This window comes from Aplidium turbinatum, chromosome 5 (genome assembly GCF_918807975.1).
Source record: "Aplidium turbinatum chromosome 5, kaAplTurb1.1, whole genome shotgun sequence".
NCBI classification, from domain to species: Eukaryota; Metazoa; Chordata; class Ascidiacea; order Aplousobranchia; family Polyclinidae; genus Aplidium; species Aplidium turbinatum.
In genome coordinates, this window is record NC_137476.1 from 26,623,947 (window position 1) to 26,753,436 (window position 129,490).

The 129,490-nt window shown below is 37.7% G+C and overlaps 5 protein-coding genes and 1 pseudogene across 6 annotated transcripts; 4 read left to right on the plus strand and 2 right to left on the minus strand.

Moving 5' to 3' along the window:
- Positions 1 to 947: 947 nt before the first annotated feature.
- Positions 948 to 18,600, minus strand: LOC145770407 (beta-mannosidase-like). The gene is made up of 18 exons (XM_082582047.1): positions 18,409 to 18,600; positions 17,944 to 18,144; positions 17,429 to 17,595; positions 16,766 to 16,893; positions 15,908 to 16,092; positions 15,168 to 15,277; positions 14,613 to 14,765; positions 13,723 to 13,912; positions 11,356 to 11,509; positions 10,781 to 10,970; positions 9,852 to 10,071; positions 8,857 to 9,001; positions 7,654 to 7,934; positions 6,919 to 7,029; positions 5,431 to 5,530; positions 4,630 to 4,773; positions 4,264 to 4,387; positions 948 to 2,845 (listed from the first exon to the last, which is right to left on the minus strand). The coding sequence occupies exons 1-18, from the start codon at positions 18,598 to 18,600 to the stop codon at positions 2,620 to 2,622; spliced, it is 3,021 nt and encodes a 1,006-aa protein (XP_082438173.1). The 3' UTR covers positions 948 to 2,619.
- Positions 18,601 to 22,476: 3,876 nt separating this feature from the next.
- On the plus strand, positions 22,477 to 30,209 carry LOC145771078 (uncharacterized). The gene is made up of 2 exons (XM_082582821.1): positions 22,477 to 24,470; positions 30,095 to 30,209. The coding sequence occupies exons 1-2, from the start codon at positions 22,477 to 22,479 to the stop codon at positions 30,207 to 30,209; spliced, it is 2,109 nt and encodes a 702-aa protein (XP_082438947.1).
- A 6,028-nt stretch (positions 30,210 to 36,237) lies between these two features.
- LOC145770339 (uncharacterized) lies at positions 36,238 to 74,428 on the plus strand. Its single transcript, XM_082581947.1, has 20 exons — positions 36,238 to 36,413; positions 39,697 to 39,803; positions 45,295 to 45,344; positions 58,915 to 59,116; positions 60,495 to 60,554; positions 61,660 to 61,757; positions 62,593 to 62,749; positions 62,909 to 63,055; positions 63,590 to 63,669; positions 64,096 to 64,201; positions 64,726 to 64,775; positions 65,016 to 65,190; positions 65,699 to 66,143; positions 67,237 to 67,297; positions 67,809 to 67,986; positions 68,333 to 69,328; positions 69,466 to 69,580; positions 69,697 to 69,798; positions 72,863 to 72,935; positions 73,346 to 74,428. Exons 1-20 carry the CDS (start codon positions 36,316 to 36,318, stop codon positions 73,439 to 73,441), a joined length of 3,396 nt encoding a protein of 1,131 aa, XP_082438073.1. The 5' UTR covers positions 36,238 to 36,315; the 3' UTR covers positions 73,442 to 74,428.
- A 1,661-nt stretch (positions 74,429 to 76,089) lies between these two features.
- On the minus strand, positions 76,090 to 99,634 carry LOC145770451 (U3 small nucleolar RNA-associated protein 4 homolog). Its single transcript, XM_082582104.1, has 18 exons — positions 99,460 to 99,634; positions 99,018 to 99,137; positions 85,236 to 85,304; positions 85,023 to 85,107; positions 84,694 to 84,783; positions 84,010 to 84,088; positions 83,341 to 83,416; positions 82,938 to 83,148; positions 82,251 to 82,327; positions 82,066 to 82,165; positions 81,846 to 81,919; positions 81,490 to 81,618; positions 81,182 to 81,335; positions 80,665 to 80,771; positions 80,218 to 80,313; positions 79,681 to 79,896; positions 77,515 to 77,589; positions 76,090 to 76,236 (listed from the first exon to the last, which is right to left on the minus strand). The coding sequence occupies exons 1-18, from the start codon at positions 99,616 to 99,618 to the stop codon at positions 76,120 to 76,122; spliced, it is 2,034 nt and encodes a 677-aa protein (XP_082438230.1). The 5' UTR covers positions 99,619 to 99,634; the 3' UTR covers positions 76,090 to 76,119.
- Positions 99,635 to 106,078: 6,444 nt separating this feature from the next.
- On the plus strand, positions 106,079 to 110,674 carry LOC145771079 (ADP-ribosylhydrolase ARH3-like; annotated as a pseudogene).
- Positions 110,675 to 114,983: 4,309 nt separating this feature from the next.
- Positions 114,984 to 124,382, plus strand: LOC145770547 (ADP-ribosylhydrolase ARH3-like). Of its 2 annotated transcripts, none has more exons than XM_082582226.1 (6): positions 114,984 to 117,954; positions 118,389 to 118,497; positions 121,526 to 121,736; positions 121,883 to 122,064; positions 122,269 to 122,354; positions 122,671 to 124,382. In XM_082582226.1, exons 1-6 carry the CDS (start codon positions 117,792 to 117,794, stop codon positions 123,000 to 123,002), a joined length of 1,083 nt encoding a protein of 360 aa, XP_082438352.1. In that variant the 5' UTR covers positions 114,984 to 117,791; the 3' UTR covers positions 123,003 to 124,382. The 2 variants fall into 2 exon arrangements, with proteins under 2 accessions (XP_082438352.1, XP_082438353.1); XM_082582227.1 differs by having other exon boundaries at positions 114,984 to 117,307.
- The last annotated feature ends 5,108 nt before the right edge of the window (positions 124,383 to 129,490 follow it).

Here is a 129,490-nt window from a genome sequence, read left to right on the forward strand (position 1 = left end):
CAATAAGCGTTTAAATTAAATGTAGCGAAGCAGAGCATTCATGTCTCGAGTTGTTTTCTTATTTTTTTGTTTTTTAATTATACATGAGCAAAAAAGCGTTGGCTCGATGACGTCTGGGAAGATGTGTAGGCGGCAGATCTGCTCCATAGCTCCTCAGACCTGGAGGAAAAATGTCTTCAGGGACGTAGCATTGTAGAGATAGATAGAAAAGTAAACATAAAAATTCTGAATATCGGTTTTTCTGCAAATTGTTTATGCTTTCTTTTTGTCAAGAGTAGTAGGCTACGTCAGTTGAAATTGGATAGCCATGTTAGTAGGAGTAGCCTATAGTCGGTGTGGATTTTATTGCTTTGACAGATTTCAATGTCCAGCTGCAAAACTTCAGTGTACCAAGCCTAAAAAAACGTTTCATAATGCATACGAGGTATCCTGGTAGTAAAGTTGACTTTGTGCGCAGAAACCAAACATGTTATTATGAAATTGACACGTGGGAAAATGCAGTAGTCCACATCCATATTTTGTAAAAAAAAAACATCAAGACGACATAAAAAAAAACAATTCTTTAGGGACCTAAAATTAGCGGTTGATGCGTAAAAGAGAACAATTCAATGACTCGGTCGTGCATATGGTTAAGTTTCGATAAAAGGTCACAAATTTTCAACTGGTTGAGAAAATAGAATGCTCGTACTTCTTTGAGAACGATTATAATGAGGTAGAAAGTGAATTACATGAAAATTGCAGAAGAGATGTTGAAACAAGCGGATGTCAGTGCATAACCTAGCTGGCAAAAGTTGATATTTTACATCAACGTCGACGTTGTTAGACGTTAAAATGACGCAAAAAAAAAGAAACGTTTCACAGCTAGAAACTCATAAACAAACGACGAGAAACGTGATTTTCTTCACAATGTAGATTTTAACGACCTTTTTTAGCCTGATGCTGCGAGATCAGGTTGAAAAGGTCGTTAAAATCTACATTGTGAAGTAAGCGACGATCATACTGCTAAAAGCCAAACTCGATCAATTGCAAAGTGACTTTCCTTGGTAAAAAATCACAATTACCAATGACAGGTTAAAATTGTTGCAATAACGCAAAAATGCTGGTTGGCGTTAAAATAGAAAATAAGGGCTACATGCAATAACAACGGATCTTCTAAGCAACGGATTACATTAATCGCCTGATTAGTTAATCGAGGATCGGTTTGTGCGAAATTCATAGGTGGATCAATAATCGGGGATTTTAATCACCAGATTACGATTAGTGCACAAAGGAATAAAGGTGCGCGAAATAAGCTGCTTTATCGGCCGATTCCCCTGGTCTTTAAAAGATCCACTGTTGGTGCATTGAATTTGAATCCCACATGCATCAGATGCATACTGCCAACATACACCGTGTATTTGTCACAGTAGCAACATACAGGAGTTCGAAAGGATTTCTAGGGAGTTTTGATTGGAAGATGCAACACTGTAGAAAGCTACTTCACTGCAATATTGATTTTCTTTACAAAGCAGGAAAGGTCTAAGTCGCAGCAGCTCATCATTTGCTCTTGAAATATTTGGCACATGTCTTGAATCGGTCATAGAGTGCATGCATTTTTTGGTAATTAGTATCAATTTCTAAGCAGAAAAAAAATTACCTCTCTACCCAAATTGTGGTATCAATTTCTACGCAAAGTACAAGAGTAAAACAGACGTATACCAAAACTAGCAGCTGGTATGCCCTGAAAATGATACGATTGGGAGATGGATAAAGGAGGAGTTACTCGACTCATCAACAAAAGGTCGAACATGTGAAAGCAAGCATTTGCATTCCGTTAGTCATATCGGAGTCACTTCCAAGCTAACTGTGAGCGCCACACAAGCAGTTACACAAGCTGTCGACTGTTCATACATTGCGGTACGATACACCACTTCTTGGGGTTTGGCGTTAGCGGCGAAGTTAAACTTCAAAAAAGAGATACATGAGCCTGAAGGAAGCAATGCGTCTCAGCCAGAAGATGAGTACTTTTTTACATCGATTCAACGTCTGCCAACGTTGACTTAATGTACAAAAGGACTGATTTCCTGATTGGGGTTAGATCGACATCGAAAGGAAATGAGACTCTACAAATTCCTTGGTGTTATTAAAGCATTAGGCTAAGCCATTTTGCGTTGACTAAATGTAATATATGATATAAGTTCAAAACAGCGTATTTTACAGGCAAAGAAACACGTTGATTGCAAAAAAACGTTGCATAATCAGGAAATAGTTAATCACCTTTTTTTTTTTTACAAATGTATAACTTTGCGATTCCATTTCACAGAAAAAGTTAAATAATAACTTCATGAAAAATAAAACCAAGGGTCTTGAAATGTTTAATGAGAAAATAACAATTCAAACCAGCGCACATCAAAGTGCTTAGAAACAATGATCACACAACACGTTAGACACCAACCCAGTCAGCAAATCAGTCCTTTTAACGTCCGCAGACGTTCAATCAACATTTGAAAAGAACTGATTTGCTGATCGGGATTGCATTGCACCGAAGAAAAGTTTCATAAAAATTCGACAATTCAATCATATGCAACGGAAAATTTTGATTTCTAACAAATAACACTTATTCCCAGCTTCATATCATCATCAAATGATATAAAATCGAAATTCAGTCGTCTTTGAGGAGTTCTTTCCATTCTTTGCTTTGATCAAAAACGCTGTTCCAGTTTGGCCCGACGTTTCAGACTGGTTTGAACTGGTTCCGGCAGACAAGTCGCTATCGCTGATGTTAATGGCTGATTCTTCACTGATTCGTTTATTGCCGAGTGCGGAGTTGATTGCGCTCTTTGGGCGGTTGTTTGGCTTGTTTAACCTTCGCAGTAAATTTGATGAAATTATTATAATGGCGTTTTGTTGTTATCAGTTATAAAAATTATTCAATGAAGTATAATTATAGTTGGCTTTGATTTTTTAACAGGCGATATTAAAACCGTCGATTCGAATTTCCAAATCAAATTTAAAGCTAGCAAAATCAATTTCAACTCATTGGTCGAATCTCGGGAAAATAACTCCCGGCTTGTTAAGCATCGGCCGAACCCATTCTTCAATTTCGGTACAAACCGTGGCCACGGTACAAACCGAAAGTTTTTCTGTTGCCACAATACTCGTATCATTTGTTATTATCATTTTCATCAGGGCTGTGGAGATGGGCGAAAAATATATGACGACGATTCCTCGGTTTATAACTGGCCGACCCTGACTCCGGACACGCCAAAATCCCTCCAACTTCACAGCCTTGAATTTCTTCGTATTACGAACTCATGTAAATCTGAAGCAAATGTTTCGAACTTCGAATGTTTCGAAAGTATAATAAGTTAAAATTGTTTGAATTCTGAAACGAAATTCTTTACTAAAAATACACTTTCGAAACGACGACAAAGGAATTTTGCGTCAGGACAAATATTTTGACAGTTTCGAAATGTATTTGTTTCCTGCAGTTAAAAAAAAACAAAAAATACAGAAAAACTTCGCTATGAATGGTCGAAAAAATGTTTGGTCAGTCATTCATTAAAGAATTGTTTGAATTTACAAAGGAACAAACCTTGCATTCCATTGATTGATTGTGAAATATATATCCTAACACTGAAAATTCTGGAAGATTCGCAGAGGCTTAAATGTGGAGGATTTGACCCTCAGTCGCAAAAAGCCTCATCAACATCAACATGGATGAAAGTTTAAAGATTGGGGAATTTGAACGATTGAAACTTTGACAACTTAAAGCGATTTTTGGACAGGGTAAAACTATCTACTCACAGTTAAATATGGCGAGCAGTATCCAAATTCAACAATAGTTTTATCATAGAAATTTTACTGTTTCGTCTTATGGAATGATACCATAAACACTAAACAGACATAACCCAGCAACAATACTACATTTAACATTATAAAAAAAAACAATAAGCGAATGTTTTCCGCTAGTCATACAGCTGTATGACTGTTCAACTGAACGTTTTAGGCTGTACAGCTGTATGACTAATGACTACAGCCGAAAACGTTCGCTTATTGTTTTTTGTTTTTATAATGTTAATTGTAGTGTTGTTGCTGAGTTATGTCTGTTTATGGTTTAAAAAAGTTACCTCTCTACTCAAATTGTATTAAATGAAACATCTACAAATTGAAAAGTATTTAAACAATTTCCGATATATTTCGGAAACATCTCGACACGGGAAAACAGACCGAACACAGTTGGCTGTATCAGCAAACACTATTTTACCAGCCGTCGAAACCTACCTTAGCACCAGGCATATAACTTGAGATGAGGCCATTGCAATGAATAGCAAGCCGACGACCGCAAACACCAACTTGATCGTGTCGTCATCAAGCCATATTGTGGTTTTAGTGACGTCAATCGGGTCTAGCGTGCAAAATTAACAAATTAGAATGTGCGTTGTAATGCATTATGTTTATCATTATCTCAAATTGTTAAACTGTTAACTGGTCATTTTTTTAAATCTTAGTCCTTATCACGAAAGCAGTAGTTTCTTGTAGTAGATTCATAAGATCAGTCCGTGGTTTCGAAGTCAAGTTTTGAAAGTATTTCCACGCCAATGCACTGTGTATCAAGATAAATTGCATTCAGTTGGAATTGCTTCTCACCATCTGGGACACTGTATAAGTCGTTCAAAGAGCGAAAAGTCAAGCGATCGCGCAGCGTGGTAGCCGTCAGATTGGAGGTCCACGACAAAAACCTGACAACTTTCACTTCTTCGTCCATCACAAACGCGTTGTCGGAAAATCGACCTGAATAATAAACAGAAGCATTTTATTTTCCGTCTTACACGAAGAAAAGGGTATGAACCCAGACAACAAAATCCGTCATTTTTATATTGATTCAACGTCTGCAGACGTTGTTTCAATGTAAAAATGACGGATTTTGCTGTATGAGGCAGCAAAACTTAGAATCAAAATGAGCTCCGTGATACTGTGAAACCTAATTCCGATCAGGTTTGCAATATCGAATTGTGAGAAGCTTGAAAAACTTTTTACAACTTTCAACGTTGTTTCAATGTCTTCGTCGCTTGAAGAGAGCAAAAGTAGAACTACACACACCTGATATTATTTGATATTGTCTGCAAAGCTGTGAAAACTGGGCACAGTGCACGTCAGGGTGTTCTAATTTCACACAATTGGAGAAACCCAACGTTAAGTGGGTCATGTTCTAAACTTTTAAAATAGTCAGAGCCATTCCTGCTTTCAGTAAAAAACTTCAGGCGAATATACAATCAAAGTGACGTTAGAAAATTATAAACTTGAGTGTGGTGAAAGTTAAAAGACATGGAGTTTAGAAACATCTTCCCAGACAAAAAAATCCATTATTTTTATATTGTTTAAACGTCTGCAGACGTTCAATCGACGTTGACACAACAGATTAACGTAAATGTAAAGTTTACGATTAACCTTTGACCCCAGGAGTTTCCAACCAAACAAACAAAGCTGGCATTGTAGATGATATCGTTACAGCGAATTCGTTCGAGCCTTCAGCTGTGACTTTCTCAATCTGAAAAATAAGACAAGATTTTCTTACCACGAACGAACAACTGCTGGAGAATAAAACAAATCGATCTATCTTTATTAGTTTATGTGCTGTGATCACAGATTTGAATGGCAAATTTGTGCTTCAGATTAACTTGATCTAACGACATCACATAATAAAATATACTGTAAAATATTAACTATGTTTTGCTTCATCCAAACTGCATCATTGAAGCCTAGAAATTAAGAAAACAGCACAGGCTAAAAGGATAGAAACTTCCTAAAGGAGGAATATCATTGGTGATTGCAAAAATACTAATAGAACCACTAATGGACATAAGAAGTACATGCAGTCAACCTTTCTCCAACACTGACGAGAAACTTGTGACTTTAGCTTTCCTAAAAAGTTTAATTTAAATTGTGTTAACAAAAAGTTGATGGTATAGGTATGGTACGCCAGCAACATTTGCCTTCTGAAAATGTGCCAAACATGAGTCCGTATTTATAATGTTGCTTAGTTGAATCACAAATTTCTAAAAAGCAAATGCTTTTTTTATTAATTTCTCTATTCGGTTTCCTGTTCTTGTTTATCATCAAATCGCTGCTTATTGTGACAAAACCTTGTCGTTTGGCGAACAACTTAAACAACGACAATCTTAGTCAAGACACGACAACGCCTGTGAGCATACGACAGCATTACAGCATTTCAAGCCTATGCCGTTTACCTACGCTGTTACAGCTCATACTGAAACAAATTGCATTAACAATTCCAATGAGCCCTTATCCTACATCGCATGATATTTTGTTGTTTCACTATAGTACAGTTCAGTCTTGAGGTTGGTAATTTTTGGCTTCTATTTAAAACAAATAGTGAATTGTGTTTCAGTCTGGTTGCTCAATTAAACAGAAAGTCATTCGGTTGTGAAAGTCGCAGTAACACACACCACGCGTATCCAACCGGCCATTGCCATGACCCAAACAGCAAACCAATTGTGTTATTTTTTACATTAATTCAACGTCTGCAGATGTAGCGAGCAGAAAAGCAACAGATAATATGAATCTGGTATGAATGATAAAATATTATTGCCAAGTGTCTCGTATTAGCGCATTGGTGACTAGAATTGACCGCTGCATAGTGTCATTATTCATACCTCTATGAAACCTACAAAATCGAAACTTCATTGTCATTCGATGATTTGTTATCAGAAAAGGTCGTGACGTCACGCGTGACTTGAAGTTTCAACTCTGCACTCATAAGTTGCATTCACTGCTAAGTCCTAACCAGCGGAATTCACCGTTTTCATATTGGTTTTTCTTTTACATTGTGCATAAAAAGAACAACTTTTGCCCTTGGGTTGACATTTTCGTATCGAACCATTACACAAAACAAAAAGTCGTTAATGTGTAGAATACCGTAAATTCAGCATGATGCAAGTGTTCGATATCTCTGAAGGAGACGGGGAAGAAATAGTTGGTAGGGATGGACGGATTTTCTTCTATGTGAACGGAAATGTAACAGATCTCCTGCAAACAAAAATCGTCATGTCAACGCTATTTGTGATATGCAAAACAACTGCCACACATCGAAAAAATATATCGTGATGTCAAAAGTCAAAATAATAGTAGAGATTATATGTTGCTATGGAAATGCTTTAGGATTCAAGTTATATTGGTGTCGGCTGCATAGCAGAATAGAGAGAGTTCTTGTGCAACGCTCGTAAGGGCGCCGGTTCGACACCGCTCAGGAGCATGTCACTTTCTTTGGCAGAACACTTAAGGCATGCTTGAATGTAGACACGAAGACTGGCTTCCTTGCCTTCCCGTCCACTTAATATAAATCTTCAACTACCAGTATATCACAAAAAATTTATATTGATAAAAATGGTTTCGGGAATGGATATTGGATAGCGTATATCTGTCTTAGTCTACATGTGCAATGTTACACATACTCATAGAAGCAGCAATATCTCTATAAGTTTTGGCAAAAACTAACATCTAGAGAAGTTGATGCAAAGCAAAAGGTGAGGATTCTGCCAGCAATAAAATTATGGCTATGCACTTTTAGGTCAATTTGCCAACTACAAAATTAATTTTAAAACTTGGCTATGAAAATAGCGAAAGAAAATTAACTGAGCAAATCTCACACACTTTGTACGGACAACCACCGTAGTGCAGAAGATAGCCGGTGCTTTGTTCGAACAACTGCACTGATTTATGAGGTGGTATCAACACGGATTTGTTGAAGGTCCCGGTCGTCTCAAAACCATCCCAGGTATGGATGGAGACCACCAAGGTGGCGTTGATGGAGGAAGATGAGTCGGATGCGGAGTACACGATCAAAGATGCGTCATCTTCGTAAACCACCAAAGCAACAGGAGCAAAGAACTTAGCAGCAAAATAGTGAAGCACTTTCCATTTGCCTCCAAATTCTAAGAGAAAAGATAGAAAAAATGATAAAAATCTCCTTATAAAATTCCAGAAAGCAAAATGCGTCATTTTTACATTGCACGTTCTACAGTAACAGTTTCGCCTTTCTACAGACGTTGAATCAATGTAAAGATGACGGATTTTGCTGTCTGGGATATACATTCCACGCTTCGCATGATATAGCCTACACGGCGTGAATACGATCTGAAATGGTCAGGCAGGATACTTTGGAAAAAAAACAAAACAGATTGCCATGTAGAACTATGTCTTCTGCTGGCTTCCTGGCTATCATTATGACATGTCAATCATATAAGTATTTTCGATCAATTGTAATCGTACCTTAAGCAAAAATCATTTAAGATTGATTTAAACTAACTTTCTTCTTAGTATCTCTACAGCATATGAGGTTGTATTGATCGCTCCGCTTCCTTGCCCATGTCTTGATAGAATCAGCCTTGACTGATCTTAATTACGGTTTTTAATCAAATATGTTAAAAAGTAGCTCATAGAGTTCATGAAAAAGTCAGCTATGGACTGTGACTTTTTCAATCAATAAATAAAATCGGAATACCATAGCAGCTGTTGAGGGGGGGGGGGGGGGAGAAAGGCAGAAAAAAAGCTTAACTGTTACAGTGCAAATAGCAATATGGCAAGGCAAATGCAAAAACTTTTCCCTGCTTTCGACCCATCGTTTGAAAACCTTACTTTCTTCATATAACCTTATTCCATATATTATTATGGCTTGACATGCGTTAGACAGATCGATGTGGAAGTAGGGTGTGAAGGCGATTGCGGCACTTGGAGGTGAATCCGGCCACCCTCGTAACGGGGACATCACCGGATTAAAACTGGACTACTACTACTCCTGAGCACAAGCATCTAGTTACAGTGAAAGATAAAAACATCAAAGAAGAAGATACTCACCGATGGAGGACCAGGTGGGAGCCTGCCAGATGTCGTTGAGCTGCCAGTACAAAGCTCCCATGGTGTGTCCTGCTCCACGGACAGTCTCGTTTCGGCTGCGTCGGTAAAACTCAGTCTGGCTCTTGTAGCACAGACCCTGCATTATCTGAGCAAACTAACGTTTTAACAACATTGAACTAAAGTTGCATTTTTTCAAAATCTGAGTAACTGTATCAGCAAACTTCAGCAATATCAGGACCACAGCGGCGTTCTGATCAAGTCGATGTTTAATTTACATGGTTTGCAACCTTAAGATATAAAAGGTTGCGTAGGGGAAACCCATTCCCCAGTAAACGTCCGTTGGCAGCGTACAGGAGAATTTATAGGATACCGTACCAACAATTTGCAAAGACTGGAAAAAATGACTTCGGAACATTTCTATTGACCAAAACTGCTATGGTGTGATATTCCATAGTCATACTTTTACTGCACGTTTTCCTGAAACATTTAAACGTCTGTTTTAAAAGTAGAAACTTTTGCTGGACGTGAAAACGAACGAGTTCAATAACAACAGTGAATAGTCTGGACAAGGCACACAACGTGTGATGCGAATAGAGACAGTATAGACACAAGTGAAGTTAACAAATCATGGTACCAAAAATAGGGAAAGTCCCCTGAGGCAATACGAAATGATGGAAATAAAGCACAGACTGTTTTGGTACTGATGACAGTGAAAGGCAGTCATGTACAATTGTACATGTATCTTATGTTTTTTCACACTTTCTCAAGTCGCTGTTGAATACGTAAATTTAAAAACTGGTACAAGTGTTCGATCATTACCAGCCATCGACCAGTTAGCAAAACCAGTCATTTTCTTTTTGACATTGATTCGTTGTCTGCGACGAGAGTCGAGTACAGTACGAGTTTAGTTACCCAAACAGCAAAATCCATCAGTTCTACATTGATCAATGTAAAAATAACGACTTTTGCTGCCTGGGTAGCTGAGTGATGTGTACCTGCGTCATGTAAATCGTCTTCATAAATTGCTCCGTGGTGTTGTCAGAGGAAAAAGGTTTGAAATGCATGGCAATCTGATTAAGCATTTCCTCATTTCCAGTGGCGTGATGCTGCCTGTGATAGGCCCATTTTGAATTGATCGACCAATCACTTGCTGTTGTTACTGGTTGTATAGTTTCAAAAGAAGGCCAAGACTGAAAGCCATACTCGGAAGCAAATCTAAAATAAAGAAAAACACCTCAAAACTAATTTCCAATCTATAGGCAACCAACTGAAACTACAAAAATTTAAATCTCGTGAGAATTTGAGTAAAAAGTTTCAACTTTTTTATTTGTGCTGTTTAGTACATTCTGGGACAGAGTTTCAACTCATACAACCCTAGTACAACAAAATTATCCAAGATTGCAATGACAGGATACCAGAAACCTTTGGATCTAGCTGTCAAAGGCAAGCAGACCCCTTCACGTGAACACAACAGAAGATGAAGTTTGTACCAACTCAGTTATTGAGCCTTATGGGATGAGGTAAGATTTTCATTTTACATTACTGTACATGTATTGTACTCGCCTACGGCACTTGCAAAAGTAAGATATTCAGTTTCTTTCACCCAGCTGCCTTTCCTTCAGCAATTCGGCCCACATAGGATAGTAACCTTAAGTAGAGGTGAGCGATTTTTGTTTGGAGAACCAGGTTTAGCTGAGACTCGACCCAGAATCGTGTGATTGAAAAGCGAGTGTCATATATCTTACCATCCTTCCGACAAGACAATGCATGAAAATAATTTCATTGAAATGATCAAACAAATTAATTAGTCATTCTGTTTGAAAGTAGGTATGTCATGTAGATTTGAGCAGCACTTCCGGCTATTAAAGCAACCTCACAAACGGCAGCACATTTATTAAATATTTCATTTGAGCTTATTATTCACCTTGTAGCTGGGTACTTGCTCGAGTCCAGGCAATCGTCGTTGTAATTGTAATAATGGACATCACCGTAATGCGCGTCGTAAGGATTTTTGGCAAGACCTCCTTCAGCAGCGGACTGTTCACCGTTGCTCGGGCTAGAAGTCGCAAAGGGCCTAGATTTGTCCATGCTTCGTACGCGAGTCCCTATTGTGTCTGTAGAGATGTGTAAAATTTAGTATGGTATGTTCTATCTTCTTCAAACAACGCCTCTCAAAGAGTCCCCATTGGATCTGGAAAAGACATCTCCTATGTTTTGTATAGAGATATTTAGCATGGTAGGATTTACGCTCTTCAAACAATGGTTTTCGAGAGCAGATGACTTGAAGTTTTTGTAAGTTGAGAGCACAACCACCATTCATATTTATTTTTGACAATACTTGATCAAATCTTTACATGGAATACGGCTGCGCCAATTAACTCTTGATGCAGATTGCCAGATACTGATTACACTTTGAAAACGTAGCAGTTGACTCAATCTTAGTTACAATTGCGCCCCCGGCACAAGTCGTCCGGTTGCGCCACTATTGCTTCTACTCACCTACATACAGCTCGATATAGTCTTGTTTATAAAGATCGAATTTTGAAGTCGTGTTGTACCAGTTCGTCGACAATGCGGCTTCGTTTTCATTGTTTCCTGCCCAGATCACAATAGATGGGTGATGCTTTAACTTCCAGATCACATGAGAAATTTCCTGAAGAGTGTTGAATAAAGTTTTTAATTAAAATGTAAGCCAGCACAAACGCTAAGTTTAAAAACTTTAGAGAAATGAATGAAAGACACTTTTAAACATATACATCACGATTACTATAGAGTTATTTGGATGGAAAACATTTTTGCTAATATAAACAACAGTTTATTAGCATTTACAGAGATTTTTGGACATAAACTCAACTGGCAAAGCTTTTGTTTCTACATAAAAAAACTCATACTGGTAAGCAGGGTTGTCAGATTTGTTGTAGCCTTCCCTTCTAGATTGCAGGTCAGTTTGATTCTAAATTATTCTAAATCTATCCTAGACATTTCATTTTAAGTCTAAAACAAAATACCATTTAATATGCAGTGTAGCCTACGTTGTAAATATACGATAAGTAGTGGTAAGAATCTTTATGTTGAAATGGACCTCCAAGAATTTACTACTACAAATTAGAGTTTATTACAACGAACAGCATTGGCTGTGCAATGATTGCCAATGAAGCACCAACTATAATATGGTTAAAATTACATAATCCGTATTAAACTCAACCATTTACGCAGTCTCGAGTCACTCAGGCCTATATTTTTGAGAGTACATTTTCTTTGGACAATAGCGTAGTGTAGAGACATATTCTCTTGGATTTTTGAACTTTTGTCTTACTTCTTCGATGCAACAAAATATGAAAATCAATAAATATTTAACAATAACTAGGCCTACTGTAACAACCTAAAAACATAACAGATTAAAACTTAAAAGTAAACTTAATATACATGGAAATATAGCCCAGTGTTATTGTGCGGAAAGTCCTGTCAGCTACCTGGGTTGCGTCACATTTCTCACAGACAAGCTTTCGCGCCAGAGAGCGTGCAATTCAGCAACAAAGTTTCAAACAAAGAGGCTGAACTAGGGCAGAAAATTATGCGCATGCGTTGTAGCTACTAAATGCAATGAAAAAAAGACAATTACCGAAACAATCTAGACTTGTCTTAACAATCCCAATTTGCTTCTAAAAATTATTCCAGATTCCAGACATTTTTTCCCCTACTAGACAGTTCGTATTGATTCCAGATCTAGAATCAATTATTCCAATCTGACAGCCCTGCTGGTAAGGGATGTGTAGAATTGTAGAACTACATGCAGCTGCGCAATTCATCAAAATGCAACTGACTATATACATTATATACATAGACTGAGCAGTGAGCATGTTGCTTGTGGTTCAATATTCTGCACAAAGGTTTGCATTAATATTTGGCAAATGTGACGTTGCAGTTTGTTCTGACAATGAGTTACTGATTGATTAGTCACATGTTGGCAAAACACTCAACTGCAAATGCATCCTATGAAATATGTGATAACATCTGGTAACGTTAAAATGGACAGATATAAATTTCGAAATTCTACCCATTGATAAACACTTGAATAACTCAATCAATTTGCATTTGTCGACTACCAGATAAATGCCGAAGCATTGGATACCCGACAAAAAGCAACAATGTTAGAAGCTTCCCAGTTGAAAATCGGCATTTTTCATCAACATTGCTGGGCGTCTAAGTAATGCAAAACAAGGAAATTTTTATGAGTAGGGCGGCTAATCGAGTCTGCAGGTTGCATGAAAACAAGTCAAGCAAATCACATTTTGAGCGAAACTCGCAGTGGCATCTCAGGTTTTAGTAGCAATGGCAGGATGTAAAACTAGATGTAAAGCAAAATGGATGAAACGCGAAGACTGTGTTTCCCTTGTCGTTTGGTGGCTAATCCCACCAAAATAGCCTTGAACCGTAAAGAACAACAAAAGTCGTATGAAGCTACTCGTCGACTAAATGAGAACATGGCACACAATAAAATGCGTAATACATAAAAAAAATTCTGTACAGGCCAAAAGTTTTCTAGCAACTTCGTGCTTGGTTGTGTGTGACAGTCCACAATCGCAAAAATCCAATTTTAACAAACAGCACATACACGAAATCTACAACGTCAATCATGTCAGCTGCTCCTCTTATCATAAAAATTTTAATTTCAAAAGCGAACGGGTAAGCAAAGCTTTGAGCCCATCTTTATGACATGCTGTGAAGTGTGTTACCATGATCCCATGCTCGCGATGAGTGGCGAACTAGCACCCTTCAGAACGTCGATTAAATGGCCACACTACTCGGCATGTAGCCAGCAAGCATTCAACTAATTTCAGTGTATTGAATATCAAGCTCGATTACCTCTGTTACGTTGTTGAGAAATTCATTCGTTGAAGGATATAGCGCACAAGCGAACATGAAGTCCTGCCACAGCATGATGCCAAGTTTATCTGCCAGCTCATACAGTCTGTCGTCTTCGTATATTCCTCCGCCCCAAACCCGCAGCATGTTCATGTGTGCATCCGCGGCCGACTTCAAAAGATTTTCATACCTTTTAACAAAAAAACTTATTCTCTACAAACGATGTAAATGGGCGTTCGACCCTGGCGTTTCGAGATGAAGACCAGACTTCGTTGAAGCAAAATAGGGAAAGAGTGTGTAAATAGAAACAATAACAACAAATTAGTTTTTTTGACCATGATTGACCAACCATGATGCTAGCTTATCTTAATTATTCAGCAAACATTCATCGTTTCAGCTTTCAATTGTCGCTAGAATTCGATCTATGTAATGATATGCTGCAATTTTACATACACAGTACGATGCAAAAATGGCAACTTTCCTTCTGTGGGTGATATAAGCAATGGAATTTGAACTAATGATATTACAGACTGCACAAGATTTGACTGCAAAACTACAATTGAATCTTGCGCTTCATCGCATCCAACCTTCGATGAAAAAAACCTGATAACGAACACACACGAGCTCTGGTAAAAATTACCATGATGGCAGCCATCCCTGGCAAAACAAAAAAAGAAAACGTGTCTGAGACGTGGACTGAGATCATAAAGGATGACAAGAAGCGGTGGAGGATTACCACCACTAGCCCTCTGGATCGTGATGAGTGGAAGTTGAGGATATGTCTTGCCAGACCATGTCTTACCCTGACATTCGGGAAATGAGACGCAAAAAATAACAAAAAAAAAGTTTCACACCATAACGTTCAGTATTCTACATCGAGTCTTTCTCACGTTTCAGGTTTGATCCGGTTCTTGAAAGCATCCGCCGGAATCCAGTTCGCTCCTTTAGCAAAGATGGGCAGACCATTGACACGGAAATAAAAACTTAGCCCTTCTGTTCCAGGCATAACTTCTTGTACCAGCTCCACTTTTCGGAACCCAAATCTGTATAATTTTTGCCATATAACTATTGCAATTGAAGAAGTTGAATCGCGTGCCCGAAAATTATCTTCAAGAATACCGTAACATGAATAGAAGTTTCACAGTCAAAATTAAAAAGCCATGCTCATACGCATTGCACACAAACGACGACTAAAATTTTTTTTTGAACAAATTGGTCACAGTATTTGGTACAACAAAAAAGTTAGTAGCTAAGTTTCAAATTCACTGCAAAATTTTTCTTTGACTTTATATAGAAAATCAAGTGCTATAGTGTTCAGACAGAAACATGCAAGATCGGTACAAAATTTAGACTAGTTATGGTCACCATTTTAATACAAAACATCAGCTGTAGACCAAATTTTAGAAAAATCATTTGAGAATGTTGATGTGCTCATGCAAACTTACAGAAAGTGCTTGGAGCTGCTGTCAAAACCGCGCGAAGAGTCAAAGCGCACTGAGATGTTATAAAGCTTCTGTGTTCCGTGGCCGTTTGGCCACCACTTCTCAAAAGATACCTGTGAAACGAATGACGTCACCCAAGAACACTTTGTGAGATTAAGTGTCGATATCGCAGTAAATTGACAAAAAAATATGTCGTATCTTCCAACAAATTTAATTAGCATTATTAAAACAGATATCTGGTGATAGCTCATTTTGTTTCGCACTCGACTTTGTGAACGAAGAAGGGGCAAACATCAACAGCTCTGGTTCAACTCTCCTGGTGTGTTCTCAAGCGACCCATTTCAAAAAGAGCTCTCTATTCAACGACAGCAAGTGAATGAACTAAATCCAAAGGCAACAACGTTTCAACACAATGCGAAAACTTCACTCTGTCAGACTCGATGACCGGGCCTGCGTCAGGAGTTCTCCATCAAAGGATAGAGACTTCGACATTCGATCAATCACGGTGAGCATCCTATCCAATCACTAATTGAGAATGTTATCCTGCAGGTTTTCATTCACCAACTCATCAGATATTGTCAAAAGTTTGCATGTCTATCACAACAAACCCAAAACCATATTACCAATATCATCAAATTAATGCTACATCATGTGTAGGTGTGCGACACACTACTGCTACGATGCCTAAAATTAAATAAGTTGAACCTTAAACCTATGCAATTACAAGGTGAAAGACCGGTTACCTTCCTAAAATCAAGAGTGAATTTTTTTTCTGTTAATTCATTATTCATCCGAGGTAAAGTCACATTTTTAAATAGTTGATTGACTTTGAGTTCGGGAATCGACACGGTTACATTTCCATATAATGGCAGATGATTGGCAAACATGACAAGAAGGAATTGGACATCTACTTCCAGGTTCATACTTTCTGCGTTGTTAAAAAAAAACAATGGTTAAAATATTTATAGCTTAGAACGAGTTTTGCATATAAATGGGAAATTGTAGACTGCTGATAAAGGACAAGTAACAGAAAAATTTGGTTAACAAACACGATTCAAAAATCATGTATAGAGATAATCAAGCCTATAAGCTCCAGGCGACCATGGCCACCAAGAAGTCGTTAAATCGCTTCCGAAACTACCGTGCCGGTAGCCGGTAGGCCATGTTTGGTCGCCGACTTCCACAAGCGAAGATTTCTCTGCTCCGTTCATATTTTAAACTTTTTTCTCCACTCGCATTTGTAGCTTTTTTTGAGTCTTGAGCATCGACATAGAAAAGCTTGAAGAGACGAAGACTAGCTGCAAACCTACTTCGAGAGCTGTGCCTTTTAAGTAGGCTACAAATGCAAATACTGTATGTTTCAGTGCCCTGTTTTTACCAGGCTGAGTGAACGCAAAAACACGATATCAACGGATTTTTTTTATTTTGGCAGCCTGGTGCGAGAATTTGGCCGCCGGGAAGAAGCTCTGGTAGGTCATGCTAGTCGCCAAAAAATAAAGGAGCTCAGATGCCTGATAATATAATATTCTAAAAAAAAACATCACAGTACCATACCATTTTAATTCTTTTACCAATGCGTTTTTACTTCTTTTACCACTTACCCCAGTCAAAAGAAGCAGTAGCTTGGTTGATAACTGCATAGTTCAAAGACATTAAATAAACAGGTTTCCAGATGCCTTGCGTGGCATGCGCAGGACCCCAGTCCCAACTGAAGGAGCATTGTTCTTTTCTGAAACAAGATCAAACGATTGATTGAAGTGAGAAAACAGCAGAGATTACTGATGTCAACAGATGACGACCTTGTTAAATAAATTTTATTGATGTGGAATATTTTGATATTAAAGAGCTGCTGATAAAAAAATCTATACTTCAATTGTTCTAGAACTGTTTTAGCAAGAAACGTTGACCAAGTTCCTCCACTTAGGTCGGAAAATTTAAGTATATATATGCTACACGTATTCAATATAAAGCTCAAAATCAGTCACTGTCTGAAACGTAAGATTAACTCTTACACAAACAAAACACTCCCACACACTACAAACACAAAAGAATAAATCACGTTCAGTTAATCTGCTTTGGCTCTCCTTGTCATGCACCATTGGAAAGAAAGATGCATTTTCATGTCATGCAGTGAAAAGAATTACAGAGTGACCTTTTTTAATCCCTAGGTAACAAAGGGAACAGAATACATAAACGAGAGACAATATCCTTATCCTTACAGGTTTGTAAATCTTTATTAATAAACGGTTAAATACTGTATATACCTTATGAGATTAACATGACAAAACCCATGTTGTACATCAGGCGGGCATTCCGGGGGTATAGAATATGGCAGCACAGATGAAGATACATTGACATAAGTCACAGCTGACTTAAATGATACTTCCAACAAATTAAAGTTGTGTTGAAGCAAAAACGTTACATTGTAGCGCTGAAAATAAAATCAAATGATGGGTTTAAATGAACCCAGACAACAAAATCTGTCATTTTTACATTGATGCAACATCTGCAGATGTGGAATTATTGAAATTACAGATTTTTCTGTCTGGGGAAACTACAGTACTTCAAGAAAATTGAAAAATACCGGCAAGTGAAAGTTAAACCAATCTACTGCAATCAAATCCTTTGTCACTTGTGAAAGGGGTTTCTTTAGTAACTCTATTCAAATATAATCTACCTCACCTGCTGTGTTAAGACTTTCTACACATTAAACTACAAACAATAAATACACAAGTCAATGTTACGTCTTTCTACGCATTAAAATATAAACAATGCATACATAAGTCAAAAACATATTTGATGTTTTTCCGAGTAATTTTCCATTCAAACGAATTTCAGCAATAGTATCCACTCCTTCAAATACCAGCCATTGTTCATATGTGTTCATAATTGATTCAGTTGCTTGAAAAGTGAGGGTATATTTCCAGTTGGACTCAGCTAACCATTTAAGATTATCATCATTGAATCCGTAATAGAGATCCTGCAGAAATAAGATGTCAAAAAATTATTCCTTTGAAAAGAGTGCACATGCACTATGCTACAGTGCACATGATCTATAATTTATACAAAGAAAACTGTCACATTGCTTTAAAATTTAAGCAAGTTGTAACTTAAAACAATAATTTTTAATGAATTATTATATTATGGAATTGGATAGGCCTAGAAAAAATGGAGCTGTTGAAAGAGAACTTTAATAAAAAATAAATTAAATAATTCTGCACAAAAAATATATAAAACATATTACTTGCTCAGAAGATTTATCTTTCATCCAATCAGTATGCACACATCCGGGAACAGTTGTATGTGGCAATTTTTCAATGACAGTTGATGGGGGTCTATTACCAGTAGCTTCCCATGTATTACCACCAAGATTTTGTATGGCTACAACAGCCAGGCAACTTGAAACTAACGAAAGTTTGATTAAAACCGCAAGCATTGCTCATTGCATAGTTTTCAAAACATGGAGACACAATCTAGAAATGATCAGCAAACGTTTTTTTTTTGTGAAATTCAATGAATTTATTGAAACCTCAAATTTTACACCAAGTAAACTTACTCATGAACATGAAAACTCTGAACCATTTCAATGATAAACATAGAAACTCTGAACCATTTAAGATTCAAAAAGGCGTACGTCAAGGTGACACAACATCTTCAAAACTTTTTACAGCAACCTTAGAAGAAATTTTTAAGCAACTTAACTGGGAAGAAAAAGGAATCAAAATTGATGGTGAATACATAAACCATTTACGTTTTGCTGATGACATCATCCTTATATCTGAGCAACCTAAACAACTAGAACTACAAACAATGCTAAGTGAACTCAATACAGAAAGCAAAAAGATTGGCCTTCATATGAACTTTAACAAAACGAAAGTTATGTTTGATAAACTGGCAGACATCGGCAGCAATATTCTTTTGGACGAAGCAACTATCGAAAAAGTTGATCACTATAATATCTTGGCCAAAAAATTACAACCAAGTCCAATAAAGAAGATGAAATCAAAAGAAAAATATCACTTGGATGGCAAGCCTTCGGAAGAGCAAGTTCGATATTTAAGTCAAAACTGCCTCTTTCTCTCAAGAAACAAGTCTACGATCAATGCATCCGGTTCCAACCGCTACATATGGTGCAGAAACTTGGAACCTTACAAAGAAATTAACACTTAAACTAAGAACTATGCAGAGAGCACATGAACGAATCATGATGGATTTAACACGGCGAGATAAAAAGACTGCCAAATGGATCAGAAATCAAACGAAATTACGAGATATATTAAGCACAATCAAGAAACTAAAATGATCCTGGGCTGGTCAAATAGCAAGATATGAGGACAATAGATGGACTAAAAAATTAACAACATGGACACCACAAGAAACCAAAAGAGAAAAAGGAAAACCAAAAGTGAGATGGAGGGACGACATTGACAAACAATGCAATACAACCGATTGGTACCAACTAGCACATAGTTATGTAAATTGGCATGAAAAGGGGAAGGCTTATGCTCTGCAGTGGGCTCTCATAGGCTGAAAATGATGATGATGAAACTTACTCATACTACAGTATAGAATATTTATATTTAATGTAACTACAGATAGGATGCCACTGTTTTGACCTTAAAGTGTCCTCAATGCAGTACCTAAATCGTACACTAGACTAAACGCTTTATTATTTTAAATATTATTATATAAGTAACGCAGCATGGTGATGCTGGTTCAACTCTTGGAGTGTGCTTAAGCAACGCATGTTAAGGATTGCTCCCATTCAGCAGCATCTAATAAATGGAATAATTTCCGGCCAACAACACTTCAACAATCAAAAACTCGATTCTGTCAATCTTGGTCACGAGGCCTGTGTCAGTGGTTAAAAGCCTCTACAGCAGTGGTTCTTAAACTTTTTGAGACACGCCTCCCTTTTACAATTCTAACAAAATTCGCGCCCCACCTTGTTTCAAAATCATTAAACATTAAGCAGAACAGCAATTTATTTCCAGGTAAGTTGCATTAATGCGAAGGGTGGATACCTTCAGTCTGATTTGGTGTTTTCACAAGGACAGTATCAAGGTTGGAAAATGAAGCTGCGTTTCCTTTTTGAACTCGTCGATGCCACAGCCCCAGTTTTGCTATGAAAGCATAGATGGTATCATAATTTTTGATGCGATTTGTATTCTTGCCCTGCAGGAGCAGATTTAAATTATCAAGGGCTTCGAAAATGTCCACGAGGTAGGCCAACTCGACGATGCCAAATTCTGAAAGACGCTTTTACAACTTCTGCTGACGACGATTGGCGAAAGCACTCGCTACTTGCAATCTTCATTTTTTTCAAAGAGTCTTTCTTGCATTGGAAAATAGCTAAAGGTTTACTTTGGTAGTCAAGGTGTTTTTTTTTTTCATGATGACGCTGCGAACAAGTTGGTCTCAAACCGTCGTTGTTCAGATTTTAAAAACATATGACGCATTGTGGTACAACTTGGTCATTTACTACAGCATCTATAAAGCCAAACTTCAGATAATTTTTATCATACTTTTTCTTTTTCCCCACTCATTTTATGTCAATAGAACTGATTAATTAAAAATAAACCTAATTAAATCAATGCTAAAATTAAAAATATAATTTTTGCATGGTAGGCCTACTATCCGAGTTGGGGATACTGTTGTACTTCTAGCCTCTGTCACTTGTTGCCATTATTATTACAACTAAAGCTCGAGGCTGCTGTGTCAGCAAGCCGTTGTGTTACGAGAAAGGTGTCGCGCAAACATTTAGCAACGTCTAAAAAAACATCACAAAGAATGTGCATTGTGACAATAACACGCTCTACGAACACTGTGCCACTGCAACACAAAGTGTCATCTTCTGCAATTGACTGTCCACAGTGTCCAGCGTAGTTGTGAAAACATGTTTAGTTATAATTTATGTAAAGTTTTTCAATTTCTTGCGCCCCCCTTGTGAGCCTCACATGCCCCCCAAGGGGGGCACGCCCCCAGTTTAAGAACCACTGCTCTACAGTCTACATCTACAAGTATGTGAAACTGACAGGACTAAGCTCTTAAAGAATTTTTCCCAGCCCGAGGATAAAGATTCAATCAATTGTAGTCCAAAAATGTTTTCATTCTACAGCAATGATATTTCAAAGAGCTTTAGCTTTTCAAGCTAGACTACCGATACGCAACATGTTTATTCAGCAAGGTTTTTCAGTACCGTACTTCCTCCCCTTTTTATTGCAAGCCGATTATTGTGTGTATTTGTTTTCCATTATTTTTCGAGCCATATTTAAAAGACAAACAAAAAAACATCTCTTTCAACAATAGCTGCTTACATTTTAATCAAAAACTGTGCACAAGCAATCTACCAGGTAGCCTACCTACAGTAGCCTACCTACATAATATTTACGTACCTATCTAAAGGTCAAGTATGAATAACAATAGGTTACTCAAGGCAATGGAGTCAAACAAAACCTTTGAAATCAAAAACTTATCAAAGCAAGTCGCTATGTAGGCCTCGTAAATAGCGATCAGCAAGGATGGCACAAAAGGTTGATTTACAATTTTTGCATCATTGCAGCAAAGCAAGTGGCAAAACAAACAATAGTTCCAGTCCATTTACAGCTTTGTCACGAATGGTTGGTTTTGCCTTACCCTCCGTGACGAAAATATTTGGAAGATTGAGATCAGTACTTTCCAAATTTATTTGGTGGTAAATACTAAAACCTGCCCATAGAATCTGCAAGAAACAATTTTTAATTTCTGGTAGTCAAAACCCACACTCTTTCAAAAATTTGCTTCTAAAAATTCTAAAAAAACTTCTAAAAATGCTTTTATCACAGCTCATGCTTCTCTTTGTTTTTTGATAATTGTGCTATTGTTCACCTTTTCGAAACACACATTTTTTTCCTTGCATTTCATGCTTTACTTTCATCCTTGTGGGTTCTATGATCAGCTTCTGGTGTTTATTTTATTTGGTCACTGACCACATTTAAAAAAATATGAACTTACAGATCCCAAGCATATCAAGCATACGGACCCTTAAGTTTTGTCCATCCAAAAGTTAACTTGGAGAAGCGCTTGATGTTGTCAACAAATAAATCGCAACAACAACCAAAACTTATGGTTCAGTTTTCGTGGTGTGCGCTTAATTGAGCAACGCATTTCAGTTCAGTTTGTTTTTATTTATATAATATATAAATTAAACCAACAACAGAAGCAAAATATTCGAAAACAATGGAAGAAGAAAACTTTTAAGATTGCAACATGGAACGTCCGAACATTGTATCAGAAAGGAAAATTAGACAACATCATTAAAGAAATGAAAAGAATGGATATCAAAATCTTAGGCATATCAGAGATGAGGTGGAATAACAGCGGACGAATAAATAAAGATGGCTACACAATTATGTATTCTGGAAACAATAAGCACTCAAGGGGAGTAGGAGTTATAATTAATCCTGAATTTGCAAACAATATTATGGGATTCTGTGCGGTTTCTGACAGAATTTTGATGGTTAAAATAAAAAATGTACACCAAAATCTCTGTATAATACAAGTTTATGCGCCAACTTCAGATTCCACAGATGAAGAGATCACTTGTTTCTACGACGATCTGAATGAAGTCTTGAAAGAATGTAAACATAATGAGTTGGAAATAATTATGGGAGACTTTAATGCGAAAGTCGGCAAAATCGATACCGATCAAAAGTGTATAGGAAAATTCGGACTCGGTCAACAAAATGAAAGAGGGACAACCTTAATTGAATGGTGCCAAGAAAATAAATTATGCATAACAAACACTTGCTTCGAAAAACACCCCAGGAAACTTTGGACGTGGAAAAGCCCAAATGACCAAACACGTAATCAAATTGACTACGTCATCGTACCACAGAAATTTAGAACATCGATTTTAGATATAAATGCATTCCCATCGGCAGACTGCGATAGTGATCACAATCCTGTTGTTGCAAAATTCAGATTAAGACTACAAAAACTGAAAAGGAAGAAAAGAACTATTCACTTCAACTGGAACGCATGTAAAGAAGACAAAACTATTAAAGAGAAATTCCAACAAGCTTTCACAATGCAAATGACAAGTAGTAATACCGAAAACAAAACTGAAACGACGACCACGGAAGAACATTTTAACATTATCAAAGATTCGATTAATAAAGCCAATGAAATAGTTCCTAAAATAAATTACCAACGACATAAAAACTGGATGACAGAAGAAATCTTAGAAATGATGGAAGAAAGAAGGCAAAAGAAACACAATAAAAGTGAATACCAAAAGTTGAACAAACAAATAAAGAAAGCATGTAACAAAGCCTGTGAAAAATACTTGAATGACGAGTGCACATCAATCGAAAAATTGTATAATCTCAGCCCAAGAGAAACACATCAACGAATCAAAACGTTAACTGCAAAGCACAATTCTACGTCAAAGTCAGGATTTTTGAAGAGTAAAACAGGTGAAATACTAATGGAAGAAAATGAATTACAGAAAAGGTGGCAAGAGTATTTATCTGATTTATATGACGATCCAGATCGAACTGTAAAACCTTTCAAATTCAGTGAACCAATGTCAGGACCAAATATTCTAAAAAGTGAAATTGAACATGCCATAAAACAAACTAAATTGAATAAGGCTGTGGGACCAGATGAGATCAGTACTGAGATGCTAAAAACACTGGAACATGTAGGTGTGGATGCATTGCATGAACTCTTCAATAACATATATGATTCAGGAGAGATGCCTACCGACATGAACAAATCAATTTTTATCGCATTACCTAAAAAACCGGGAGCAAAGGAATGTGAAAATCACCGCACAATCAGCTTGACATCACATATTACAAAAATTTTACTACGCATTGTCATGAACCGAATCAAGAACAAAATCAACGATGAAATTGCTGAAGAACAGTACGGATTCATGCCAGACCGCGGCACAAGAAATGCTGTATTTGTATTAAAAAATATCGCTCAAAGATCAATTGAAATGAAGAAAGATCTGTACATCGCATTCATTGATTATAAGAAAGCTTTCGACCGAGTAAAACATACCAAATTACTGGAGATGCTAGATAACATTGGAATTGATGACAAGGATCTACGTATTATTCAAAACCTTTACTTTGATCAAATTGCAGCAATAAAGATAAATCACAATATCAGCGATTGGATATCCATCAAGAGAGGAGTTAGACAGGGATGCGTGCTCTCTCCAAGCCTTTTTTCATTATACAGTGAGATCATCCTCCGATGTCTTGATGATGAAGCTGGCGTAAATGTTGGGGGAAGTAACTTTAATAACCTGAGGTATGCTGATGACACTGTCTTGGTGGCTGATTCGGAAGCAAAACTACAAAATTTGTTGAACAAAGTAAATGAAAGAAGTAAAGAATTTGGAATGGAAATGAATGAAAAGAAAACGGAAACGATGGTAATCACAAAGAAAAAAGAAAATGAAATTCCAATTTGTCAAATTAAAATGAACGGAACAACTATAAAACAAGTAAAAAGCTTTCGATATCTTGGAACAACAATAAACTGGGACGCCAAAGATGATAAAGAGTTCAATATACGTATTGCTCAAGCAAAAGCCTCTTTCCAGCAAATGAAAACAATATTATGCAACAAGAACATATCTTTCGCAACCAGATTCAGAGTATTGAAGTGTTACATTTATCCAATTTTTAAATATAATTCAGAAACCTGGACAATTACCAAATCAATTAATAAAAGAATAAATGGGTTTGAAATGTGGGCATTCCGAAAAATGCAGAGGATTTCCTGGACTGACAGAAAAAGCAACCAAATTGTTTTAAATCAAGTCAAACAAACTAACAATCTTCTAAAAAATATCAAAGAAAAACAACTTCAATTTTTAGGACACGTGCTGCGAAAAGGAAAGTTAGAACATCTCTCTCTCACAGGCAAAATTGAAGGGAAGCGTGCCCAAGGCAGACAAAGATTAACATACTTAAACCAACAAACCGACAAAACTAACACCAACATACACCTAATACACAAAGCAAACAACAGAGAATCCTGGAAACTTTTCATACACGAGGCAGTCGATGCTTGGAATCAAGTGCGACAATAAAAGAAGATCATCATCATCATCATTTTCAGCCTGTGAGAGCCCACTGCAGAGCGTAAGCCTTCCCCTTTTCATGCCAATTTACATGATTATGTGCTAGTTGGTACCAATTGGTTGTATTGCATTGTTTGTCAATGTCGTCCCTCCATCTCACTTTTGGTTTTCCTTTTTTTCTTTTGGTTTCTCGTGGTGTCCATGTTGTTAATTTTTTAGTCCATCTATTGTCCTGATATCTTGCTATATGACCTTGCTAAATCAAGTAGGCTATAGTTATTACTATCTGAAGCCTTTGCAAATTGTTTCACCTAACGGATCATCAGAAGGTCTTATTCAAATAGAATCTATCTAATCTAATCTTATTCAAATAGATTCTATTTGAATAAGACCTTCTGATGATGAAAAAAAAAAAATTGTTTTAATATATAAATTATATAATTATTTATATACAGTATTATATAAGTGCTTTACAAAACATGGCGATGTATAGGCTACACACAAATAAAAAGGCTACACACAAATAAAAATGCAACAATACACACACACCGTTTCTAGCACTAGTTGCTACGTTCATCTGATGAAATTGAAAGTAAAAGTAACAAGAAGCAAGATGGTTTATTGCTTCCCTGACGTTTCGCGCACCATGACAATGCGCATCCTCAGAGCGAATAACATACAAAATAAAATTTCACAAGGTTATATACTGCAGTGCGATTGAAAAGGTAAGAAAATGGTGCGCGAAACGTCAGTGAAGCAATAAGCCTCTACAAGTATGTGAAACTGCCAGGATTAAGCTCTGCAAGAAGCTTTCCCAGTCCGAGGATAAAAATTCAATCAATCAATCAATCAATCTTGTTTGTTGTTACTTTTACTTTCAATTTCATCAGATAAACGTTGTAACTAGTGCTAGAAACGATAATTGTCCTGATGAAAACCCGAACTTTTCAGTATTCAATACACACACAGTTATACTTTTTAGAAAGAGGTTCCTCCGGGTTTTCTTCGAAACTGGACTTGTCTAAAGACCGTTTGGCAAAAAACGATGTGGTTTTCTTCGTTTCAGTTGTCAGACAGATACAAACAATACAGTAGGCTACCATACAGTAGGCCTATAGCCTACTGCCCTACTGTATTAATTTTAGTGAGACTAAAATCACTTCAATGATCTAAACAATTATATCATTGTTTCAACCATAGAGAATAATTACAGTAGCCTACCGTATGATGATTGATAGATTGATCCACCAATCACAGGCAACTACACCCACAAGTGCTTCCCATCAATAGTGGTTAACAGAAAAGTTTGAAGATTGGATTTCATCATTGAACTATCAAAGATAATGATCAAACTAGTGTGTATCAAATGAATGAAGACCTTTTTTTGGAACTCCCTCTGTGATTTGCCGTTTTCTCTAGCTTTAAAAAAAAAATCGGTTTTCAAAAGTGGGTAGGCCAGGCACACCCAGAAAATAAAGTAGGTGGGTCCAGGCCCACGAGGCCTACGTGGTTCCTCCATGCCTGTGTAGCGGACGCTGCTGTTCAGCATACACGCTCATACATAGCCATCAGTAGGACGGCGACATTCCTGGCGAAGTCGGTAAGGAATAATCGGACACGAAGTCGTTTTTACTGCTGTATCATTCACTGACTCAAATTCAACCAAATAGTGCTTGCTTACAAGTGTATTCGTTTATTGCTTTTAGTCTTTGTCTGAGTAGCGCTTGCAAGCAAGGGCGTCCGCAGGTTTTTGGTTAGGGGGGGTCAAGGTGGGTTCACTCTGCCCTTTCGGCCAAACGCAAATTTTTTTTGAAAATTTGACTATATTACACCATCCAGACAATTCATCATTTCTATCAGTGTTTACATTTGTACTGATTTTTATCAAAATTGGCCAGAGCAAAAATTATCAGAGTTATATAATCGTTTTATTGCGTACTATTATCGTGCTCAAGTGAACCTTGCGTAATGTGTAATCAGTGTTGGGCGCGATAACTCATTTTTCAGTTAAGCGATAACGATAATCGATAAACGAAAAATGCCTAAAGCGATAACGATAAACGATAAATCAAAAAAAAGTTAAGCGATAACGATAAGCGATAAATTATATTATCGCCGATAATGTCCGATAACGATAATTTTTTTTCTTGATTAGCGCTGCCCCATCCCATGCAGCACGAACTGTTTTCATCAACACGACGAAAAATCGAACATAATATAGGCTACTGTAAAGGGACAAAACTTTTTGTAAGTTATGCATGAATAGAATCGCAACAGCGGCAGTAGGTATCGAATCTTCAACCTCTTGATCCAGAATCAAACCACTGAGGTAACCGCCGTGCTTATAATTATACCTTCAGATACCAGTTGGATGCTTTTATCAATTGAGTTACACTGCCGCTTACGTGCAGTAGGAAAAATAATTAAATCAAATGAAAATACCATAAAAAATTCCAAACTTTGTATTTTGCTTTCTGCTTAAAGGGCTGTTTACAGCAAAGTCAGCAATAATTGAAAAAATTCCAAAAAACGCAAAATGCTTGAAAATTTATCGGTAATCTTAAGCGTTATTGGTAGTAAAAATGTGCATAGGCTACTGTGAAATCCATCAAGCTTGTCAAATTAGTCGTATTTGTTTAAGAACAATAACATAATTATCGTAATTTACTGATAATTTCAGATAATTTTTTTTGTTTTCTTTGTGAACACCATCATTAAAGCAATGGCAGAACGCTGAGTTGTTGAGATAAGAATTACAATATAGGCACTGTATTAGTGGGAATAAAAATATTTGATTGAGGTAGGCTAGGTCGCATAGGTAAATGAGAAAAGTTATACTGTATTTAGCATAATTTTACCACGCAACTCGATGAGCCTATTGTCATGCAAAAACTACTACAATATGCAAAAAATGTGATGTCGGTCTGCATGTCAAATGCTTCCAGCAATATCATAGCCTATTCCACAATGACTTGTTTCAGTGATATTGTGTTACTTTGCTAATTTTCATCTTCATATTTTTTAAACTTTCATTTTAATAAAATGCTCGATGACAATAATGACATGACAAGACATGAACAAGAGATTTCTCATTTATCACTTTGAGCGATAAGTAAAATGTAATAACGCTTAAGCATTACGCACAAGAAACTTGTGAAATTTGATAACGGATTTGCCTAGCGTCTTATATATAGGACGGCTTTTTTCTCAAAAAGTACAAACACAATTAGGAAAAAAATAATTGTGATAGGCTATGTTCTTTAGGTCATAGGCCTATTGTAATTATGCAATATTTAAAGTTTCCGAAATCTTTTTTAAGTACTTTCACTTTCGGCACAAATGGGTTAACTTTTTAAGTTAAATGGCACTTACGAATTTGGTTATTATTTTTGGATTAAAGTTATATCGCCAAGCTAGAAAAAAATCGATCTTATAGTCTATAACCGATCTTGTGTTGTTATTGTGTGTGAACTTTGTCTTTTAAACTGAGTTTGTGACGTAACCGCACGTCTCAAGGCAAGTTCTTGCAATTTTAGTTAATCTACTCATCTAAAGATTTAATGCGCTTAAAACAGTACGGTAAGTTTCATGTTTTGACGAGAGGGATTTTATTTTTTTACGACAATTACTAAAAACTAACACTTCCAACGAAAAAAGAAAACACAAAAATAAGATGGTTGATCGTGAGGTGGCGCGAAAGACCATGTTTCCGATGTAAAAGCGGCCTCGTATTGCGACACTTTCACAAACCACTTGCCAATTTCTTTCACTTCGCTTCAAAGGAACCTGGACTGTCTGTGCGCTTACATTTTAATTGTAAAATTCACTCGCGATTGCCGATTGCAGCAAAACAACAAGAGACTTGTTGCATGCATTTCATTGCATTGCAATTTGCAACACTAAAAATTATTGTGTTGTCAGGGCTGTCGCTGCAGGGGGGCGTGCCCCCTCCCTTGACAACGACCTGTGCACATACACTTCAGGCACTGAAGAAGAACTGGTTTTAATTTTAGTTTCATTAATTAGGTGGCTAATAAAAATATTACTTTTCATGATCTTTCCACTTGTGTGTTGATCCGAAATAAAATTTATCGGCGATTAATTATCGGCGATAATCAAATATTGCCTTTGGCGATAACGATAAACGATAACTGAAAAAATAATTAAGCGATAACGATAAGCGATAAAAATTTATCGCCGATAATTATCGCCGATAAATTATCGCCGATAATGCCCATCACTGTGTGTAATATATACATTTGGGGTAATAATGCACTTTGTTTTGTCATAACTGTGTGGTTTCCGCAGCGACTGACTGCTAGTAGCTAGTAGTTCCAAGAAGAGATAGCAAAGGAAGGTAAGAACAGAGAAAAAGAAGCATTTCAATTACGCGATAGTATTTGGCAGTCTATAATCTTTACAACCATACACAGAAAAAAGTTATGAGTTGTGATTATATCAACAGCAAATTTGAAAATTAGCGTCAAGTATTCAGTGCAAATAGCCTACTGGTGGCACCAGTGAGGAATACTATCGCCGCTTCATTTAGGCCTACGTTCCTCACATGGACTCTTTAATCCAGTCTCTGAAAAGCCGCTTCTCAGAGACGAACATGCGGCATTCATGTTATACCGACTGCATCCAGATCCAGCGCAGATGGAGAAAATTGACCGTTCAGAGTACAAAGCTCTGGTCAAAACCATACACCAATTCTACAACTTTGACAATTTTCAGCAGGACGCCATGTCGTGGTATGACATAACCATAAAAGGAAAATTTTCTCAGTCCGAAAACCAGGAAGAATTGGAATTTGTGGACTTGGTGAAAACTATGAAACTTTTTCCAGCTGTACGTCAAGCGATAATAACATTACTGACCCTCCCCGCCACTACTTGTACGGTAGAAAGATCATTCAGCACAATGAGGAGGGTCAAAACATGGCTCAGATAAACTATGTCTGACGACAGGCTATCCGGGCTGTGTATGATGAGTGTCCACAGAAGCCGAATAAACTCAGACAAAATTTGTTCATCCAAAAAGTCATCGAAAAATTCGGCAAAGACCCACGTCGACTTCACTTTTTATTCAAGAACTGATTAACCAAACTGGTGGCTGATTGTTCTTTTCTGTATGATTCAATGTTACGTGCAGCTTCATTGAATTCACGAAATACGAGATGATTTTATTTGAAACTGTGAATTATCCTTCTTCAGATATATGTGAGATAAAGCCAGTGCCCGCACTAGTAATGTAGTTCTAAGAGTACAGGAGCTCAAGTTGTCGAATTTTGCGATTACGGGTAGCTCGTATAGGTGTCTTCGTAAATTAATAGAGGAAGTGGGATACTCCCGAAGAAGGGTGATGATCACAATCGGAGAGCTTGACCAGCCAGTCATCACTCGTATCACCTTCACCCCTCCCCCCCCTTTCAGAAAATTGCCTATTTTTGCATGTTCTCGTTTTTTCATTTTTCATCCAACAATTTTCCAGGGGGGGTCAGCTGACCCCATTTGCCCCTATGTGCGGACGCCCATGCTTGCAAGGAATAGAATCCAGTAACACAAAAAGTAAGAAAAACACCCGAATGACTAATGCTCCACCACCAAAACTGGATACAATCTATTGTCGCTTCTACATTGTTAACTAGCTCGATTACAACCGGAATCGACTTGAGAATTGAGTCAGAAATCATATTAGGCTACTGCTGCACCAAAATCATACTAGGCTATACAAGTTTTAAACATAATACTATACTGATCTAAAAACGTTATACCAGCAGCAGCAGTAGAAGCATTAGCAACAATAATACTGATTATATAGAATCATGGTTTAAGCTTCTTAAGAAAGGTTCTAGTTTGGATCGATAAACTATAGTTGGAATTCAGCAAGGCGCCTTACAAAAGGTTGATTACCGGTACTAGATTGAATTTTTGAGACGTGAAGAGCAGTTCGCGGTATGCGCTCAAGGGCCAGAATCTTCTGGAATACAATTCTAGTGACGTGGAGCGCGTGACGTCAGAGACAGAGCTCTCTGGCGCTACACCTGCATCGAGTCAGCTTCTTCCGTGTTCTTGATGTGAAAAATCACATGCATCGGCAAACTACGTTTTAGTTATTTTTCCAGTTTTCCTTTTGTTACTTTGCCGTTCACTGCAAGGAAAACTGTGCCGCTTACTACAATAAACCCTGTCGCTAAAAGACCCTAGCAGCTGTAGAACGACAATAAATAAAGGTAACATTATTATTATCCGGCACCACACCTGTGTTTGAGTTATTTATTACAAAAATTAATTTTTCTTCTTCAGGCAATGTGTGTAGTAATAACAACAGTAAGGTATCAAAAGTTTGTGGCTTATAACCTATCGATAACTCAATATAAAAATACTAAAATCAAAATATTCATCTCTCAACTGATAAAAATAAATTTAATTTCACGCTTGTCAGTTTAACCAATCTTAAACAAGTAGATATTAATTCAGATCTGCTATATTATCAGTCACCTTGTTGTATACCATAAGCTTACAATAAGACAAATTTCTTAAAGAAGTTCTTAGAAATAAACCTCTGTCAAATATTACTTCCTTTTTTTAGCAAATAAATGAAACACCTGGATGATATAATAAAAAAATAACGAAAAATTAGGTTTTGATGAGATTTCGTCTCTTGTCTCCCAACTACATTATTAGAAAATATTATCACGCATGAGTAAATACTCAAAAAGCGTGACGATTTTCCTTTCAAATTTTGTTTTTGCTGGCTCAGGCTGATTTTGGTCTGGGTGAATTCAATTTTTAATCACTGCCAGGAATAAAAACAAAACACAAGAGCGAGGTTTTTGTGAAAATTTGAAAGACAGGATCATCAGATAAATCTGTTTACTCTTTTTTACTGTGAATAAGCTTGTTTCAGCTAGAAACAATCAAAAGACTACTGTACATCGGGCAGTTTCCTGCTTAAGAAGTCAACAGGAAATTAGGGAGCTGGTATACAAGTCCCCCCCCCCTTGGTAACTCATGACAAAGACAGGATTCAACCAAACATATAAAGTGAAACTAATTTATCTTTGCTTTACTGTTCACACACTTCAATCCACATGTTTTGGTCAATTCCTCTTTGTCATGAGTTGTCAAGGGATGGCGGGGACTTGTACAGTATACCAGCTCCGAAATTAGTAATATTCTTTTTTTGGAACCAAACTATTGCAGTAGGAGAAGAGGTTGACAGACAAAAACTAATCTTTCTTAGTTAGAACAAGACACTGGAGTGCAGAAGCATGAACTGTCAAATTTGATAATGGACAGGGATGCTTGGAGAAACTATGTTGATTGTTGATGGTGTCCGGGTAAGAAGCTTGTTTATTCTTTAGTGCTCAGCTGTATTAGATCTGCTGGCAGGTGCATACATCTAAATCAATTCCAAAATGTCAGGGCTATTTGATGTAAACCTGTTTTTAACAGAAAATGCTAAGTAAACTGGAGACTAATTTTGAATTTGAGCTTGCTAGAGGCAGTTTTATTTTAGATATGGTTTTGGTATACTTCGTTCCATTTGACTTTGTGTAGTTACTCTGTATAGCTTATTCAAAACATTGCTGTTACTATATAGCAGTGGTTTTCAACCAGGGTTTCGTGAAACCCTAAGGTTCCGCCAGTAAGTCTAGGGGTTCCGCAAGTTTACATTCAAATTCGAGAGTCTATTTTATTATTATATGTATTATATATTGTTTAAATATAATCAAGTATTGAGCGTTGCGCAAAAAAAAAAAATCATATGCTGATTAGGTTTGCCACTATTAATAAATTTGTTACACTTTAACATGTTCGCTGCGATCCGGAATTTTTGTTGTTTTCTTGTGGTGCGATTACCTTTAACTTTCTGCTTTCCCACTAAATTTCGTCAACATTACGATTGTAAATTTCGTCGATTGTACATAACTAAATCTGAACATGAGTATTTTAATTTAGTTTTATTAATCAAACAATGTTTTTCACATAAAACAATTAAATTATTGAACAGGGTTTCCTCGAGCTTTTGGAATGTTTCATTGAGTTCCGTTCCAACAAAAAGGTTGAAAACCACTGCTATATATGGGCCGTCTTTAAATGTAGCAAACCTCGCAAACCACAAGGTTGCCAGATGATATTTTTTATTGTATTCTTTTAAATTTCTTGGCTCTTTATTTATCGGGTGCATGTTTTTTAAAGCTCTTTTGAACATGTTACTTGTTTAGTGTTGATGTTGCAGATGTTCTATTCTTATCTATAAAAAAATATCATAATCTCTGCTTTGTTGGTTATAGTTAGTTTTGATATAAATACATTTAAAGCAATGCCTTTGCGATCAACGTGTTTTTGGCTGGATAATTTGTGAAATCTGGCAACTCTGCAATGTTTGCTTCTTTAAATGTAGCAAACCTCGTAAACCTCACAAGGTTTGTACATTTGTACAATTACCTAGTGATGGTAGCTACTATCTAGGCTATGACTTTTAATAAGGTCTGTGCATTTGTCAATTGATAGTTATAATGTTTTCTCAGTGGGCGTCTTTAAATGTCGCAAACTCCGAATTCCTCGCAAAGCTTGAGAAGGTTTTTGCATTTGAAAGCCTATCGCAATAGGTTTTCATAGTCTCCCTAAAGAAGATAGATTTAGACTAGCAGCAAGTTATGATAAGGTTGTCTGTAGTCTAGGCCTATCTATTTAATGCAAACTATGAACAGTTGAAAACCTCATCGGCCATCAATTATTGTAGAAACCTTTCTCAAGATTTGCGAGGTTTGCTACATTTAAAGAAGCAAACCTTGTAGAGTTGCCAGATTCCACAAAATTACCCAGCCAAAAACACGTTTCAAACCAATTTTTTTTGCAAGTAGCCCAAAAAGGAGCCAAAGCATATAGGCATTTTAAACACACTTCAAATGACCAAAACTTTTGGAAAAACCGGTTTCGTTTACAAAATATTCCTTACATTCTAAACACACACAAAAACTTGTCATTGAGAATTTCTTCGTTTTGTGTCACACGGCGTAGCCCAGGAACTACAGTCACCTGCAAAACTTAAGTTTTATTTATCGTCTGCAGCCCGGTTTTTAGAGAACCACTGATTAGTGAACTCACCCAACCATGGTCTATCTAATGCAATGGTTCCCAACCTGAGGTTTGCGGACCCCTTGGGGGTCCGTGAGAAAGCATTTGGGGGTCCGTGATTACCGTGATGAATTTTGGGAAAAAAAGAAAGAAAAGCGATCTTTTTACTTTCATTTATCTGTTTAAATGCAAATGTGTCAAGTACACCGTACTTTTAAAGCGCTCTGTCAAGAAGTAGGGTCAGATTACAAAGTACTTTTGTATCATTTTGAGGTAGGCCACGTTGGTTACCGTATCTAGAGAAGTTTTAAAACGACTGCAGCAGCTAAAAAATGAGGTATCAACTCTTTTGAAAGCAACAAGAAGTCCCCTCTCAAAATTGTTTGAGAGTAAAATTGTTCTATACGGCATGGCCTACTTAGCCGATATTTTCGGTCATATTAACAATGTTAATCGTGGCATTCAAGGACCAGTTGTGACAATAATTGATGCAGCTGAAAAACTGAAGGCGTTTTTAGCCAAGTTGAAAACGCAGATTGGAAGCAGGTAATTACGCTAACTTTCCAATGTTAGAAGATCTTATCTTGATGGATGAAACTCAAAGAGAATGTACTCTTTTGATCTCAGTGAGAGAAAAATTTTGCGCACACTTGAAACCCTGCAAATCTCATTTCAACGTTATTTTAATTTAGAACACCTGCCGAACGAAGTTGAAACATGGATTCGAAATCCTTTCTTTTTGACTTGAACAACATTAGCGATGACGATCTCAGTAAAAATGACCTAATTGATTTGAGATTAAAAGAGTTATTACGCATTGAATTTCATTCAAAAACTGTGGAAGAATTTTGGTGCTCACAACTGCAAACCTACCCATTCTTGGCAAAGCAAGCGATTATTGTTTTGTTACATGGAAGCTACACCGTTATGGTTAGCGAATCGCAACTGCTCGCTGTACTAGTGAGTGCTCAGCCTTGTGCTGATAGCCGGGAAGAACGCCCCTTTCTTCACAATTCTCAGCTCTTGTTACAATAAAAACTAAACATCGAAATCGCAACTGCTCGCTGTACTAGTGAGTGCTCAGCCTTGTGCTGATAGCCGGGAAGAACGCCCCTTTCTTTACAATTCTCAGCTCTTGTTACAATAAAATCTAAACATCGAAATCGCCTGGACGTTGAAGATGACATGCGTGTTGCATTGTCAAAAACTCAACCACAGTTCAGTCGTTTAGTTCAGGTAAGGCAACAACAACCCTCTCATTAAATTTGCTTACGTTGAAAAAGTTTCGGCATGGCACTTTGGGTCACCTTAATATTCAAATACTGCTGGCATTTCTTGAACAATTCAATCATTTTCTTATTTGAGCAACTGTTTAACCTGATATTTGCCGCAGGAGTCATAGCGGCAATACAATATGACACAGTACAGTAGTTGAGGCAAAATTTAGGTGGGGGTCCGCAGAATTAATAATTTGTCTAAAGGGGTCCGTGACAACCAAAAGGTTGGGAACCACTGATCTAAGGGATTAAGTACTGATTCCCGAATGTCTGACTACCAAATATTGCGTTAATATTACCTTTCAAGTTTCAACATCTCACAAATGTTGATCACAAGGCATTGCTTTAAATGTATTTATATCAAAACTAACCATATGATAACCAACAAAGCAGAGATTTTGATATCTTTTTACTGATAAAAATAAGACATCAACACTAAACAAATAACATAATCAAAAGGGTTTTAAAAAACATGCACCCGATAAATAAAACGCCAAAAAATCAAAAAAAATACCATCTGGCAACCTTGTGGTTTGCGAGGTTTGCTAGGTTTGTTACATTTAAAGACAGCCCTATATATGTACAGTAGTGTACAATTTGTGCAAATTTCTACCAGAATTCTTCATAATTTCACACTGTGGTACTGCAAGCTATCGTAGTACAAAGTTGAATATAACTCAGTATTTGTTAGCCTACGTTTCAATATGATGTCTGTTAAACGTGGTCATCCAGCATCTGGTGCTATCAATAAATTTCGCAGAAATGCCCAAGACTCATCACAGCGACAAAGTGGCATTCCGAGGTATATGTATTTTATGGGCAGTGGCTATTTGACCGGCTCCGGTCTTTGAATCTAAAACACTATTTGACCGGTCATGACGTCATTATACGTACACTTTTTTCTTTCAAAGCAAAATACGAGAAGAGAAGAAAAAAGTCCCTATGTATATATAAGTTCTAAATTCGACAATCATATTGAACTCGGTCAGTGGCGCATACGATAGTTCTCGGGCTGGTGTTCCTGAGGGAATGAGTTCGATACGGGTGCAACCTTGTTCATACCTTGAACTATTTGTACAGTCAGTTCGTACCCTGAAAAGATCAAGAGAAAAAATTAAAAAAAGCTGAAGTCGCTGATCGCAGATTAATAGCACAAAGCCGAAGTCGCTAATCGCAGTTTCCCCAAACAATTGGAAACAAACTCGAGGGTTAGGGTTAGCGGAAACTGCAGTTAGCGGAAACTGCAAAACTGCGGAAAAATGTTTGCGGAAACTGCGATCAGCGAGGGTTAGAGCATAGAATACTCTATGGTTAGAATTAGGGTAAGTGTAAACGGAAACTGCGGAAAATTTTGTGGAAACTGCGATCAGCGAGGGTTAGGGTTAGAGCATAGATTACTCTATGGTTAGGGTTAGCAGAAACTGCGGAAAAATGTTTGCAGAAACTGCGATCAGCGGACTGCGGCTTTGAGCTATTTTTTTCTCAATCTTTTCAGGGGAAAAATTTTAAAATGATTGCGGAAACTGCAATCAGCGACTTCGGCTTTTTTTAATTTTTTCTCTCGATCTTTTCAAGGTACGAACTGACGGTCTGAACTGTTCATGGTACGAACTAGGTTGCATCCGTTCGATACTACCCCCCGGAAGCGTTCATTTTTTTAAAACTAAATTTTGACCTGAAGTGACTCAATCGTTAGGCTGCTGCATTTTTGTGGTCAATTTTTAATTTCAGTAGGCTAGCCTACAGCCCAATTTTTTATGTCTTTTCAAAATGAGTAATAAAGTTAGAGTGTTTTTAATTTGTTGGAATTTGAGAATTTCTCTGGGTAATTTTCCGTTCGTCGTAAGAGAATGTGACTGTGTTTGCCGAACGGAGCGACGCATTACAGTTTTGCTCTCAACAAGTTAGTTAGGTGGCTGTAAAAAGTTAGCCTATATGTTACTTTAAAAAAAATGGTTTCATCAATGTTAAGTTTACTTTTAGGCAGTGTTTTTTAGGATGCAACCTAGTTTGTACCCTGAACAGTTCCTACCCTGAAAAGATCGAGAGAAAAAATTAAAAAAAGCGGAAGTCGCTGATTGCAGTTTCCGCAAACAAACAAAAACTCTTAGGATCATTACCGGAAATTTTACAATGTTTGCGGAAACTCCGATCAACCTAACCCTTTTAAAATGTTTGTGGAAACTGTGATCACCGACTTCGGCAAACTCTTGAGATCATTACCGGTACTGCAAATTTTAAAATGTTTGGGGAAACTGCGGAAAAACGGTTCTATTTTTTTCTCTTGATTTTTTCAGTTTGTTTGTTGCGGAAACTCCGATCAGCGACTTCGGTTTTTTTAAATTTTTTTCTCTTGATCGTTTCCTAACCCTAACCCCTTTTAAAATGTTTGTGGAAACTGCGATCAGCGACTTCGGCAAACTCTTAGTATCATTACCAAAAATTTTAAAATGTTTGCGGAAAAATGGAAACTGCAATCAGCGACTTCGGCTTTGTTCTATTTTTTTCTCTCGACCTTTTCAGTTTGTTTGTTTGCGGAAACTTCAATCAGCGACTTCGGCTACTTTTAATTTTTTTTTCTCGATCTTTTTTCAACTCTAAACCCCAACCCTTTTAAAATGTTAGCTGAAACTGCGATCAGCGACTTCGGCAAACTCTTTGGTCATTACCGGAAATTTTAAAATGTTTGCGGAAAAACGGAAACTCCGATCAGCGACTTCGGCTTTGTTCTATTTTTTCTCTCGATCTTTTCAGGGGGAAAATTTTAAAATGTTTGCGGAAACTGCAATCAGCGACTTCGGCTTTTTTTAATTTTTTCTCACGATCTTTTCAGGGTACGAACTGAGGGTACGAACTGTTCAGGGTACGAACTAGGTTGCACCCTGTTTTTTAGCAGGCAGTTTGGGTTGATTTGAAGTACGATAAAATGCTTCTGGGTAGTATCTAGCTCATACCCTTGGGGATACCAGCCCGAGAAACATCGTACGCGCGGCTGATTCAGTTGAATAAAACTATTCAAATTTTAACTTGTTGAGAGCAAAAATGTAATGCATTGTTCCGTTCGAAAAACATGGTCACATCCTCTTATGACGACCGAAAATTACCCAGAGAAATTCTCAAATTCCAACAAATTAAAAAAACTCTAACTTTATTACTCATATTTGAAAAGACATAAAAAATTGGGCTGTAGGCTAGCTTACTGAAATTAAAAATTGACCACAAAAATCAGACAAAAATGCAGCAGCCTAACGATTAAGTCACTTCGGCTCAAAAATTAGTTTAAAAAAAAAAACGCTTCCAGGTAGTATCGAACTCATTCCCTCGGGAATGCCAGCCCGAGAAATACCGTACATGCCACTGATCCAGTTGAATAAAATTGTTGAGTTTAGAAGTTATATAGGCACTTTTTTCATTTTTTCTCTTCTTGTTGTTTGCTTTGAAAGAGAAGGTGAAAGAAAAAATATGTTACGTCATGCCGGTCAAATAGTGTTTTAGATTAAAAGACCGGAGCCGGTCAAATAGCCACTGCCTTATTTTTTTGCATCAAAATCCCAAAAAACCTTATGTAATGTTAATTAAAACCATCAGTTTTAAAAGTGGATTCCTCTTAAAGGAATGTATCAATTGAATAAATGTATCAGGATTTGTTTTCAATTGTATAGGCTAATTTATTCATTTAATCGTGTATAACTGTATATAATTGTCTCTGGTCAGTTTTTTGAAGCAAAGAAAGTGAGACACATGACAATCATGAAATGAAAAGAATTGTTCTTTTTTTTGACATTTGTGACATCACAGAATTTGGTAAAAATAAAAAGAAGTGCGCTTGCTGCAGTTCACAAAAAAGTTATTTGCTTGTACATGCTCTGAGACAATCGCTGACAATGCTTTCTGTTGCGTGACACAGCACTGATAAACTCTTCTTTGGGAAGTTTAACAAGAATTTAAAACAGTTGTTGCAAATAGGTAATATGACTTACCAATTTTGTTTGTAGCATATATTATGTGTATTGTATAATATATATATGATACCAATTATATATATAAGAATACAAAGTTCATTTAGTTATTATATTGCTTTTTAGGCCCCGACCAACTCAAAATTCTGGGATGAGAACAATGGTTGGTAACACTGGAATAACCAAAGCAAAGGGTCGACAATCATATGGCGATAGTTATAAAACACAAACAAGTAAGGCTGATAGAAATCATGCTTCTATGCCCTTTCAAATCTCGAGATGGCATTCTGTTATGATTTGGTTCCTAATTCTAACACCAGTTTCTTAGTGAATGTGAATTAGCTGATCACTTGCTTCAAACCAGTGTGCCAACATTTGAAGTGTTTTATTATTATCAGCGGCAGTGGCCGAGTGGTTAGCGCGTTGGGCTCGCGCCCGCACTAGACCTCCCCAATCCCCGGACTTTCTTTTGTTTTCATCTATATTGTGACTTTTCTGCATGGGTTTTCAATGCTGATTTCAAAAATATGCATAAAATTTTTTTTTGATCAACATCTGGGAAGTTATTCGCTGTTGCTTAGCAACAACTTTTCATAAAAATTACAAAAATCCCCTTTAAAACCCCTTTACTTTTAACCTAGTATGCATATTATTTAGATTATCTAGATTATCTGATATCTAGATTATCTGAAAACATTTCTTCTGCTGAAGAATTTGAAAAAAAAATTATTAAAATTGGACAATCGGTACCAGAGTTATGACCGTTTAAGTACCCAGATTACGCAGTCACGCATGACTGATTTTTGTTAATTTATTGCCAAATGATACTAGAAAAATGGTGAAAGTTGCTGTCAAGGGGTTTTTGGGGGTAAGGAGTTCAAAAAATATATTAAAAAGTGTCTCAGAGCAACAGAAAAAAAGTTATTAAAAATTGATACGAACAGTCATGCATGAATGATTTTGTCGCAGTCGCTTCATTCCTGCAATGAGATGTATTCCTTGGGCACCACAAACGTTAAATGCCTCGAGTCATATACAATATAACGTGGAACCGATCATCTCAAGGTAGCTAACAACTGGGTACCCATTGCACTTGATGTTAGAATACACGCTTCATTGCTCGAAAAGAGCTCTGATCAAGTGCAAGAGGGTCACGGTCTGCCACAATTTCAATAGCATCTCTCACCCAGCACAATGTAGTCCATGTATCTAAATCAAGTGGCAAAAATGGATTAAGTCAGCTGAACTTAACGATAACCTTCTGTAATGCATTTCAAGTTTCACTATTGATCAGTTAGCATTTTCTACATGTATTTTGTATGATTATTGATTATATAACGTATTGTAACGTATTGGAAGATCTGAGAGGGAAATTTGAGAAGTGGAAGGAGTCGTTTGAATGTAAAGGTATGCGTGTGAACATCAAAAAGACAAAGGTCGTAATAAGCGGAACGGAAGGGGAAATCACAATGAGCAAAATTGACCCATGTGGCGTCTGCGGAAGAAGAGTGATGGCAAATTCTGTTACATGTACGAAATGCAAGAAATGGGTGCATGGAAGATGTGCAAAGATGAAGAGAGTGACATGCAGATCTGGAGATGGTTTTGAATGTGAAAGATGCAAGAAGATTGAGGAAGGAATGATTGGTCCTGTTGAAAAGCTGAATGATGAAGTTGAATCAGTAAATGCCTTTTGCTATCTAGGAGATAGATTGAATGCCAGTGGTGGTTGTGAAGCGGCAGTGACTGCAAGAGGAAGGTTTGGTTGGGTGAAATTCAGAGAGTGTCGAGAGTTGTTATGTGGTAGAAGATTTCCGTTGAAAATGAGAGGAAGAATTTATACTAGTTGTGTGAGATCTGCAATGCTGTACGGAAGTGAGACATGGTGCTTACGGGAAAACGAATTGGCGATTTTAAGAAGAACTGAGAGAGCGATGGTGAGAGCAATGTGTGGTGTAAAGCTGATGGACAAAAGGAATACCGAAGAACTTATGAGCTTGCTTGGGTTGAATGAGAGTGTTGATAAGTTGGCAAAAGCGAATGGAGTGAGGTGGTATGGGCATGTTTTGAGAAGGGATGAAGATGATGTTTTGAGAAGAGCGCTGGAGTTGCGAGTGGAGGGTCGGAGAAAACAAGGAAGACCAAAGAAAACATGGAAAAAGCAAGTTGAGGAAGAAAGCAGCAAGGTGGGCTTGACAAGAGAGGACGCGTTAGACAGATCGATGTGGAGGCAGGGTGTGAAGACGATTGCGGCACTTGGAGGTGAATCCGGCCACCCTCGGTAACGGGGACATCACCGGATAAAAACTGGACTACTACTACTACTACTACATTGTATACACTTCTACTGTCTAACATTCCGTGTGTATTCATGTATCCATCATGGAGCTGAGGAAGAGTAAAATGAACAATGGTTGTTTGCTTGGTAATTTGCAGCCTTTAAAACATTTTAAGGAAGGACAATTTAGACCAACTACTGGAGATGTTCTTCAGAAATACATATTATCATCTTCAATTAAATCCTTGTAACCACCAGAGTGGGAAGCTCGCAGCTTGGGATACACTGTCTAGCAAAAGTATGGCAGCCTGCTTGCATTCCACTGATGACAAAACAAAATATCCAAAACAAAATTATTTGTTTGGTTGATGAATACAAGAAATACAAACATAATCATACAAAATACACGTAGAAAATGCTAACTGATCAATAGTGAAACTTGAAATGCATTACAAAAGGTTATCGTTAAGTTCAGCTGACTTAATCCATTTTTGCCACATGATTTAGAGACATAGGCTACATTATGCTGGGTGAGAGATGCTATTGAAATTGTGGCGAACCGTGACCCTCTTGCACTTGATCAGAGCTCTTTCCGAGCAATGAAGCGTGTATTCTAACATCAAGTGCAATCTGGGTTTTTTTTTTCGCTGACACTTTTCGGTCATTTGTCCGAAATGACTTGAAAAAATTCGGTCATTTTTTATTTATTTCGGTCATTTTTTCTGAGGAAAATATTTCCTTTCAAGTAGCTGATACAAACCAAAATTTGCACTTCCTGACTAGCTACAACATAGGCGCCAACTTTTTATGCTGTATTGATACATAAAACAACAGATGAACTAGCGATCGGCAGCAGGACAACATTTTTTGAATGCAAACCGCAACAGCTTTGCGATAAATAATCACTAGAACGAGTAGGATGCTACAATTCCACACCAGACAAAATCTGTCATTTTTACATTGATTTAACGTCTGCAGACGTTGAATCAATGTAAAAATGACTGATTTTGCTGCCTGCAACATAGCAAAATCTACCATTTTGTGTCGATTCAATGTCATCAGATGTTGAATGCACCCAAAAACAACATAATTTGCTACGTAGACGGAGCATGCGTTTAGCTTTATGCGCTTGCAAACAGACTCGATGTTGCTTTCGAAAGTCGAAACCTCTGCAGTGAATTGTCGCGGCAGTGAACCGCTCGCTGTGAAAATGAACTTGAAGTCTCGGCACGACGTAACCACCAACCAACGCAACAAGGGCTGGTACAAACCGCATTGCGCACATGCGGAATAATCAACGCAACAACGGACTCGCGCAAACTGCATGGCGCATACACGACCGTTGCCATAGAAACCTGATAAAAGGCGGGAATATGCGCATATTTTGTTTCATCTGCAACACGAAAACAGGTCAGTCATAAGTTGCGATATTGTAGTGAAAAGGGAGCTATAATCAAACGTCTCTCCGTAACTATTTTTCAAGGGCTGTTTACGGATGTCAGCAACTTCTAAATTGATTCAAGGTGACGTGCTGTTGAATTGATGTAAACGTGAATGATTTTACTTTCAACAGGTACATTTTCAAGCGTATAATCAAGTTAGTATTTGCATTCCATTTTCAAGACATTGTTATTCCATTTACAGCATACCTTTTACTTTTTAGTAAACCTTTTCGTCTCTTGTTTCATGGTAATAAATCTAATTCGTTGCTAAACTTTATGTTGTGCTTAGCTTAAAGAGTCGCAGTCCATCAACCGCTAGTTTACGCAGACGCATGGCATGTGTTTGCTTAACCGAAGTGGTCGAGTTTTGTTTATAATAATTAACGGTAGGTCGAACGTAGCGATAACTCCGAGTGTGGCAATAAAAGCACTCCTAGTGTGACGACATAATTATGTCATCCATCTGCGTGACATTTTGCTGAATTTACGTTGCTGCTGATGAAACACGCTTTCGCCCCCACGGCCAAAAAAATAGTTAGGCGTCTATGAGCTACAACAAGTTTCGCTGAAAAACGTTGTCGTGTTTTATCTGAGAAAAATTTCTTCAACGTTCATCAGCGAAACTCAACCGTGCAACACCCGAATTGACTATATATTTTTCGGACATTTTGACCGAATTGACTATATTTTTTTCGGACATTTTGCTAAAAAATCGGTCAATGACCGATAAATGACCGAAAAAAAAAACCCAGAGTGCAATGGGTACCCAGATGTTAGCTACATTAAGATGATCGGTTCCACGTTACATTGTATATGACTCCAGGCATTTAACATTTGTGGTGCCCAAGGAATACATCTCGTTGCAGGAATGAAGCAACTGCGACAAAATCATTCATGCATGACTGTTCGTATCAATTTTTAATAACTTTTTTTCTGTTGCTCTGAGACACATTTTAATATATTTTTTGAACTCCTTACCCCCAAAAACCCCTTGACAGCAACTTTCACCATTTTTCTAGTATCATTTGGCAATAAATTAACAAAAATCAGTCATGCGTGACTGCGCAATCTGGGTACTTAAACGGTCATAACTCTGGTACCGATTGTCCAATTTTAATAATTTTTTTTTCAAATTCTTTAGCAGAAGAAATGCTTTCATATAATCTAGATATCAGCATACTAGATTAAAAGTAAAGGGGTTTTAAAGGGGATTTTTGTAATTTTTATGAAAAGTTGTTGCTAAGCAACAGCGAATAACTTCCCAGATGTTGATCAAAAAAAAATTTTATGCAAATTTTTGAAATCAGCATTGAAAACCCATGCAGAAAAGTCACAATATAGATGAAAACAAAAAAAAGTCCGGGGATTGGAGAGGTCTAGCCCGCACTTGCTGTTGTTTCTCTGGGCAGGAAACTTTACGATAATTGCCTCTACCCAGTGATTGATTTCGAGTAATGGGTAGTACCAAATTAAAGTCATAAGTAGAGTAGACAACCGGAAACAGACATTGTCGTCGGCTGCAGCGTGGGTCAGGTATACGTTGGAAGGCGTACACCGATGCATAGCGCTCAAGTCCGCTTTCCCGCAATGCAGGATAAAGATAATAAAACAAACAAAAAATAAAACAATTCAGTTGATAGACAGAGAGTTGTTAATAGAAATTATATTATCTAAAGTGCTTGATGAACGGCGAACGCTTGTTCTGGCAAGTTGTTCCAAAGGAAAACACAGAAAAATATCAACTAGTATCAAGTTATGTTATCTGTATTCAGCAAACAAAACATTTAATTAAGTAGGCCTAGGCATCATACTTTTGGAAACAGCTTTGATTTAAATCACATTACTGTGATATTTAAAAAGCATTTGAACAGCTGCAATTTCTTGAGAAGGGCATTCTTACAAATTTCTAAACCTTATTGCTTTTAAGTATATATAATATTTGTTTTTTTAGAACTGAAGTGTTTTCACTCTGTTTGTTGCAATGGTATGATATTTTACTTGCAGGTGGTGCCCACAAAAATTCATGTCATCCTCGTCAAAGCAATATTGCTAAAGTAAGTAAATCTTACATTTATGGTTCTAAAGTGAATTGCAATTGCTTGCTGTTCCAGTAAGTACTCAGCCTTGTTCTGATAGCAAGGAAGAAAGCTCCTTTCTATACAATAGTTGTTGTTAAATAAAGTTAGTTGTATTGAATTACATCTATTTCCTTCTATTCTTGCTTTAGAACTTATTTTGTTCTAATCCCTGTTTGTAGTGTTTGTGAGATGACTGAAAAAGTTGTCCCTTATCGCATATATGGTTGAGGTAAAACCAAACCGGTCTATGTCCACTTTTAGTTTTTTTTGTTTTATTGCAGTTTCACGGTTTTTGAACATAGCTCTTTCCAGCACTCCGGGTTTCAGCCTTGTATGTAATCAAATTCAAGGTAAAGCTATGGACATACTCCCAAATACCTCACATACTTTGAAAGCAAAACTGGGCTATTTACAACTGTGGACATAGCCCTTTTCTAGCTTGATAGTATATAAATAGGTCTATGTCCATTGTCCAATGCTACCATAAATTATGGACATAACCCCCTTATTATGGAATCGTGCCAAGGATCTATGTCCAATTTTCCATTCAGGTCATGATGCAAATTAAAAAAAAATGCAAAAGATTTAGTCCTTTCTATAGAATTATAACCTATTTGAATTGCCAAACAACATTCATGTGAAAATAACTTGTGCAGTGCACCTGAATTAATATACTGTAGTATAGAGATGTACCGATATATCGGTATCGGTGATATATCGGTATCGGTATCGCCCATATATCGGTATCGGTGATATCGGCCATTTTTTGAGTATCGGTATCGGCATCGGTATCGGCAAAATTTGGCCGATACTGTGGCCGATACTAAACATGTAATAAAAAGGCGTTTGCTGCGAATTTTCTGCAGAAGCAAAGATATAGATTTTTTAAAGTAGTAACTAACGTCACATTGATGTAGAAAAATAAAAACCTGTTCAAATTTTTGATACCTCACACTCCCATGACTTCATGCGCACACCTTTTGGCATTGTTTGCTTACAGTGATTCTTTCACTCAAACAAAACGTTTTGTTTTCTGAAGTTTCAGAAGTTTTGCGTTGTTCGATTCTTAAGTTGTGAAGGAGACTCAATTTCTCCAATATTTATCATTTGTGTTTCTTTTTTACTCTCAACAGAGGATAAAACCAGGCCAGGACTGCCCAGGTGGCGGAAATGTGTATAATTTTGCATCGTTTTTGCGTTGCTGGACGTTTGGGGGACCCGTGTAACTTGGTTCTTTTTGGTGGGCTGGTTCTGTCGGTTTGTGATTTGGTTTCCGCATTTAGTTATGGTGGACTCGCCAAGCTTGGGCAATGTCGTGGCGGAGTGGGTGGGAGCGGTGAGACTGCGGGTCCTCCCTGGGCTGGTCAATAAGTGGTCTTGTTGCACCTGGGATGGCGGCCTCGTTGTGGGGGGAGCGTTCTTCTCGGCTGTCGGCACTGTGCTGGGCACTCACTGGTGTAGCGGGCTATTGCAATTCGCTGGCCATAGCGGTGTGGCTTCCACGCTAGCCATTTAGACCATCCAATCAACTATATGTTTCTCGGCAGCCGTTTTGCAGCAAGAATTGACATCGACAAGAATTGAAATGGCTAGTGTGGAAGCTGCACCGTTGTGGTTGGCGGGTCGCAGCTGCTCGCTGTGCTGGTGGGTGCTCGGCCTTGTGCTGGTGGCCGGGAGGGGCGCTCCTTTCTTCGCGGTGGGGTTGTCGTCTTGGGCGCGGCAGGACCGTTTTGATTGGTTTGGTGAGGATTCGTGGTCCCATTGCTTTCGTGTTGGGCCTGCTAGTTCTGCCGTGGAATTGTTTGGGCTTGGTGGGTATGTTGCAGCGAGGGGTGGAAGTTGGGTCGCGGACTGGTGGAGCCGGCTTGCTGGGGGCAGCCAGGTTGCATAGTTTTTTTGGACGTTTAGCAGCGTGGGGGCGATGCGAGATTGTGCATTTTTGCTGCCTGGGTGGTCTTGGCCTGGCAAAAGCTTTTCAACCAAACGACAAGCGCCCTTAGGTTGCATATTACTTGTCGAATAGTTTTTGTACGACTACACAAATCACTTGGTTTACATTTTACATCTTATTATCAATTATTATGATAGCCTATTTGGAGAGTTTGCGCAAACGCTTTATTTAATTTTTCAGAAACCCCAATTATGATGTAATGTTTCTTCCCTTATACCCTAGTCATAGGCGCCGGGTTTTGAAAATTGCCGGGGGGGCAAACTTTCTAGCCGACTGATTGCTTACATTCAAAATGCTGATGTTTGTTTGTCAACATTGATGTTTGTTTGCGTCTATCTGCCATTGTATATCGCCGGAATGGCCCGTTTCGGTGAGTCCGATCCCTTAACGGGGGATTTTTTCAATTTTTTTTTTTAATTATCGGGTACCGTAGCCTAATTATCATTGCCGTTTTAGGGTTAGGGGTTAGGAGTTAGGGTTAGAGGTTAGGAACTCACCGAATCGGACTCACCGAATAGTAGCAGACCCGTATATCGCCAAGCTTTATAATGTAGGCTCAGGTCTCGAAATTCACGGCGGACATCGGACATGTCCGCCGTCACAGCATGTGATGTCCGCTAGGGTGCACCATCTCCCCCTTATTTTGGAAATTGAATTTGTTCCATTGATAAATGGTGTCCATTTAAGGTAAAATGACACCAAAAAAATTTTGGTGGTCAGGGGACCCTCCCTACCACCACCTCCTGACCCCCCTAAATCTGCTTTTCAAAAATCGCCATAACTCAAAAACCAAACAAGATAGACGTATGTTGTTTGGTACCAAATTTGCTGTACCTACTTGATTTAATTCAAATCTGCAGAAAAAAACTACATTTAAAAAGTCTCACGAATTAGTTTCTTAGGAGGCTACCAGCACAGATGTGTAAATAATTGTAGTGTACAAGAAAACTCACATGCAACAAGCAGTTGATAACTCGTGCTATTTACTTTGAGGTTTGTGCTAATTTACAGCAGACACAGTGACCATAATTACTTGAAACAGCATGAAGACTTTTTCAACAAAACTTTCATTATTACAACAGCTGATGCATTAACCAAGCCATTTCCATTTGATGCTGATAGAAATTTCTTGATTTCGATGTTTGGGGATCATTCAGCAACTATTGGAAGTTATGACCGATCAAATTTTGTAAAAAGTAAGCGAAAACAGCACAAAAAGACTAACTAAATCAAAGAAGGAATGCTGCAGTTAATGCACTGAGAAGTCAGTTTGAAAAGGTGCCTTCAGACATTTTTTCCTGGTCATCATAAACGTCTGACAGTGCAACATCAGGGGATGATAATGTGCAAAGCTGTAGCACAGAATCAGATGCACACAGGAGAACATTGAAAACTGGTGCACTTCTGGATGTGCCTTATAATATCCTGGTCCTGGCAAGAAATTCAGTTGTTGAAGTTATGGCGAGATGCGGGATTTCACCAGCAGCTGGATCAGCTTTTCTACAAAGCTTCATGAATGGAATGCACATACTCAGGAACAGAAGAGCTCACTGATTCACAGTTGTTATCAAAATTTGCATTGTCATACAAGGCATGTGATTGATACAAAAGAATTATAGCATGTCGGAAATCATCAAAGAAGACTGGACACCACTGTTGTTGTATAACATACATTGGGATTCCAAGCTGCTTCCACTATTTCAAGACAAGTATAAGAAGGATGAAATAATGCCAGTTTTGATATCAACAGATCTTGAGACCAAACGGCTTGGTGTGCCAACGTTTAGCCCCGACGATGAGCAGTCAGTTGGGAGTATTGTTGGGGACTTCACTTCTGACTTACTAAGTGACCGGAACTGTTCTTTAGATGGGGCTGTAAGTATGGTTTTCGATACCACATCTACAAACACTGGTCTGTGATCAGGAGGCTGTGTGGAGCTGCAAAACAGATTAGACAAGCCACTGCTATGGTGTGCCTGCAGAAAGCACATTGGAGAGCTGATTGTTGGCAGTGTGTTTGACGTATTGTGAATCAAAACCTCCAGGTCTCCAGAAATTACAATGCTTAAAAACTTTCAAACTTACTTTAGTCAATTAGTCATGTGTCTCAAGAACAGTTTGTGCCTTCCTCCTTGCTTAAATGAACCTGACTGCATTTCACCTGACGGAATAAATTTTCTAAATGTATTAAAAAAAGATGCCCACAGATCTTGCTACTCAGCTGCTTACAAAAAAAGATAACAATGACATACCTAGAGAAGACTACAACGAGCTCCAAATAGTCCCACCGAGTGCATTCATATCAACAGCTGATGCTCTCATAGAAGCCATGATGCACAGCTTAACTAAGCAAACACTCAAGTCTGTACTGAACTAAGCACTAGAAATAGGATACTTTATAGCAATTAGATAATAAGATACTTTATAGCAACTAGTTCTGTTAATGAAAAAACGTTATATTATACTGTATTGTTATAATACTTTCTAAATAACTAGTACTGGTATATATCTAAACATCACTGATTAACATGAAAATCTAACTGACTGGAATTTAACTTTATGTTAACAACATGGCTTACTGCTGGGAGAACAAAATACAAAGTCAAGAAATAATTCCAACTGAAATGTGGGAGGACTGAAATGATATCACTGCCCTATCACTTAGCTAATCACATCAATGGAAATTGCATTATGGAGAAATTATGTCAGTAATTATGGTCACTGTGTCTGCTGTAAATTAGTACAAACCTCAAAGTAAATAGCACAAGTTATCAACTGCTTGTTGCATGTGAGTTTTCTTGTACACTACAATTATTTACACATCTGTGCTGGTAGCCTCCTAAGAAACTAATTCGTGAGACTCTTTAAACGTAGTTTTTTTCTGCAGATTTGAATTAAATCAAGTAGGTACAGCAAATTTGGTACCAAACAACATATGTCTATCTTGTTTGGTTTTTGAGTTATGGCGATTTTTGAAAAGCCGATTTAGGGGGGTCAGGAGGTGGTGGTAGGGAGGGTCCCCTGACCACCAAAATTTTTTTGGTGTCATTTTACCTTAAATGGACACCATTTATCAATGGAACAAATTCAATTTCCAAAATAAGGGGGAGATGATGCACCCTAATGTCCGCGGGAAGTACCATCTAGATCGGTCATATTTGTCCGCCGAGAAATAACACAGGAACTAGTGATACAAATCGTCATTGCATGGCACGAACAATAGTTGCGATAATATATTTTCCAGCGCATTCTAGCGCGCATCTAGAAAATGTGAATACTGTATCCCTTAGCTTCTATTCAAGGAGGAAAACTTTCCATTTTTACATTGCTTCAACGGTTGATGACATTGAATCAGCGTAGCAAAGGTGAATTCTTCGCTAAGAATCGATAGGAGTACAGGTACTTCTACACTAATCACGCAAAATTTAGTTCAAGTTTTACATCACAATGTCTGGCTTTGATCTCCGAGTAATAATTATACGGCAAGGTTGGTTACTAAATTAGATTATACCAGCAGGCTATTACAGCAAGATGCAACAAAATTTGTTAAGTTTGGGTATTACAGTAAGAAAGAAAAGACCTAAGGAAAGTTCACTTTTGCTCACATGACACGCAAAAATAAACTTAAAGAAAAAAGCGTAGTGAAACTTTGCACAGCAGAAAATAGTAGCGTTGGTGTAGAAATTTTCCGACTCCTTCCCAGAGCATTGTGACGCATTAAGCCACACGACCTCGTTCGGTGGAAGTTAATCAGTTATGTGACGTATTGACCAGCTATACCGCGCTTTGACTCTTCAAGCGCAAGTCGTTGGTCTGATGAAAGCCTTTCAGAGTGACTTTACTGAATTTTTAAAAAGCCTTCTAAAACCGTAGTTATAGTTCTGAAATGGCGAAGAATTATTATTAAGATAAAGTGAATAAGCATGACGATCGACGGCTAAAACTGGTTTGTCCGCCAAGAAAGCTGCTCCGACCGGACACGTTTGTCCACCGTCAACAAAAACGAATTTCGAGGTCTGTAGGCTACTTCGAATTATATGCTGGTCACTTTGAACTTTAGCTCTTAATACGCATAGATACTAAACTGAGCAAACACCAAACCGCACCTCGTTATTGACACTCCCAAGAAAAAACAAAGCGGAAGAAATCAAGAAAAACGTTTTTCAATCATTGTCACTATGCATCAACGGCACCATGCTGGCGTTTATCAGTTACCGTACTTCTGTTTCTTTTGTTATCTTAGGAGCAGCGCTCTTGTTGCAACAAGTAGATCTTTTAATTGAGATCGATAAGCAATGAAGATCAAACTAACGCAAATCTGAACTTAGAAACATTTGATTTAGGATTTTTTTTAATAATTTGCGGGGGGGGGCAGCCACCCCGAGCTAAATTCACGGGGGGGCGCCGCCCCCCTGGAGTCGGCGCCTATGACCCTAGTCCTCAATTATGGTGGCCTTTCATTACTAAAACCTACTATTATGACACAAAAATGCGGTTGAGATTGGATTCTTGAATCTTTAATAAATTATACCATTTGAAAGCTTTTTTTAATAGTTTTATGCAAATAAGGTAAAACTTAGCGTTTGATATAATACCTTGCAAATACCAAAATTGCATCTTTTTGTAACACCAAAGTATCGGCCAAAATATCGGTATCAGTATCCGTATCGGCCTAAAAAAGTGATATCGGGATCGGTATCGGCCACAATATTGGTATCGGTACATCTCTACTGTAGTATGATAACTTGTGTATCATCAATCATCATGCCTTCGTGTTATTGTTAATCCTTCCTTTTCTGGTCAGGTGGTTAATCACCACTCTGGTTACCAGTCATGATACTGATATTCCTGTGCTCATGGTTCGCTTCTTGCTCAAGTCACACTTGTGGTGGAGTGACAGAAAACCTATTGCTACATTAAGATCTTAGCTAATACAAAGCGACATTTAATATAACTTGTCAAACAGTTCTTTCTTTGTCAATGGTGAAATGGTATTGAACTTGCATCCTCATAAGATCACTATACCACGCATTTACTGACAAGGTGCTAGCTAACAGAGATGAGCAAAAACCGGAGCTGGATTGGAGTCAGAGCATGGGGTCAGAGCCGGAGTTTGTGTATTTTTGGAAAAATTGGTTCTCCTTGATGTCATCCAACCATCGTCTCAGTTTTCCCCTTTTTCCTTTCATCTTTCCCTGTTCAAATACTTTTTCCAAGCTTTGCTTTGATATTAGGGTCTGCTACTATTCGGCGAGTCCGATTCGGCGAGTCCGATTCGACTAGTCCGATTCGGCGAGTTCCCTATTCGGCGAGAGCCCTTTTCGGCGAGTGCCCTATTCGGCGAGGTTTTGAAATTTTTGAAAGGAAATTATCGGGTACCGTAGCCTAGTTATCCCGACCAGCAAAAAATTGTTCCAAGAACACAGTTCATTTTTACATTGTAGTAACAGAATGAAAAAGCTAAACAAATGTGTGGCCTATCGTGTTAACGTCGCTAAACGTTGAAATCGTGTAGAAAAGGAAGCTTTTGCTGACTAGGATACTTTGAAACTGAGAAACATTCACAGAAGCCCTACGATTTGTTCCAAGAACCCATTTAGCATAACATTTCATTTGCACATTGATTCAACGTCTGAATACATTATCTTAAAAATGCAACGTATCGTAGGGCTTCTGTGAATGTTTCTCAGTTTCAACGTATCCTAGTCAGCAAAAGCACCCTTTTCTACACGATTTCAACGTTTAGCGACGTTAAAACGATAGGCCACACATTTGGTTAGCCTTTTCATTCTGTTACTACAATGACAACGACCTCAAAAACATCACAAACAATGCTCTTACCTGGCTCCGACACTGGCGTGACAAGCTATGAATGAACTACAATGTAAAAATGAACTGTTAGGCTAACTGGGTTCTTGGAACAAATTTTTGCTGGTCGGTATAACTAGGCTACGGTAGCCTACCCGATAATTTCCTTTCAATCTAAGCTGTAGGAGTGTAGGTCACACATTTGTTGATCCAAACTAATCATTTTAACCATAGGCGCCTAAGCCGTGGGGGCCAGGCCCCCACGCATATTTCCGCGTGGGAGCAACTTTTTATGCGGCATTGATATATAAAACATTAGATGAACTAGCGATCGGCAGCAGGAAAACATTTTTAAATACAAACCGCAATAGCTTCGCAGTAAATAATCACTAGAACGAGTAGCGATGCTACAATCCCACCCCAGACAAAAAAATCTGTCATTTTTACGTTGATTTAACGTCTGCAGACGTTGAATCAATGTAAAAATGACTGATTTTGCTGCCTGTGACATAGCAAAAATCTACCATTTTGCGTCGATTCAATGTCATCAGATGTTGAATGCACCCAAAAACAACATAATTTGCTACGTTGACGCAGCGTGCGTTTAACTTAATGCACTTGCAAACAGCCTCCTGTCGCTTTCGAAAGTCGAAACCTCTGCAGAGAATTGTCGCGGCAGTGAATCGGTTGCTGTGAACATGAACTTGAAGTCTCGGCCCGAGGTAACCACCAACCAACGTAACAAAGGCTGGTACAAACCGCACTGCCCACAGTCGCACAAGCGGCATAATCAACACAACAACGGACTCGCGCAAACTGCATGGCGCACACACGTCCGTTGCCATAGAAACCCGATCAAAGGCGGGGAATATGCGCATCTTTTGTTTGATCTGCAACACGAAAGCGGGCGTATTACAGCGAATTGAAACTTGAAAGCTGGTCAGCCATAAATTGCGATATTGTAGTGAAAAGGGAGCAATGTCAAGTCGAAAACTTAATCAAACGTCTCTCTGTAACTATTTGTCAAGGGCTGTTTACGGATGTCAGCAACTTTTAAATTTATTAAAGGTGACGTGCTGTTGAATTGATGTAAACATGAATGATTTTGCTTTCAACAGGTATATTTTCAAGCATATGATCAAGTTAGTATTTTCATTCCATTTACAGTATACCTTTTAGTAAACCTTTTCGTCTCTTGTTTCATGCTAATAAATATGTTGCTAAACTTAATGTTGCGCTTAGCTTAAAGAGTCGCAGTCCATCAACCGCTAGCCAACGCAGACCATGTGTTTTGGTCGAGCTTTGTTTGTAATAATTAACGGTAGGTCGAACGTAGCGATAACTCCGAGTGTGGCAATAAAAGCAATCCTAGTGTGACGACATAATTACGTCATCCATCTGCGTGACATTTCGCTGAATTTACGTTGCTGCTGATGAAACACGCTTTCGCCCCCACGGCCAAAAAAATAGTTAGGCGCCTATGATTTTAACTATTCAAAAGTACTAACTTATAGACATAAACATTATTTTTTTTGTAACATTTTCTTTGTTGTATTTTTCCTTCATATCTTAAATTTTTTTGAAGGTGATGCAACCTTGCCAAATTTCTTTCAACTCAATAACTTACTTCGGTCACAAGCACGTTTTAACGTTCGCGTTTTGTCGCTTCTACCTTTTTCTACACCTTTGCTATGTTGACGTGAATTGTCGCTTCTACCTTTGCTATGTTGACGTGTGTTGTTTTTCATATGATGGTCAGAAATAAAAACAACTGAACTGACATGACGAATTTTAATTTAATTAATAGTTCAAACATTTTCTGTTTATTCCTTTCTGCACGATTTTAACGTTTAGCGACGTTAAAACGATGTAAAAACGGCAATTGCAATTAGGCTACGGTACCCGATAATTTCCTTTTAAAAATTTCAAAAACTCGCCGAATAGGGCACTCGCCGAAAAGGGCTCTCGCCGAATAGGGAACTCGCCGAATCGGACTAGTCGAATCGGACTCGCCGAATCGGACTCGCCGAAACGGGCCATTCCGTTGATATTAAGCCAATTATAGAAGAAATCTTAGCTTGTTGGATTAATCTTATGATTAAAAACTAAAGATTAAAAATTAAGATTATGCTGATTTTTGTAACTTTTATATTTGCAGATAAATAGTTAAAGTGTATGAAAATATTATGTTGGCATTAACAGTATTGTTAATTGCGTGATGCGTTGAATTAAAGTCACTTCAAGAGTTTGAACTGAGGCATGGCAGTTTGACAGAAACAATGTTGAGGACACTGAAAGGTGGTCATATTCCTCCTTGGAGAGATGCAAGAGTTTATGGAATAGTGAAAGGAAAGTCTGGGGAAAAATGGATTGTGCAGTGGGACATTGATCATACTGAGACAAGCATATCAACAGATAAGTTGTTGCTAGATGACTCTTGTCACAACGATATGTCCAGTAATAGAGAAGATCCAGAAGAGTCTGATGTGAGTGTGTCGGATATGGATGTGAGTGTGTCGGATATGGATGTGAGTGATTTAGATGATCCCACCTATGCACCAGTAGTTCCAAAGAGTGTAGTTGAACCATTGCTAGCAGACAAAGAAATTGACAATAATCTTACCAAAGAAGTAGTTACTACAGGAAAACCAGACTCTGAAGATAAAGTTGAATTAACAGATGGAGAACAAGTGTATTTGTGTTTAGCGTAATAAAAAAAAAAAAATTTAAAGCAACTTATTCCCGAACTGAGACTGGTCAGACTGTGCATGGTAAAGAAATTGGCCAAGATGAAGCGAGATTTTTTATCATCAAAATTATAAAAGACTGCTTAGACTGGACATTATTTGATACAGATATCCATAGCCATGGATCTGCTATTCTGTGGAACATAAAACAGATCTTGACATTGAGCATTGCCAACTTCAGTAAATCAGGGACTGTTCAAAGCAAGACAACCCCAGTTGCTGCAGCAAAGAAAACGAAAGCGAAATCCAAGTAAATGGAAAAAAATTGTGAAGAAAGCGCAATTGCAGAGTGGTAAACGAAGATTTGGAAGCACTGTAGAAGATTGTGAAAAAGCACCACTTGGTAATATAAAGCCATGTTGCACTCATTGCAAGTTCAAGTGTGGTGAAAAGTTTTCAGAAGAGGCTAGGAAACTAGTTAATACACATTTTTGGCAACTTGGAGACACAAATCTTCAGAGATTGTTTATTACTAAATGTGTTCAAATAAAAAGAAAAAACAGATCAAGGTGGAGAGAAACATGTAGAACTGGAAAGCAAAGAGAAAGAGTGAATAGTAGGAGGTACACGATTATTCATCCTGAGAGCAAAGATTCAATAGTTGTGTGTCAGCCATTCTTTCTTAATATTTTAAACATCGCTAAGAAAAGGATAGACACAGCTTTATCAAAGTTGACAGAAAGTGGCACAGTGTTGCCAGATGGTCGAGGAAAAGAAGGAAGCCACAATGCAGTAGAAGAGGAGAGGGAAGCACCAGTGATAGCACATATTCAACAGTTTTTAACTGTCGAATCACGTTATGTAAGAAGAGATAGTAAATGGGAGTACCTACCAGAAGAGCTCACAGTTGCAGATATGCACAGGATGTACAAAGCATGGTGTACTGACTACTGAGAAAGGTTATGACAGGCAAGAGACATATGAATTTTACAAGAGAACATTTAATACCCGTTTTAACTTGAAGCTGCATAAACCAAAAAATGATAAATGTGATATGTGTTCAGCTTTCAGTAACACTCCAGAAGCTACCAGGACTGAAGAACAGATTGCAAACTATGAAGAGCATGTAAAAAAAAAGAAAGATCAAGAGAAGTTAAACATCTTTTAAAAGAAGTCGCGGAAAAATCTGAAAAGACAGTTGTAGCTGCATTTGATTTTGAAAAGACTCTCCTGTGCCCTTATGGCCCAACCTCTTCATTTTATTACTCAATGAGGCTTAGAAATTACAATTGCACAGTGACAAACATAAATTCTATGGAAACAATGTGTTTTCTCTGGAATGAGACTCAAGCTAAAAAAAGGTTCCTGCGAAGTTGCAACGGCTGTGTTCAATTACTTGGAACGATTGGACTAACAAGGCAAGGAAGTGGTACATCTCTTCTGTGACCGATGTTCAGGACAGAATAACAACAGGACTGTTGTGTTAATGTTGTTCTATGCCACTGCTGTTTTGAATATCAAAGAAATTACTCTGAATTTCCTTGTCACAAGTCACTCTCAGAATGAAAATGACAATACACATTCTGTGATAGAAACGGCAACAAGAAAGAAATCCATTTTCACAACTGACCAATGGCAGACTGCCATTGCAATGTCATTTAAAAAACATTCTCCAATAGTGGAGTTATGGGACTATACCAATGTGCACAACTTTAAGTCAGAAACAGCTTTTCCACATTTTTTTCCCATTTGGAGAAACACTGTGAAGATAGACGAAGGAAAAGATGCTGGAAAAAAATTGTATTGGTCAAAGCTTATGCAATTGAAATTTCAAAAACAAAATTCTGAAATGTTGTCATTCAAATACAGTTATTCAGATAAAAAGTTTCAAAAAGTTAGAATTTGTAATTTAAGGCAATCAACCAGAAAATCATCGGAACAAAACTTATACTTGCCACAATTGTACGAAGAGGAGCCAGGCATCTACAAAGACAAATACAAAGACCTTGAAAAGCTTTGTAATAAAAACCTTATTCCACCTCATTTCCACAATTTCTACAAATTGCTAACTGTAAAAAGAGCTGGAAGTACCAAATAAACTAAAGGCATCATAGTGAATCTCAGTAAACAGTTATTGTAGCTGTCGATAACATTGAGCCAACTACACAACGAGTCCACAAGGTCATTGCGCACCATAAAATCTTTGCTTTCTTTGCACATGAGCTAGCAAGCATGATAATATCTATTTTGTTGTTTTTATCGCTGACTGTTATACAACAGAAGTTGTATCCTGATGCACAACATAATTTAACTGCCAGTGTATCCTTTATGATCGCGCAAATAATTGTTTTACACTGCCTAGTGCTTAGTACACTTCTATTGTGGATTTGATTGATTGAATCTTTATCCTCGGACTGGGAAAGCTCCTTGCAGAGCTTAATCCAGGCAGTTTCGCATATAACAATAATAGAATGTCGATATGGGAGTGAGAACAAGATGTATCGATGCCAGTCACTTTGTGGCTAGCGATGCGACATTAGGGACAATTTTTCAATGGTAACTACATGATTTCTGCTGTAAATAAATTTTGTGCTAACTTCTTGTGTACAGTGTACGCATTTTATGTCAATGTTTATTGTTTAAAGATTTCATTTGAACCTGGAGTTTTGTTAAGAAATTAATCACAGAATTAACTAGAATAGGGATTCTTAACTGAGTTGCTTACTTCACTTAGAGATACGAGATGCGTAGTTAGGTGTGTGGATGCCGAATTATTACAGTCTGTTTATAGTGGTGTTGAAAGTTGTAACTTGGTTACTGGGATTTTAACCTATTGTACATTCTGAAATGAATTGTAAATGGTTATTGCTTTTTAGAAGGGAGTGCGAGAAATGGTTGGTTATTTTAAAATGACGCCAACATGGAAAGGGGTTAAGAAACTGCTCTAAAAACTGGCTAGGTTGATAATAGCAGTGTTATGTTTTGTTTGTAATCTCATTTTAAGTCGAACTTTGTTACTGTCTAAGATTAAGTGTGCTGGTTAATTAATGGTTTACTTTTAATACCACTCCGTAGTTAGTAGTTACTCACACTTTTGCAGAAGGGCTCCATTGAAAACTCCATTCCTGATCAAAGCAAAGGATCCAAAGTTATTTTCAAGGAAGTAATTCCAATTGGAATGAAAAACTACAAAATGGCATCCAGTGTTACAAGAAAGCCTTTGGGAAATTTGAGTAATTCCCCTGTAACAATTGGCTCTAATTCTGTCAAAGAAACCAAAGTACTTGACCATAGGAAAGCTGGTAAGACTTTAATGAACCATTTTTACATAACAAGTGACAACAATGCTCTATGGTCACTTAGTGTTGGGCGATATATCGAATTTTCGATACGATACGATATCTTTTCAATATCGATATTTATTTCAATATCGTTCGATATTTTAACTATTACAGCCCTAACTCGTAACTGCAAACCCCTACAAAAACGTTGCCTAGGCCAAACGGCAAAAGTTGAAATTGCCTCGTCAATTGCTATGAACGTTTATTACGAAAAAAATTGTACCAAAACATGTAAAACGAGAAGCGAAAAATATACTAGAGTAGTCTATCCCGACCGCACTGTTTGATTTGTTTTGTGATGTAATAATACCAAAAGTAGCGATAAAGCGAACAACACGATACGCACGCTGTTGCAGTAATTCTCATTGAATAACTCACGGGGAGGAAAAGTATGTTAATTTTGGGTTGATTCAACGTTAGAGTCAGCACAAATCGATTTAATTTTCCCGGCGGCTTATATTGGTTATATCGCGTAACAACAATGCCCAATAAGAAATTTACGTTTGTTTTACATTAATTCGACTTCGACATCTAGCGACGTTGAATTATCACAGAATAACGTTAATTGCTCAATCAAGTACCGGTAACAAATTAATAGCTCCCTGCGAGAAGATTGCCTCGATTTACGTATACACTAACATAATTTCGGCACAATTAGGATACTGCAAGCAACACAAAGTCTGTTTGATGAAGAACTAGATGTCAAAATCGGAATCATCAGATGTTGTACCGGAGGATGAGGTTGTCGTGTCATCACTGGAATCAGACACATCAAGAGGCTCATCGCTTGGCTGTAAATCTACACTGTCTTTGCCGTTCGCAATGAAGCGTCCACGTTTTGCCGCTTTCTTGCTTTGATACCCATCCACACGCCTTTTTCGCAGAGCTCCATCAGGGTGTTGACTGAGAAGCAAATCTATGGCTGTGGCATAACGACTGGGAGGAATGTCTAACCCTAACCTTACAAGCGCTCTTGTGGCCTCGGCATTTTTATTGCCGACGCTAATGCGCCATTCATGTATCTGCGTCGGCAATTGCCGACACTTATTTCGAAGACTGAGAAACTCTTTTCTTAATTAGAACAAAAATATCGAAAAGTATCGAAATATCGAGTATTTTTTCAAATATCGTATCGTTTTGTTTTTTTCAATATCGCCCAACACTATGGTCACTCCACTGACACAACATATTCATTAAATTAAATATATATCAAATAAAACTGAAGGCAGAAGTTTTTTGCAGTTGAGTTTTACCTTCTATAAGATAGTCTCGTGTTGCATGCATACTTAAGCCTATTTGCTCCATTTCCTTCTCAAGTCAATTATTATTTATATTCCAGTGACAAAGATGATAGGCCATGGGCAAAAGATTAATCAAAAATTCAACGACGAGCAGAAAGGTAGGAGTCAGACTGCTTGCTAACATGTACTTTTTTAATAAAATTAATTTGCGTTCTTCTGGTGACTATTTACTAGGTTACCTCGTGATGTTAAAGATGATAACTAGCTTTTTTTCCGACGTTTCGTCAGTCAGCACGACTGACTTTATCAAGGTGGCTAAAACAGGTTAATACAACCTGTTCAGCAACGATGGCACAACACAAAAACATACTGATAAAATGAGTAAAGTAAAGCAGCAAGAATCAGAATTAAAACACGCAACAAGATACCTAGAGGTTAAACTAAATGCAGTAAATGCCTAAAACCAGTAGGCTACTTCCCGCAGCGTAAATTTATCTATCTATTGGGCCACTGTCAAGAAACGTTGAAAAGACATCAGACAAGACAGAAAGCAATGGGATTAGCAATAACAATGGTAGAGAAGACGCACTGAGAATGGAAAAGGTGAAGCTAAAGTTAAAGTAATTTGTTGTACACAGAGGGGAAATTCTGACCATCTTTTTGGTTAAGATGGTCAGAATTTCCCCTCTGTGTACAACAAATTACTTTAACTTTAGCTTCACCTTTTCCATTCTCAGTGCGTCTTCTCTACCATTGTTATTGCTAATCCCATTGCTTTCTGTCTTGTCTGATGTCTTTTCAACGTTTCTTGACAGTGGCCCAATAGATAGATAAATTTACGCTGCGGGAAGTAGCCTACTGGTTTTAGGCATTTACTGCATTTAGTTTAACCTCTAGGTATCTTGTTGCGTGTTTTAATTCTGATTCTTGCTGCTTTACTTTACTCATTTTATCAGTATGTTTTTGTGTTGTGCCATCGTTGCTGAACAGGTTGTATTAACCTGTTTTAGCCACCTTGATAAAGTCAGTCGTGCTGACTGACGAAACGTCGGAAAAAAAGCTAGTTATCATCTTTAACATCACGAGGTAACCTAGTAAATAGTCACCAGAAGAACGCAAATTAATTTTATTATCAAATGCCTGGTGAACAGTCTCTCTCTGTTTTTATGTACTTTTTTGATGCATTTTTATTAGGTACAATTTCAGAAAGTATAAACGTAACTGCATTATGCTTTTCTTTTATGTCTGCTAAACTTTTTTTAGACATTGAATTTGAAGCAGATCCTCTGGCATTGGCAAGCATATTGAACAATCAAGGCATCTCAGCACAAACGCTTCAAGAAAATTCTGCACTTTGTGAGGTTTGTATTTCTTTTTTTGCAACTGCAGACTCCTAGACAAAAAATTGTTTGATCCAACGCCACGATTCTTAAAACAGAAAAGAACTACACAAAAAGATTGTTTTCTGAAACTTGGTTCATAATCCAAAAACTGGCCTCCAAGCTCAGTTTTGTAATCAAGTCCTGACCAGTCTTTGATATCATTAGTTCAAATCCTTGTTGGTCTGCCCTATTTCGTTATCCATACATTTTTTCTTTCTCGTAGTTCTCTTTGGATAGAATTATTGTGATTCATATTGCCAAAACATTTCAATTTTCTTGTTTTAGTTGTTTGTAGAATTTCCATTTGATATATAATAATAATGTTATGGTTTTATTTATTGTCGCTCTACAACAGCTAAGGTCTTTTAGCGACAGGGCTCATTTTTAATTTATATCAGGTTTACGATGTTATCACATTATTACCCGACTCATTCTCACTGCGCTATGCAGGATAGAACACAATCGGTACCGTTTTTAAAGTCTTCGGTTTGACCCGACCTGGAATCGATCTCAGATCTACCAGCAGCAGAGCCGAAGGCGAAACCACTCGGCCACTGAGCTGGTTCATTTGATATATGTACCGTACGGTACAAGCAATCGTTACGTAATCTTGCTCCCTGAAGATTGAAGAAGTGATGTAATAGTCTTGCCTGATTGTCGAAACGTGAAAATAAATGAATTTCCCGTTTACTATATCTTCTTGTAACCCAGCTTTACACCAGTAACCGATAAGTCACGTTACTTTACGTTCTATTTCAGTTTCATTTTTCTGTGGTGATGGAATGTGCTTTTCTAATGTTGAAAAATTCCTTAGGGCCGTCCGAGCATGGTTAAGAACAACACTCTTCTCTTTCCTGATGGTCGTCCGTCTCTTTGCCGCCGTGTTCCAATCAAACCAATGCGACCGTCCCAAATAGAGACTCGTCCGTCCATGAGCGGTCCACAAAGAGTTTTGTCAAATGCTAAGAAAGGTTATTTGATCTAACCACTGCTTATCGTTACTTTCATCGATTCTGATGGCAATCCATGTGATGGAATTTTTTTGTTTCTTTACCGCAATTGAACCTACTGAGTTTTTGGCATAGCTGAGCTGACACAAGGCCAATATGACGTGATGTGTTATGATAAAGGTTCAACTCGTGCACCCCCAACTGGTCAGAGGAACAGCGTCACGCAAGCTCTGAAGGGGAGCACCCGAAATTCTCTGTACTCGGTCGTACAAGGGAGGTACAGCAACACAGCCGCTGCACTCACTGGAAGACAGTCTTTGCCTATAGGTGAATTATCATGTGATAGTATCAGTAATCATGTGGCAATGTCTTATATTACTCCACCTGTCCAGGCAGTGTTTGTATTCTTCTTACACTAAGGTTAACATAAACCATGTTTTTCGGAATAATAAAGCTATGACTCCTTTTGAATATGAAGCCAGTACTGCCAATTTGCATCAATTATCGTAGCGTTTGCACAAAAATGCCATTAAATCTCTTTCCATTGTTTATTGTGGAGAGATTTGATTTTCATGCAGTAATGGCATCTTCAACTAGCACATGTAAAAAAATTTGTACACACTCGGGCCACTACCCATTACCATAAACAACATTAAGGTTTTAATTTCTTCTTCTACCCCTATTTTGCTTTTGCTAGACAGAAAAGTATTTTTTTGAAGTTTTTTTTTGTTCGTTTCGATTTGTGAAATTCACAGTTTCACGGATCGGAGCGTTTTTATCAGAGCACGTTTTCACCCTGAAGCTTTGCACTTACTGCAGCATGGTGGTACCTTGTGATTGACATTTGAAAGGTGTGTTCAGGTCACAAGATCAATGCCGACAAAATGGCGGACGCCAAGCGCAAACAAACCGCGGAGAAAGAGCAGATCAGCAAATCCCCGGTGCGTGGTAATCGGTAATCTTCAGACGGAAAATGCGTCAAAATACATCTAAGGATATTTCAAAGCTCCACATACCAGTTTTAGTTGTGCTATTAAAAATTCATAATCTTGAGAGTAGAACATTTTTAATGCTTGTTTTTTTATGACTTGTTAAAATTCATCCTAATTAGCCACCTACGTTTTCAAAAAAGTGCTGCGGTAGATTGATTTGATCCGATGCTCAACATCCATCTGAGCCGAGTGTCAACAAACCAGGATCGCGTGGTTGAAAGCCATGTGGTTGAAAGAAAGCCATGTGGTTGAAAGCTATCACTGCGCGTTGTTAACTTTTGTCAAATTCTGGAAACAAACCAAATTTTACACAAACGATTATTATCATTTCCACGTCATTTTACATTGAAATAAATAAAGACTCGTCAATTTCAGGCTCAACGAGTACTGTCACGGGAAATTCGTGTTTCGGCCTCCCCGGCGTTGCGAAACTTGAAGCCGGTGCATGTCACTCCTCTGCCTGGGAGAGTGAAAAAAAAAGGTGAGCTGCTGGTAACTTTTATAATCTGACTTTTTTACCTGCTCTTGCATTAAAAAGTAATGTTTTTTATCTTACCCACTTACCCAGGCTTTAAACTCTATTGATTTAGTGATTGGGTTACTTTTCAAAAATTGTGCATTGCAAACAGGTAGGCATTGGTGTCCTTATGAACTATTTGGCTTTCCGCTAAAATAGCATTTCGATCGGAAGAACATTTAGAAACATTTTTATTTAACCCTTTCTCTCAAAGCCAAGATGGCGCAAGTTGGGTTTCCAGTTATGTTCTTGTTTCAGAGATGGTCGTTTTGGAGATGACTGACTGTTTCGACGCGATCGTGCATTGACATTAATTCAAACATTCACTTCACTGTAACACAGTATCGAAAATCTAAGTAATTCACTGCAATTTCTATGAATTAAGAACGTCCGCACCCAAACGGTCATCTCCGAAGTGTCGTCTAAACCGACCGCACTGAATTGTCAAAAGGCCGTTCAAGAGTTATTTACTTTTATATTTTTCACAGGTAACCAGCGCGGTGTGAAATGGGCCGACGAAAATTCCCCTTGCGTGAGGGTAAGTTGACATCAGATAAATGAACTATATCGGAGGAGAGTAGTTTACTTTGTTTTTCCACAAACCCCAAACAGCAAAATGACGGATTTTGCTGTTTGAGATATAAAATGAGCACCATTGCGGGGTGTGACATTACTTCATAAGGAGGAATGTTAGAAGATTTTGGCTTGAAATGTAGACTTGCTTCTGGTGTAATCGTAGCGAAACTGAAACGTGACGTTAACGAAACGTTGTCTTCAGGATAAGCTTGCCGTCCATCTCTTCCAAGACTCCCCTCAAGCAAATTCTCCATCATCGGTGATGAAGAAGCCCATCAAGACCCCGGTGTCCATCCTTAAAGGACGTAAGCACTCCAAAAGGAACTCATTGACTCCTCCTATAATGAAGAAAGAGAAGTCCAATCTTAAGGATGAAGGTATCTTGACATGTTCTATGACTACGTATGATAGTTGGGCGGTGGGTGGACTTAAAATTTTCTCTATTTTGCGAGCATTTATGTCGCACAATATTTTATGTTTGATTTCTCGTTTAAATTAATAGTAAACCTGTGCAGTGTGCATGTTACACGCACTTTAAAACTTTCAAAAGACTTACTCCGTTGTGTTCCAAAGTGTGATTATAACAAAGACAACTTTGTGGATGACAGTTTTTGCAAAAATCCGATCAGTTACCTAGCTAACGGTTTTCTATCGATGCTTCAAATGTTTTTTTGACCATTTTGGTGATAAAGTTGTTTTTTTAACACAAACTAGTAGATTATTATTCATGTAAGTTTCAATTTTGTAGGTTTAGCATAAAATCGTAGCTTGAATGTAAATCACTAAATTGTCAGTTCAACAAAATTTCTAAAACAGTCATTTGAAGTTGCAAATCGCAAAGTTACGACGGCTGAGATTGAAACTTGATCCATGTGGTTACCACAGACGAGGAATGTACGATAGAGATCATCCGACCTAACGTATTGAACGACAATTCGAACCATACCTTACCTGAAAGCGCTGTCAAGAAACTGACGCACACCAACAAAAGACCGAGATCAAAACCTGTCCGGAACGAAACTAAAAGTCCTGTTATTGTGTCAAGAAAGACTCCGGAAATTGTGCCCAAAGTCAACTTTTCCGTATTAAATCAACTGAACGCTGCAGAAAGCAATCCCGGATGTAAAGAAGCCGAAGCTGCTAAACACAACGTTATTGAAGTCGACCAAGTATTGCACATCATGAATTCACATCTGAGCAACGTCAAACGACGTAGTGTGCAGAGCGAATTTGGGAACGTCATCAGGCACATCACTGCAACGTTGAAGGCTCCTGGGTTGCTGCATGAAGGCATACAAGAAGAAGACAGCTTAATTGTCCCCGACGAAATGTGAGTTATTGTCAAAACCTTTTCTGCAATGCATCTCCATTAAAAGATTATTATGAGTCGATACCATGTTTCCTCTTGTATCTTCTTGCTCGTTAGTTAGAGTTGGGTCACTAGCTTAGTTGGTTGAATGGTCGTTGCTGAATCGGGGGACCTTGGATCGATTCCTCGTTAAAGCAAAATCATATGCTGTGACCTGGTTGACGATTGATTTGATGTTTTATGTCAGTTTGCTTGAATGTCATGCAGGTTTAATAATTAATATGTAACATAACTAACAAAGGCGCCACATTGGTTTTATTTTCTAAACAGCCAGCAGACCTATTCTTATTCAAACCGAACACATATTTAATTTTTTTAAAGGCATAGTAAATGAAATTTTCAAACGGAAATTAAGCATTAAAATGCGTAAACTGAACATTCAAGAATACATTTCAAAAAGAATTACCGAAAAAAATTGTTTTCAATGGCACTGGCAAGGCCCAAAGTTCAATGTTTCATTTAGTTTTATTTTTTTTCAAAATGACCAAAAAGTGCAAACACTGCTCGAGAATACGTCACTATCGACAGCAATAACCAAAGCCACGTTAACACTAACATCAGATCTGATGTTTTGAGCAAACTGTCTGATGTTGAAATCTGCTGCTTTGATGTACATACATTACATAGCCTACAGTTAAATCGCCCGCAGTAACAGCTATTGCGCGATCAACTGACTGCTCGCCTATAGTGACGTAGACTGTACAGTGTACAGTCGCACGCTTCGCTGCTCACGCCCATTCTAGTTTTGAAAGCTCTGACAAAAGCGGGCGCGGAATGCTGATTAGACCGCAATGGGGCAAAATTTTATTGGAAATCGTTTTATGGTAGCATGTTAAACACAAAGAACGTGTATAATCGCCAAGTCAGGTTTTTCCTTTACTATCCCTTTAAGGTTCATTTGAATTGAGTATGCGTCTGATGATTTCTTTGGCAAGAAACCAAAATTTACGATTTAAGCGTTTTTTTGCGTTATGTGATTTTAACTTTCCTAAACAAAATCATTTTCTTCTATCAAGAACATTCTGAAGTATTTAATGGGAATCTTGTTTGACAGAACGAAACCCGTCTCTGATCACCAACCGTCGGTACCTGAAGTGATTCATTCACCGATACGGGTAAGTCTGCACATTTGTATGTTTAGATTTCAGTTTTTTAACTAATTTGTTAAAATAACGTACCTGATCTTTAACTGCTTTAACTGCATACTGTATATCAGATAAAAGCTTTAGTTTTATATTTTATTTTCATTTTACATTTACAATATTTAGGGATTTCAGATCATGGGGATGTGAAACTACATTCGCTTTTGGCTCGAAGGGGTTACGCTATTTCGGAATAGATAGTGTACTTTTTATGGGTTATGCAGGAGGAGTTTTGTTTTTAAAGCAATTTAAGGTTTTTTTTATTGATAACAAGCTAGTAGCGAGGCGTAAAAAGATGGGCCAGATGACCCTTCTAATGGTACAAGAAAATCGCAGCTGCGCGTCCTGTCATGTAATGTCCCGTTTAGTATTGTATTTTAGTTTCGTATTTTGTTAATTTTTGTCTAATGCAGAAATCTTGCTGTGTCTAAGCGACAAGCTGTGTTCTCACTGTGTTGCTGTTTTAAAGCGGATTATTGTTTAGAAAAAGATTGATTCCTGCATCCCGATCACTCCTGGAACGTTAAAAGACATCCGTGAAAACTGTGATGAGAACACTAATCGCAGCCTGGATGAGATTGCCATGGAAACAGAGAGAATCAACAAAGAGCTGGATCAACTGAAACTCCAGAAAGAAAAACTGAATGCCTTTCAACAAAGAGGTCAGTCACCGATAAGGCCATGAATCAATTTCAATCTTTTGCTCTGTCAATCATCCCAGCGAGCACTTCTTGATGATTGCTTGTAGCAGTTCTCTTTCACTTTTTGATTGAATCATAAACTCTTTTCTTAGCTTAATCTTGTTGAAGTGAATAAAGTTTATTAATAAGTGAATAAGTTAGTCAACAAGTTTTATGCATATCAGTTCGTATCCTATCTGGATCCCTCTCTTTCGTCGTGGGCCAATCCAATAGATGTTTGCTGGTGGTATACCCCTTCTTTTTTTAAATCTTAATTTGTTTGTTTGTTTTCAGGTTATCATTAATTTTAGCAACTGCTTTGTTTCAGTGAGGAATTTTCCTGAGAAATCTCTACTTGAGAGAAAGGCCAAAAGAATTACACCTTCTGCCATCGTCAGTGAGAAGTGCCCTGCATTCTTTACCCGCTCTCCTGATATCAAGCCAGAAAATAAAGTTATCACTGCAAAAAATCAACTCAACAGCTCTTGGGACAAAGTCTTAAAATCAGAGATGGACTCCTTTGAATCTCCAAGCAATGACCTCACTGATATGAAAGCAATGTCCATGGATTTTACAAACATGTCTCCTCTTTACAAAGCTCCTCCGATCACTAATTTTGTTACAAGTCAGTCTCCACAGATTTCTGCACTTCATTTGGAAAATCCAACAAAGACCTTCAAATATCATCGCCCTGATGTCCAGCATATCGTGAAGACGAATCAAGTAGAGAGCTCAACCGATGAGCTCGCGAGTGGCTCTGAAAAACCAGAAACTGTGAATCTATTTCTTGCTGAAAGTCCTGAAGATCTAAGTGAGTTACGTTTGCCCAGCGGTTTTTCCTCTTTTGGGGACACACAAAGATTTGGAAGAAAGTTCTTCTCAAAAGTTCCAGATCAGGTCGATGATGATGTGGCTTCGGAGTTGGCCAAGTTAGATTTCTCTCAGCTCGTAAGCAAAAGAATATCCTCATCCCAAAGTCCTGGAGAATCAGATTTACAAAAACAAAGCAATTTCCATTTCACTTCTATTTTCAATAACTCTTCTAATAATGAAATCGTTGATGACAATGTAGAAAAGGAAAATCCGCCTCAGAAAGTGGCCACCACCGCTGTGCAATTTAAGTGCGAAGTGGCAGCTCTTAAATCGCCTATAGATGACAATACGTCAAATGCATTCACGGAAACAAACAGTCCAAAGATTAAAGAACCCTTTGCCCTTCCCGAAGGTCCGCCGCTAACACCATGCGACTTTCAAGTACAAAAAACAACCAATTCTTTCAACTTCCAACTGTGCTCTCCCATGGAGAAAAGAGGAAGAAATAGAGGTATTTTTACCTGGGTTGGCTTCAAAGTACATTTTTTATTTTTATTTGTTAAACTGCATAAAAAAAAGAAATCGTTTTGCAAATTGGTTCCATTTTATGCACTTAAATTAATTAATGGGGTATTGGTTGATTTTCAGGAAAACTCGGCCTTTCTCCGCTTGTTGCTGCTCCTGTTCCGCGTTTTCCTCTTCCTCCGCAAACTCCGTGCGTTTTCCGTGCTCTTAAGATGAGAATGAACAACGACAGATTCAGGTACGTTCGTGTGTGGATTTTGGAAGTTACTTTCCTTCCTCCAAAACAACCAGGCTCGTATTTTTGTATTGAGATCTGCATGTTCCACACCCGACTTGATATTGCACGTTGTTTAGGTCAAGCCCTGCCCCAGAAAAGTCACTGAGCTTTGCAAAGCAACCATTTGCGCAGGCGCTGCTGGACGAAGAGGTCTCTTTGCTGACTTGCAGAGTCGTCAGGTGCTGTATATTAGGGTGTTTCATTTTTTTCACACTTTCGAAATTAAAAACGTTCGGGTTTGCGTATGATGGGATTTTGGACACTGATTTGAAAAAGGTAATTTTTATTCCATTATGACGTCATTTAGATGTGGCACCGCGTGGTCGAAATTCGGTGAGGCTAAAAATAGGGGATTTTCCGTAACTCCGTAACGGAACATGGTAGAAAGACGAAATTGGTGTCAAAATGTGCAGAAGGGCCGCTTTTCTATACCTTCTTAAGAGACTTCATTGTCGTATCTTCCCCGCAAAGCGAATTATATCGAAAAAACGATATTTCGTATACTCAAGGTGTTGCTATAAGTTTAATTTTTTCGGTCAGTAGAGCTGTTGCTACAAATTTACCTTGCATTACTGCTACAAAGCTAATAAAAATAATGAGAGTGAGACCCATTTGGCTAACTTGGAAAGTTCCGACGAAGACGAAACAAGGGCAGCTTTCCTATTCCTTCTTAAGAGACTTCATTGCCGTATCTTCGCCGCAAAACGAATTATATCGAAAAAAACGTTTTTCACAACTTATGATGCACGGTACTTGTTTTGCTCCTAAATAAGTTAATTTTCGTAATACTTCTTTAACGGTCTCAAGGTAATTGTTCTGTTGCAAACTTAGCAATTGTATTCGTAATGCAAAGCTGAGAATTTGCAGAGATAAATTGATACTGGTACGAAATCAATACTGTTAAACTTGCTAATGATGTCTACAGCTAATCTTGTAGTACTGTATATCTGAACGATGTTTTGCAAAACCGGCTTACATTTCTGGACGTTCTCATTTCTCTCATTCTATTGCCTGTATTAACTGATCGTTCTAATAACAACATAACTCTTTAACAGAAAACAACGCTACCGGTACTATAATAAGCACTATCATTCCTTGTTGCACAAAAATGCACGAAGTCGCAAATCGGCACGTCGGTTGCTTTCATCACTAATTCGTTCTCCTATAACATTTTTGAGCTTTCCGATTCGTCGCTCAGTGGAACGATTACTGTTATCAATCGACCTCCAGAAAGATGGAGGTACATCATGGGCGCACATGACGCATTTTGCAATATGAGTTGCATATGGTTTCTTGTTTATAAATCAAAAGATGCTTCAAATTATGTGATACATCCATAAATGTAGAACAAGCCAACACCAGCATGCACATTTGATCGCTCCTAAAATCGTCGTTTTGTCCTTTGGTAAGTTCCTTCTGTTCACTGTTCAGCAAACCATTCGATTTGTTTGTGCATTTTTTAATTGACCTTCTGAAGATTTTACTGCATTCTAAACGTTTGTTAACCCCCGACTTTTTACCAGTATTGACCGCCGTCGTGTCTGCCATTACTGAATAAATATTAAGCAAAATACTTTCGCAAGCATCCAGTGTGATGGTATTGTACAAAATTTCACTTGTGACAGATGTATCGGATGAAAAAGATTTACCTGCGATCAATGCTTCCGCCTTGCCACGCTTCTCATTGATAAACTGGCCATGAAACATTCTGCACTTCAACTTTCTGCAATGCCATTATGCGAACTTTTTTACGTTGACGGAATATCGTCGATGGTGAAGCAGCGATTTCAGCACCTCCACAGCACAAGAGTTGGTCGGATTGCTGACGGATGCTTGTCATTCGGTGGTCTGCGATTATGCAACTTTTACTACTCACTTTCAGAGTCTTGCGAACTGACTCCTACATGTGATCGGTTTTATCAAAAAAGTTGGATCAGTTTCGTTTTCGTCGGAACTTTCCAAGTTAGCCAAATGGATCTCACTCTCATTATTTTTCTTAGCTTTGTAGCAGTAATGCAAAGCAAATTTGTAGCAACAGCTCCACTGACGAAAAAAATTGAACTTATAGCAACACCTTGTGTAGGCCTATGCGAAATATCGTTTTTTCGATATAATTCGCTTTGTGGGGAAGATACGGCAATGAAGTCTCTTAAGAAGGTATAAGAAAGCGGCCCTTCTGCGCATTTTGACACCAATTTCGTCTTTCTACCATGTTCCGTTACCGAGCTACGGGAAATCCCCTATTTTTAGCCCCACATGAATTTCGATCACGCGGTGCCACATCTAAATGACGTCATAATGGAATAAAAATTACATTTTTCAAATCAGTGTCCAAAATCCCATCATACGCAAACCCGAACGTTTTCAATTTCGAAAGTGTGGAAAAAATGAAACACCCTACTGTATATGTTGTTGTTGTTGTTCAATGTTGTTGTTCAATTGGAAATAGAATTTCTTATTTTTGGCTTGCTGACTTCGTAATGCGTTGCATAAAACACACCGGGCCGCAAGTTTCGAAAAGGTACCATTAAAAAATCCCCTTCGAACTTTGTTTGGTAGCTACGGAAGAAAAAAGAGCATAGTAGTGGTGGGAATCAAGTCCACATCAGTGAAATGGCTACCACCGCCTTAACCCTCTGCTCCGCCTCCAAGTCAGCCAGTGGCAATCGATGAGTTAATTTAGGTATTATTTGTCTTTTTCTTTTCTTGCTCAAAGGGGATTTTTTAATGGTACCTTTTAGAAAGTTGCCACCGGGCCACATAATTTTCTTTCTGCTTTAAATGTAAATACTATGCTTCAATCAGAGTAGCGCGCTATCACTACAATATGTCAAAAGAGCAGCTCAACCAGTCGAAAGGAAGCACTGGAAAGCTCTTTTTAAATACCTTGTGGAATCAAAATGACCTTGAAAGCGAATGATATTCAATTTCAGTGCTACATTAGTTTACATTGCCATTTCAACGTCATAAAGGAAAAAAAAATTCTAGGTGAAGTTTTGTTCTCATGCTCCAGTATTCCAATCAAAAATCTTTAAAAACCATTTATTCTTTTCCATTTTAAATTGTAAACTAGGTGAAGTACGACTGAAGCAAATGTAGCGCCTCTTTGCTACATTGGGAAAAAAGTAGCGTCGCTACTGAAGCCGCCACTCTTCTTTTAGTTCAATGCAGTAAAGCGATCTTACATATGTGATGGTTTCTATAACCTGACATGACTGATGTCTCACCGCATTACACGTTCAGGCCATCAGCTTTGCTCAACGCCAACCCTGCACAAGATCCAGTGGCGCAGTCGCTCTCTGTCGGAGACGCCACGGTGAGTCCACGTTTTATCAACTTTTTTTGTCGTTTCTAACTGTCTTTGCTGATTGAATTGGTGTTTAAGCGTAAACCCAGCTGTTCTGCAGACGTTGAATCAATGTAAATTATGTACTTGCCGGAAATTGAAATCATCTTAAACAAAGCCTACATTCTTCGCTTTTGTTGGCATTATGCTCTTACTACTAATGAATATACAGGTTACGGTTGGCGAAAATCTTTTGACGTTATGCGGCGATACGCTCAAACAAAATATTTAAATTTTAAGGAATTTCTCGATCGTAATTGCATCGTTTCTCAAGGTTTTTCGATGTCTGGTTAAACTGATGCGAAATACATAGACTCGATGCACAAAGAACGTTTTGCCAGTTACGTCTGACCAGGTCGTTAACTATTTTTTGTTCACAGCATTTCGTGCCCATTCCAAAGACACCATCCACGCCAAGACGCAACCGCAGATCCTCATTTTCCGGCTCAGCTTTCTCCAAGTTCCTTCGCACGTAACAAGAATACGTCACATAGGCAAGACAAGCTGTGATTGAACTTTTCACTAGAAACTTGAGCCAGTTCGAATGGACGACGGTTCAACACCTGCCAAGCGCAAACGGCTGTGTCTTTGAGCAAGACATTTAACTATATTCTTCAAGGTGGACACGGCGATTGGCTTCCTTGCCTTTCGATCCATTTTTATCTAAATCGTCCCTCATCGGGCATTAGCATAGATAGATACGACAAAGATACTACGTAGACCTGTTTTCTGCTACTACGGACGTTTATATTTTATTTTTACTTTTTATCCTGTTTTTGTGTGTACACGCATTTTACGTTTTTATTTCAACCTTAAAACAAATATGTGAAGAAAGGCGTTCTTCCCGGCTATCAGCACAAGGCTGATTACTCACTAGCACAGCGAGCTGCAGTGACGCTTCGCTAACCAGAACGGTGTAGCTTCCACGCCAGCCATTGAGACCTCCAATTAAACGTTTAAGTTATTTTGGCAGCCGATTGTAGCATCGAATAGACAGCGATAGACACGTGTTTCGCCCATGAGGCTGGGCTCATCAGTATCGCTTAAAACAAATATCTGGCTCTATTTGTTGAACTGTATTAAATCCATTCAGCGTATATGGCAACTCTACAAGTTTAGACACACTTACTGATAGGCCTGCAGTAGTTCGCTTATGGACGTTATTGGGAGTGTAGCAATGAAAAAAACATGTTGAGAATAGAAGAATAGATACAATTTGCTCCTACACCCTGGTTTTGTTAGATGTAAGGATCTCATATGCATTTTGTCTACAGCCATTAACATCGACATTTGCGAGCGTAGACGGTGCTGATGCAGAATAATACAACACCATTATCACAGAGGCCAACCTACTGTGCTCATTTCCTCACAAACGATTTTATTTTTTCGACAGCGTTATCAAAGTGTGTTGTTGAATTTGCTAATGTACAGTGTACACCTCCTGGCTGCAATAGACTTGTGAGCCCTACTGTCGTTGGAGATAGTATTTTAAGGTGACCTTAGGGGTGTAAGGCTAAATGAAACATCCATTTTATGCAATGCTAACGAAATGGTCAGTGGAGTTAGGTCCCAAAGGGAAAGAAGACCTACAACTGTTACTTGTAAACGGACAAAATGCTCCAGGGTATACTAATCAGCGCTGTATGTAACAAAATAGCAGTGTTGTACGTTGACGCTGAGGCTAGCGCCGTCAATTTATTTTTCAGTTGACGGAAGTGATAGCGCCGCCAACTATTTTGCCGATTTTAAGCGTCAAGCGCTATGCGTCATTTTTTGTTTTCATGGAAAATCTCGTTTCACAATGTATTCTGGCCAGCGCGACTCATCCGAATTACCCGATTTCGCGTTGGTTGGAATGGCTCCCTGGAATACACGGGGAAGAAGTCCGCCAAATGGTGATCACCCCTGTATTGAGAACGAGGGATCAGAGAAAGAAAGCGAAAAATCCATGAATGGCATCGCGGACGTTGAAGATACTTTATTTCAAATGCTCTATGCCCCTGAAAAGAGCGATGTTGGTGCAGTGAACCTCGTTAAAAGATTTATGCACGCTAAACTATCACAGCACGCTTGAAACAGTGATACCTTTCCGAGTAAACGTTTTCAACTTGTTTTTGAAATACAACACACCAATACCAGCCAGCGCTGCTGTGGAACGCATGTTTTCACTTAGAAAGGACAATATGCGTCCCAAACACAGCAGATTGTTAGACAATCGTTTTGAAATGCTTGTTTTTCTGCAAGGAAATAACTAATAGGCTAAGCAGCTAATTACAATACAGCTTCAAAACATAATACCTGCTCTTTATTTATAGCTATTGTTAGCCTAAACTTGGTTGAAATATTTCCGTTTTATGAGACGCTGGAAAAAAATAGCGCTAGAAATTAGCGCTGACGCCGTCAATTTCTTTAAGAGCTTACACAGTACTTTACGCCGTAAAGTTTTTAGGCAATTCGCGCTGACGCCGTCAATTTATTTCAATGACGCGTACAACACTGCAAAATAGTGTATTTCGTTTCTTATAAAGACATAGGAAACTTTTATTTACGGAGATTTTTTGTATACCCGGTATCTTACGCTGAACTTCATTCAGGAGGCAAAAACCAGCTTCGGTAATGGTGTGGGCATGAGTTACATCCAGAGGTCTCAAAAGATGGATATGTTGAATAATTCTTGTATATTTTTAAAGACTCTATTTCTCTTTGATATATGGGTTGTTTTAATTGGCCTTCATATAACTGAAAAAACCTAAGTTTTATTAGTCCACATTTCACTGGGCCACCTGTAGAAAAAATATGAACTTTTATGTGAAAATGAAACAAACCGTGTGGGCTTTTCTGTTCAACTGCCATCAATTGAGAAAGACCTTTGCCTGCGAGTAGCCTATCTTAAGCAGACCCTATCAATGAATATAGCACATGGACTAGAAGTTCTGCGCTTGTTAGATGGGGCCAAAGACTTCACCTAGTTGTACTCTGGGAAATATCTTCAACACGGGGTGATGGAACAACGGACGTTCATTTCTGCTGATATTTTTTAAATCAGCTCTTCACTCAGGCTTTGAATCTCAACAATACTGGCATTGGATACCTTCTTGTAGTGCTACACTCTCAATCATTGTAAACGGATTTGAAAATCAATTTTATTTGAAATTTAAGTTCCAAACTTTTTCTGATACAAAGTTGGCGGCAGTTGGTCGTGAACATCCTGAAGAGGGCGTTCTACCACAAATAATGTGTCGTCATCGAGAAACTCGCTGTACAGGAGAGGCTGCAATGACATGAGTCGCGTTAATATAGCGAGAAAAGATATAAAATTGATAGAAAAAACCGTTGAAAAAGTTTTAAGATGTTTTATAGCCTTACAAAGAATACGACATCTCATCAAAAAGCATTGGGTCCCATTGAGGCCAGCCAAAATTGTACAGAAATGAGCTGGAAGACACATCTAAATTCTGAAAAGGTAAGGTGTTCGTCAGGACAATTACCGTTTCTAGCACTAGTTGCAACGTGCAACTGAAAGTAAAAGCAACGACAAACACGTTGAGTTATTGCTTCACTGACGTTTCGCGCATTATGACATTGCGCATCCTCAAAGCGAATAACATACAAAATAAAATGTACAAAGTTATATACTGCAGTGCGGTTGAAGGCAAGAAAAAATAAAACACACATTATTTTAAAGGTTGGCCAAAAGATGTGTGAGCGGTTGCTTTCCTCGTTAAATTACGTATTTTTTTTGTACATTATTTGCTTTAAGGATGTGAGGCAATAACTTAACCAGTGAAGCAATAACTTAACCTGCTTGTCGTTGCTTTTACTTTCATCAGATGAACGTTTAGTGCTAGAAACGAACAACTAGTGCTAGAAACGAAGACAAGTCTATTTGCACTTTGGGAACGTTCAAATATTACGTAACGCCTTCGAGGGGGGGTTTATGCAAAGCGTTACGTTAGCGTCACATCGGGGGGGAGGGGGTTCAAGCAAAACGTTACGTAACGCTTTCGAGTACGGAATGGTAGTTTTTTGTGCTGAATTCGTAGTGAAAAAGCGTTACATGGGGGAGAGGGGGATTGAAAAAAGCGTTACGTTGGCATTACATGGGGGAGGGGGGGGGTCAAAAATTCGGAAAAAAAGCGTTACGTAATATTTGAACGTTCCCTTTACCTACAGATTTTTGTGCGTAAATTTGTAATCTTCTAACATAACACGATACGAGTCCAAGTAGGTAGGCTGTTCAATAAGAAGTATTTTTGTGACGAACACTTCATTGAATTATTTCAGTCAGAAAAAATTCTGCTATAAATCTGCAAACCTTTGATGCGCATTTTGAGTTCACAATGAAACGAAATGGCCCTTTTATGTTAATCAAAACCAGGATAACAAATGCTGTTACAAAGCGAAATCCTTTCATTCCGAGTGCATCGAAACTGGGAAAAACCCTTCTTTAATGTTGAGCTGAAGCAGAGATTGTTTCACTGTCGGGGTAACAAATCAATCGGCAAATACAATTTATTACTAAGTTTCTTGACATGCGCAATCGTTTTACCGTGAACTTCTGGCAGATTCTTGCGCTGACGTGTGACGGTTCGGATTTCTTTGTTTTTCTGCCGCCTTTAGTCGTCTGTAAAAAAATCGTATTCATCAAAATTTTATCCATCCTCACATCAGTAACAATCAGTAGGGCAACCAATTTTTTGACCTAAAAACTTGAAATTTTGACTTTATAATTTACAAATTTTGACCTAATTTTGACCAATAACTTTCTTCGTTTGCAACCCAAACGTGAAATTTAGAAATCAAACCGTTAGGTAAGGATAGCTTCTTTTCTATTGAAATATGAGAAAAATGTGGAAGACTCAACGACACCACAGGTAATGAAAGTCACTCAAAAAACTGCAAAAGATAAATATGGAGTGTCTAAATATCCCGAAATTACTGAGGGGGTTCTGCACTATTATACTTCAACATCAAGTAATGTTTCACATTATCGCCTTTGAAGTTTCTGTCTCTCGCCAAAATTTTTCCTAAAATAGTGAAGCTTCTCTCTACTGATACAGAAGTTGCTTGGGAGTTCCTCAGCCTTCTATAAAAATGTGGTAAAATATCATCTCGTCCCATTTTCACAATGCACTTGATGCTATTCCTTAAGATTCTTGCTTGAATATATTTTCCAATTTGGCAGCCATCAACACCAAAGTTAAGAGACCTCATTTTCTGGTAAGCTTCTTGAATGGTGTAACGGCTGTTTTCCATCTTCTGAATTATATCAAACAGTGCACTGTACTGTACTGCTCCTCTATTTCTACAAGGTGAGTAGCTAAATTGGGAGCTTTTACAGCATCTTGAGCACGCCGCAGCAAGACACCACCAATCCACCATCATGGAAGCCTTCCACAATATTTCTTACTTTTGGTAGACTTCTTGAATAATAGAAAGCAGCTTTCAACCAAAGGCCCATCTAGTTACATTTGGCTTTGGAGTGTGGAGATTGGCCAATGGAAGTTAAACTAGCTCTTCTTGACCTGTTATTAATGGTCACTGCTTTAACCCTGGCAACCAACTCATCAACAGCAGGGTAGCTGGCTAATATTCAATCGTCAGTAGTGGCCCCAACAAGATTATTATCTCAGAAATTGCAACAGATGGATTATTACGTCAGAATAGCAACAGAAATTGCAACAAAAATCAGTATCTGTGTAGATTTAATAAAATATCAATAGAGAGAAGAAAAACTACGTTAAAAGAAAATTTTGACCTAACCATGAATTTTTACTTTTTTTTTACTTAATAACTATGAAACCTCTCTTCGTGTCAGCCTGAAATTTAGTTTGTGGACGTTTTATAAACTTTGAACAAGGCAGAAAAATTTTGACTTTATTGACTTTTGGTTGCCCTAGTAGTCAGTATCTGCGCGTTGGAATGAAGCACGCATCAACACTGAAGTTATATGATCCCAATATCGGGGGTTAGGTTATCTAAATATACTAGGCCTTCGTTAGTTTTGTTTTTTCAGCTATTTTAGCTTTTTTCCTCCTACTATATGACCAAGCCCTCTCCCCTCTCTTAGAGGAACCACTTAACGTTGAACAACCCCGCTACAAACGCAAGTGGCTAAGACAGGTAGAAAATCGCTTCCAAATTCAAAACAACCTGAAATTACATCGACTACAGAGTCAAAAGCCACGATGGTGGTTAGTAGATAGATCGTTATTGCTACGAATCATGGCTTACTTAACGCACAGCCAGGTTCTCAGCAATCAAGATTTGATAAAAAATTTAATAAACAAATTACAGAGTAAAAGTTACTCTTAATGCATGTTTGTTTTTGACAGAGAATTTTACCAAGAGAGTATCTTCGCGCAGGGCCAGATCAAAGCAAGAGATTAAAACTTTAGTTTTTTTATATGTTATAATACTGATCAGGAATAGGTTAATAGCATGCTACAAATGCAACTCAATAAATAGGCCTACGTCAACAAACCAGTGAAAATCTTGCAGATGAGTGCAACTCAAAAAGGATCTCCAGTCAACTCCACGTAATCAGACCATGCGGAATCGGTTCGTTTATTAATTGATTCAATTGAAACGGAAAAAATATACCAAAAGCGGATTCAAGTCCAATGGAAAACAAATATTCTGACTTAGCCGGTGCTACTGCGGTTTAAAATTAATTTTAAACATTAGCACAAAGCTTAGCATAAGATTAACTCACCCTATCAATGATATAAATCCCATCCCGGCTCATAAGGAAGATGGAATCTTTGGCATCCGAAATCTGATGGTTTATCTTCGTAATCACCGACGATGAGGCTTGTTTGTTTCTGAGGGCCGCCTCTCGGACACTCATTAAAAGGGGACTTTTATTGGTGGTGAGAATTTCTTTGGTCCACTTCGTGTACGCATTAGTTGATATGTTGTATTCCAACACCTGAGAAAAAAGGTAAGGCGAGTGTTGAGAATTTACGTATATACGTCTTAAGGGGATTTGTAGAGTCATTGAGGCCCCTGGCCCTATCGAACAAAAATGGAAGTCGCCATGCTCGAGTTTCGTCCTTGTTTAGTAGGATCATAAGTGGTGCATACTCATTCCTCATGTGTCTTGAGCGGGAATCGAACCTCCGTTCGTGATTGTGCTACGGTGTCCAGTATGCCGCTGTTAACTAGCATTAAATTTTGTCAGGTTAAAACCACATTGGCTGGAGGAATATTTGACGAAGTCAGCATGCTCAACAGTAGTCATAGCGCCTACCCGGAGGTCATCGTAAGCGATTACGAGGTCGTTCGTGGTTGGGTGGAAGGCAATGGCGGTAGGTATCTGCCTGTACCTGGGTATGCTGCAGTGGTGCTGAAAGTGAACAAGATGACACTTTAAATGAATTATACCGTCGATAAAAATTAACGGGTACTGTGAAAACTGGTGATCTGACTTTTTAGCACAGACGTCAAAAAAGTTTCATCGTCATGACCAGAGATTTTTGCAATACGTCAAATAGGTGATTTACTACCCACACCAGTCAAAGTTACTACTTTTACATCGTTGAAATGATCCAGCCATGAAAACATCCCGTTCAACCACCTAGCGATGTTGAAACGATGCAAAAACGGAAACGATTGCTGGTTGGGCAAAACTCCGGCTCTTGCACATTCACAAGCTATCATGAAAATGGCGATTTTTCAAACCAAGGTTACCACTCACTGTCATATTGGTGATGTCAAAGACATTGATATCCCCGTCAGTGTCGGCGGTTGCAACATAGCTTGAGTTTGATGAAACGGCCAAAAGGTGCGTCACGGTGGTACAATCTTAAGCAGGAAGAATATAAGGTAAAGGTGGCCCCACACTTGATTTAAGTTTCGGGTATGAGATAAGGTTCTCATTGTACTAAACCTTTGGCACTAAGGAGGGTAGGGTGGCCAGTTCCTTTCTCTCGGCCTTCTTTCCTTCAGCATTATGCCAACCAATTTATTACACCCTAGGTAGAGATGAACGGTGTTTTCAACCAGCTTAAGCCGAGAGTCGAACAAGGTTTGCATTATTGGAAAACCAACCCCTTATCCTCTGCGCCATCCCACCGGAAGAATGTATGTGACAAGAATTCATTAATGAAAAAAAAATCGATATGAAATCAAAATACTAGCAGTAGTACAGTGAACAAAAAAAAATCAGGTTGGAGCTGGAATGACGATTTATTATTATGAATGACATCACCTACTTTTTAAAGGCAGCACTTGAATAAGTCTTGCCTCGGTTGTGTCAGCGTCGAGTCTAATCACAAGTATTCTGTGCTTGGTTGCGGAAATGACGACGTGATTCGAGTCGGGAGTGAACGCAATCGTGTGTGACGGAGTGAGGCCGACGCAGTGAACCTTAAAATTAATTAGAATGGGATTATGTTTAACTATTTGAATGATGTGTTTTAAGTATAGAACAGAAGTTGAGAATTTTCATTAGCAATATTTTTTCTTCTATTATTACCAAAGACACATAGTAATGCCATGAAAATGCCACCAAACGTCGTACCCTGTTTATCTTTAGACCTATCTCTCCGTCTTCTTGTTTCAACCGGTACAATCTGGTACTTGATGACGTAGAATAAGCCGCCCATCTGCCACAAGGTGAGATGCAGCTGCATACTATTTGGTTTGTATCCTGAATACATCGTTTATTCGTTAAACAGTTGAAAGAAACATAAAATACAGTGACTTAAGACAGAGTGCGGCAATTTTTTTTGTAAGATTTACTTTACTATCATTATATTAATACTATTATCATGAAGTTATTATCATAATAACGTCGTAAACTGACAGCAAAATTGAATCTTTTCACTCGAGAAATCTCTTTCTACAAAACCAGATCAGGCAAACAATGATTTTTACCGAGCTAGGAGTCTTTATCTGAAGAAACTTTATTGGTTCCTCCTCAGTGGGAACTTCCTTGCCGGAGCCAATATCTACAGACAAACAAAAGAACCAGTGACGAGAAAAATGTCTTTTTATAAGACATTTATCAACTCTTATCCGATAGTGAAGAAGCACATAGCTAACACATAAACAGTCGAAAACTGACGAAATAATATAGAGGAAGGGGCGAGCATACCGGCTGGCGCATTTGAAGTGGCAAGCTGCCATACGTCCATGTGGCGTGGATATTGCAGAAGAAGCAGTTTTTTGGCTTTCGACAAGGAAACTAAAGTTTTCTGTAAATAAAGTTGGTCAGCTCAAAGTGTTGCAATTACAATAAAAACATAATATGTCGGGTGTGAAGGCCATGTCAAAACTCACCGCAGGAAAACACGGTGACTTTGAAAAATTTTCGTTCTTTTGCTGTGTGGACCTCATCATTAAGTTGGTGTCAACCCCTGAAAACGCAACGCTTGTGAGTGACAAGACAAACGGGATACTATTTAAATCAGGAGATTGTGAAGTAACATAGTGTGGGGAACTGGGCATATGTCTACTCTATAACAAGGAGAAAGCAACACCCAAAAAACTACATTCTGATTCATGCTCCTTGGTGCTGGGTGAACACAGGATGGCCCCAATGTAGGGGTGGTTAACAGCTATGACCAAGAGTAGGTTCAGCTCATATACCTAGTAAACTAATTGCCAATAAGCGCTTTGGAAGTTCAAACAGTTTCGAGTTGTATTGAAATTGAACGTTATTGTTTGGTAAGTTTTCTCTTTGTTTGAATGTAATATATTAACTGAATGCATTATTTTTATCACCATCATCATGTACAGCGCTCAGGAGCATAGTTGGCGTTGAGGGTGTGACATTATATAAATGCAAAGATGACATCTCAAAGGAAATATTATTCTGGTATTCGCACAAGGTCCTACCGATTATTATTTGTTGATACTAATATAGACGTTGCAACGTTGGCACATCAACGCCAAAATGAAGTGACATCTTGTGTTAATAAAACAAAATACAAATCAAAGTTTCAAGCACCGTTTATGGTCTCCTACCTCCGGACACCAACTGCTTTCCCATGATAGCCAACGCGCGAACGTCGTGGGTATGCTTCTGCAGGGTTCGACCCACTACCCAGCTGGTGGGGTCATCCGTTGAGACGCGATTAAATTCAAAGATTTTGGGATCGACTCCGGAGCCGTAGATAGATCGTTCATCATCGCTCAGACAAAGACACAACACATCAGCACGATGCACTTGATGGGACTAGAAAAATTCACTTTTGGTCGGCATGAATTAGGAGGATAAATGTATAGTTCGCAGGAGTTATGATATAAAGATGTAAAACATGAGAAGAGGATTCGCTCTCCAAAGAATCTAACGGTAATTCACTTTGAACGAACGTAAAGCTAAGGAAAAATTCAATTTAAATGGTTAAAAAGCGTATAAATTCGAAACCTTGAGCATAGTCGCATTCTTTCCATTCCAAAACTGCACTCTACCATAAGAGTCCCCACTCACTATCGTGTAATCCCTGAAAGTAAGCAGAACATTCAGCATACAATACTAGAAAGGGGGCTAGAGAGGTAAAATTAAAAAAAAAAGTATTGTAAACTATGTGCAAAAAACTCAAATGCTGAAACAGAACCCTGTGTCAGTTGACCCGACTGCAGACTCTCTGAGGAGCTTCAAAGACATTCACTCACATTATATGATTTACAAAACTATGTTGAAATTAGTCTCATTTTTAACAGCCTAATAAACAGCCATAATTTTGCAGTTCTGCTTTCATTTTCGCAGTTCTTCATAATAAACATAAACCTTTGTTGCTTGAAAATGTATGAAAATTGCAAACATATTGTGTAAAAATCATAAAAAAATACGAAATGGCCCGTTTCGGTGAGTCCGATTCGGTGAGTTCGATCCCTTAATGGGGGATTTTTTCAATTTTTTTTTTTTATTATCGGGTACCGTAGCCTAATTATCATTGCCGTTTTAGGGTTAGGGGTTAGGAGTTAGGGTTAGGGGTTAGAGGTTAGGAACTCACCGAATCGGACTCACCGAATAGTAGCAGACCCGAAAAAATATGTATCAAGTAAAAAAGTATGACAAAAAACGGTAACTTACTTTAAAACGAGAACAGACCAGACAATTGTCTCGACCTTCTTCATGAGTCGTTCTATTGTTATTCGTTGAATCGCATGACCTAAAAATGAGCTCACTACTTATAAATGAACACACCCTGTGACCCTTTATCAAAGACAAATGGTCTCTTTATCATGACGCATTATACAAATTTTAAAAGTCTATTCCCGATATAACTTAAACACATCTCATGTAAAATGGAGTCAAAATAAAGCACCTTGCATGTATTGTATTTATTTTCTTAAAGATAAATCAATTAGCAAACCAAGAACACTTTGAGATTGTGTAAGCCACCGAGAATCCTTGCAAGATTGACAAGAGCAGCATCTTGTTCATCAAAGGCCTATGATGCATACGACGATGTAGGCTACTTATTTCATTTCAAACATGACTCATTATTTTGATGCATCGTACGTAAAGCAATGCAACTTAACACTTGCAATGCTGGTACCTTTTTAGTTAACAAACATCAGACAAACATGGCAAACTATGTACTGAAACACTACTGAAAAGATGCCTTTCGAATGAATTATACAGCGCAAAAAGCTTGATTTGCGCTCTATTGATTGACTGTGAAACAAGAATAAAGTTGCAATGATAAAAAATTAGCATTGGGAACTGCATATTTTAAGTTTCATTGGAGATCACAAACTCAAAATTACGAACCTGTTTTTGTGCTCCAAACTCTGATGATGTCCACAGACCCTGTCACTATGACGTCACCACATGGATGCCATGACATGGATAATATACGGCCTGTGCGTAAAAAAAACTTCCATAACTGATGAGTAGCCTAACTACCAAATGAACTATAGCATTTTGCAAAAGTATTAAAAATAGCCAAAATATGTTAACATGTACAATTGTACGGAACATCTATTATTTGAAAATAGGTTTCATAAAATTTTATAATGTAAGTTATGAGATTAATCATCCCAAATCAACAGACGATATTTTTTAAACTTAATGTATAAAATTATAACATGGAGGCATACCTTCTTGCTTATCAAATGATCTTTCAAACGTAATTGCTTTGTTTGTTGTATCAAAAATCTTCACACTCCCATCTTCACACCCAGCCTGGTAAATGTAAAATGACATTGAGCTGACATCACTTCAATGTTAATTTTTTTCAATCTTTACACATGAAATCTTAATAAAAGTATAGTTGTGATAAAAAGTACTTGCAGCCAACGAAACACAGTTACCGCTATTTGGTTTTCATTTGGAGATGAACATAAACACCACACAGCTCCACCATAACTGTCCACCGACATCTGAAAAAAATGTTAAATTTGATTAAACCTCTGCTTTTATAAAACACACTCATTACAAATAACAAAACTAGATGTTCATTAAAGTGCCCTGACAAGTTGGACCCAAGTATAGCAACCTTTCTAAGCATTTCTTAGCGCAGAATTATGCTTAGCAAACTTTTTAATCTTAACCTCGAAGCTCGACTGGTTAGGGCAAAATTTATACAAAACGACTGCTTCGCAGCGCCACCACTGGCGAAACTCCATATTTCACTGCTCTGGGACGACTTTGGTGGTATTACGTCATCCTGGGTGGGCGTCGTTAGCGACGGATAAAACAAATGCTTTTTAGATGTAATTGATGGATCACAGTTTGGTCAGAGTTGGTACAAGCGGTTGCTTTTTTCAAAGATTTATTGTTTTTTGCAGTTTAATAAAACTGTACTGGATACGTTCCCACAAAGCCTAAAATATACTTGAAGTGAAAAATCAAGAAATCGTACGAATCATCATTCATATTTAATTCATCATCATTCATCACTATTCATAAATAAATAAAAGTTCTCTCGCATAATGTGCCTTCAGTTGGCCATTAAAATCTGGACTTGGAAAATTGTTTCGGATTTGCCAAACAATGCATGACGGCAGCACAATCCGATTGTTGCTTCCGAGAGCATCACCTTATAGCCTATAGCATTGCCGTACGAGACCAAACCATGATTTTGGGGGGGAGGGGGGGGGGCAGAACGTAAATTTGCCCAAATTTGCACGCTTTTATAGAAATTGCCCAAATATAATGAATATGCGGTGCATGATAACAGTGAAAAAAAAACATAACAAGATCACCAGCTAGCTAGAATTTCTTACCAAAGTACGGTAATCAAGATAGAACAACTGAATTCATCTTTGAAGATACCTTGCTTGTGCATTGCTCGATGCTTCTGCACTTTGGCATGGTAGGTAGGAGTAACATTTAGGAGTATTATATATTTCAGCAGTAGCATTTTAAATGAAATTAACATGACACAGTTGCATAAACAAACTAAATATTTTTTTTTTATTTTGGGGCACAACTGCATCATTTTAATTTGGGTAGTTTTATAAAAGTAACCAAACAAAGCTAAGCAACACCGCAACATTAACAATACATTTAACAGGTATAACATTTTTTGTTAAATGTTGTGGTGTTGCTTAGCTATACGTCCGTTTATGGTTGAAAAAGTACTGTAACCTCTCCACCCGAATTGTTTTATAAAAGTATTCACCAGATTTATATAAATTCATATTTTGTAGTTGCCCAAATCAAGATGATGCATTTATGGATATTATGAAAAAAATTAGGGACTTTGTAAATTTTGATGCCGAGGCAACTGCATCCTGCCAATTTTGGCAGTTTTATAAATAGACTATGATCAGATAATTTCATATTCTTTTGTTGCCCAAATCTAAAACGATGCAGTTATGTAAATGGCAAAAATTAATGAATTTGTTCATTTTGGGGAAACTGCCTCACACTAATTTGGGCAGTTGCATAAACAGACTAATCAGTTTCATCAGATAATTCATGTTTTCAGCTGCCCAAATCAACACGATGCGTTTGTGAACATTAATAAAATTAGCTAGCCTATGTAGCAAATTTTGCGTTTTGATTTGGGCAGTTTCACAAAAGTATTAGAGACATATTTTGGTGGCTGCCCAAATTGACATGATGCAGTTGGTTAAATGCATTTCGTACTACAGTTTGATCACCATGCAATACAATACATCAATACGGGTGTGCCAAATGAAAATTTTGTGGCACATTTCTTGTGCAAATAAGAGGCTGTACTTAATTTGATAGGTAAAAGATATTAATTTGTAGTTTTTCTTAATTCATGCCATTTTGAAGCTTTTCATAAAGCAATTTTGCCCTAATAATCGCAAGATTTTGTCCGAATTCGCGACGTTTTGAAACAACAGGGGGGCGCCGGGCGGCTACCCCCCCTGCCTCGTACGGCTATGGCCTATAGTATCCACTCCAATACATGCCTGTAAGCGACTAATTACTGATTCTGCCTGCAAGGAAATAAAATCACTTCTTTTAGTGTGCATTCTTTAGCGTTTTTAGAGTATTTTTAACCTAATGTAACATCCTTACTCTTTTGATAGGTCTCCGTTTTCTCCTTTCGGTTTATTGTTTTTCTCCAGTTCTTCCTGCTCCTCATTAAAAAAGTACCCAGAACTGCAGGATGTAAGTGTGCCTCAAAATCGGTCAAATTGGTAACACAGCTAGATGCGTCTTTCTTCAAAAGTTCTTTCGTCTGTGGCACTTCATGGCAACATACACATTCATTGGGCTGAGGCATAGACTCGCACTTGTGGCAAACTCACCACCTAGAGTTCCCAGCACGCCACTCATTGCTGGGAAGATCCAAATCGGGTTGGTGGTGATAGCAAAATCATCTCCAGTGAAGTGAAGAGAACATAAACGACTAGTTTTGAATGGCCCATCCCACTTTCGAACACTTGAAGAAAACTTTGACTATTTTCTTCTCAGAGTCAGCACCTTGTTTTGTTTGAAAGCGCGAAAAGATAGCACACGTCTTTGTCACGACACTGTCACATAAACAGCAATTTGCATGCATTACCTCAACCATAAATTAAGGGTACTGTTTGTGAGATAGCCTACTGCTGTTACACTGCAAATGGCTATAGCCAGATTAGGACAAATAAAAAATTATCAAAATTGTAGCCCTACAAGAGTTTAGAAAAACTGCAATTTTAATTGAATTGAGATGTTACAGCTTCGGTAGAGAGTTTGTCTTGTTGAACCATAGGCATACGAAGCCGAGCAACGTTATCAAGTTTAACATATTAAAGATTATTATATTTACAAAAAACACAAAACTACGCAACAATTAAACATCGAACATTTTCGACATCACACGATGTCCTCTTCAGGAATAACATATATACAATTTTTACTACATCTGAATAAAATACAATGGTTATTATAACTATAAACAGGAAAAAACAAAAACTGCACAGTACTTCTGACTAGCTCAAACTCAACGATATAGGCTCTGCGAGAATCAAAGGTAACTGCATCAAAAAGTGTTGAACAGATCACATGATGTGGTAGAAAGGCACGGTGCGAAAAAACTAATTTTAAAATACAGAGAGCAAGAAAGATGAGCCGCAAGCATAAAATTGTCTGTTCAAAGGTGAAAGGTGTCTGTTCAAAGGTGAATTGTTACGTTTTATGTACAAGGCTTCTGAGTATCAAACTAAAATCTTAGAAGCCTTGTACATAAAACGTAACAATCCACTTTTGAACAGACAATTTTATGCTTGCGGCTCATCTTTCTTGCTCTCTGTATTTTAAAATTAGTTTTTTGGCACCTTGCCTTTCTACCACATCATGTGGATCTGTTCACACCTTTTGATGCAGTTACCTTTGATTCTCGCAGAGCCTATATCGTTGAGTTTGAGCTAGTCAGAAGTACTGTGCAGTTTTTGTGTTTTCCTGTTTATAGTTATAATAACCATTGTATTTTATTCAGATGTAGTAAAAATTGTATATATATATATGTTATTCCTGAGGAGGACATCGTGTGATGTCGAAAACGTTCGATATTTAATTGTTGCGTAGTTTTGTGTTTTTTTGTAAATATAATAATCTTTATAATAATATGTTAAACTTGATAACGTTGCTCGGCTTCATATGCCTATGGTTCAATTGAGACCTTGTTTGATAAAAATAAACTCAACCTATCTGATCTAAACCTGATAGTAATAATAAGTTGACTTTTTCATTTCGGTAATTCTCATTTTGCACATTCTTCAGACCAACAGAGCCCCACACATTGACGTTTTGTAGTGGTCGTACCATACCTTACCAACTCACCACAGAGAAAGAAGGTATCTTTCCCACCCATGGTGACGTCACAGTGGTGTTGCCGTTTTTATTTTCGCACTTGAATGAGTGCCAGATTCGCCGAAAGTGAACGAAAGTTTACAAGCGTGTAACTTAGTAGCCTGTTGATATTTTTTACGATTTGCTGGTCAGGGAAGTTTGTTACTGTCATCTCTTTGGTATCCTAGGTATATTTAGCGAATTTATTTTCCTGTCAGAGGCACTTTAAGTCTGTATTGATTGCCACATCACTTCCTAACGTTTCATCAACACATTCTGTGCACCAAACTTAACAATTACACCACTCATCAATATCATGTGCTTTGCTATTTCAATAATATATTACATCTAAAAATACTGAAGAATTTAAATTGTCTTATTACTATGCATTATTGGCATTCCTGCATGAAATGTAATTGCAAAGACCTGTCAACAATGAAATGTGAACAATGAATTTGTTTTTGTTCTATTTTCATTAGGCTGTGCCAAAAAATGGCGAGGTTCATGGATTTTTCCTTAACTTTCTGAAAATTTATAGTGGACTTTTACAAACACAAACATGAAAAAAAAAAATTAAAAAAAATGAGGTCACACGGTCGCGCTGGGCGTTTCTATGGTTACCAGTACCCATTTTCATAAAAAATTGTCATATTTCGAAAACCACTGGAGATAAAAAGATGAACGTTACATCAAAAGCTGTAGAAGTGGCATGTTTATATCTGCTCTTAGAACACTTTTTATTCTAGGACTACTTGATAAATATTTATAAGCAAAAAACTCAATTTTACTATTTTTTTTGTAGTAAGGGAGATGCAGGACCTATTAGACATTTTTTTCTTTACTCTCTCATTTCTTCAGCTTATATTAAAATAAGACAAATTTTTTAGAGAATATGGCCAAGGTCAATGTTTATTGACTGTGTAAATATCTTGACAATCGAATTTATTTTTGTGAGGTTAAAGCTTATATCATACAAACTTTTTTGAAGAGTGTATAATCGGTCCTGCCCCTGAAGGACCTATTATACACAAGCAAACATTGAAAAACAAAACATGGTTTTTCACTTTCATTGCAAAAACAAGCACATAAAAATGTGAAATAATAATACTTAGTGTCTATAAACATTTTAATTGCCAAAGTAAGATTAATTAGCGTTACATCAATAGCTCTTCACTGTGTAAGAGGCGTCTTCATAAGGGGAGTGTTAAACTCTTTTTCACCACGATAAAAATTCACTATTTTTGTTAAAATGACTTTTGGAGCGTACATGTAATATAATGTTGCTGCAAAAGTAAGATTTATTTTTGAAACGAACAAAAGTTAATTCTTCAAGTGCCTTAACTCATTGTATAATAGGTCTTGGATGTTACTGTTTAACCCATTAAAAGCCGCCACAAGTTCCCGTTGCTCTTTTTAGGAAATATTTCAGCCACAAAGTTGTATTGTCATAACTTTTGAATTAGTTTAAAAAAATTTGATCATTTTTGCTTTTTTGATGCATTTTTTTGTTTGCCTTTTAAAAGGACACCGGCCACATAGTCAAATGTAAATCTCGCGATACCTTAACATAAGAAGGTGTTTGTTTCGGTAGAAATTTGTCAGATCTTTCTTGAAGGACGTTTCAAAGTTATTGTATGAACATATTGTATTCACGGTAACCATCGGCGTAGCTAGTGGGGGGGTGTCCCCCCCAGTTGGCAGTCTCCCCCTCGGTCGGAAGCTTGTGGCAGTAGAATATTTTTAAACGTAAATGAAAAAGCATAGTCAAAATCTTTTTGAAATGGATTTGGCTCGAATTCTATTTGCTGGTTCCTACTTCACGCGTTCAGGGGTGCAAAATCATGGTCCGCCGCAGGCGGCACAAACCATAGCGATACGCCACTGACAGTCGTCGGCTCCAGCTCGTGACCGAGCATTGGTTTCGTCATCAAATCGAATTTGGCTTTGGATGGTGATGTCATATATGGCTTTGGAGGCCAGTGTATGATGGAAAAGACGTGGGAAAAAGTAACATTGTATGGGGGGTAAGGATTGTATGGGGGAAGGGACGTGGTAGTTTTAACTTTTCTAGTGTTCGTTCTTCTTGGGCTTTTTGTATCCTTTTTTTTTTGAAAATTTCCATGCCTTCCATAGATCTTTTTCTCCAGAGTAATCTGTCATTAACAAGGTTTTCCCATGAATCCAGATCAACGTTTGCATGGTTGAGGGAGACTTTCAGCTGATCTTTGTATCTCATTCTTGGTCTTCTGGAGGGGGGGGGTTTCCTGTCTCTAGTTGTCCCTCCTCGTTGTTCCTTCTCATGACATGTCCTGTCCAGCGAAGGCAGTGTTGCAATATGGTGGCTTCTGAACTGGGCAACCTAGCGGGATCAAGGATTGCATCTTTGGTGAGACAATTTTCCCAACGAGTGCCTAGCATTTGACCAAGTTTCCTCTGCTGAAAATTTTCAAGACGTTTGATGTAACGGCGGTATAATGTCCAGGTTTCACAAGCATAGAGAAGAGTGGATAGAACGACTGCCCGGAGGACCATAATTTTTGTGCGGATAAATATAGCATGGTTGTTGTCTTGTTGAAAACACGATGGTTAAGTCTTCCATAGGCACAATGTGCTGCTTTTACACGATGTTCAATATTCTTTGACAGTGTTACAAACAACCAAAAAAATGTGGCCATGTGGCCGGTGTCCTTTTAAAAGGCAACAATAAATATAAAGCAAAATAAACAAATAAAAGAAGCAAAACCTTACACAAATTAGAGTGTAGTAGGAAGCACAATATTACAGAGTGTCAAACTATGAAAAAACATAATTCATATCTATTACCAATAGGCAATAAAACATGCATGTTCCTCCTCACTTCACTTTATCGGGCTCTTCTCATTTTTCAACAATTTTCAAACTTTCACAAAATTCAGAAAAAGTACGTTGTTCGCAAATATTTATCAACACCTTCCAAAACAGACCCTAAACAACTACTAGCAAGTCCAAAATGATTCAATCAAAATAAGATGATGCAATACTGATGCATTCAAAACGATTTAAATTAAAAGGACACCGGCCATGAATGGGTTAATAGGTCCTTCAAGAATTCATTTCAAATGTGTGAAGGTGTGAAAGAAAATCTTGGAAGTTTGGCGACATCATCAGAGCAGTTTACTAAAAAAGCCATTGCTGTTGTTGATTATAACTGGAGTTGAGGTAACAAATACCAAAGACACATTTTCGAAGTATTGCTTCATGTAGACTCTTTATGAACAGACATAAAACGAAAAACATTGTCGTCAGTGCTAAAATCTTGCAATTTCAAGCAATTGCAATATGTCTGTCAATAAATGCACATGAAGCAATACTTCAAAAATGTGTCTTTGGTATTTGTTACCTCCACTCCAGTTATAATCAACAACGGCAATGGATTTTTTAGTAAACTGCTCTGATGATGTCGTCAAACTTCCAAGCTTTTCTTTCACACCTTCACACTTTTGAAATGAATCCTTGAAGGATCTATTAAACCGGAATGGCCCGTTTCGGCGAGTCCGATTCGGCGAGTTCCCTATTCGGCGAGAGCCTTTTTCGGCGAGTTTTTGAAATTTTTAAAAGGAAATCATCTGGTACCGTAGCCTAATTGCAATTGCCGTTTTTACATCGTTTTAACGTCGCTAAACGTTGAAATCGTGCAGAAAGGAATAAAAATAAAATGTTTGATCTATTAAATTAAAATTCGTCATGTCAGTTCAGTTATTTTTATTTTTGACCATCATATCAAAAACAATACACGTCAACATAGCAAAGGTAGAAGCGACAAAACGCGAACGTTAAAACGTGCTTGAATTCGTCATGTCAGTTCAGTTGTTTATCTTTCTGATCATGATATCAAAAACAATTCACGTCAACATAGCAAAGGTGTAGAAAAAGGTAAAAGCGACAAAACGCGAACGTTAAAACGTGCTTGTGACCGAAGTAAGTTATTCAGTTGAAAGAAATTTGGCAAGGTTGCATCACCTTCAGAAAAATTTAAGATATGAAGGAAAAATAAAACAAAGAAAATGTTACAAAAAAAATAATGTTTATGTCTAGTTAGTACTTTTGAATAGTTAAAATCATAGGCGCCTAACTATTTTTTTGGCCGTGGGGGCGAAAGCGTGTTTCATCAGCAGCAACGTAAATTCAGCGAAATGTCACGCAGATGGATGACGTAATTATGTCGCCACACTAGGATTGCTTTTATTGCCACACTCGGAGTTATCGCTACGTTCGACCTACCGTTAATTATTATAAACAAAGCTCGACCAAAACACATGCTATGCGTCTGCGTTGGCTAGCGGTTGATGGACTGCGACTCTGTAAGCTAAGCGCAACATAAAGTTTAGCAACGAACTAGATTTATTAGCATGAAACAAGAGACGAAATGGTTTACTAAAAGGTATACTGTAAATGGAATGAAAATACTAACTTGATCATATGCTTGAAAATATACCTGTTGAAAGCCAAATCATTCATGTTTACAGCAATTCAACAGCACGTCACCTTTAATAAATTTAAAAGTTGCTGACATCCGTAAACAGCCCTTGAAAAATAGTTACAGAGAGACGTTTGATTAAGTTTTCGACTTGACATTGCTCTCTTTTCACTACAATATCGCAACTTATGGCTGACCAGCTTTCAAGTTTCAATTCGCTGTAATACGCCCGTTTTCGTGTTGCAGATGAAACAAAAGATGCGCATATTCCCCGCCTTTGATCGGGTTTCTATGGCAACGGTCGTGTGTGCGCCATGCAGTTTGCGCGAGGCCGTTGTTGTATTGATTATGCCGCTTGTGCGACTGTGGGCAGTGCGGTTTGTACCAGCCCTTGTTACGTTGGTTAGTGGTAACCTCGGGCCGAGACTTCAAGTTCATTTTCACAGCAACCGATTCACTGCCGCGACAATTCTCTGCAGAGGTTTCAACTTTTGAAAGCGACAGCGAGGCTGTTTGCAAGCGCATTAAGTTAAACGCACGCTGCGTCAACGTAGCAAATTATGTTGTTTTTGGGTGCATTCAACATCTGATGACATTGAATCGACGCAAAATGGTAGATTTTTGCTATGTCACAGGCTGCAGACGTTGAATCAATGTAAAAATGACAGATTTTTTTGTCTGGGGTGGGATTGTAGCATCGCTACTCGTTCTAGTGATTATTTACTGCGAAGCTGTTGCGGTTTGCATTTAAAAATGTTTTCCTGCTACCGATCGCTAGTTCATCTATTGTTTTATGTATCAATGCAGCATAAAAAGTTGCTCCCACGCGGAAATATGCGTGGGGGCCTGGCCCCCACGGCTTAGGCGCCTATGGTTAAAATGATTAGTTTGGATCAACAAATGTGTGACCTACACTCCTACAGCTTAGATTGAAAGGAAATTATCGGGTAGGCTACCGTAGCCTAGTTATCCCGACCAGCAAAAATTTGTTCCAAGAACCCAGTTAGCCTAACAGCTCATTTTTACATTGTAGTAACAGAATGAAAAGGCTAACCAAATGTGTGGCCTATCGTTTTAACGTCGCTAAACGTTGAAATCGTGTAGAAACGGGTGCTTTTGCTGACTAGGATACGTTGAAACTGAGAAACATTCACAGAAGCCCTACGATACGTTGCATTTTTAAGATAATGTATTCAGACGTTGAATCAATGTACAAATGAAATGTTATGCTAAATGGGTTCTTGGAACAAATCGCAGAGCTTCTGTAAATGTTTCTCAGTTTCAAAGTATCCTAGTCAGCAAAAGCTCCCTTTTCTACACGATTTCAACGTTTAGCGACGTTAACACGATAGGCCATACATTTGTTTAGCCTTTTCATTCTGTTACTACAATGTAAAAATGAACTGTGTTCTTGGAACAATTTTTTGCTGGTTGGGATAACTAGGCTACGGTACCCGATAATTTCCTTTCAATCCAAGCTGTAGGCCACACATTTGTTGGTCCAAACTAATCATTTTAACTATTCAAAAGTACTAACTTATAGACATAAACATGATCTATTTTTTTTTTTTTTTGTAACATTTTCTTTGTTTTATGTTCCCTTCATATCTTAAATTTTTCTGAAAGTGTTGCGACCGTGCCAAATTTCTTTCAACTGAATAACTTACTTCGGTCACAAGCACGTTTTAACGTTCGCGTTTTGTCGCTTTTACCTTTTTCTACACCTTTGCTATGTTGACGTGTATTGTTTTTGATATCATGATCAGAAAGAAAAACAACTGAACTGACATGACGAATTCAAGCACGTTTTAACGTTCGCGTTTTGTCGCTTCTACCTTTTCTATGTTGACGTGTATTGTTTTTCATATGATGGTCAGAAATAAAAACAACTGAACTGACATGACGAATTTTAATTTAATAGATCAAACATTTTATTTTTATTCCTTTCTGCACGATTTCAACGTTTAGCGACGTTAAAACGATGTAAAAACGGCAATTATAATTAGGCTACGTACCCGATAATTTCCTTTCAAAAATTTCAAAAACTCGCCGAATAGGGCACTCGCCGAAAAGGGCTCTCGCCGAATAGGGAACTCGCCGAATCGGACTAGTCGAATCGGACTCGCCGAATAGTAGCAGACCCCTATTAAACAGTAACGTCCAAAGACCAATTATACAATGAGTTAAGGCACTTGAAGAATTTACTTTTGTATAATACATTTTAAAAATAAAGCTTACTTTTCTAGCAACATTATATTACATGTACACTAGGGTGATTCAAAATCGATGAACTCTCACCCCCTAAAAGTGTGATGAGTAAAGCAATAATATGGTACATAAAAAAATGTTGTCCTACCTAAAGGAATAGTGGTGGCACATCCAGTTTCAATTTTCGCAAATTGGATGAAATTTATTAAAAAATAACGTAATTATTATTATGTCATTGAAATGGTGGATTTACTGATTTACAATATTCCACAAAGGAAGAACAACACCTAAAACACAAATACATGCTAAAAAAAGCTATATAAAGCTAGAATACAGCCTGACAAATTAACACACACAAAACAAACAACAAAAAATTTGCATTTTTGTTGGATCAATAATACTTGATCAATATCAAAAACACTGTCTTAAAAAGTCATCAAATATTTACAAAGATTTAATGAATGCAGAAATGTTATTTTGTAATGTAGATATGTGTTCAGCGTTATCACAATGTTTATGCACATTATTGTTTTTCAATCTGGCTCACAACAGTATTCTTACACTGTCTGAAAAGTTTTTTTGTTGCTCAGTCACCTCTTGAAGAAACTGAAATTGCTCTTCAGTCTCCGTAAGCAGCTTGTTAAACTGCTGTACCAGGGCCACACCTCGTTCGACATGATCGTTAACCACTTTTTGAGCCAACACCTGTGTTTTAGCTTTGGCATAATCATCTCTGTCATCCCAAGTAATCGAATCTAATGAAAGGAGTTCATGTGGAATGTCTGGCTTATGGAAAAATCCCATAGTGTCTTTTGACATAAAGTCCCGCAGCTCTTTTTCAGCAATTTTAGACGGAGGTTGTTTCTTGCCCTCCAGGTTTTGTTGCATTCTGAGAGAGCTCATCATTTTCCTCTTGGTTTCCAAGCTCACCGAGGTATTAAAAAAAGCCAGAGCCACTAATTCTTCTGACACATACCATATGTGGTGTGAAAGTTTATTTGAAGTAGCTTTTGAAAGACCTGAGCAGATATGTTTAATTGTTTATACCCTAAGACTAAGAGCTATTTCATTAAATTAAGATCTTGTCGTGGAGCCTCACTTGGCAAAATGCAAGTAATCCATGCTTTCACATATACTAATGAAGCAAAGAGGCATAGATCTCGAAGTCCAGTATCTTCTTTCTTAATCGGCTTAAATTGGCTGCAAAAAAGCCAAATCTTTTAACAGTACAATACCTTGGGCTTGGACAGCCATCGAGTGTGGTGGAATGCACCTGGACAGCAGAAGGAAACCCCATTGTGAGGTTGTTCTCCTAAAAATGTTATAAGCAATTCCAGCAGGTCTCGGTAATAATCTCGTGGGTGTCTTACAGACAATTGTTCATTTGCAAATGTCAACAGATCTGCACAAACAGGCTAGATGAAGTTATTGACATGTGCATCAGTTGGGCCTGGCTGGTAATTGGATTGATCAATAAAGTTCCATTTTTCGTAAAACCGCTTGAAGAGGCTGATGCCTGGAGCAGAGGACCTATCAAACTTTGTTTCAAATGTGCTTTTCAAAATAAGTTCCATAATGTGATATCTGCAAGCAAAGTGAAGCAAACTTTTCTCAAGTTTCTGCTCTAAAAGAGTGCATGCACCAGCGTGTTGGCCAGTGTTGGAGGCAGTGGTGTCAAAGCACATGGCCCTCACTTTCGCACTAACTTCCCATTCTTCAAGTGCATTAAAAACAGCAGTTGCCATCATGTCTCCAGTTCCTGAAGCAAGTGTCGGTACCCAGAGAAGCTTGCAAATGCTGTGACCGGAAACTGGTATTGGTAAATGGTCCACATGCTGCTTGCCTACCAGATCTTCGAGGAGCTTGCCATCCCAATGCACTTTTAATGGCTCATTAGGATTTTAGAATGGAACTGATCTTTTATTTCATTCATAATGTCTAGTCGATACTTTTGTCAATGGTGTCTTATGGTAGAAGAACTTAGCCTGAATTGAGCAGGGTCTCCACCCACTCCCGCCGCTGTTTCTGCTGATATATACACAGTTCTCCTGTCAGTGACCCCTGTGCGATCTAACGCAGCTGCAAGACCAAGTGATGACTTTTTCAGGCACTCTTTCTTCTAGTTTACGAAATTACTGCCATGTACTTGTAATATTTAACAAGTTTTTGATATATTCTACAGTAGCATCTTGACCAAGAATTCCTGTGGTTCTGGTCAAGACGATGGTAGATTGGTAGTGTAACGCATAGTCGCATATAGGAAAACTATAAAAATTTTGCATGGGCTGTGCCACCTCTAAATGATGTCTGATTTCAAAAATCTTTCGGAATGCATGTTTTTGCATGATGCATCACATATCTAAGGGGTGAGAATGATAAAAAAAAAATATTTTTTTTGAATCACCCTAATGTACGCTCCAAAAGTCATTTAAAAAAAATAGTGAATTTTGGCCGTGGTGGAAAAGAGTTTAACACTCCCCTTATGAAGACGCCTCTTACACAGTTAAGAGCTATAATATTGATGTAACGCTAATTAATCTTACTTTTGCAATTAAAATGTTTATACACACTAAGTATTATTATTTAACATTTTTATGTGCTTGTTTTTGCAATGAAAGTGAAAAAACATGTTTTGTTTTTCAATGTTTGCTTGTGTATCATAGGTCCTTCAGGGGCAGGACCGATTATACACTCTCCAAAAAAGTTTGTATGATATAAGCTTTAACCTCACAAAAATAAATTCGATTGTAAAGATATTTACACAGTCAATAAACATTGACCTTGGCCATATTCTCTAAAAATTTTGTCTTATTTTAATATAAGCTGAAGAAATGAGAGAAAAAAGAAAAGAATGTCTAATAGGTCCTGCATCTCCTCTAGCCTACTACAAAAAAAATAGTAAAATTGAGTTTGTTGCTTATAAAAATTTATCAAGTAGTCCTAGAATAAAAAGTGTTCTCAGAGCAGACATAAACATGCCACTTCTGCAGCTTTTGATGTAACGTTCATCATTTATCTCCAGTGGTTTTCGAAATATGACAATTTTTTCGTGTGACGTCATTATTTTCAATTTTTTTTCATGTTTGTGTTTGTTAAAGTCCACTACAAATTTTCAGAAAGTTAAGAAAAAATCCATGAACCTTGCCTTTTTTTGGCACAGCCTAATATACATTACCTTAACAGTGGCATTTGTAAGATCATATTCAGTAATATTTCCATTTAGTCCACCTGACAATAAACGATTTCCTAACCAAACTAAAGATTCAACAGAACGATCAGTGGCCCCTGAAATAACCTGAAAAATATGCCATACATTTAATGTCTTCAGATATCACATACACAAGAGGCAGAGTTTTGAAAAACATTCAAAAACTAATAATATTGCTTCACAATTATAAACATCCATAGTCGCACAGGTTTAACATTGAATCATTCTTCTTTTTTCAATTGTTGTGCTTGATTCCAAGCATTGACTGCTTCTTGTATAAAAAGTTTTCAAGATTTTCGATTTTATGCTGTGTGTATTAGATCTATGCTGGACTGCTGACGGTATAATTTAAACCCGTTGACAGTAATTGCAATAGTGTATTAAAGTTAAAAAGAGATCAGCAACTAACCAGTTTTTGGATGAGACAGTGTGAAGTGTTCCATATTTCAATGCTTCCATCGGAACGAGACACAGCCAAATTGGATAAGTTCCTTGATGAAGCAATACAATGTATGGCACACGGTGTATAATCAAACAAACGACATCTATGTACTACATAATTGGTCATGTCTGTTTAAAATTTCAAACCTAAAATGTACGGTATAACATCAAAACATATAGGCTATAAGTATAAGCTTATGCATAACAACATGATCAAACGTAAGGATTCCTGCTAGGCAGTGGCTATTTGACCGGCTCCGGTCTTTGAATCTGAAACACTATTTGACCGGTCATGACGTCACTGTACAAAGGCACTTTTTTCTTTTTCTCTTTCAGAGCAAAAGACGAGAAGCGCCAATATAAGTTCTAAATTTGACAGTTTTGTTTAACACGTTCTGTGGCGCGTGCGATACGTCTCCGGCTCCCACTCTAGAGGGAATGAGTTCGATACTACCCGGAAGCGTTCTTTTTCTTTTTTTTAACTAAATTTTGACTCAAAGTGCATTTTTGTGGTCAATTTTTAATTTGAGTTGCCTACAGCGCAGTTTTTTATGTCTTTTCAAATGTGAGTAATAAAGTTAGAGTTTTTTTAATTTGCTGGGATTTAAGAATTTCTCTGGGTAATTTTCCGTTCGTCATAAGAGGATGTTAATAATGGTAATGGTATGTAAATGTAATGCGTCGTTTGGCAAACACACTCACATCCTCTTATGACAAACGAAAAATTACCCAGAGAAACTCTCAAATTTCAGCAAATTAAAAAAATTCTAACTTTATTACTCACATTTGAAAAGACATAAAAAATTGGGCTGTAGGCAACTCAAATTAAAAATTGACTACAAAAATGCACTTCGGGTCAAAATTTATTTAAAAAAAAAAAAAGAAAAAAAAACGCTTGGACGGGTAGTATCGAACTCATTCCCTCTAGAGTGGGAGCCGGAGACGTATCGCACGCACCACAGAACGTGTTAAACAAAACTGTCAAATTTAGAACTTATATAGGCGTTTTTCTCTTCTTTTACTTTGAAAGAGAAAAATAAAAAAGTGCCTGTATAGTGACGTCATGACCGGTCAAATAGTGTTTCAGATTCAAAGACCGGAGCCGGTTAAATATCCTGCTAAGCATTTGGTAGCACCAACAAATGAAGGCTTGAGCAGAACTTTTATGATAACTGTAGTTATTTGGATATTAAGATTATAGCCTTTCTTTTGAAAATGTTTTAGAACTTTACTTCAAAATTACAATTATACAAGGTTAATGAAAAAATGAGCAATAAAATTTTTCAATGTCTTTGAGGCAGCAATTCAAGTAACTCGTCACAGTTGTTGCAACCAATGTGTTGTTTTGGCATTATGGTCAATGAGGTTCTCTGTCATCTAATGAAAGCATTTTCATAACAAAAATATCTACAGTTTGAAGTGAACATCTTTTGTAAACAAGTTATACTTATGTCAGATGAAATCTTGTCCCTGGTGTCTATACAAAGTTTTATATCTGGCCATGAAAAGGGATATCTTTATCATCAAAGACTGCAAGAGTGAATGACTCCTCTGTTGATCAACTGGTTCACACAACATAATATCATCATCAACAGTACCGTATCATAGCCGATGCGGCCTTTGATGAACTAGATGCTCAGTTCGTAAATTTTTTCGTAAATTCAACATAATATACCAGTAGCAATAGCTTGATTCTTTTTGAATAAAGTATTATATACTTTCATATTAACAGAGTCTCCTGAAAGTACTTTTTAGAATTTAGACCAACAAAATTATCACACGACTGTTATACTCAAATGTTTTTCTCCTGGTGAATTTCGCTGAAGATTACGGTAATCAATTCCTAAAAACTGCATTCGATTAAAGCTTAATTTGTTCGAATTTAAAAAGGCGATGAACTGTTTTATTTTGATCAACAACGCACGAGCAAAAAAATTAATGACACGACGAGAAGAACACAATAAACATGGCCAGGTTAGAGACTTTAAAAATTAACCTGAAGTGAAAATTGAGAAACCAATTACAAGTACTAAAACTTCTAAAAGTTAGAATTTTTTGTGGAAATCCTGCTCCATGTGGGTCAGTGATGCCAGGTTATTTTTTTAAAAACAAGCAAGTGAATCTAAAACACATCAATACAAAACAAATCTGATAAATTGCAATCAATATCAAGCACACGGTTGGATACAGTTTAACAGTTTAAAAGTTTAGATACAACTTTTGAAGTCCATAAATCAGGTTGATTTCAAAAATAATACTTTTTCAAGCCTTTGCAATAGTAATAATAATAATTATCTTGATAAAAGTGAGGAGAGAAAAGTGAGAAACCTTTTTATTACGTCTGTTGCAAAAATAGTATACGGTAAAATTATAAACAATTCGAATAAAATAGCACCATAACAATCTAGATGACACAACACACAGGAATAAGCAAAAGGCTATATTAATCATTAAGTCAGCTGCTTACCGATAAAAAAGGATGCAATATTGACTCAAATAAAAAAATTATAATTTCAGGGTAAAAAATCTTAAAAAAAAATAGACTGACAAAGAATCAAGCCTAAAACCAAGCATCCTTCAAACTCAAAACATACAAACCTGAAAAAGATAAACAAGCCCAAATTCAGGGGAAAACTAAAGGTTGGCAACACTGTTGTAGGTGGTGTTATTAATGTTGCCAGATAAAACAAAACCCTTATTTTGGAAAACTCAAAGTCAGTGCTGTAATCCAAATTATAATTCTAAGAAGATAATCAAAAAACTTTATTAATAAAAAAGTTGCCTAAGCAATGATTTGCTCAGATAACGACAAGCCTTTTCTGAAACGGGAAGTTTTGTGGCATGATTTGTTGTAGCTTGCAACAATTGAGAGATGGTGCCTGAATTGCTTCCTTATAAGAAAGAAGAAGATTGTCAGAAATAAAAACAAACCATGAACAAACCGAACTGAACTTCTGTGCTAAACTAATTATTGGTAGGCATCTGGCAACATTGCGTACAAAAATACAGTATGAACATTGAACAATTCCTGCTGTGGCCTGTGACATGATGTTTGTTTTGTTTGTTTATCTTTATCCTGCATTGCGGGAAAGCGGACTTGAGCGCTATGCATCGGTGTACGCCTTCCGACGTACACCTGACCCACGCTGCAGCCGACGACAATGTCTGTTTCCGGTTGTCTACTCTGCTTATGACTTTAATTTGGAACTACCCATTACTCGAAATTGATCACTGGGTAGAGGCAATTATCGTAAAGTTTCTTGCCCAGAGAAACAACAGCAGGTGCGGGTGGCTGGAGTCGAACACGCAGGCTCTCGACTGTGAGCCCAAAGCGCTAACCACTCGGCCACTGCTGCCACTGACATGATGAAAGTTGAAAGTTCCATTTCCGTGCTATGCTTTGCTCTAAAAACCTAGCGTAGATGAGTCACAACAGTTCAGTTTATATATTCGTTTTAATAAAAAGAAACTACACAAAGGGTAAGTAGTTTGCACAACAAGGACGGCAGTGAAAGGTCACAAAGTCAGCTGTTACCGGTACCTAAGTAAATTACACTGATGAAGCCTAGATGGAAACAAAGGTACCGTACTATTTGTAGTTATTCATTGTTAATGAAATCTACTAGTATTCTACTCAGTAGCTTAACCCTGCCAGTGTGCTGTCGGGTGCTTCTATATACTTATTGTATATACAACAATCACTCAAGTTTCAAATCATCATCTCAACCAACGCTTCAAGACAACTTTCTACTTTCACTTTACTACGCTGAAAAGATCGGAAGATCGAAACGCTGGCCTTTGTCCGTAGTTACTTTTCGTAATGTCTTTTTAGACATTCTTTTTGAGTCAATAATACTTTTAAAGAAATAAAAAAGAGTCAAAAGGCATGTAAATTTCACTCTGTGTGGAGCTACATGTACTTGAGAGGTTAACTGTTATTTTTTTATTCACTTTTTAAAGCTTATCAGGGTTTTTTAGAGATTGTAAGGTGGTTTTTTTAAAAACCCATTGTCAGGCATTAGTGATGAAATAGACGTTGATATCTATTTCAACAGGTTTGCTCTGGTTTCTCAATGTTATTAAAAATAAAAAGTTATAAAAGGATACTTCATTTAGAATACAACTGAACAATTAAACATGAGCATTATCATTAATTCTCTTTCACATCACAACATAAACTCTGACTGCTTGTGCCTTTGTTTCAAGCATGTTATATTTAGCTCTAAGTCTAATAGCTGCTGTATGACTACGCGCCTACACGTGTAGACTATAGAGTTGACACATATGATCAATCCTTTTGCTTGTTCTTACGCCCTAACGAAGTCCAGCTGGGCGAAAATATGTTGTGTTAACAGATGTTGAATCAATGTAAAAAGCGACTGATTTTCCATCTGGGAAGGCTCTTTGCGGCGCATGTTTTGCACATGAGATTACGTCATAGGATTAAAGTCGCTAGCTTATCTTTTGATTGTATGCCTCTGTATAGTGACCTTAATTTTTACACTTTGCATTTAAAGTTGCAGACAATTATGTGAAAGATAAAAGGGCATTTCGCTTTCCCTTACCGGTTTATGTTTGTCACGTGACTCATTTTGTGTCCTTCCAAACGTGCAATCGAAGACAAAATTTATATGATTTAAATAAATAAACCATGCAAATGAGAAGCGAATCTTGATACCATTATTTAATTTATTCCTTTAAGTGGGATATGATTAACTGACGGTTTTACTTAACATTAGATAGGATTTGATTTAAGATTTTGATGCAACAAAATATTTGATATCATACGTTTAAGCAGTATGGTATGTGATTGAACTGTTTCGTCATACTACTTTAACTTCATGTTTCCCAAAATTGAGATATGTGCCTGTTTTGTTAAAATAATATTTTATTGCATACGCAGGCCTCGAAATTCGTTTTTGTTGACGGCGGACAAACGTGTCCGGTCTGAGAAGCTATCTCGGCGGACAAATTAAGTCTCACGGCGGACACTCCAGTTTTAACGTCGATCGTCATACTTTATCCCTTTATCTTGATAAGTCTTCGCCATTTGAGAACCATAGCTACGGTTTAGGCTTTTTAAAATTTCAGCGATGTCACTCTGAAAAGCTTTCATCAGACCAACGACGTGCGCTTGACGACGTGTAGCTACTAAACATGATGATGATGATTGTTAAAAATTGAATTCTATGAACTTTTTGTGTCTGATGCAAATAATTAATACAAAAATAAAACGCCGCATAACTGATTAACTTCCACCGAACGAGGCCGTGTGGCTTCTTGCTTCACAATGCTCTGGGCAAGAGTCGGAAAACTTCTACACTAACGCGTAACACTACTATTTTCTGATGTGCAAAGTTTCACTAGGCTTTTTTCTTTAGGTTTATTTTTGCGTGTCATGTGAGCGAAAGTGACGAAAAGAATAAACAAAACATTAGAAAAAGCACAATTATTTTTTTCCCTCTCCGTGATGCGGTCGCCTCTCCAAAATAGTATCAGTATTCCACGAGACCACCGCAGGCTCGGAGTTATAATTAGCGCAGTCAAGGCCATCCAAACATATGCGCATGATGAGAGCTTCAATAGCATCGGTTTTCAAAGATGTGCGCCAATCTCCACGAGATCACTGCTTGTCGTTAAGATACGTGATACCGAGATCTGTTCCGTGTCTTTTCTCCAGACTGGTTAATTGAGGGAAAAGCGTAAATGCGAGCTCTTCTTTAGAGATAGAATATGCGATTTCAAACAACCTCTTAATTTTGATTTTTTTTGTTGTCACTCATATTGTCGATGGCCTTGACGATCGATAATTGATGGCTTGGGGTAAACAATGTGTTGTGATCTTTGACAGAGCTAATCCTTACATTCGTTGTTTCTTTAATATATGCGTCTACAACCACTAAATTTCCTAGTAAATAGGTTCATCACCCTCATTCTCACTTTCAGAATTTTCCCTGGACCTTTTCTTTCTTACTGTAATATGAAAACTTAATAAGTTTTGCTGCATCTTGCTGTAATAGCCTACTCGTATAATCTAACTTTGTAACCAACCTTGCCTTATCAATATTACTCGGAGATCAAAGCCAGACATTGTGACATAAGACTTGAACTAAGTTGCTCGTGATTAGTGTAGAAGTACCGGTACTCCCATTGATTCTTAGCGAAGAATTCACCTTTGTTACACTGATTCAATGTCATCAATTGTTGAAGCAACGTAAAATTCGAAACTAAGGGATACAGTATTAACTTTTTCTAGATGCGTGCTGGGAATGCGATAATTTCGCATCGCATTCCCAGCGCAAATTATATTCTTGCAACAGTTGTTCGTGTTATGCAATGACGATTTGTATCGCTAGGTTCTGCGATATTTCTCGGCGGACAAATATGACCGATCTAGATGGTACTTCCCGTGGACATCACATGCTGTGACGGCGGACATGTCCGCCGTGAATTTCGAGGCCTGCATACGGTGTATAATACCGTACCTCATTGTGACATGGGTTTCTCTTCTACTTTATGTTCAGTGATATGAAGTTTCATGATTGTTTTTGTTAGACTATGAAATACTAAATTAAGTTTTAACAATTTTTACCATTGAATACACAAATTTTAATTATTCAAAAAAAAATTTTGCAATATGGAAGCTACAGCACTGTTGTCAAAGTATCAAGGATCTTTTGCTGCAGCATTAGCTGGAGATTGCATTGGTAACAAATTTGAATTCACTTCATCTACTGATGGCATTTCCTATGAAGCACTTTTCACACTGGAAAAAAAATTGGAGCAGTTCTATGAAAATGGTGATTCATTTTATAATGAAATTAATATTTTAAACTGAAATTTATTGGAGTAGCCTACTCAGTCAACCTGAGAAGAAATGCATAGCCCCAAATATTTGTAATGTGGTCTCAATGACCTGATCTGTATGCGACTAGACTTGGTTCTCGCTAGAATAACAAAATTAAGTCTCTCTCTGGGTGCCAATAATTTATTATTGAAGCTGTGTTGTTCAGAGACATTTCATTGCATCCATTACCAGTATGACAAAATTAAATCTATTTCTCATCCAAGCAAAGTTAAAGGTACCAATCCTTAATTTTTTTATTTTTCATGAACAGCACAACCTAAACATCAGACACAAGAAGTAGCTAAGTCTCGAGGCATTCACAATTCACATCTTGTCATGAAGTCATGTAAATTGTGAAGGTGATTTATGATTTTTCAAAAACTGATTGAACTTGCAGGTACATTCAAGTCCTCATTTTCATACTCTGTTGATACCGAAATGGCTCATGTCCTTGCTCAATCCTTAATCACAGACAAAGGTTTTGTTCCTACAAACGTTGCTGTCAGGTGAGATAGAAACTTTTTTTAAACTACACTATCTAAACAGATTTATTTCTGCTAATGATAAGTTTTCTGACTTGAGTATTTCAGCTCTGTTCTAATCAGTTTTAATAGTTCTGCTTTGTCAAAAGTAAAGTATAATTTACATTTGGTCAAGTGCATTCACTCAGAAGTGGCATGTATGCACCAAACCCTTTACTCAGACTTGGAATTGTGTAAAGTTGGCTTGCATCTAAAATTTATCAGTCTAGATCAGTGGTTCTTAACCTTTTTTTCCCCAGCGCCCCTTTTCAGAGATTTCCATAGTCTGGCGCCCACCATAATATAAGGGCTGTAGCCTACTAATGACATTTTCTTCCAAGACTATAAGGCTAGCCTACAGCCAGTAGTAATTAGTTATTAGTTAGTAAGAAAAAACTAGTTTAAGCCGATGTTAGTTTTAATACTAAAAAATCAGCACAGATGTGCCTTAAGGCTCTTAACTTAAAAGTCTTAAGGCACATCTCTGCTGATTTTTTAGTAGTTAGTAAGAGTTACACTAATAACCATTATTGACTGACTAGTATTATGACCAGTCCTTATGGTTTGCTTGCACTGCCTGCCCGCTGTCCCTGCCAAAAGCTGACCACAAAATGCCATTTACTTACTACAAGGAAAGGGAAACAATGCCCATTATCAACAACAAAGGCCATGCACAACACCATCCGACGTCCACGCTTGTCGGATGGTGTTGTGCATTGTGCTGTATAGGCCAACATAGAATGCTCTGAGAGAGAATCACTACTTCCCTTGTTAAACACAATCTCTATACTGTATATAGCTCCTCATCCTCGGTGGATTCTCGTACCCCCAGCAGAACTACTAAAGCAAATTTGCAGTGAGAAAAATATCGTTACACCTTCTGAATGTAGCGCCCCCTATAACGCCCCCTGAATATTTCCGCCCCTCTAAAAGTTAACAGCGCCCACTAGGGGGCGGTAGCGCCCAGGTTAAAAACCACTGGTCTAGATTAACAAACTTGAGATGTAAAGTATTTATGCACCAGCGGCAATATTTTAGTTAGATGCAAGATGTTCCAGCTGAGTAACCGCAATTCTGGGTGAGAATAATACTGTATATACCGAACCACCGTACTTCATACAATCTATTCCACTACCAGCTGATAAAGTCAATGCTACACCATACTAAACCAGGCCTCGAAATTCACGGCGGACATGTCCGGCGTTGTCCGCCGTCACAGCATGTGATGTCCGCGGAAAGTACCATCTAGATCGGTCATATTTGTCCGCCGAGAAATAACACAGGAACTAGCGATACAAATCGTCATTGCATAGCACAAACAATTGTTGCAAGAATATAATTTTCAGCGCATTCTAGCGCGCATCTAGAAAATGTGAATACTGTATCCCTTAGCTTCCATTCAAGCAGGAAAACTTTGGATTTTTACGTTGCTTCAACACTGATGACATTGAATCAGCGTAACAAAGGTGAATTCTTCGCAAAGAATTGATAGGAATACCGGTACTTCTACGCTAATCATGTCTTACGTCACAATGTCCTTACGCGACTTAGGTCACGTCTTACATCACAATGTCCTTACGCGACTTAGTTCAAGTCTTACGTCACAATGTCTGACTTTGATCTCCGAGTAATATTGATAAGGCAAGGTTGGTTACAAAATTAGATTATACGAGTAGGCTATTACAGCAAGATGCAGCAAAATTTATTAAGTTTTGGTATTAGAATAAGAAAGAAAAGGCCCAGGGAAAATTCGCTTTCGCTCACATGACACACAAAAATAAACCTAAAGAAAAATGCCTAGTGAACTTTGCACAGCAGAAAATAGTAGCGTTAGTGTAGAAGTTTTCCGACTCGTGCCTAGAGCATTGTGACGCAAGAAGCCGCACGACCTCGTTTGGTGGAAGTTAATCAGTTATGCGGCGTATTTAGCAGCTACACGGCGCTTTTAGCGCACATCGTTGGTCTGATGTAAGCCTTTTAGAGTTGAATCCATATGTGACAATGACGGATTTTGTATTGTTGTCTGGGTAAGCAGCTACACAGCGCTTTGACTCTTCAAGCGCACGTCGTTGGTCTGATGACTATCAGAGTGACTTCGCTGAAATTTTAAAAAGCCTTCTAACCCAAGCTATAGTTTTGAAATGGCGACGAATTATCAAGATAAAGTGATTAAGCATGACGATCGACGCTAAAACTGGTGTGTTCGCCGTTAGACTTAATTTGTCCGCCGAAATAGCTTCTCAGACCGGACACGTTTGTCCAGTGTCCACTGTCAACAATAACGAATTTCGAGGTCTGCTAAACCAAGCACAATAGAACATTTTTGATGACCTTGTTTTAATATCATGTTTTACTATATTTTGCAGGTTTTCACAAAGGTATCATACGACTTCTCGCGGATATAGCAAGGGTACTGCAATTATACTTCAAAAGTTTCAATAACGAAACTACTTGTTAGATCCAAACCTGGCTGCAAAAGAGCGGTTTGAAGGTCAAGGATCTATTGGTAACGGATCTGTGATGAGGGTTTTCCCTGTTGGTCTTTACTATTATAAAGAGCCAGAAGAACTAGAAAAGGTACGGTACGTTTTTACAGCACTTTAAGCAAGTAAAAATATTTTTTGTTGCATGATTATTTCACACAAGTATCTGGATGTTACGTAATGATATGAGAGTGTTAACATGATTTTAGTTATGTTATAAGTATATAAGCTTTATTTGTTTTAGGTGGCTTCTTTTAGTGCACAGATCACACATTATCACGTTGATGCGGTAAACGGTGCAATTTTACAAGCCACGGCAGTTGAGGTTGCTATTTCATTTACTTCTGCTCAACCAATCACGTGGGAAAATTTTTGAAAAACTCTAAAAAATCTGATTGATCGACTAGAAGTTGACTTAGATAAGAAGTAAGCTGACATCATATAACAGCAAAACATAAAAATTTCGAACAGCTTTTTGAATGAGCGTACCTAAAACGAATAAAAAGGACAGGTAGCTTTGCTATTAGGTGCATATTATTTTTAGTTTATCACGAGTTAAAAAAATTTGAGGAAAAAAGTCATCTGAGTGGGATTCAAGCAGTTTTTTTGTAATGTTACCAATGATTGCTTTTCAGGCCTTTCACGAAGCGTTTCAATTACATTCACGAGATCTTGAGCAGAAAAGTTGTCCCTTCTGTAGAAGAAATTAATGAAAATATAGGTTTGTCAATGTTTTTATTTTTTCTGATATGTCATTGGCACTGGAAATAGGATACTTCATATATCCCTAATGGGCCCTCTTTATCACCAATTATTTTTAGCTCAAGAAATCGCACAATACAGTAGTAGTGTTTTTGTAAACTTTTGTTTTTTTGTCTTACAGTTCATTTACCTGATACAATAAAATCATTACTACAACTAATTTGGGTGCACATCTTTTTATGAACGTAGTTGCACATTGCACTACAATGGATTGGATACTTCAATTTTTATTTTTGAAAATCTCAACTCAATGTATCCTATTTTGTAGGTAACGGAATGAAAGCAACAGAAGCTGTGTCTGCGGCGTTTTTTTCCTTTCTGTGTTGCCTTGCCGAATTGCAGCCTCCTGAATTAAGTTCCTTCACCAAAATTCAGCAAACCATCTTCTTTGCCATATCGTTAGGTGGTGATACGGACACCATAGGCACGATGGCTGGCGCCATAGCTGGAGCTTATTACGGTTTTGAGATGATCCCTGATCATTGGATGTTTGCATGTGAAGCGGATGATGTCACATTGAATATGGCAAAGGATTTATTTAATATTGTATTGAAGAGACTAAACCAGTAGCGTTGTGACTTTTTCCAAAGTCATTAGATGGCTTGTTTTTCATCACAAAAACGTATCGTAATGCAGTATTTAAGTTAAGTTCCTTCAGTCTGATGAATTTTAAATAGAGATGTACCGATATATCGGTACATCTCTATATATCGGTATCGGTGATATCGGCCATTTTTTGAGTATCGGTATCGGCAAAATTTGGCCTTATATTGGTATCGGTACATCTCTAATTTTAAACATTGCTTTTTTTAATTATTTATAGTTTATGAATAGTCAAGAAAATGAAATATCTTTTGACAGGTGTCAAACCCACAACAATGCTTGATATGAACGACTCGGTTACATGTCTTGCAATGCAAAGGAATTTATTCTCACACGAGTCAGTTCAATCATAAATAGCTAAAAATCGATTTCGATCAGCTGGTAGCTAGATTATCTTCAGTTAAGCTTGATTACAACTAGAATAGTTTATGAATATTCTCTATCTGAAGTATGTTAAAACCAAAAACCTAGCTTTTCATGGCCAAAGTTCAGCAAACTTTTTTACCATATCGTTAGGTGGTGATACGGACACCATAGGCACGATGGCTGGCGCCATAGCTGGAGCGTATTACGGTTTTGATATGATCCCTGCTCATTGGATGTTTGCATGTGAAGATAGTAAGGTTGCTTTAAAAATGGCGAACAATCTTTTCAAAATTGTGTCGCAACGGCTACACAAAGCAGCGCGAATCACACCAAAATTAAATAGATAAAACGTACACTCACTATCGATTTTAAACACTTTTCTGTCCCTCAATTGTATTGATCCATTATTACTATTCCAAGCGTTAGCATTACCATGGCCACCAGTGATGGAACAAACTGCTGTCTCTTTTTTCAACTCCAGGCCGCAGGTGATAGTGGCTACGGAGTCGGAAGTGTGTGTGCCAACGGTTTGTATGGCTGTGGTCAATTGGGTTGTGATTTTTTCCCCCATATCATATTTTCTGGGGTTTTACTGTGCAAATCATAAATATGTGAAAAATTCTCATTTTACTAAAAAAAAAAAACTTCACTCTCCATGTGCAATCGCCCACACAAAATTTTATCTTGTCCTCCCAAAAATATGTTTTTAATTTTATAAAAACGTTTTCATGACATTGTATTACATGTTCAATGGCGTTTCATAAATGGGGTCTGCTACTATTCGGTGAGTCCGATTAGGTGAGTTCCTAACCCCTAACCCTAAAACGGCAATGATAATTAGGCTACGGTACTCGATAATTTAAAAAAAAAAATTTAAAAAAATCACTGAATAGGGATCCGGACTCACCGAATCGGACTCACCGAAACGGGCCATGTACGGTTGCATTCAGCAGCTATAGTTTCAAACACACTTTATATTTCAAGCATTAAGTTAAAATATATTGTGACTAGAGATGTACCGATATATCGGTATCGCTGATATCGGCCATTTTTTGAGTATTGGTATCGGTAAAATTTGGCCGATACTAAACATGTAAATAAAAGGCGTTTGCTGCGGGTTTTTCTGCAGAAGAAAAGATATAAATTTTTTAAAGTAGTAACTAACGTCACATTGATGTAGAAAAATAACAACCTATTCAAATTTTTGATACCTCACACTCCCATGACTTCATGCGCGCACCTTTTGGCATTGTTTGCTTACAGTGATTCTTTCACTCAAACAAAACGTTTTGTTTCAGCAGTTTTGCGTTGTTCGATTCTTAAGTTGTGAAGGAGACTCAATTTTTCCAATATTTATCATTTGTGTTTCTTTTTTACTCTCAGCAGAGGATAAAACAAGGCCAAGACTACCCAGATAGCAAAAATGTATAATTTTGCATCGTTTTTACGTTGCTAAACGTTTAAAAAACCCATGTAACTTGGTTGTTTTTAGTAAGCTGGTTCTATCAGTTTGTGATTTAATTTCCACATTTCGTTGTAATAAACTCACCAAGCTTGAACAATGTCATGGCAGAGTAAGTAGGCTCAAAATGAAAGCAATAGGACTACGAATCCTCACTAAACTAATCAATAAATGGTCTTGTTGCGCCTAAGATGACAAGCTCATTGTGAAGAAAGGAGCGTTCTTCCCGGCTATCAGCACAAGGCTGAGCACTCACTAGTACAGCGAGCGCTAACCAGTGGCGTATATTCAGGGTGTTCAAGGTGTGCACTGCACACCCCAAGAAATCCAGAAAAAAAGAAAATTTCCATCGGTTGTCGATGTTCTTTACTTTCATGATATTCTAACATCTTGCTGCATGCTGATTGCTTTCTTTTCAATTGCAAAACTCTTCCCCTTCTAATTTTAATACTCCAACGTTTGAGGTCATTGCCTTTAATTTTTTTTCGGTCATTACCTTTAAGCTGGGTGTGCACTGACAGCTTTGCGAGTGCTATTTAAAATAAACAATTAAGAAAAATAACGTCACAAGGCAGCGAAAACAGCAATGGTTTTAGGTCAGCCAGGCTGTGCATTCGCTGATCTGCACACCTTGGCGCGTCATTGGGGGAATCCCAGGCAATAGCAAGTTTTTGCTTGTTGGATTAGAGTTTGAGGTGATCAGCGCTGGAAACAACTTTTGCTAGAACTGAAGCAAAAGCAAGCTTTCTACGACGATGTAATTCAAAAATTTATTGCACAAACAAGAAGAATCGAATTATGCTATAGATGAATTTTCCTTCTGTAGTCGAGGTGTTAAACATTTTCGTTTTTACTAAGTAGTACGGCGGATAAAAGTACAGCCGACCAACATAGCAATCGACTTTCTTTTCTTGTTTATTATCGAGTTGCTTTGCTATTGTTTTAACTTTCACCTGTTTGTTTTTAATTCGCTTGTACATTTCTCAAGGTGTTGCGACCGTGCCTAATCCTTGCATGAAGTAAATCATTTCCATCTTGAGCACGCTTTAACTTTCGCGTTTTTTCAGACTCCTGCTGTGTTATGGCAAGTAATATTGTTCGTTTTGATGGTCGGAAATAAAAAGTGAACTGAAGTATGTGACTTTAGAAATGCAACTTAATGTTTGATATTATTAAGTCTTTCATTCAATGCGCTGTCAAATAAATATCTATTTTGTATTCTTCTCCATTCCGACAACATTATTTTTGTCAGTTCTGTTCATGTTCAGAATTTGTGCTGAAAATGCTCTTAAAACGCACCAAATTCAATGGTAATTTTAAAAAATTTTTGGGGGAGGCCCCCAAGACCCCCCGCTGTTGCTTTGACGTCACTGAACACCCTGTCAAAGTGGTCACGGTACGCCACTGGCGCTAACCATAACGGTGTAGCTTCCACGCTAGCCATTTAGACCATCCAATCAACTATATGTTTCTCGGCAGCCGTTTTGTACCAAGAATTGACATCGACAAGAATTGAAATGGCTAGTGTGGAAGCTACACCGTTGTGGTTAGCGAATCGCAACTGCTCGCTGTACTAGTGAGTGCTCAACCTTGTGCTGATAGCCGGAAGAACGCTCCTTTCTTCACAATGAGGTTGTCATCTTAGGCGCAACAAGACCATTTTGATTAGTTTAGTGAGGATTCGTAGTCCCATTGCTTTCATTTTGAGTCTACTTATTCTGCCATGACATTGTTTAAGCCGTGGTGAGTTTATTACAACGAAAGGTGGAAATTAACTCACAAACTGATAGAACCAGATTACTAAAAACAACCCAGTTACACGGGTTTTTTAAACGTTTAGCAACGTAAAAACGATGCAAAATTATACATTTTTGCTATCTGGGTAGTCTTGGCTTGGCAAAAGCTTTTCAACCAAACGACAAGCGCCCTTAGGTTGCACATTACTTGTCGAATAGTTTTTGTACGACTACACAAATCACTTGGTTTACATTTTACATCTTATTATCAATTATGATAGCTTATTTGGAGAGTTTGCCCAAACACTTTATTAATTTTTCAGAAACCCAAATTATGATGTAATGTTTCATCCCTTATAGCCCAGTCCTCAATTACGGTGGACTTTCATTACTAAAACCTACTAAAACCTTGATATAATTCTTTGCAAATACCAATTTTGCTTCTTTTTGTAACACCAAAGTATCGGCCAAACTATCGGTATCGGCCTAAAAAAGTGATATCGGGATCGGTATCGGCCAAAATATTGGTATCGGTACATCTCTAATTGTGACTGTCGCATATGCTGGTATCAGATTGAAAGCAAGCAAACTAAAAATCGTTCAGGAGTTTCAAATTGTATTACTGAGAGCAAGAAGTGAATGAGAATTCACTTATGGAAAGCTTCATGTAATAGCCTACCTACGGACATGTCCGCCCTGTTCGCCGTGAATTTTGGGGCTTGCGGGGTGGAATATCTGGTGGCAGAGCTAGAGGTAGTCATAATAAAGAGAAAGGCACGATTTAAAATGTAGTTATGTTATTTGTTTATTTTACAGCAAAACTTTGTGTGAAACCTATTGCAGTGGTATTGTTCTGTTAGACTGTTTGTCACTGTGACTTCATCGTGAATTACCAACAACTAGAGCAGAGGTGACGAACCTGCGGCGCGCGGGCCGCATGCGGCCCGTCAAAGAATTTTGTGTGGCCCGCAAAACAATTTGACAATCGTTCATGCATTAAACTCATGAAACTACAGAGTGATGGCACGCTAAAAGCGATGTATGTAAACAAGCCGTTGCTTGAATTTTATTGTGTATGTTTATCAAAGGAAGAGTTTCCAAACTTGAGAGCTTACGCTCCCAAATGGTCATCTGTTTTCGGCAGCACGTACCTATGCGAACAGTTCTTTTCTAAAATGCACTTTACAAAAAGTCGTTACAGTTCGAGGCTGACAGATGAAAATCTTAGTATGCAGTTGAGAGTTGCCACATCGTCTGTTCGACCTAATATTGAACGCTTAGTCAAGCAAAAAACTTTCCAAAAATCCCACTAAGCAAAAAAATTCAATTCTTCAATGTTATTTTTTAATATTTTATGCTTCAATGCTGCATTAGATAGCTTCAGCTGTATGATTCGCATGGACTTTTGTTTGTTGTTTGAAAAATAAATTTCATTAACTGATTTGTTGTTTCGGAGCATAATGGTCGAAACATTTAGTCAACTTGAGCAAAAAGGATAGAGCCAAAAAAAGAAGAAATCATACTTATATGAAAGCAAACACTTCGAAAATTAAACTGTCTTCATTATCAATGCAAGTAGGCTACTGTTGCTCTATCCTTTTTTGCTCAAGTTGATTTGTTTTTATTTGTTACTGTTGTATGTTTCGATTCTGCGTAAGATAATTTCAACTGTGTGGGTTTTATTTTTTTCATCTGCCGTTTGTTACTTTTCATGAATAATATCTTGAGTCGCTTCTAAAAGATTTCATATAGTAGGTTACGATTAAAAAGTTGTGTCGCCCGATAACTCATGTGTAATTGACAAAGTGGCCCACGACGGCAAAAAGGTTCGTCACCCCTGAACTAGAGAAAGGTTGTTCACCACACATGAATTTCCCCTTGAAGTAGAATATTGGAATCAACTACGTAATTGCGTCACTTTAGACGATTTGCACCTTGTACACGAAATAGTTTGGTAAATAACATGGTGACTTTTTTCTAGTACGGTAGGTACCATAATTGTCAAACTAATTAAACCAAAATTATTAACTTTTCTGTCTATTTCGTATTATGTGCCAATAGCGTAGCTATTTATATGTGTTTCGTTCTTTAACAGAAAACTGCAATTTCTCCAAACGATTGTTCTGCTGCTGTTGGACAGTGAGGAGAAAGACGCGCGTTGACACAAAGTGGAGGTTGCAGTTAAACATTGTCGGACGCAGCTAGGTGTATCCTGACTATACTAAGGAGAACGCTTAGCCAAGCCGAGCTGTACACAGCTTGTAAAATATTACGTACACTCATTGTCTGCATTTTCAAAAACTTGCAGACATTTTTAAAGCTTATCAGGGTTTTTCAGAGATTTAATCGTATCACCTATTTGCCAGATGTTTTACGATTGTCTGGTTGATACGTTTAACCAATTTGCTCAAGAAAAAATGTTTATCATGAATGGGCGTTATTGTTGGGAATGTGCGTGACTGCGTATGCTAACTTGGTTGCATCAAGCATTACAAATGTGTACTACAATTTTACAACTGTTCAGAATTCTGGTTAAATTTGAGATTTAATTTGTGTCCTGTTGCATCAAGCTGCATTGTTAGCGATTGTCTTAGTGCATTTTGTACAATCAAAGCGTTTTTCCTGCATACTGCGGAAATAGGATTTCTTTTATCTTTAATTCTCTGTCACATCACAACGCAAACTACACCCGCTCATGCCTTTGTATCAAGTATGTTATTTTTAGTTCTAGGCTATAGCTGCTGCATGAATCATATGATCAATCCTTTTTGTTTGTTCTTGCGCCCTAACGAAGTCCAGCTGGGTTAAAATATGTTTTGTTACAGATATCAATATAAAAAGCGACTGATTTGCTGTCTGGGAAGGCTCTACTCTTTGCGGCGCATGTTTTGCACATGAAATTTCATCATGGGATTAAAGTCGCTAGTTTATTGTTTGATTGTATGCATCTGTTTGGTGACCTTAATTTCTACACTTTGCGTTTGAAGTTGCAGACAATTATGTGCAGAAAAAGAGACATCCCCCTTTCCCTTACAGGTTTATGTTTGTCATGTGACTCATTTTCTTTGCTTCCTAACATGCGATCGAAGACAAAATTTATATGATTAGTGATTACATAAATAAACTATGCAAATGAGAAGCGAATCTTGATACCATTATTTAATTTATTCCTTTAAGTGGGATATGATCAAACGTCAGGTTTACTTAACATTAGATAGGATTTGATTTAGGATTTTGATGCAATAAAATAATTAATACGTTTAAGCAGTACAGTGTCATTAAACGGTTTCGTCATACTACTTTAACTTCGTGTTTCCCAAAATTGAGATATGTGCCTGTTTTGTTAAAATAATATCTTATTGCCTACAGTACCTCATTGTGACATGGATATCTTTTCTACTTTATGTTCAGTGATATGAAGTTTCATGATTGTTAGACTATGAAATACAAAGTAAAATTTTAACAATTTTCACCATTTAATGCACGAATTTTAATTAAATTCAAAAAGAAATTTTGAAATATGGAAGCTACAGCACTGTTGTCAAAGTATCAAGGATCTTTTGCTGCAGCATTAGCTGGAGATTGCATCGGTAAAAGATTTAAATACACTTCATTTACTAAAGGCATTTTCTATGAAGCACTTTTTGCAATGGAAAAAAAATTGGAACAGTTCCATGAAAATGGTGATTCAATTTATAATGAAATTAATGTTTCAAAGTGAAATGTTTTGGAGTACTCAGTCAACCTGAGAAGAAATGCATAACCTCAAATATTTATAATGTGGTCTGAATGACCTGATCCATATGACACAGTATTTGTTATCGCTGGAATAGCAAAGTTAAATCTCTATCTGGGTGCCAATAATATATTATTGAAGCTGTGCTGTTCAGGATATTTTATTACATCCATCAGGCTACTAGTATGACAAAATGAAATCTCTATTTCTCATCCAAGCAAAGTTAAAGGTACCAGTGCATATTTTTTTGTTTTTCATGTCACTCTGAACACAACCTAAACATTAGACACAAGAAATAATTAAGTCTCGAGACATTCAGATCTTGTCATCAAGTCATGTAAAGGTGATTTATGATTTTTCAAAAACTGACTCTACATGCAGGTACATTCAAGTCCTCATTTTCATACTCTGTTGATACCGAAATGGCTCAAGTTCTTGCTCAATCCTTAATCACAGACAAAGGTTTTGTTCCTACAAACGTTGCTGTCAGGTGAGATAGAAACTTTTTTTGAAACTACACTATCTAAACTGGTTTATTGCTGCTTGTTAAAAGTTCTCTAACTCGAGTAGGCTACTGGTATTTCAGCCTTATTCTAATCAGTTTTAATAGTTCTCCATTGTCAAAAGTAAAGTAGATTATAATATAGTTTACATTTAGTCAAATGCATTCACTCAGAAGTGGCATGTATGCACCACACCCTTTACTCAGAATTGGAATTGTGTACAGTTGGTTTGCATCTAAAATTTATCAATCTGGATTGACAAAGTTGAGATGTAGAGTATTTTGCACCAGAGTAATGTTTTGGTTAGATGCAAGATGTACCAACTGATGAGTCAATGATACACCACACTAAACCAAGCACAATAGAACACTTTTTATGGCAAAGTTTAAGGTCTTTTAACATTTTTAAGTAGAAAGTACCAAATCTTTCCTGCTGTTAGCCCATGTCATAAGCTGATAGACACTGCTGAGTGCAAGTCACCAATTTTCTCCTATCATGCCATCCTAACATCGGCACTTGGGTCATTCAAAATATCCATTTAGCATATCACACTGATTTTGTAAGTCACATTTCAACCTTTAATATAAGACTGAGGGATGCTCTGATATTGTGTTTAGTTGGACTCTTATATCATACTGTACAGGGTGGCCCAGCAAAGTGTGAACTAAATTTCATATCAAATTTAAACATATTTTCCGATAACTAAGTTATTTGTACTTATTACAGATTTATGGTATAATCAATTAATCATCCTGGATTACTAATATTCTATAAATTTACTGGAAAATTAAAGTTACACCCATGGCGAAGATTTTGACTGAGATCATTGAAATGCACTGTCATAAGGGGTCATCACCTGCTAAGATTTTGAAAGGGATCGTGAGTCGTTCTGGTTTATACAAGGCAGTAAAAAGGTTAAGAGAGACTGGTAGCTGCTTACTAAAGGTCAGGAGCATCCCAGAAAGCTCCGTAAGAACCAAAAAGCTCATTAAGAACATTAGAGAAAAGTTGCAACGGAATTGTGGCAGGAGCTCCAGAAAACTTGCTAAAGAGGCACATGTTAGCCTTTCAACCATCCAGGTGATATATACTTGTAAAGGATCTGGTGAAGCCATACTAAATTAATAAACGACAACTTCTTTCTGATGCCACAAAGAAGAAGAGGTTCAATAGATCAAAGATTCTTCTAAATAAGCTCCTTCATGGCATGCCGCCACAAGTTCTCTGGACTGATGAGAAATTATTCACTGTTCTTCTTCATCGTGTGTCACATGGCCGTAGCCGAGAGCATCACGCAAGCTCATGCTTTATCGTTGAACTCGGCCAAATCCTGTGCAGAGCACCTTTCTTTTAGGTCAGGGCATTCGAGTAGATGTTTCATTGTTTGCTCTTGTCCGCATTTGCAACGTGCTCCCCATGGAACACCCTCGGTGTCTCATTAAAGTTTTACACCTGCCAATGCCAGTTCTTAAGCGGTTGAGGCATCGCCAATACTTTCACGGTTCACGCTTTCACCGTTCAAGCCATACACAACAGCCAAAATTATCGGATTTGGGTTAAATCTGAAGATTCGGTGCCTGTTGAACTTTATTTAGGAGGCAAAAATCAGCTTCGGTAATTGTTTGGACAGGGGTTATGTCCACAAGTCTCAAAACCCTTTGGTTTCATCGAGGCTGACCGTCAAAATCAACTGTGTCAAAATCACATGTTTATCTGAAGATGTTAAAGGATAAAGTTGTTCCTTGGGTGAGGAAAGTTACTGGAAACGAAGGAATTACATTTCAGCAGGATGGAGCAACCTTTCACACAGCCAGATTGGTCCGAAGACCATTTCAAGTCGATTTGGCCAAAAAAAACTATGGCCCTCATCTTCTTCTGATTTAAAGTAAATAGACTTTGGGATATGGTCTCTCTTGGAGCAGAAGTCCTTCGCTCTATCCCATTCAAATGTTGAGGTTCTGAAGCAAAAACAGACCAAATCTTGGGCAGAAACTGACGCTGAAACTGTGCATCTCATGTGATCAGGTGACCCCTCATCTCTGCCAGGTTATCAAGGAGAAAGGTGGATATGTTGAATAATTTTTAAAGACAATACATTTCTCTTTAATTGATATATGACTTGTTTTTATTGGCCTTCATATTCCTGAAAAAATCTAACTTTCATCTGTCCACACTTTGCTAGCCTTGCTAGGCCACCCTGTATACTGTATAGTGTGTGTATTCGTTCTACTTGCAATTTTTTGGTATGCTGTATCTTAATAGGCATAAATAAACATCATGCTTTAAAAATTAAACTGCGTTTGCGCTTTCACAATTCTTTCTAGTTCTCACACATGAAGACACTTTGGAAAGATTGATGACGTAGTTTATTGGGATACCAAACGTTAAACAGTCAGATAGATGGTCGGATAGTTCTACTTGTGAGATGATAGATGAAGTGCTTGAACTGACGAATGATTCACCACTTGCAGAACATAAAGAAATCAAAGTTTGAATAGTAAAAAACGTCGTTGATTTCAAAATAAATATACACTATTACTTGCAACAGCTACTTTACAATTGCCATTAACTTCCACTTTTCCAATCTATTCAATACCGGCTAGAACTCTACAATTGTTTTCAATATACTTTTCATTACAGTTTCTAATCCTCATAATACACAACTCTAATAATAATAATTAATCAAATCACGTGGCTATTTATAACAGGTGTGCTTGGACCAGAAGCTTCCAGAGACTAGGGAAATATTACATCACAAGAATTGGTTCTACTGGCCAACAAGTCAGAAGTTTCCAGAATGTTACGTAAACAGAAACTTTCTAGAAGTAGATTTCACAACAACAGATTGCGTAACTAAAAGTTACTATCGGTCAGTAATCGTCGAAACACCACAACAGAATTACGCAATAAAATGGTTCACCTATTCTAGAACAAAACTGTAGCCCACCGCAGGACTACGCATACAGATCGTGACATGCACCTTGTTTTAATATCATGTTTTACTATATTTTGCAGGTTTTCACAAAGGTATTATACGACTTCTCGCGGATATAGCAATGGTGTTGCAATTGTACTTCAAAAGTTTCAAAAACGAAACTACTTGTTAGATCCATACCTGGCTGCAAAAGAACAGTTTGAAGGTCAAGGATCTTTTGGCAACGGATCTACGATGAGGGTTTTCCCTGTTGGTCTTTACTATTATAAACAGCCAGAGGAACTAGAAAAGGTATGGTACGTTTTTACAGCACTTTAAGCAAGTTAAAAATATTTTTGTTGCATGATTATTTCACACAAGTATCTGGATGTTACGTAATGATATGAGAGTGTTTACATGATTTTAGTTATGCTCTAAGTAACCTTTATATATTTTAGGTGGCTTCTTTTAGTGCACAGATCACACACTATCACGTCGATGCGGTAAACGGTGCAATTTTACAAGCCACTGCAGTTGAGGTTGCTATTTCATCTACTTCTGCTCAGCCAATCACGTGGGAAAATTTTTGGAAAACTCTAAAAAATCTGATTGATCGACTAGAAGTTGACTTAGATAAGAAGTAAGCTGACATCATGTAACAGCAAAACATACAACTTTCAAACAGTTTTTTAAATGAGCGTACCTAAAACGAATGAAAAGGTATCTTTGCTATTGAGTGCATATTATTTTTAGTTTATCACGAGTTAAAAAAGTTTGAGGAAAAAAGTCATCTGAGTGGGATTCAAGCAGTTTTTTTGTAATGTTACCAATGATTGCTTTTCAGGCCTTACACAGAGCGTTTCAATTACATTCACGAGATCTTGAGCAGAAAAGTTGTCCCTTCTGTAGAAGAAATTAATGAAAATATAGGTTTGTAAATGTTTCTTTTTTTTAATATGTCATTGGCACTACAAATAGGACACTTCATCCCTAATGGGCATTGGGCACTCCTTATCAGTTATCACCAATTGTTTTTAGCTCAAGAAATCGGACAATCGTAGTGTTTTTGTGTCTTTTGTTGTTGTTTCTTATGTCTTGCAATTCATTTACCTGATACGATAGAATCATTACAATTAATTTGGGTGCACATCCTTTTCTGAACGTAGCTGCACATTGCACTACAATAGGTTGGATAGTTTAACTCTTATTTTTTGAAAAATTTACCTCAAAGTATCCAATTTTGCAGGTAACGGAGTTAAAGCAACAGAAGCCGTGTCCGCTGCAATTTTTAGTTTTCTGTGTTGCCTTGCTGAATTGCAGCCTCCTCAATTAAGAGCTTTGACCAAAATTCAGCAAACAATCTTCTTTGCCATATCGTTAGGTGGTGATACGCCCACCAAAGGCACGATGGCTGGCGCCATAGCTGGAGCGTATTACGGTTTTGACATGATCCCTGACTATTGGATGTTTGCATGTGAAGATAGTAAGGTTGCTTTAAAAACGGCGAACAATGTTTTCAAAATTGTGTCGCAACGGCTACACAAGGCAGCGCGAATCACACCAAAATTAAATGGATAAAACGTATACTCATTATCGATTTCAAACACTTTTCTCCCCCTCAATTGTATTGATCCACTATCACGCAAAGCTGTAAAACTGGCTAGTAGAGTGCAGTCAAACAAGCGAAAAATTACCAACATGTTTTGCCAATTTGGTATATGTTTTATATTGTGTTTTCTGATGTCACTGTAAATATACGTAACACTGTATCTCACTGAAGAATACATTTAATGACCGTAAATAGTTGTTTTGTTAATGCGATATTTGCCAGAAACCTTTTGCGTATTTTCTGTGTTGGAATAATTTTGGCCATAATTGGATTCTTTTTTGGCCTTCCGCTTGGAGTAGGCCTAGCGAAGACTACCTCTGGTCATTTGTTCACCGTATTTGTCTGACCATTCTACATAATATCATGAACTTTTTTGTGAATTTTCAAGTTGTTTATGAATGAATTGTTTATTGCAATATCAAACACTGTAGGTAATGTTTAATGTCAAATGTGTCATAAAATAAATGTGGTTTTTACACTTTTCAGCACACAATTCGTCATTTGACCCATTTCGCAGTTGTAGGAAGTTGCCAGTTAACGTTTGAATTTGATAAGAAAGTTGACTAATTTTGTGCATCCATCAAGTAATAAAAGTCAAATGGTTTTAACAAAAACCACGCTCAACAGTCTTTGGCACAGTCCATGCTTTGAATAACAAAAATTAAAAAGCGTTAATTGGTTCGTCTGATAATAAGTTTACAATAACGAAGTATTTAGAATACAAACGTTGGAGTATCAGACAATGTGCCAAATATGTGGAGAACTATTGCTTAGTGTCTCTCAATGAATATTTCAATGGTTGATTTTCATGCATGACTAGATCCTTTAGCGTTGCCTTATCGTTAACTTTCTTCACTGCTGCTTGTTCTACGTCAGAATCGGTATTGTTATTGAGGTAACACTAAATGAGCTGTCTACACGGCGTTCTCTATAGTTATAGCCTACGTGATTTTACGTATATTGGTATGCAAATTCATTTACATTTATGCAGATTTTCATTAAGTAGCTTATTGTTGTTCAAGCTCCTCAATAAAACACTAAAATTAGCTCGTAGCTCGTTTTAGCTTCTTTTCTTGTCGTATTCTTGACAAATATGTGCTAGCATCTGCAGCTGTATTAAAGAATCAGGCTTCTGTAAGCAACATTTTGACAGGTTCAAATGACATGCTGTCTAAATCTTAACTGCTGACTGCCGCGTGTTTAATGTGATTATCGTCATTTCCATTGCGAATGACAGGTTCAATGTAACAGGCAGCTGGAAGCAGCTAAGGACTTCTAGTCATCAAATCTATGGCTTTTATTTATTATGTCGTGTATGTCCAGCGCCTTGCCAAGAAACGAATGCATGCTCTCGTACAGTGTCGAACCAACGTCCTCTCGAGTGTCATGTCAAGTACTGGTAGTAATCTTCTTGATATTTGGTTTTGCAGGATTGAGATGAGACAGACTATAACGTCAGAAAAATTACCAAATCCTGGTGGTCCGTTACCAAAGCGTTTTACCACGCAAGCTATAGCCTATCACATTGCGCTAGATGCCTTGTTTTGCGAAGGTTTCATCTCAAATTAAAGTAGTTTTTCTGTACCATGTAAACGAAAAAACACTTAACTAAAGGCGCAGATAGCTTCAAAGTGCTAAGTCAAAATGTTGCAAGAACTGACTGTAACTGTCTATTTTCATGGGTGGCAAATCCTCTTCAGTAGTGATTTCTTATCTTTTTGATACATTTCTCATCTATTGCATGCTATATGCCTCAGGTCTAATTCTGATCTAAATTTACTCTCAGTCTCCGCATAGGGAGCGTTCAAATATTACGTAACGCTGTTTTTCCGAATTTTTGACCCCCCCCCCCATGTGACGCCAACGTAACGTTTTTGTCAACCCCCCCCCCACGTGACGCTTTTCCATTACAAAGCCCGTCTTACCAGTTTATATCAAAATTATGACGTGTAAACACGTGCTGATAAAATATCTTGGTTTGTATGCACCTAAAGCTTACGTTTGAGACATGAAATTTTAGCTATATTTTTTTTTGGGAATTAAAACGTTATGTAGCTACTGAAAACGTTTAGTAGCCTACAGCAAGCGGATTGAAAATTTGCATTGGTGTAGGCCTATGTGTGGTAGTTGTGCCATCATGCCGACAATAATCGAAAGCGAATGTTGCCAGGAGAATGACTCTGTGTTAGCCAAAACCAAAACTGTTTCAAAGTCTTGTTTTCTCGCTTTGCTATTCGATCCAAACGCCCGATCGTACTCATAGACCTGTACCTAGGTCGATCGAGTTTTGTGGGTAGGCTACTGCATTGACAGTGGCTTTCACATAGGCCTATCTTGAAAAATCAAAGACAGAAGGAACAGCTTCAGGGATGAGCAGGTGTCTGGACTTGGTGCCTTGTAGCTTTGCCTGTAGATCACGTTGGTAGCCTAATCGTTGGCCAGAAAATGATTGCTGCACACACGGCAGTGCTTGTTTACAGGTGGGTCTTTGAGTTTCATCGCCGAGATCCATTTCTTCAGCTTGTCGTCATTATTCAGAGGTAAACGATGAAAGGATACCCCTTTGACGATTCCCCGGTTAGTACAACCGGGAGCCATCATTTTAAGAGCGTAAAAACTCCCTTAGCACAAAATTGTTCGCTGTTTCGGTAGCCTATACGCGATTTGTTCCTTGTGTTTGCACGCAAAACAGTAGACCTTGGATGCGGCGTTGCCAGCCAATCACGTCATCAAAAATTTTGACCAATCAGAATCATTCAAATCAAAAAAGGTTTTTTAATTAATGGTAACACAAAAAATAAAAAATTGTTGAAAAACGTTTTCAACACTAAATAAAATAAACAAACAAAAAAAAATCTTTCATTTTTTTTTTTTTTGAAGTTATTACTACCCCCATGAGAGCTTTAGAAAAATTTTCCCGCCACGGGAAAATAATTCGGGAAGGAAAGGGTTGATGAATTTATTAACAATTAACGTAATGTAGGCTACTTCAATAGCTGCTGAAGTCAATGAGACATCTGTGGTCGATCAAAGTTGTCACTTTCATTGCAAAGCAAACATACGGTAGCCCACTGCTTTCTTGCCGACTTGTGTAAAAAAGCGCTTGAGCATATTTGTTAAATTCGCGACACTCCTTTTCAACATGTTTCTCGGCAGCCGATTTGTAGCAAGAATTGACAGCGATAGACACGTGTTTCGCCCATGAGGCTGGGCTCATCAGTAGACAGTTCAACTCCTTTTCAACTTTACGTTTCTTGGCAAAATCCATAGGAAAATATTTAGTGTAAATTCAAAATCTAATTCTAACTGAAAACAAAGAAACTAAAAACACAAAGAACTAAAGTTTAACCAACAATCACTATTATTTGTATACGTTCCCGGTTTAATTATTACACTAATCAGCCAAATTTCACTTTGATCTATTTTTCCGGCTTGAGACTGAAGGAGATTCTACAAGAGACAAAGAAAAAGAATCGAAGGCCCGTTTATGACAGAACATAACATGTTTGTCACTTGACCAAAAACCGAAAACAAATAATCAAAGAACTAAAAAATAACCAACAGTCACTATTATTTGACGTAGTAAGCAAGTAGTGGTGGATTGCGGCAGAGTGTGGCCGCGGGCCACATTTATGTAAAGACCGGAAACTGTCTGCGGGCCGCTCAAAATCCGGATCCGGCCCGCGGGCCATATGTTGCCCGTCCCTGACTTAGAACCTGTATGCAATTACGGGAATTACAGTATCGTAGTTGATACTTGATAGAGATTTTGATGGTGCTGAATAGGTGCTGTTGGATATGATTTCAGCTTAATTTAGTATCCAAACGACGATACCAACCAGCACAAATAAACTACCGTACCGTACTCGTAAGCGTTACGTAACGTTTTGCTTGAACCCCCTCCCCCCCGATGTGACGCTAACGTAACACTTTTCATAACCCCCCCTCCCCCTCGATAGTGTTACGTAATATTTGAACGGTCCCATACAGGGGTACATTGCCCCTACATAACGTCATTATGCTTGTTTTGGCAAACACTTTTTCTTCTGCGTAACATAATATAAACAAAAAAACAATTTTGATATACGTGGCTGCTCTTCCAAAATTTATTTCTAGTGTTAGGGTTATTATTGGAATCAAGGAGTGTATTTTAAACTTTGTTCTCAACATTGTGACAGTTCATCTGCGGCAGAGGTCACTAAACTATAGCCGGCGGGCCAGGTTCGTCCATCCGGCCCGCCTGACTGCCTAGACTAAGAGTGTGATATCAGGCTATTACAATTTTTATTGCAGGAATAGACAAAACTTTGTCCATAGTAACCACACAAAAATGATAAAGAGCATGCTGAGAAAGTACCGTAGCTTGGTCTTATCTGTAAAAACAATCAGAATTCATCAAAGGCATCGTCAGACTTTTTCAGGAGTTGATGCAGCGAAATATTGTCAAAAATTAACGCTGTGCAAAGAATGTAATGAATTTTCCTTTTTTCGTCCTGATTTTCTGTTAAAATTTTTTGAAAATAACTCCTTTTTTTTTCATATCTTTATCCTGCATTGCGGGAAAGCGGACTTGAGCGCTATGCATCGGTGTACGCCTTCCGACGTAGGCTACACCTGACCCACGCTGCAGCAGACTGCAATGTCTGTTTCCGGTTGTCTACTCTACTTATGACTTAAATTTGGTACTACCCATTACTCAAAATCGATCACTGGGTAGAGGCAATTATCGTAAAGTTTCTTGCCAAGAGAAACAACAGCAAGTGCGGGTGGCTGGAGTCGAACATGCAGGCTCTCGACTGCGAGCCCAACGCGCTAACCACTCGGCCATGTGTTACTTTGGGAGTTAGTGATAAAAAGAATCAGTTTTTTCTCCACAACCATTCGCCTACGACAGCCAAACGTGTCAATCGTTGCTTGCAGTTGAATAAATCACACCTACTCTGTTGAATTCCCACCATAGATCCCCAAACAAAACAGTTTTCTGACACGCGAGCATCTTTTCTCACGGCTGGCCCTTTCTCAAAAATTTTTGGTGAACTCCATCTTTGGCATCACGACACTGCCATCATTTCCTTGTCTTTTTCTTACTCTTCGTCTCCTCGGGAACGTCTTTAAACAGACGTGACGCATCTTAAATTTTGAGGCGCTAGGCTAAGTAAGCTTCAGTCTTTCCAGACTCGTAATAAATCCGGCAGTAACGATTTCACATAAGTGCTTCATGCTAAAAATATTATTGCGTCCCTTTGGTGGCGATAACGAGCTATTGTTAAGCAATATAAGCATCACACACAATATTACGGTAACAGAAAAAAAGTTTTTGTTTTTTATTGTTAACGTCAGCGCTATAATGAAATTTAAGCGCTTATACTACTGAGGGTATTGGAGGTGGGATGGCGCTCTGTTAGCAGCATCTTCCTCCATATGACTCTCTAGCTAATTAATCGTAATCGCTATGGTCAATTGAGTTTTGTAGTAAGCTACAAAAGTGCCGATTCAATGACAAAATGATCAACCTAAAATTTTCTGTTTCTTGCCGAGTGTTTTTTTTTAGCTTTACCAAAAAACATAAACTGTTCTGCTAGGCTTTCTGTACAGAGCTCTACCCACGATGAAGCTTTCCAAAAACTGAAGGTTTTCCAAGCTTTTGTCTCCAACGATCTTAGACTTTTCTGTCTGGCAACACTGTCCACCCAACCGCTGGAATGCCCTGAAGGACACGTTAGAAAGGGATCAGTAAATTTGTATCTACTCTGCTGCAAAAGCAATAAAGCTTTGTGTCACGCATTAACGAATATCATTTTAAGGTGATGTTAAAGGGGTAGGCTACTAAAGGAAAAACCTGACTTGAAGATTTTCCACGTTCTTTGTGTTTAACATGCTACCATAAAACGATTTTCAATAAAATTTTGCCCCATTGCGGTCTGACCACCATTGTGCGCGTGCTTTTGTCAGAGCTTTCAAAATGAGATTGGGCCTGAGCAACGAAGCGTGCGACTGTACAGTCTACGTAACAAAAGACTAGCAATCAACCGATCACGCAATAATTGTTACTGCGGGCGATTTAACTGTAGGCTATGTATGTATGTACATCAAAACAGCGCATTTCAACATCAAAACAGCAGACAGTTTGCTCAAAACATCAGATGTGGTAACGTGGCTTTTGTTATTGCTGTCTTTTATTACGTATTCTCGAGCAGTGTTTGCACTTTTTGGTCATTTTGAAAAAAATGAAAATAAATGAAACACTGGACTTTGGGCCTTGCCAGCGCCATTGAAAACAATTTTTTTTGGGTAATTGTTTTTGAAATGTATTCTTGAATGTTCAGTTTACTCATTTTAATGCTTAATTCCGGTTTGAAATTTTCATTTAGTAGGCTATGCCTTTAAGCGTTTCCAAGTAAAATAAATATTCTGGACGAGAAAGACTTAATGTTTATAGTCATGTTTCAGTACGGCC

Excerpts from the sequence above, each read along its gene's own strand:
- LOC145770407 (XM_082582047.1), bottom strand. The coding sequence starts at position 18,600 with ATGCTTGCGGTTTTAATCAAACTTTCGTTAGTTTCAAGTTGCCTGGCT. Across the intron at positions 10,971-11,355 it reads CTATATCGAGCTGTATGTAG|ACACAATAGGGACTCGCGTA; the intron begins GTGAGTAGAAGC and ends ACATCTCTACAG. Across the intron at positions 4,774-5,430 it reads GGAAACTCCTGGGGTCAAAG|GTCGATTTTCCGACAACGCG; the intron begins GTTAATCGTAAA and ends TTTATTATTCAG.
- LOC145771078 (XM_082582821.1), top strand. The coding sequence starts at position 22,477 with ATGGATATCAAAATCTTAGGCATATCAGAGATGAGGTGGAATAACAGC. Across the intron at positions 24,471-30,094 it reads AGTAACTTTAATAACCTGAG|CTGTACGTCAAGCGATAATA; the intron begins GTATGCTGATGA and ends AACTTTTTCCAG.
- LOC145770339 (XM_082581947.1), top strand. The coding sequence starts at position 36,316 with ATGATGTCTGTTAAACGTGGTCATCCAGCATCTGGTGCTATCAATAAA. Across the intron at positions 62,750-62,908 it reads TTTGTCAAATGCTAAGAAAG|GTTCAACTCGTGCACCCCCA; the intron begins GTTATTTGATCT and ends GTTATGATAAAG. Across the intron at positions 69,581-69,696 it reads ATGAACAACGACAGATTCAG|GTCAAGCCCTGCCCCAGAAA; the intron begins GTACGTTCGTGT and ends CACGTTGTTTAG.
- LOC145770451 (XM_082582104.1), bottom strand. The coding sequence starts at position 99,618 with ATGACCAATTATGTAGTACATAGATGTCGTTTGTTTGATTATACACCG. Across the intron at positions 82,328-82,937 it reads AAAGCAGTTGGTGTCCGGAG|GGGTTGACACCAACTTAATG; the intron begins GTAGGAGACCAT and ends TTGCGTTTTCAG. Across the intron at positions 82,166-82,250 it reads AGTCACCGTGTTTTCCTGCG|AAAACTTTAGTTTCCTTGTC; the intron begins GTGAGTTTTGAC and ends CTTTATTTACAG.
- LOC145770547 (XM_082582226.1), top strand. The coding sequence starts at position 117,792 with ATGGAAGCTACAGCACTGTTGTCAAAGTATCAAGGATCTTTTGCTGCA. Across the intron at positions 121,737-121,882 it reads AGCCAGAGGAACTAGAAAAG|GTGGCTTCTTTTAGTGCACA; the intron begins GTATGGTACGTT and ends TATATATTTTAG. Across the intron at positions 122,065-122,268 it reads GAAGTTGACTTAGATAAGAA|GCCTTACACAGAGCGTTTCA; the intron begins GTAAGCTGACAT and ends ATTGCTTTTCAG.